The 121,896-nt window shown below is 35.9% G+C and overlaps 1 protein-coding gene across 1 annotated transcript; it reads left to right on the top strand.

Annotated features, from left to right (window-relative positions):
* Window positions 1–2,268: 2,268 nt before the first annotated feature.
* LOC148954706 (uncharacterized) lies at window positions 2,269–118,999 on the top strand. Its single transcript, XM_089087210.1, has 17 exons — window positions 2,269–2,595; window positions 19,259–19,377; window positions 25,211–25,368; window positions 27,819–28,045; window positions 31,848–31,993; window positions 36,154–36,347; window positions 47,727–47,846; window positions 55,640–55,782; window positions 84,544–84,741; window positions 88,895–89,085; window positions 91,758–91,951; window positions 95,060–95,194; window positions 99,144–99,442; window positions 101,604–101,785; window positions 104,758–104,924; window positions 113,404–113,543; window positions 118,828–118,999. The coding sequence occupies exons 1-17, from the start codon at window positions 2,419–2,421 to the stop codon at window positions 118,906–118,908; spliced, it is 2,871 nt and encodes a 956-aa protein (XP_088943336.1). The 5' UTR covers window positions 2,269–2,418; the 3' UTR covers window positions 118,909–118,999.
* The last annotated feature ends 2,897 nt before the right edge of the window (window positions 119,000–121,896 follow it).

Below are 121,896 nucleotides of genomic sequence, written 5' to 3'. Positions count from 1 at the left end.
CCCCAAAAAGAAAAATGACCTTAATGAAAACCTCAAAATCAATTCAGCATATGAGTGAAACATATTGCATACGTTTCAAACCCCTAACTAAAAATTCATTTTTTTTTTAAGAGGATGGTGACGAAGGCACGTTTAAATGACTACTGTAGCAAATTCTTATTATACCTTAACTTGGTTAGAAAATATTTAATAAAACAAGCATCGTTAGCAATATTCCTTAGTCAGGACCGGATAAAGGACGATTGGAACGACTGTTTAAAATCGGGCCCCGCATTTGAAAGGGCCCCGCGTTGCCATCAAAAGGAACAATTGATTCTCGAACTTTTGAAATGTTCTTAACAATTCCAGTAAGCGTTTCTTCTGGAGAGATTATTTTGTAGCCTAAAACCAATAAGAAAATTATCTGATATCAGCAATAAAACAAAATAGACTAAATAGCTTAGCAATTATGTTGTTTAAAAAAGAAGACGCTTGGAAAATAGATTTTAAAACCGTTTTAGAAGAATTTGTAGAACAAAAATTTAGAACTATGTAAATTCATGTGTCCATAATCAGTGATGTAAATTTCAAAAGGCATTTTCCGCAGTTTCATAATATCTAGGGGACACAAGCGTAAAGTAACGTAAGCACGAAATGAGTGCAAAAAAGACAAAAGCATAAGCTCAAAATGAACAAAATGGACCATCAAATGAGGCAAGATCAAGAGAACGACGTGATAAATGTAAATGTACAGGTAATAATGAAAAACCTAGACCATCAAAAGTGGCAAGACCAACCCAAGCAGCTGAGGGAAAAGGCACTGAAAATACGTCTGAAGCAATGATAACGAAATCAAAGATCAAAGAAATAAGCAGTTATAATATTAGCAAAACCAACTATTAGAACAAGTCAAAAACGAAATTGGAGAGCATGATTTACTTAGGGGCTGGAACTAGTATCAAACTGGAACTAGTGTTTCGCTTGAGCTTCATTCAACGTAAGTGAAGTTCAAACAACAAAGAGTTGTAATATTTTCAGCTTCAAAATAGCCGAACAAATTTATCAAAAAATCAATATAGCAGCACGCTCATCACAGACCGCTGAAAGTGATTTTGAACCATATTGATATAGCCAAATGCAGGCTACTTTCGAGGCTCTCATGGAAATGTTAAAGAACTTCCTTTCACATCTTTTAAATTATTAGATTAGTCGTAATCCAACAGATTTCTTGGAAAAAATATCGCGAGAGATAAACAGCTATGCTAAAGGTTAAATGAAAATGTGGTATATATATGCTGTATTTGAATTTACTTAAACATTTAATATGTAGAGAGGCCCTACAAAAAATTCCGATTGGGCCCCGCATCCAGTCGATCCGGCCTTGTCCTTAGTGACAAATACAAAGTGAGAAATTAGCGACAAATACAAAGTGCTGAAGTGATTTTTTTTAAATATTACAGACCATGAGTTCTAATGCCGCTTTTAAATTTCATTTCTTTTTCGTCTTTTAAAATAGGGGGTTTCAGGTATTTACAAATTCTGGCTTATTTATTTTTCCATATCCAGTCGATGCTAGCAGTAGTAACAACAAATAGTGACTTCATAGAGGCTCAAGCAATGACAGCGGCTACAAAATGTCTAGCAGTCTGTAAGATCGTAGAAGCTCAAAGAGACCCAGATAGACCCACCTCTGGGATTTGCCGGTCCATCTCTAGTTGCACAAGGGAATGTGCTGCTGGTATTGTACCCTGACTCTGGAATGGTCAAGGCAGCCGCAGTTGGCATATGTTTTTAGATTTATCTCTGGAGCTCTAAATTTGTCAGTAAATGGGCCTGAGTCTCGTCTTTTTTTTGGCAAAATTCTGTATGGCAGACTTTTCTGCATGGCAGGCTTTTGGAACGCTTTTGAGTCTGAGTCAAAGATTTTCCTTGAAAGAAGTTGGTCTGTGACTTATGTGCAGAAGGCAGAATGTGTTTTTATATAACTCAGCAACTGTGGTGTTTCCTTTGATTCCAAGACGACTGGGAATGAATTAAAATTTTACAGTTGAGCCAATTAGCTTGAGTTTTTTAAGAAGATTGATCATGCCACAGATATATCATAATCTTCTATTTCAGTTTTAAGGCACTTTAATAGCTGCACCTCAGAAAGGGAGCGCGAGTATATCATAACCTTATTGTAACTAACTTGCAAAAGCTTATTCTTTTTTAGTTAATTTGCTCAGAGTTTTAGTTTTTTGCATTATGAAATATTGGCAGTGGTGTAATAAAAGTCAGTGATTTAAAGTCAAAATTAACGTGCAAAAAGTTTATGCTTTCATACCTAGCATTTATCCATAGCCTGATATTAGTTCTTGTCATGAGTTTATAGAGTGTGAGAGGAGCCCTTCAATCAAATCAGTAAAATTAATGACTTAAAATAATAAAGTTTCAACCAAAATGACCCAAAATAACAAAGAACTGTATGTTGGTCTGCCCCTTATGAAGTCTTATGATGTCAGAGAAGTTTTAAGTGACGAGTCTGCTAAATCTTCCAGAAACAGGCTTTTAGAGCATCTGAAAAGCTCTAAGTATGGGAAACTTAAATATGGTCAGCAGGCCAAATTCCATTTTGAGGTAACATTTTCAAATAACCTAGTCTACCCTATTTTCATCTATAAAATACAGAATAATCTGCAGAACAGGACTAACCATGGGGTCAAGTTAAGGTTTATTATAGGGTAGAAATTAGATAGAAAAAAAAGAAATATAACTTATCCCAGGCTGCTAGGCCTAGCTGATAAAATTCTAGATTTGGGGCTTCTGTTGATCTTGGAAAGTAGCCTAGGCCTAGTTGAGTTATTTGATTGAAAGTTTCATAAATAGATTCAGAGCCTCAATGAATGCCTGGAAAGGTATATTGAAGTACCTACTTTCACTCCTTCCTCATCTAAAGGGTGCTGACCTTTGATGACATTTTACACCAGGCCTCTTTGTTTTACAGAATTGAAAGGTTAAGAAATATATCTAGGCTAGGTACATACTACTCAAATTAGGCCCAAAAAAGTTGGGTAAATTTTTTGTTATATTCATAGGCTATTATATTGACTTACAAATAAAGTAAACATAGGCTACCACTCAATGCCTTTTTTATGCTCTTTCCAAATACAATAATCATTTTTGTTAGAAATAAATTCCACCCCCCACACCTATATATACCAATTCAGGTTATATATTTGAACATTAGGGGGTAGGGGTAGGTTGAAACTTACCTTTCATTTATATCAGAAATAAAATTTATCCCCACCCCCTAATGTGTAAATATATACCCTGAATTGGTATATATAGGGGTGGGGGTAGAATTCATCTCTGACAAAAAAGATTATTATATTTAGAAAGAGCATAAAAAAAGGCATTGAGTGGTATGTTTACTTTATTTGTTAGTCAATAATATGAATAACAAAAAAATTACCAAAAGGTGATCTGAGCCTTGCTATTTTCATCAATTCTGATTTAGGCTAGGCTATAAAGTTTCTGAAGCTTGTAGCCTTTTTTGTTTAATTTAGGGTAATTACACAGTTTATAAAATTCCATTACTGACACAAAGACAAATTGAACACATTACCCAATGCATTTTTTGTGCTTTTTTTCAAATATATAAATAATTTCACTTGCAAATTCACCCCACTTCCTCCTAATAGTACAATGTACATCTCTTATTGATGTATTTTTGTCTGTTTTTTATTTGTTCCTACTTTGTGACTAGGTTCCTTGACCCATCAAAACCATTAGAACTACTCTATATTTGATCATGAAATAATTTTTTTTTTTTAGTTATTGTAGTTATTTTAATTAGTTATTGTAGCATTTCTGGTCTCCTAAAGGAAACACTACAAAGCTCTGATACCTGCTTAGAACATTTCATAAAGACTTACTTATATTATTCCTTCAAAATATCAGTAAACTTTACCCCTTCCTCCCCTAATGCTCAAGTATATATCCCTAATTGCATATGTGCTATGAATTTGATATACACTAGGCTTTTCTCAACAATTTTGGCAAATACTTCCTCTAAAAAACTAGTCTTTTGAAGTAGCTTGTCCTAAAGGATTATATTAACTGAAGAAAAACAAAATCCAACTGAAGGACCATTAAAAAATTGGATTGGGCTTGAACTCTTTACTTGGAAATTAATGCAGCCTGTCTACTAGCCTGATTTGTTTTAAGGTGACTAAATTATTTTTTTATGAGAAGGGTGAAGCAATATGATCTTTTGCTTGTACCTGTGCTTGTGTTGATGCTTGCTTATCTTGCTTGTGTTTGCTGCCCTTGTTTGTGTTTGATTATTTTGTAGGTGCCTGGGTCTAAATAAATCTTGAATCAAGAAACACTACATGGTGTCAGGTGTGGGGTAGAATGGGTGCTTGATGGATTTTTTCAGGTCCACTGGATCAGCACAGATTCTTAATCTCCCATCCTTTTTTTCAACAACTACCATGGCATTTACCCATTCCATGGGTGTGATTACCTTTTCTATTATACCTTGTTCCTCCATTCTGTCTATCTCTTGTTTCAGCTTATCTTTGAGAGATACAGGCACTTTTCTTGGTGGATGCACCTTTGGCATGCTGTTCTCCTTCAAATAAAAATGGCATTTTCCTTCTAATCTTCCAATACCTTTGAATAGGTCCTTGTATTTTTCAACAGTGTTGCTGACATTATCCATGGATGGTTCATTTTCTATGTTCATCACCAATTTCACTAGGCTGATATCAATGCTGGATCTGAAGGATTGGTAATGAGTTGGCTTTGACTACATAGAAAGGCAATTTTTTGGTGCTGATGAAAGGTAAGTACATTTGACTTGGCAAGTTCCTCTCACTGGAATTTTGAAACTGCATTAGCTGGTTGGTTTCTGAGTTGATGGCATGATGTCTGGTTTGGGTTCAAGTAAGTCAAAGTACTTAGCAGAGAGAATGTTAGCTTGTGCCCCAGTATCTAGTTTAAAATGAACTGGAATCTGATTGTTGATACTAAGCATGACAAAAGCTTCATCCCTACTATCAATTGTCTCAATCGCATACAGGAAGATTTCATCTTCTGTCTCCTCACATCCTGAATTACTGATGTTATCCTCTGCAACAGCATCAACAGCTCTCAAGCTTTTGCAAACATGTGCAAAATGGTTAGGCTTTTTGCACTTGGCACAAGTCTTCCCTTTGGCTGGGCACAAATGGTTTGGAATGACCTCCCCACCACAGAAATAGCAGGCTTGGGATCTCCAAGGGCCTGAATATCTATGGTCCTGTTTGTTTCTTTCCATAGAATGGCATGTACTCCTGTGCAGTAGGTCTATTTCCTTCTTTATGGTAGGTTCTTTTCCTTCAAATGTTTTCAATTGCGCCTGGGTTGTTTTGTACAGTCTGCATTTCTGTTCTGCTGTTTGCAATGTAAGAGAGTCTCCCTTTATCAGTAGCCATTCTCTTATTCAGATATCTTGTATTCCACAAACTATATGGTCTCATACCATTTCATCAGGTTTATCATACCCACATGGTCTAACTAGCTTTTTCAGTTCTGTAATGAAGTTTTCAACAGTCTCTAGATTCATTTGATCTCTCTTGTAGACTTGGTCAGATAGACCTCAATCTTGTCAGAGTCATCACTGCATACTGTGAATGTGTCAAAGATTTCTTGTCCCTTGACTCCTGTCCATATCAAGAGGTAGGTGCACATGACGTTCTCCGACTTCCCCTGACAGTGGGCTGCTGAACATGAGCTTGGCATTCTTTTCAAACCTTTTCCATTCATCACTAAGACATGCGGCATCCCAGTTTATTGTTGGCTGCTCTACATCCATGGCTGCTTTTGAGGAGTGCTTCTGTGTGGTTGGTCTGACCCCACTTCTGACACCGTGATACTGCTTCAAACACATCCATTTTGGGATAATTTCAGCACAAGACGAGTTCCAAAGGAAAATTGAAGAAGCATTTGAAGGGTTAGATGGGTTTGCAGGTCGAATACTTTGGAAATCGAATACTTTTCGTTTTGAGTTCAGTTGAGTTTGAGTTCAAATATACTGAAGCAAAAGATTTTCAGCAACCGTACAAGAAAATCGAAATATATTTTCTTGATTATTATCGCTTCTAACCAGTAGTTGTACCAAACCTATCCTGCTCAAGTCATCCTCAGGGCTATACTGTGGTGTTTATCCTTCCCATAGTATAGTGCAGACGGTTTGATATCATCTATTTTCCCTTCTTATTTTAGTTTTATATTTGTGTTTAAAGCTTTTTCCAATAGGCAATGTTCAGAAGTCCTCCAAAAAAAACGTCCCCCCAGATCCCAAATCAAATTCCATAGTGAAAGATACCCATCCTGGCTGGTCAAGCACATTATCTGAAAGTTCTAATGATGGCTCCGATTCGGAGAATAGGACAATGATAACTGTAGGTCCTAATGCAACCATAAATGATGATAATGGGTTTCAAGAAGTCCTCTCTAGAAGCTCTAAAAAAAGGAAAAAAATCTCCCCAATTAAAAGCATTTCCCCTCTCCCTGCCCAAGATCATCCCTCCAAAAACTTACGAATTTACCTTAAAATTACTCCCACTACCCCCTTTGAAATAAAAATGATCACTGCAATAAGAGTTGCAATTTTTAAATTGCTAAAATCAATGTTCTCTCTTAACATTAACCGTGATGGATCTCTGCTAATAGCTGTAGAAGATCAGAAATCAGCAGATACAATAATTAACCTTAAATCCCTTCTGAATATCCCAATTATTGCATCTAATTGGAACCCAAAACAATCACCAACAAAAATTGTAGTTTATAATGTTCCCCCAGAGATATCTACTCAGGAGTTAAAAGAAGGCCTCTCAGATAGGGCTGGAAACACAATCCCAGTTGAGGATGTTACCCAACTTGGAAAACCTAATTCTACTGGTCTAAAAACTAGTAGATCCTTCTTATTCACACTAAAGGATAAAATTGATATCCCAGAAAAATTATTCCTATTTGGGCAAATCAAACCACACAAGGAATACAAACCTAAGCCTATTCAGTGTCAGAAGTGTTTCAAACTGGGACACACGACAAACAAATGCAATGAAATTCTCCAAGAGTGTAGTAATTGTAAATCTTTCCATCCTAAAGAGCTGACAACTTGCAAATACACCCAGCCTACATGCATCAATTGCAAAGGTCCACATGAATCTACAAATAAATCATTATGCCCTGCATACAAGAAAAGAGCTCTAACACTCCAAATATCAACAGAGAAGGCCATCCCATACCCCTTTGCAGCAATGGAAGCAAATGCTGCCCAACAATACCAAATAAAGCCTGTAATGAAACCAACCAAAACCCCCAAGACAACTGCCCCAAATGCATCAAGCACCCCATATAAAACAATATCTTCTAAGCCCCCTAGCTCAAATCCCTATCAGAAGGAATCACCAAGCCAGCAAGCCTTGTTTTCCAGTGAGATGAGGCCAGCCTGGCCCTCCCTCCCAAGAAGAAACAAACCAGAAACACTACCTGGAATCAATCCCTTAACCAACAAACAGGATGCACTACCAAAAATGCAATCCCCAAATATATGCTTATTCATTCTAAACTATAATGCAGTTCAGGCCATGAACATGCATCAACTACAGAAAACAAAAAGTATTGCAGAATTGGCAAAAATCTACATCCCAGATGACATGCTCATTCAAGCAAAAAATATCTCGCTTTACTTTTAACAAAGCTGAACATTGATACACAGTCATATGAAGAATAAATCAACAACACAACATTTATCAATACTCCAATGGAATGTAAGATCACTCACAGAAAAGAAGCTAAATGAACTAATATCATTTATGAATAATAATTCCATTAATATTGCTTGCCTCCAGGAAACTCATTTAACCCAAAATCAACAAATTAAGTCTCTGGGATACACTATCCTGAGAAAGGATAGATCTTCAGAGAGAAAAGGAGGTGGTGTAGCTTTATTAGTTAATAATAATATAAAATTTTGTGGCATCAATTTTCCAGATTTTGAAAATGATGTTGATGTAATTGGTATAAGTGTTTGGCTGAATAATTTAAAAACCTACATAATAAGCTTTTATAACCCTAATGGCCAAACTTCAGATGCCAAGGATTTCTTTAATTATATAAATAATTCTAATATGATAAAAAACATCATTATTTGTGGTGATTTCAATGCCCACAGCCTTTTGTGGGGGAATAAACCAGCAAATAAAGCTGGTAAATTTATTGAGCATATGATTTCAAATAATAATGAATTAGCTGTTGCTACCCCTCCAAACCTAAATACATATTTTAACCCCAAAAGTGCCAAATTCTCCACAATTGACCTACAAATTGTGTCTTTGAATTTTTTGAACAAAATTTACATAAATAAAATTGATAGTCTGTGTACAGACCACTTTGCTATAGTTTGCTCCCTAAATGAACCTGCTGAAACTTCTTCTCATACTTCCAAATATATCAACACTAAAGCAAATTGGTCTATTTTCCAAAATAAGCTAAATGATGAAATTACAAGTTTCACCCAAAGTTCATGCATTTCTAACACAACAGTTGACACACATGCTGAAGCCTTGACATCTTTACTAATAAATACAGCTAATCATGCTATCCCCAGGACAACACCTAAGAAAACATTCCCTAAACAAATTCCTAAAGCATGGTGGACAAATGAGTGCCTAAATAAATGGAAGATAAAAAAGGCAGCTAGGACAGAATTCATAAAAAAACCAACACCTACTACATATTTAAAAAAATTACAAGCAGAATCTAATCTAAAAAGGACTATAATAGATGCTAAATATAAATACTGGAATAATTTTGCAAATAATCTCTCCAGAGAAACGCATGAGCCAAATTATACATAAAGTCATAAGCCACATATGTGGGAAAAAGACTTCTCCCAACCCACTCCTGTATGAGCTTATACATAATAATACACATTATGACAATGATATTGAAAAGGATAACCTATTTGCAAATCTTTTTGTTAATAAGATAACATTAAATAATCAAAGAAATCTGTCAACAATTCATATTAACCCTAGTTACCAACCACTCCCAGTATCCGAGTAAACAACTAATCCATTTTCAATCCAGGAATTGAATAATGCAATACATCATATTAGGTCCAAAACTAGCAGCAGCTATGACAATATACACCCTACATGGATAAAGAATCTCACACCTTCATACAAACAAGAACTGCTAAATTGTTATAATCACGCTTGGGCATCCTCTAGGTTCCCCAATATATGGAAATGTTCGTCCCTCCTACCAATCCTAAAGAAAAATAAACCAAAAGATAACCCTGAGTCTTATAGGCCCATAATGATTACACCTGTGATGGGGAAAATAATGGAGAAAATGATTTATCACAGACTCCTCTGGTTTGTTGAGAAAAATAATATGATTCCACACACTCAAACTGGATTCCGGAAATACCACTTGTCAACAGATGCTTTCATTTTGCTAACAAATGCAATAAATGAATCTTTCTCAAAAAATAATATCCTAGTGGCAGCTTTCCTTGATTTTGAAGGAGCATATGACAATGTGAACCACCAAATCCTTTTAAATAAACTTGCAAACCTTGGAGTACCTCCCAAGCTAGTATCCTTTATTAAATCCTTCATAGAAGTGCGAAGTTTCATTGTTTGTGTTGGTTCAGCCTCTTCACCCCAAAAGACAATATCCAAAGGCCTACCTCAGGGAGCAGTCCTCAGTTGCCTCCTATTTGCCCTATATCTCTGGGACATGAACCTACCCCACACGAATCTACAATATGCTGATGATCTGGAGCTATGGTCATCTGGCAACACCTTTCAGATAGCACAGTCAAATCTGCAAAAGTCACTTTTCCAGTTTGAAAAATTCTCTCAACATTCAGATTTACCCATTGCACCCACCAAGTCAAAAATAATCCAATTTCACAGGAAGCGAAACCATGTTAATGCAAAACTAACTCTAAATAAAAAAACTATTCCAGAAGATAATAATATTAATTACCTAGGTCTCATGCTTGACCAAAAACTTAATTTCCACCTCCACATTTCAAACACAATAAAAAAATGTTATAGAAAAGCAAATATACTAAAAAGACTTCTTTCCACACCCTGGGGTTGTAAGGAGAAAACCTTACTCCAGTTTTACAAATCACATATAAGACCCCATATAGACTATGGACTCATTGTCTATGGTGCTTGTGCAAAGACACAGATGCAAAAATCGAAACAATACAAAATGATATAATACGTCTCATACTTGGTCTTAGGAAACCCACAAGCACCAAGTTTCTGCTTATGGAGAGTGGATTAACAACAATAAGAGAGAGACGTAGCTTTCTCTTGATAAAACATCTTACAAAAATTGAATCATATAGATCACACACATTACATAATTGGTTAAGAAATCCAGCAATGTATAGAGGTATTGCAGATGAGTATGCCAATATTCAAAAGAAGTTCCCTGTACCAGCAAAGTCTATTGCACCTACTTTCCCCCAATCCCCTCCATGGAATTGGTCATTTCCCATAATAAATACTGAATTTTCAAAATGGAATAAAGATTTAACCCCCATTGCTTTTGTTCAGAAAAAATTTGCAGAACTTAATACAATTACCTATAAAAATCACTTCCAAATATTTGTTGATGGGTCAAAAATGAATGAGAAGGTTGCAAGTGGTGTTTTCCTTCCTCACCTGAAAATTGAAATGGGCGAGAGATTATTTAATAATTTATCTATAATGTCTGCTGAGTTAAATGCCATAATCATGGCATTAGAACACCTTAAGCAAAACCAATCTTTGATTGAAAATTCGAATAATATTATCATTTATTCCGACTCTTTATCAAGCCTTGAGTTGCTGGCCTCAGCTCCTCAATATAAGTTGGACATTGACACTTATCATTGTCTCAGTATTATTGATAATCTTGCTTCAAGTGGCATAAAAACTTACTTTCAGTACATTCCTAGCCACTCTGGCATAAGTGGTAATCATCAGGTTGATGAAATAGCAAAAAATGCTATAAATATTGACCAGCCAAGTGGGAGACCAATCCCAATTAGAGATATTTACCGATGGAGGCTATCAGATATTAATTTTAATAAGATTAATCCTATCCTTTCCCCCTTTCCCAATAAGTATCTTTCTAAAATTTATCATAGAATTCGTTCTGGAACAAATGGACTAAATTTCCTTGCATTCTCATATAAGCTTTCTAATTCAAGTGGTTCAATTCCCCTGTCCCCTCTTTGCAGGCATTGTAATATGAATAATGAAACAATTGACCATTGCCTATTTGAATGTAATATGCTGACGTCTGCACAACATACCTTGCTTTCTAAACTGTTAAAATACTTCAAACACCACAAAATCCCACTATCAGCCAAGAGCCTAGCCAACTATACCTGCACACAGAGTATAGAAATCGACATCTATCATCTTATATTTGAACTCCTAGAGTCGAAAGATCTGCTGAAAGATATCTGAATATATCTATTAAATATGAGGCAATCAAGCCAGTAGCTCTGTAGCCCACAGAGTGAAGCAAAAGGAAAAGGGCTAAATAGTTATACTGAAAAGCCCGCCTGCTGTTAAATAGAAGAAGAAGAAGAAGGTCATTGTTGATGACCTACTGGTTTACAGCTCAACTATAGAAAAGCATGATAGGCGACTCTCTGCTGTACTGGAAGGAGCAAGAGCCAAAGGGATAAAATTCAATTGAGAGAAGTGCACCTTCAGTGTACAAAGTGTGTCCTACTTTGGACATATTGTGAGCTCAAGCAGAATGCAACCCGATCCACAAAAACTGCATGCAATCAATGACATGCTAAGACCAAACAACAAGGAGGAATTGGCCACTTTGCTAGGAATGTTGAACTTCTTGGCTAAATACATCCCTAATCTTCCTTCGCAAAACAAGGACTTGCGAGACCTTCTAAAGCAGAAGGAAATTATATGGGAAGAGAATCATAACGAAGCCTTAAATTCAGTTAAGAAGTCAATGGTATCACACCTGAGTTTCTTCAACCCAACTTGTAAATTGCTAGATCTAACCATTGACGCTACTTCACATGGCCTTGGAGCAAACATGTCATTGGAAGAAAATGTCATCACTTATGCATCCAGGTCATTGAACACAACTGAACAGAAGTACTCACAACTCGAGAAGGAGTTGTATGCTATTGTTTTTGGTTGCAGATACTTTCACCATTATCTATATGGTAGGAAAATAAGCATCACTATGGATCCCCATCTGCTGGAGGCTATACTGTCAAAGCCTCTTCAGAAAGCACCACCAAGAATTCAGAGAATGATGCTACAAATTCAACCATATGATCTGACCTTTTCTTACCTACCTGGAAAAGAGATACCCATAGCAGATGCGTTATCAAGATTACATCTTGCTGACACTGATGAGAGCCTGCATAGGGAGCTGGAAATCTATGTTCATCAAGTTGTTAGATTTCTACCTGTCAGCAACACAAAACTCACGGGAAACGCAGGAAGACCCTCTGCTGGCTAAACTGTCCTACATTGTAAGCAAAGGATGGCCAAGCAGCCACAAGCTCTGCAGTATGGATCTTTTACCATATTAAATAAAAAAAACAAGTTTTTTTAACTGAAAGTAAGGAACGACGTTAAAACTTAAAACTAACAGAAATTATTCCGTATATGATGGGGGCTGTCCCCCTCCTCAACGCCTTGCTCTTTACGCTAAAGTTTTTTTATTGTTTAAAAAAATAGAGTTGTGAGAAAGTCAAACTTTAGCGTAAAGAGCGAGGCGTTGAGGAGGGGGACAGCCCCTTCATATACGGAATAATTTCTGTTCGTTTTAAGTTTTAACGTCGTTCCTTACTTTCAGTTAAAAAAACTTGTTTTTTTTATTTAATTTTTGAACGTTTTTGAATTAATGCAGGTTTTGATTTTGGCTCACCGTACATGAATAATTAAAACAAAATTTGCATATTATATTTGGTTAAATGGCTTTTTCGAAACTTGTTTAATTTTATTTACGAACGTTTTTATTAGTAATAAATATACGTAACTTAGAATTAACTTACGTAACGAACTTCTATATTCATAAATTTTTAACACGTATATTAGGGGGTTCGCCCCCTAGTCAATACCCTGCTCTTTAAACTATAGTTCGAATTTTTTTTCCAGTTCTTTAAAAATGACCTCTTAATCACAATCAGTTGATCAGTTGAAAAACTTGTTCTTTTTTATTTAATTCCTGATCTTTTTCTTTAATAATGCTGGGAAATCCGGCGCCCCCTTCATAGCAATGTCCCTTCCCCCATGAAAACTTCCTTCATGGAAAGATCCTTCCATATAGCCCCCGACCCTCTCCTTCCCCCACCTACCAGAAAAAATCTCCTCTGAAAAAGTCTGTATACTTCCCAATAACCAATACTATGCTATATGTTAACATTGAGTAAAGTTCATAACTTTCAGCCCTCCCCCTGGGGACTTTGGGGGATCAAGTCATCCTAAAAGACATTTTTATCATATTTTCGACCATGCTGAACAAAATGGCTATCTCAAAATTTTGATCGGGTGACTTTGGGAAAAAAATGAGCGTGGGAGGGGGCCTAGTTGCCCTCCATTTTTTTTGGTCACTTAAAAAGGGCACTAGAAATTTTAATTTTCTTTCGAATGAGCCCTCCCACGATATTCTAGGACCACTGGGTCGATACTAACACCCCGGGGTTAAAAAAAAAAAAAAAAAAAAAACAAACACAAAAAAAAAAAAAAACCCATCCGTGTTCTTTATTCTGGCAAAAAATGGAAAATTCCACATTTTTGTAGATAGGAGCTTGAAACCGCTACAGAAGTGTTCTCTAATACGCTTAATATGATGGTGTGATTTTTATTAGGGTTCTCTAATTTTTAGTGGGTCTTTCCCCCTTTTTTCGAAAATCAGCCAAATTTTCTCAGGCACGTAACGTTTGATTGGTAAGATTAAACTTAATGAAACTTATATATTTGAAATCAGAATTAAAATCTGATTCTTTTGATGTATCTATTGGTATCAAAATCCCGTTTTTTAGAGTTTCGGTTACCATTGAGCCGGGTCGCTCCTTACTTACAGTTCGTTACCACGAACTGTTTGACTGGACAGTCCAGAAGGAGCTTACCCTTCAAAATGGCATTATATTCAAGGGCGGGAGAATAGTAATCCCTGAGAAACTTTGGTCCAATGCACTGAAACAACTGCATGCGTCTCACCTAGGTATTGAAAAAACCAAGCAACAAGCAAGAATGCTTGTCTATTGGCCAGGTCTGAATGCAGACATCAAAAGAATGATCCAAACATGTTCTGCATGTCAGAAGTTCAGTCAGAACAATCAGAAAGAAACCCTTATCCCAACTAAGATACCGCAATTGCCATGGCAGTATGTCGCATCAGATCTATTCAGCTAGAAGGGCACAACTTACCTGGTTTTGGTTGATTATCATAGTAGGGTTTTTGAGGTGGACAGACTCAAAGATATGACCTCGGGTGAAGTCATCACAAAGCCCAAATCACACTTTGCAAGGCATGGTATCCCCTATTCGTTGATGACAGACAATGCAAGCCAGTACACCTTGTCTGACTTTCAAAAATTCACATCTGACTGGGATGTCAAACATGTCACATCCAGCCCAAACTTTCCACAATCCAATGGACTTGCCAGAAAAAACCGCCCAGACATGTAAACAGATTCTCGCAAAGTCTGCTGAAAAAAACGATGACCCTTACCTTGCTCTGCTTGAACATAGGAATACTCCAGTAGATGGGTTCGCCTCACCATCTCAGCTGTTAATGAGCCGCCAGTTGCGGTCCATTGTCCCATGTGCTCCAGATCACCTGCAAAAGAAGGTAGTTCCAACTGAAGAATTCAGACAATACCGCACAGAAGCAAAGACATGTCAAAAAATGAGCTATGATCAACATGCCAAAACCTTGAAGTCAGTAAAACCTGGCGACACCATCCTGTATCAAAAGCAACCCAACAGGGTCTGGGACACTGCCCGTGTGATAGTGATGGCTGATAGCCCAAGATCCTACTGCCTTTTGCAAAGAGAAGACAAAGAATTGAGAAGAAACAGAAAACATATATGTGAGTCTTCTCTCCTGGATCAGCCTCCCCAGAGTAGCGATGATACGCCGGAGACAATGTGGGACACCAGCATGTGGAATGCCACTGGGACCAGCATTGATTCTGAACCTCGCGCCGGACCAGATAACATAACTGATCACCACTGCAAAGAAAATGCTGATGCTGATAGTGCGGGGCAGGTAACACCACTACAAGGTCTGGCCGGATTGTAAGACCCTATACTCGATTGAACTTGTAACCCTCAGCAGTATCTACAGCGTGTATATAGTGTATATAGTTGAAGTGCATCAAAGAACCAAGGACAGAATAGCCACAACAGTTTATTATGTCGTCTGATCAGTTAGTGAAATAATACAAAGAAGACGCGGGCCTAGCGCCGTCTGCAATGAGTGATTTATAATTTGGAGAAATAGATTGTAAGACCCCCTACTCGATTGAACTTGTAACCCTCAGCAGTATCCACTGCATATATATTGTGTATATAGTTGAAGTGCACCAAAGAACCAAGGACGGAATAGCCACAACAGTTTATTATGTCGTCTGATCAGTTAGTGAAATAATACAAAGAAGACGCAATCCTCTTGTGCTTGTGTTGATGCTTGCTTACCTTGCTTTTGTTTGCTGCCCTTGCTTGTGCCTATGCTTGATTATTTTGTAGGTGCCTGGGTCTAAATAAATCTTGAATTGAGAAACTCTTCAAAGGGAATGTAGGTAGAATTGCTCAATCTTTTGTTGCATGTCATGCAAAGCCAATGTGGTTGCAGAGCATATTTATATGACTATCAGTTTTAATTTCTGTTTGTTTTTGGTTTTATTCATAGTAACTTTTGTTTGTTATAAGTTAGTGGGTTTAGTTAAGTGTTTAGCAGTCTGGTAACATTAAAATATTGACAAGAATTTTTTCTATTTTTTTTTCTCCCTTTTTCACAATTCTTTTTTTTTTATTATCAAATATTGATAGTTACTTCTTAATATTATTGCTTTGAAATTTCTAATACCCAAATATTTTTTGAAGTGATTTTAAATTTGGATAGCCATGAGGTGAACATGATAATGTGATTAATAGAAACATGTTATATGCAAGTTTTATAAAATAAAGTTTTATCTCTATGTTCAATGCATTAAGCTAACACATTGAGCTCTATTCTCTGTTAGCTAAAGTAAAATTTTGTTATAACTATTGTATTAATAAAGATTTACCTTACCTTAAATTTGTTTTTTTAAACATTATTTTCATTTTGTTCAAGCCAACATCCTATGACTGTCTGTATATAGAACCATCAAGGGGGAAGGGGGTTACATTTGCAAGTGAAATGATTATGATATTTAAAAAGAGATTAGAAAAAGTATTGAGTAGTGTGTTTATCTTGTCTCTATTTCAGTAATGGAATATATATAGTTGCCAAATTTAGGAAAAAAATGCTATATATTGCATAAAATTGTATTAGAATAATAGGAATTGTTTTTTCAAAAACTAGAACCAATGAATTTCTAGGAATTTTCTGCAAAGGGGGGATTTTTCACAGGGAGAATTTTCTGTGGAGAGGAAAGTTTCTAGAGCATATTTCACATAGGGGTGCGGGATATCCTGGCATGATTTGAAAAATGGTCAGAAATTAAATAAACAAACACAAGTTTTTCAACTGAAACTAAGGAGCAACATTAAACTTGAAACAAACAGAAGTATTCTGTATATGAGTAGCACTACCCCTTCCTCAACTCTCCCTCTTTTATGCTAAAGCTTGACTTTTTACCACAATTCTTTAAGAAAGACTGCTCAAACACAAGAGTGATTGAATTTGTATGAGAGGTATTTTTAAAAATTGTGACAAAAAGTCAAGCTTTAGTATAAAGAGCAAGGACTGATGAAGGGGCAGCCCTCCTCATATATGGAAGAATTTCCATTTGTTTTAAGCTTTATTGTTGCTCCTTACTTTCAATTGAAAAATATTTGGTTAATGCAGGCTAGGGCCTACTCCTACTTTGACTAATGTTGAAATTCAATAGTTCTTCTTAATATCTGTAACAATTCATGAAATTAAGAATAGAATTTAAAAGAGGTAAAGTGTATTGAAAAAAGTGTATATAATTTTCATTCATAGTATCATAATTATTTAGCACTTGCTCGATTTTTTAATGCAAAAGCAACAGGAATCATTGCTGTATGAATGGAAACTTGGAAAATTTTGTACTAAAGAACGTAATTTTTTTTATGAGATATCTTTATTAAAAAACATTGAACTAATCTTATCATGCATGTTTTTACATGTGTTAGTCAGATTAAACCACAGCTGTATTAAGGCCCAACCATAAGGGAGAAGGATCAGAAGCTTTTTTTTTTGGGGGGGGGGGGTTAGAATGACTAATAAAAGGAAGTGGATATTTCAGCTGCACATTTTCTAATGGAATCTTCTTACTGTACATATATATGAATAACAATCACAAGTCTCTTTAGAAAGATATCTCATATTTAGATTGCATTAAGTTGAAAATCAATTTAATTTACTTCTCTTTTGATTAATGTGGAAAACGTGAATAATAATTTGTAACATTTGTGAAAGTATGAATGAAAATTAAAACAAACGTAGTTCAATTTAAAAGGAAAAATATGTTTATGATTTGTATTCCTAGAGTTTACAATGATTGACCTGTTGGTCAATTTTGCAATATAAAAAGAAATTTGAAACATCCCTCTGGGTGGGGAAATTTGGGAGATTTATTCTAAAAATGAATATTTTTGTTTGTATAACATACCTCTGTGAACAATGTCTGATTCATTCTCAGGGGGTGCCAGTTCACCAAAATGTCAGGGGGAGGAGGATTTTACGTTAATATTTTCTTATGAAGATATCTAGGGGGAGGGGTATAAAATTAGAATACCAACCCCTCCTCCTCAATTGGTGCCTCTGTTCATTGGCCATCCCCTAAATTTTAGCTGTGTTTTATGTGAATTATTGGCATTCCCAAAATTTGTGTTTGTATTTTAAGATAGCCTAGTACCTATTCTAGGTTGGTTTATCTTTAAATACTACTTAAGAACAGACCCCTTTCTTCAAATGCTTCAATTAGTCAAGATAGTCAATTAGAACCTATTGGTTGTTGATTTCTTTATTTTTATGTACTTGTTATTTCAGTTGTGGTTTTCCATAGGGACTCGAGAAATAAGTTCTACTTGTTACTTCACTCATGCCTTTGCATAAGGGGAGGGGCACCCACAAGGCTGGTTAAAAAGAATTGTCTCTGTGGAAAATCATGGCCCAAAGATACTCTCTTTTCTTGTTTATATCCCTTTGTCTTTAACAAAAATCTTCTGCTAGTCTCTCCCTCAGGGGCATAATTTGCTATAGGGCTGGGGGGTAACTTCCCCCTCCAGACCCCAGTTTGCCTCCCCCCAAGCTGAAATTTCGTTTTTGCAAAAAATCTTGTCAAGACTAAGATAAGCCTGCATAATTCAAGCATCCAGAGAAACAGATCAGTTTTCTTTAATGTATCTTTGGCTTTATGGTACCATATGGCTTATTTTTCATTTTTCACTTTCATTTTCACTTGATTTGGGAAGATTGGGTGCAACTTTGCCCCCCCCCCCCGGCCCCAGGATTTTGACGGAAATACATCACTGCCCTCCCTCTCTCCGTCTGAAGGAACATATTTTTACCCTTAGTACAGGGCCTACTCCCAGTAAGGATAGGACGTGTATGCATCTGGAAAATTGGTTCCAACTTTGTTTGCCCTCCCCCCATGATTTTGACGAATTTATGCCACTGCCCTCGCTCTTTCCATCCAAAGGAACATATTTTTACCCTTAGTACAGGGCCTACTCTTAGTAAGGGTAGGACGTGTATGCATCTGGAAAATTGGTTCCATCTTTGCCCTACCCCCATGATTTTGACGAATTTATGCCACTACCCTCGCTCTCTCCATCCAAAGGAACATATTTTTACCCTTAGTACAGGGCGTACTCTTAGTAAGGGTAGGACATGTCTGCATCTGGAATTGATGCTCTCATGCAAATCCAAAGGCATATCAGAATGTTTATTTTCCAGTCTATTCTCCAGTACTATTATCCAGTTCTCCAGTACTATCTCCAGTACTATTCCAGTCTATTCCAGTACTATTCTCCAGTCATTATTTTTCTTTCTTTTTTAGTATCAACCTGGACATAAAAGCTATGCAGCATTGGAGAAAAGTAATCAACTTAAAAAGGTGCTTTTGGAAATTGAAGAAGTATTTAATGAATTTATGAGCAAGATTGTTCAAGTTTTTTTGTAAGTTTTTATGTAGATTATCAAAATTTTATCTAGGAAGCAAGCAGCTCCCCAAATTCTATACATTTTGGCCTCTGTTGCACTGTCATCTATTTATTTTTTGCCATTTGCAAACTATGCTATTGGAACATTATTGCTGGTGTTGTCAAAAAAACTTTTCTTTTTAATAATTTGTTTCAAACTGTTCCAAAACCTTCTTTTTCGGATTTAAATAGACATATTTGATGAATATGGGCATAGCCATGAACAGCAGCAATATGTTTTAAATAGAACTCTCAATTAAAAGCAGATCCAGCTTAAACAATTCGCACTTTTAAAATGTTTATATCTCAGCGATTGAAACTACAAACATATGCTATTGAAAGGAGTCCATAGAAGATATTACAATAGTTTTGTTTGGGGTAGGAATCTAATTAAAATTATGACACATCCCATTGCGTGAAATACCATATATTTGGCATGTTTATTGTCAATCTGAGTTTTCGCCATTGGAACTGATCTGTTTGAAGCTTTAAACCTTTGAAATTTTAATTAAATGAAAGACGTTTTTTGAAGAAAAGCAAAGGCCCAAATCAAAACCTAAGACGATCAGGAATAGTCTTCTATTAATTCAGTCTTAAACAAACATGAATTACTATTAATGAATGAATGAAACTCAAAACAAATAGAAATTAAGATAAATAATCACATCACACATAAAGATAAAAGATATTGATATAGATGAATAAGTGGACTCTAGAGCAAACAGAAATTAAAATGACTTACCCAGTCAAACCTAAAACAAACAGAAATCACCAAAAACAAAGTAGGGCTACCATCCCCTAAACTGTCCCTATTATAACAATTAACTCTTTAAAACAGCCATCTCTCAGCAATTGGAACTGCAAACAGGGAAGATATGCTGTTGCAATAGTCTTTAGAAGATGTTACAATGATTTTTTTGGGGTGGGGGGGGGGGGGTAATAAAAGAGATGACACGTCCTTATTGATAAATGAGTCAAATCAGCACGTAGGCTAGTTTTGTGATTTATCAGCATACAGCCTTGCATCATCTAGTGTTACACCTTAGTTCTCTTTTATCTAACCTTTTGAATCTATAAAGTCACCTTTTTATAGATGACTGGGACATATTATGTGCTGGTGGAAATATTATTTATTTTTTTTTTTTTTTTTTTTTTTTACCAAGTAATTACCTGTAATACACTATATGTTGTAAACATATAATAGATATTTTTGCATGTTATGCATTATATATAATTATAAATTTGTATATAAACCGGGATAGTATATAAAATCATTATGATTATTTACAGATAATTAAATTGTAAAAATATAATTAAAGTTATAATTTAATGTATTGGAGTAAAATATGTTTGATATGATTAAGGTTATAAAAATTAAATAATTATAAATACAAAATTATATACAAACTGGGATATATGAGTATTAGCCTATATGGTGCAAAAAGGTTATCCTGGTAGACACCTATTCTGCAGTAGACCATTCTGTTAGTAGACCGTCTGTATCAAATTCAGGATTTAGTTTTCTTGTGTCCTCTCTAAGGATGTCCTCTTTTTGTAGTATACCCTTGATTTCATCTCTGCCAAAGCATCTGAATAAATATGAGGTAGGCTACCAGTCTCCAATAACAATCTGGCAGGATCTCTGATTAGTTCAGAAGATTTTTTGAAATGGAATCTATATCAGTATTCAAAAACACATGCTTTTGAGGGAATTATCTGCCAGAAAGTCCTCTAGTAATTTGTGTTGCTGTGCAACTCTCAAGAAGTTACCTATGGAAGTCATTCAGCATAGATTTGTATGTGCTTTATTTAGTCAATATTATTTCAATATAATTAAAACTATGAAAGTAAAGTAATTAGAGAACTATAACAATAGAATAATATATAGACGGTGTATTTTATTTGTTGCAAAAAGTTTCTCCTGGTTATCTATTCTGCAGTACCCATCTTCTGCATTAAAATCAGGATTTTGTTTTTATGTCCTGTTCTTGTGGTGTACCAACAATTTTATATCTACCCAGGCATCTAATTAATACAGGGTAGGCTACCAGTATCCAGTAACAATCTTACAGGATCTCTGATTACTTCAGAAGATTTTATGAAATGAAAGCGTTGCTTATATGCTTTTCAGGGAATTCCCTGCCAGAAAATCCTCTAGTAATTTGTGTTGCCATGCGATTTTCAAGAAGTTACCTATGGAATTCATTCAAAATAAGTCTCTATGTGCTTTATTTATTCAGTATAATTTTGATGTAATTAAAATTATGAAAGTAAAGTAATTATATAATTATGACAACATAATAACATATAAACTGGTATATTTTATTTTGTTGCAAAAAGCTTCTCCTGGTGATCTATTCTGTAGGACACATCTTCTGCATTAAATTCAGGATTAGTTTTTATGTCCTGTTCTTGTGATGTAACAAAGATTGTTATGTCTACCCAAGCATCTGAATAAGTATGAGGTAGGGCATCAATCTCCTGCAATAGTCCTGCAGGATCTCTGGCTACCTCCAAAGACTTTTTGGAATTGAAGCTGCGTTAATTGTCAAAACACATTGCTTACATGCTTGTGAGGTAACTTCCTGCCAGAAAATCCTCTAATAATTTAAGTTGCTGTGAGATTCCCAAGAAGTTACCCCTGGGGTCCCCTTTTTTGGCAGGATCTCTTCTAGACTAACCAGAGTAAATTTCCAATCTGTTGTATTTTTAAAACTTGTCAAGAAAATCATACCAATATATTTACCATTCTTTATATTAAATAAATAATTCTTTACCTGGACCTGGTACCTGGAGAAATCCGGGGAGGTAAACAAGAAGGGTATGCAAACCACAGAATGGCTGGCCCTTTCGGCCAGGATGGATGGCTGAAGGGCCTTGAAACGGAGATCAACACTGCGGGTTTGGACTAGTCTGGTGTTGCGTTTTTGTTGCCTTTTGCCATCTTCTTATACAAATTCTTTGCTACTTATAGCGGTTATTAAATAAGTTTTGCCATTTGCTGTGTTATTATGAGAAGATGGCAATGTTTAAGTAAGCCAATTCTAGGATTATAATTAAAGAAATGCTAAGTTAATCATGTAAATGAAAAGCAGGACATCAGGGACAGGACTTTTTGTTCAGTGTATTTATGTACAGCTCCAGTTTAAGTAGTATTTCCTTTAGACCAGGACTTAAATTAATTATCCAATTGCTTTTAAATCACTGAAAGTTTAGAAGAAAGAAAGAGAACAAAAATTCTGGTAAAATTACCAGGTACAAATCACCCACCTTACAAATCAGGCAGAAACAAATCAGTTAATCCCCACGAAATCAGCAGTTTTTGTTTATAGCTAAGGGCTATATGCCCATTAGAAAGGGCTAGGACAGAATTGCAGCGACAATGATTATTATATTTGGAAAGAGCTTTAAATAGAGATTATGATTTCTTCTAAATTTGCACGAGGTCTTGGAGTGATGCGGCGTTTGAAACACGTGTTACCTTTAACTGTTTTAAGAAATATATATCATACTGTTTTTCACTCTTTTATTGTTTATGGTTGCTGTATTTATGCATCTAATTTTTCTTCAAATATTAAGAGACTGCAGATTCTTTAAATTAAGGCGCTTTGAGTACTGGGTGAGTTTATGCAGTAAGACCACACGCGTGACTGTTTTATTAATTTTAGAATTTTAAATATTTGTCAGATCAGGGACCATCAGGAGGGAGTGTTTACTTACCACGTGCTTAATAGATTATCTCCTGAATATTTTGGAGATTTTTTTGTTTAATTCAGATTATCATCATCATAGGACTAGAGGTCGTGGAAGCTTAGTCTCAGAAGTAAGGAGTACGAGTCGATCTAATTTTTTAATTGGAAATTATGCAGTTAATTTGTGGAACGGTTTCCCGGAGAGAATTAGGGAGTCAGAAAACCAGTTTCAGTTTATAATTAGATTAGAAAAGTTTTTGTTGGGCGGGAATTAAACATTTTTGATTGTTGTTTGTTATATATATATATTTTTTTATTAGTATTTATTTTATTTTTTTTAATCGGGAGAATTAAATAGTATTGAATGGTAAGAAAAGAGTAAGAAGAGTGAATGAGTTTGCTTTATGATGAAAGATTGTGTGACGGTGATCAAGCCACAATAGTGGCTGAATAAAACGTCATCATACGTTCTTACCATTTCTACGTTTGTTGATAATGTTATTTAAAAAATGGAGCAAGTGCCAGTTAAGTATGATATAATTATTGGTTGAAAATAAAAATCATCTCATCTCGTCTCAAAGAAAAGGTAAATAAATAGCATATTTTCTTTCCCTTCTGATTTACGTCCTATAAGTAAGCTTAATTGGAGGGTGCAGAATCTGGGATGCAATTAAGAAAGCAGTGAGTGTTATACTTGGAAAGAGCTTTGAATTGGAAATTAATTAGTATTTATTTGTTCCTCTCTGATTTTTGCCCTATGCGTAATCTTAACTGGAGAAGGAAGTACCTGGGATGTAATTACGAAAGCAGCGATTATTATATTTGGAAAGATCTAGGATTGAGAACCATATCGTATTTTTTTCTATCTGATTTCATGATTGCAATGTAATTTAGCTGATAATCACAGCCCAGTTATGTAATCTATTTTTTTTTTAGCCTTAGGAATTTAGGCAGGGTTCAAATGAATAGCAGGGCATCCTGAAATGGGGCTGGACAAGATCACAAGAAAAGATTTTAAGGAATCGGGAGTAGTTGCTAATATCTTGATTGATGCCGAATCTTTTGGGGAGATCCTTGCCTTGGCCGGAATTGATATTGGCCGCGCATTCGAACCTCTAATCCATGCAGTGATGCTTCTGAAGGCTGGGATGAATCTAGCTGTCATTCCCTCTCTCCAGAATCTGTATTCCAGATCGCGGATCCAACTGAAGCTACCTCCTGACAAAAAGTTTGTTCCCCATTCTGTGCACTCGACTTATTTCAGCCCGTCAAGGAGGAGTCTCTCCCCCGTCTATTTAAATAATTGTGTACTTGATGCTCAAGATCTGTATCCATCTTTGCTAATTTTGTCTTCTGTCTTTGGTATGTTATGCGGATTGTATCTTGAACCTTAGCCCAACTCTTCAGCGGAAACCGAAATTTTTGAAATCCTAGAAGCTGAATAGAAGATGGACTTCAATTCAATTCCTGGAGAATTGACTACTGTATTCCTACCATAACCCTCGTTTCCATCCTGTCCATCCTGTTCCATCCTGTTGATTATTATCTCATTTATTTAGGTTATAACCATAGGCTCATCAATTCACCAAACTCGAAAACCTCATTGATCAACTCCTCATCTTCCATTCCAAGTCTAAGCGACTCAGTCTTCTTAACATTAATTTTCAACCTATTCTTGCACACTGAACTCTCAAAACCTCCAAAAACTGTTCATTTTGCTAATATTTTTACTTGGACACTTCAGAACAATAATTCAGAACACTTCAACGGGAAGGAGAATTCTCCTTCCCATTTATTCAATGCTCTCCATGGCCTTTGCCGTGTTCTTTTGGACCAAGTCCATCTAAATTATCCTTATAAATGGGAATAGAACGCAACCCTGCGTAATTATTTGGTATGCCAGACAAGAATAAAACCTTCACTAAAGCTGTTCTATCGACTGGAATCAAATGCTTGTTCATAATCTATAAAACTGAGGACTAAAGGGGTTTTATTATTAAGGCACGTCTTAAATGTTAATCTAAGAATGAAAATTTGGTCCGCATATCCTTTCCCCTTCCTAAAACTAAACTAGTCCGTGCGGTTTTTACTCTTTTTTATATTATTATGTTTTTTTAGGCAACATCAAAGAAGAAAAAGTCTGCATTTGGCAAGTATCACTCATATTAAGAAGCTCGGTGAAATTCAGGAAACAATAATTACTTGTTTACAAAGGCTCCCAGAAAACATCTTTAAAGATCTGGATGTGCTTATAGGAAATTTGAAAGGTGCAAGGGGTAAGTTTTTTAAAATTCTCTAGTTTTGACATTGGTCAATAAACAGAAACCCATTACTGCACAGACAGTTGTCGAAATAGTCTTAGGGGATGTCTCTTCACTAAAAACCCTGTAATTCATTAAATTTAGCAATAATTCTATTGATGCTGTTTTTGCTCCTATTCTATTATTGCTCCAGTTCAACTGGCTTTTATAAGTAAGGCAGTATCCAGGGGACGGGGTAGGGTTTAACCCCCCCCCCCACCCCCAAATTTTTTTTTCCCGACTCGTAAAACGTAGCAAAATCTATATAAACAAATTTTTGATATGTTTTTAAAACTAAATTTTGTAGCCCCCCCTGAAAAAAAAAATCCTGGATATTCTCTTGCTTATAAGTGAACAGTTATGAGTGGACGTAGGCTCCTGCATAGGCTACTATAAGCGAAAATTTATAGGCTCCACAGATCAAATGACAAATACTTCTAGAGAACATTAAAAGATTTGGATACGGTTGTTGCAAATTTAAGTAGTACAATGGTTAAGTGTTTTGAATTGTCAGGGCTCGACAACAAACATACTTGTATAGCCAGCTGTCGAAAAGACCTGTTTTTTTAGGGTCTCATATTTTTAAACAGTAAACAATTTTTAAAGAAAATCTTCTCTAATGAGAGGTTCGAAGAATTCAACGATTTTATTATCAAATTCCTGTGCTCAATGTCTAATTGGGCAGAAGTGACGGAGGCATCAAAATTAAAATATGTTTTCCCCCTGGACTCATATTGCTACTACTACTACTAACAACTCACCGCAGCACCACCTCTATCACGGCACGCTCCTCCTCCATCCTAATCTATTCAAAGCCTCCCTCTTTACACCCTTCCAGGAAGTTCCCATTTCGTTTAAATCTGTCTTTACGACATTCTCCAGCCCCAACGTCGGATGACCTGCTTTTCGTTAAGCCCTAGACGGTTGACCGAAAAGGACAATCATTGGCAATCTGTCATTCTTCACCCGCAGAACTTGTCCTAACCATCTCAACCTTTCTCTTTCTCTTATATACGGTCAGTCAGCCAGGTACCAATAACAATCTGTAGGCAATTTCTCTGGAAAACATCTAGCGTGAGTCCTAATCTTGGACTTGTCTTAGGTCTATTCATAACTGACAACCGTGTTATTCTAGTATTTTGGCTGTTTCAAAATAATGAAGCTATTAGGGCAGTAGGCTACCACATTTTAGTCAGTGTTGCCACGCTGAAAGGCGAAGATAAATACGTAAAACTAAATAGCCAAATTTAACAACACCTTTCGTCCATAAAATTCAGATGTTAACAGTTTGACAATTCCTAAAGACGATTGCACCTTTAATGGAAAGTTTCAAATTTTTAAGCTGCTTGGTACCAATAATTTTTAGATAATTTTATGCTGATCTTTACACTAAGTTTCTTTCTTTCAAATTTAGTGCCTCATAGCTGTATAACTGCGTTTAGAGGTCATTTCTTTAAAAATTGCATTTCTTTTTTACTAATATTATAATAAGATATATATAATGCTGTCTAAGCTTCAGATATGCTAATTTAAGTAAGTTTTAAAACTTCTGATTAAGATTAGTTTTAAATCTTAATTAATTAATATTAATTAGTTAAATCTTAATTGAGTTCTAAAATCTTAAGACTTTGATTAAATAAAGAACAAAAGTCATAGCAGAATGCCAAAAGATCAGAGAAACAACATCTTACTAGCAAAAGCAGGGCCTAAAGTTATAGATGGTGTCTCTTGACCAACGATACTGTAATCGTTGGTGAATTTCTGTTGTCCTCGCAAATTTCAGAACAGCTAAAGACTCCTCAAATTAGTGGGAATTTGAGACGTGAGCAAATGTGGAGGATAACAGTAAAGAAACAGTCAAATGTTCAATTTTTCAACAGTTGAATTTTCACATTTTTAATTTTTGACTAGTTTGCTTATGCTGATTGGGATGAACTGCCCTCTCCAGACCCTAGGTTGGCCCTCCCAGACCGCAGTGTACCCCCACCCCGCTCCTCCCACCAGCTAAAATTTTGTTTCTTCAAAAATTTTGTCAAAGCTAAGATAAGCCTGCATAATTCAAACATCCAGAGAACGTGTCAGTTTTCTTTACCATATCTTGGCCTTTAGGGTGAAAAGAGATTGAATAGTACCATTCCACTTTTTTATTTTTGATTAGTTTGCTTATTATGATTGGGATGACCTCAGACGGTCATTATAATGATTTTACGTTAGTTTATTTAGGAAGGACTTGTTTAAGGGGGAAATTTTGTATCTTAACGTAAAGTATCTTGATCACTTAGCTTAGAGGATTGCGTGGTTAGTGGGAAAGCCGCTTCTTACCCACTTCTACATCATGCTTTTGTTTCTTGTTTCTTTGCTTTTTCTCTTATTTCTTTGCTTTTTCTCTTATTTCTTAACTATTTTTATATGTTTTATCCTTCTAGAAGCGTGGTGTTTAGAAATGAGTTCAGTTGAGAGGGAAGATGCCAGCCAGAAACGTTCCACCAACCCTCAGACGTTATACCCTCTTGCTGACCTTGCTTCAATGCAAAACTCCTTAGATAGTTCGCCTAATACACCCGTATCCGGAAGTAACAGAATTACCTACATGCTCTATTTTATATTGAATATACTCATGTCTCTTCTTGGCTGGGACACAATCCGTACTGAAGTAAGTGGAATTCCTGTGTTGTTTTAAAGTCACTTTTCTGTGAATAGGCAGCGTGGCGGCAGAGTGCACCTGGCGATGATAAATCACGTCAGTCCAGTTTTGGTCAGGAAAAAATTACTCAGTGATAATTTATTTCTCCCCCTGGCATTATGCGCCCCTAGGTCCGGGCCTAGGGACCTAGTGGTAAATCCAGGCCTGAGCCTGGATTTACCATCAGGAGATGTTGCTTGAGCTTCGAAAGGGGTTCTAACAGTTTTAAGGGTGAGGAGGTGGAGGCAAAGAAAGAAGAGAGGAGGTGAGAAATGAGGAGGTGGAGGCAAAGAATTTCGTAAATTTTACTATATATAATGTTTTGTCAGTAAGAGACCTTTATTCACAAAAAATAGTTACAAACTTACTTCTAAACACTTAAAGTCCATGTTTAACTTAAAATGCGCTTCTAAAAGAACACATCTATTATTTTTTCTTTTCTTTTTTTTTGGTATGAAAGGTGTTTATTTATAGACAATAAATATAAAAGAACATGAAGCAAAGCTTGATAAGGTAAATAATGACCACACTATGCAAAGTCTATATTAACTTATGTAAGGTGACGACAATCAACCACCAAAAAAGCAATCTATATTTTAAGGCTCTTATAATGATGATGGGCTGTCATTAATAATTAAAAAAAGAAAGAAAAATATAGTCTATGATTAAATTGTGAAAAAGGCGTATATTCGTGATTTATGGCCTTTGGAACACAACATATCATTAATTAAAAGAAAAAATCTAACAGTTACCAGTCTTAGAAGTGAAATTTGGATGATGAAAATAGCCTTGAAAGAGAAAAATGAGATAAATAAGAGGTGATTAAATTGTAGCAGAGGTATGCACGGATCTGTCGCACTTGTTGGTAGTTTTCGGTTTCATTAGTATTGAAATAAAATTGGACTTGAAAGAAAAAAGAAAGGGGACTGGAAAAAAAAGATATACGTAAAAGAAAATATAAATATAGAATATCAGGTGCTTGTATGATATACGCCCTAACAAACATTCTTCTAAAATGTTTTTCAGATATTCAATCCTAATGAAATATACCAAAGTAAGATAAAAATATAATACTTGAGAAAATTTTTTTTGGCTATATATTTGCGCATTAAGGGGGAGGGGGTAAAGTATAGTGGATTTGCATGTCTAATGTGTTTCTGCTATTATTAGCATGTATTGCATGTGTATATTGCATTTGTTTCTGCAATTATTCTGCATATTATATAGTAAGAATTATTTTCTGACTTCACACTCTCCAAATACTTTACCCCACCCCCCTAATGTGCAAATATGTAGCCCAAATTATATATTTTCCATATATTCGGTCACTTCTTTTTGTCTTGTTTCACGCTAAGCTGAAAGGAACTAACGAAAGAAAAGGGGTTTATAGTGCGTCAATGAATGAACAACTTGAGTGGTAGGGCATTTATCATACAAGTACCGAATATCATTTTAACTGAATAAAAAGTTGTGGAGGAGCATGGGGGCCAGTTTTGAGAGGAAACTACTACTACAAACAACTCACCGCGGCACCAAGCCGCCTGAGGCCAACACAGCTACGCACGCTCCTCCTCCATCCCAATCTGTTCAAAGCCTCCCTTTTTAAACCCTCCCAGGAAGTTCCCGTTTCCTTTCAATCTTTCTTTATGACATTCTCCCACCCCGGACGAGGACGACCTGCTTTTTTGTACAGCTTACTGTACAAATTATGTTCTTGCTAACACTATGAAAATGAGATGATTTAAAATTAAAAGAGAGAGATTTTTTAAAAAGTAGCTCCCAGTCGCAAAAGTAGCCCTCCAAGCTCGAAATAGCAAGAACTGTAAGTTTTATGTAAATTTTTCCAAGATTTTTATACGCTCCTTTATAAGTTTCTTGGTTCTCTCTGACTTCATTTTTCTCGATTTTGACTTCCTTTAGTCCTTTCTGTCCCTCCCAACCTTTTTAAATCCCTTTGATCTCCCTTTAGCTCCTTCCGGCTGTCTTACTCACTTTTGACTTTCTTTGCTCTATTCGGACTTCCTTTAGTCTCTTTTGACTTTTTTACTTCAGTTGGACTTCCTCTAGCTGTCTTTGATCCCTTTGATCTTCCTTTTCTTTCTTCCGACTATCTTGTCCTTTCCAACTTCCTTTAGCCCCTTCCAACGTCCTTAGTCTTTTCTGCCTTTATTCACTCCGTTTGGACCTCCTTATGTTCTTTTTCACCCTCTTAACTTTGTTTGGTCCCAATGAGCTTCCTGTTTTGTTCCTTCCAACTTCATTGTCCTTTCCGATTTCCTTCATTCCCTTCCAACTTCATTTAGCTGTTTCGAACTTGTTTTAGAACCATCCAGTTTTCTTAATCTCTTTTGACTGTATTTACTTTATTTGAACTTCCTCTATATGGGTTTGATCCATTTGACCTTCCTTTTGTTTCTTCCGACTATCTTATTCCCTTCCAACTTCCTTTAGCCCCTTCCGACTTCCTTAGAGTCTTTTCTGACTTCATTCACTCCGTTTGGACTTCCTTATGTCCTTTTTCACCCTCTCAACTTTGTTTGGTCCCTATGAGCTTCAAACATTTTGTTGCTTCTAACTTTATTGTCCCTTCCGACTTCCTTTAGCCTCTTCCAACTTCTTTAGTCTTTTCTGCCTTTATTCACTCCATTTGGACTTCCCTATGTCCTTTTTCACCCTGTTTTGTTCCTTCTAACTTCATTGTCCCTTCCGCCTTCCTTTAGCCCTTTCCAACTTCCTTAGTCTTTTCTGCCTTTATTCACTCGTTTTGGACTTCCTTATGTCCTTTTTCACCCTTTCAACGTTGTTTGGTCCCTATGAGCTTCCTGTTTTGTTCCTTCTAACTGCATTGTCCCTTCCGACTTCCTGTATTCCCTTCCAACTTCAATTAACTGGTTTGAACTTGTTTTAGAAACCATCCAGTTTTCTTAATCCCTTTTGACTTTATTTACTTTATTTGGACTTCCTCTAGATGTGTTTGATCCCTTTGACCTTCCTTTTGTTTCTTCCGACTATCTTAGTCCATTCCAACTTCCTTTATCCCCTTCGGACTTCCTTGGTCTTTTCTGAATTTATTTATTCACTCCGTTTGGACCTCCTTATGTCCTTTTTCATCCTCTCAACTTTGTTTGGTCTCTATGAGCTTCCCGTTTTGCTACTTCTAACTTCTTTGTCCCTTCCGACTTCCTTTATTCCCTTCCAACTTTATTTAACTGGTTTGAACTTGTTTTAGAACCATCCAGTTTTCTCAATCCCTTTTGGCTTTATATACTTTATTTGGACTTCCTTTAGATGTGTTTGATCCCTTTGACCTTCCTTTTGTTTCTTCCGACTATCTTAGTCCCTTTCAACTTCCTTTAGCCCCTTCCAACTTCTTTAGTCTTTTCTGCCTTTATTCACTCCATTGGGCTTCCCTATGTCCTTTTTCACCCTGTTTTGTTCCTTCTAACTTCGTTGTCCCTTCCGACTTCTTTTAGCCCCTTCCAATGTTATATTTTACAGTGTAAACAGTGGCGCAGCTTGGGTGGGGGTGGGGCAAGAGGGGGGCGGCTGTCCCTGGGCGCAGCCACTATGAGGGGTGCCAAACTCAGCTTTTTTGTCTACTTATAGTGTGGTAATGATGGTAGGGAAGGTGGCAAAAAAACTGACATTGTCCGCGGGTGCTGAAAACCCTAGCTACGCCTCTGAATGCAAATATGTTTAAATAAAGTGAACAGAGCTCTTTGTCGTTGTTGTGGTTTTAATATTCTTCTTTCCTTATTTGTTTTCACCCCAGGGACAAAAAGAACAAATGAACTTGGAGGTCAAGGAAGTTGCAGAACACCGAGAAGAAGAGAGAAAATCTGAGCTCTTTATTGAACAGATGTTGGAAAATTTAAAGGATTTCATTGATTTGTCAGCCAAGATTGTAAAGGAATTGCGGTAAAGTTGAATAATTCTAATATCTGTACTAGCTTGTTGATGGCTATTATTTGGCTTACTATTTTAGAACAAGTGTTTTCATTCAGTGTTGAGAAGTCTAATTATGAAAAAGAATTAAACGAAGGAGGTTTTAAGGTGTAGAAAAAAAAGACTGTTTTGAGGGCTGTGGGCTGTTTAAGGTTTCTGGATATGAAGAAAGGGCGTTTTCAGTGTAGAAATATAGGACTTTTTGTGAGAGGGTGAAGGGAGGGGGGTGGGGGGGGAGTGGATGAGAATTTTTGGTGTTGAAAAACAGGACTTTTGATGGTTTGGAATATAAGAGTGTGTTCTTGACATAAGAAGGTGCAACGCTTCTTTGGACCTTGGAATATTTTGGGGGACTAAACAGGAAGAAAAGTCTCTTTTCGTCGTAGAGAAGTAGGTTCTTTGTTGGGTTTTTGGAAACACTTTAATATTTTACATACAATAGAGATGAGCATCAACCGTAGATACCTATGACCTGAATTTTAGGGAGAAATATCCGGGCGAAATATGTTTTAGGTAGAAATATCCATATATATATATATATATATATATATATATATATATATATATATATATATATATATATATATATATATTATATATATATATATATATATATATATATATATATATTTTACATACAGTAGAGATGAGCATCAATCGTAGATACCTATGACCTGAATTTTAGATATATATATATATATATATATTTACATACAATAGAGATGAGCATCAACCGTAGATACCTATGACCTGAATTTTAGGGAGAAATATCCGGGCAGCTGAAATTCAGAAGTTACATTATGGAATATAATTTTACGTATTTGCAAATAAAGCTACATTTCAGAAACAGGAAGCTGCCGCGTACGACTGAGATTAAGGATGTCATCCGCGTAAAAACACTAACGAAAGATTGATAGATTTCAATATTCAGTATCTCATAACAGTGGTTATGAGATTCCAGGACATAGTTGCGAGAGAAACACAATTTGATATAATTGCGAGAATTTTCATTAAATTCTTAGTTTATCAACCTTCAACAACAGTAAACGTACCGCTAACTTCTTTACCTACAATTGGTCGTTAGTTTCCTGTTGCCAAAAGTTTTGTATTGGCAACCACCAGGAAGCCATGGCCAGGGAAGCCTGAAAAATACACTGCGTCAGACTTATCCGTGCAATCTATGCAACCTGCACAACTCTGTTCAATCAGAGTGGGAGGGTGTCACTGTAGCAGAAAACCTGAGAGAGGATAGGGGGTTCCTCTTTGATGTTCTAGCTACCTCTAGGCAAAGGCAGTTATAAGGGTAAAGTTTAATTCCTGATCACCATGTGCATCAAATAAAGAAATGGAAGACCAATATATATATATATATATATATATATATATATATATATATATATATATATATATACGTCTTACCTTCTAAGGGTAATTTTAGATTCCTAGTCACTCTGTGCATCATATAAACAAACACAAGACCTTATATATAAAGACGGTATATTTCCACTGGATTTCCTCTAGCATCTAATAGTGTCTCAATTGAATGATTTTTCACTGATTATTCTCAATTATGTTCTTAATAATTTTTGCTGTTATAAATACTGAAAGTTATAAATATTATAGAAATAATATTTATAAAAAGGTCTAGATATTTGTTGGAATCAATACCGAATAGGCTTCATAATATTTGAAGCCTATCGAAATTTTTATTTATTTTTTTTTTCACTGAGATATTTCTTTGTTTTTTTTTTAATAGGCTAGAGGTAAGAAGTGAAAACTTTCGCGGATTCTAAGGGAAAAATCTCTTCAGACTAGGACTAGTGCACTATCTATCCGTTGAAGAACAAGAGAACATAATTCAGGAAAAGACAACATACGTATCAACAACGTGCCGTATTTTAATTGAATGGTGCCCTGATTTATTCTCGGAATCTGAAAACCATTTCTATTTGCAGCTTTTGCAAATTAATTATCTTCTTAAAAAGACAATTACGATAAAAAAATAAGAAGTGATATTAAAAGAAAAAAAGGTTAAGTATTTATTTGAATCAGCACGAAATGGGCTAGAGGTAAGAATTGAAAAGTTTTGCCAATCCTGTGTAAAAAATATATTATTGAATGAATAATTGTGAATGAATAAGGGATTTGCGTTAAAATTAAGATGCATAATTTGTGTGTAATATAATTTGTATTAAGATACTAAAGCCCAAACTTTGTTTACAACTATATAAAGTATTTTCGAATTTCAAATGTACGGTGCTGCATTTTATGGTGTTGTAATTTACATGAATCAGATTGAATTTTCTGCACCTTAAACCCTCTTTTTTATTTTTGAATAAATCCTCTTTTTTTGAAGATTTTTCGTATGATTTTTTGCAATTTTCTGAAAGAAATGGAATTAATATTCTTCTCAATGGCTCTTTATTTCATTCAACAAGGTCCATTTTTTTTTCTTTTTTTTAAATATTGTCTTTAGATATGAATTAATTTTTAATGCACAAAACATTACATGCACAAAACAATAATACCTTGGGAAAATGTTTATGTATTTACCTTCGCATATTCCACAATCGAAAAATTATTTCCTCATTTATAATCAAATTATTTTGGAACATAACTTGTTATAAGAATCTCTAAGCAATGAACTGAAATTCATGTGTTTCCATAACCAGTACATAAGTTTCAATATAAAACTGGTCAGGAGAGAAATTTGACGAATTTCTCCAGGATAAGTTCAAACCCTCGTAAGGTGCACTTTAGGGGCTAGTGCTTTCAATAAACTCATGAATGAACCCATTTTATTTGAAGGCTATGGCCCGAGAGCTTGTTCTTTGGGCCACAATTTAGCGTTTATTGACCAAGTATCATCAAATAAAATTTGAAATTATGTAGCTTATTATAACGGCTGTGATAATTAAAAGTGAGACATATGCCATTTTGTAACTTTTCAGGAGAACCAAGAAACGGAAAAAAGTGTGTCGGCTGTGTCGCTCTGAAGGATGAGGCTAATGGTGATAATGAAAGAACATATTTTGAACAACTTTTTGTGCTATTTTCAGTGATATAAATTAAATTCAAGTACTCCGAGAGAATTCAAAATTGTTCTATTTTATGGCGTATGTCTCCTTTTCTCTTAACAAAAAAGGAAACAAATGCCAAGTGCCCATGTTTTAGCCACATAATATAATCCTCTTCTGTCACTCTGAATTGCAACAATACCTGATAGGCATACGCCGCTTAGAGGCTTATGTTTATTTTTATCTTCGTAACGGTACAAGATAGGATAGTTTTGACTTCACCATTCGATTTCTTATGCTTAGTTTACTTATGACACATACATAATTCATTTTCAACCAAAATGGCATATGTCGCAAAAAAAAAAAAAAAAAAAAAAAAAAAAAAAAAAAAAAACCGTCAAGAGGGGAATTTGATGAATTTTCTCACAATAGGTCGAAATCCTCACAAGGTCTATTCTAGGGGCTGCAATTTACAACAAATTCGTAAATAAACCCAATTTATTTGCAGATTATGTCCCGATGGTGGTTTCCTAGCAGCTGAACCAATTTAACTGAGCCATCGTTCAGCTCAGCCCAAGTCTAACTGAACCCCTGATTAACTCAATCCTCTGGCTGCTCGACCCACGTTTAACTTAACCCCTATTGAACTCAACCCCCTCCATTCAACTCAATCCTCATTCAACTTAACTTCGGACAATTCAACCCGATTCAAGTAAACCCCCATCCAACCCAACCCTCGTTCAACTCAACTGCCGATTAATTCAGCCCTCATTTAACTCAACTCTTGTGTAACTCAATCATTGTTTAACTCAACCCCCATGCATTGACTCAAATCTCATGCAACCCAATCCTTGTTTAACTCGACCCTATTTTACTCATCCCCCATTCAGCTTAACCGACCTCAAATCAGCAATATATCTACAAGCTTAATTCAGCCCATTTTGCTGAAAGTAATAAAAGTTGATTTGAATGAAACGGTTTTTATTCATTGGTCAATTCGTATGTAAGCGTTTTATATGCTACTTCAGTGCAAAACTATTCTCCCCCCTCTGGATTGTCCCCTGAGGGGGGGAGGGCTATAATGTTTAGTAACTAAAACAAATCCATTTTTTGCAGGTTATGTCCCTGGGGCATGTTCTTTGGGCCAGAACTGAGCCACTTTTTAATCAAGTATAATGAAATGAGATATGAAATGGTGCAGCTTATTATAAGAGTCTCCAAGTCTGATTTTGAAGAGGATGAAATGAACAAAGCAGTTTGTATTGTAGATAGCTTGGAAAATCTTGTTCCAGAGCTAGCTCAAGCTATTGGTAATATATTCTATTTGTAATTAAATGTGGATACAAAGCTTAAGTCCAAACTAAATTAAGAAAAAAAAATATCATTGCAATTTCAAGTCGCCCCATCAATTTCCAAAATGCTGCTGAAAACCACTCCTTTCCATTTATTCAAAGCTTCTCTTTTTGCTAACTCCAAAGAGATTTTTAGAATCTATAGGTTGTTCTAATAGACTCATGCTGCCATAATCTGAAATGAGGAGCGGTTTACGCGCATAATGAGCAATTGTCTTGGCCAAATAAGATATTTTAAGAAATATTAGTTCCTCTTTCATCATGTATACAATGGGGTTGAACCACTTCGTTTATGAAAAGTAGCATATCCTACTTAATCACCCTTCCAAGACCACCTAAACGCTCAAAAATATTGAACCGTTTATACAGTCTCATCTGCGACTAGATCTAAGTTGGGGTGTGACTTCCCTATGTCTCGAGAAGCCATCTTACCCAACTAACATGGTCCAAACCATTCTAGCTACTCTACATCATAACACAGGTAATGCGTGGGATTGAACCACTTCGATAGTACGGGATGGTTTTTCCTATCTACTCAACCAGAAACCCAGAAGCCACTTATCATTTTATGTAATCACATCTGAGACAAAAGACCCGTTTTCAGGGACCAAGTTTGAAGCGTGCTTTATGCAAATTGGACAAAAATCGTGTTCAGGTTCTCTGTGCTCAATCCAGCTATACTTCAAAGCGTTTTCATCTAAAGGTTCTGCATCTACATCTAAACAAATTGTTTTCAGGTTCTCCTTGCTCAATCCAGCGATACATTAAAGTATTTTCGTCGACAGGCTCTACATCTAAATTTCATTTGAATCTACAAAAATTATTTTCAAGTTCTCTGTGCTCAATCCAGCGATTCAAAAAAGCGTTTTGTCTAAAGGCTCTGCATCTTCACCTGAAGAACTGGTTTTCAGATTCAGGGCTCTCAGGGCTCTACATCTATATCAAGGAGGCACACTTGTGCCTCTATAAAGAGGCGACCCACCACAATGTTAAGCGATTTCCGGTCCTAGCGGTCGCAGAGAGACAGCGGTAATTGCATTTTGTAGCCCAAGCTCAAACTAAGAAACGTGCAAAATTTCACCCCCTCCGACTTTATCTTCATGGGTAAAAGTGGGCCGGTAGTTTCGACCCTCCGACCACAGCTCCCCTTTAACGTTGTCCGATTGGGTTGAAATTTACAGGTTAAGCTTTCCTAGGGCCCGGGAGCTTATCCTCGAAATTTCAGCTCAATCCGATCACTTCTTCCCTGTTTTCCAAAAACCAAATATAGGCACTTAAAGTTCATTTCTCTTTTTTTTCTTATCCACGCCTACAGGCCACAGTTGGCAACTGATCCGGGTGAATGAGGACTCATTCGAAGAAGAATTCAACCTGTTAGGGCCTTTTGATATTTTCAGACCGAAAAAATTATCCCTCGAATTTACATTTACGAAAAACCTCGTTTTCCTATAATAGCCCATGTTAATTTTTCCCACCTCAACCCCCATTTAACGATGTCTGATCGGGCTGAAATTTAGAGGATAAGCTTTCCTGGGGCCTGGGAGCTTATCCTCGAAATTTCAGCTCAATCTGATCACTCCTTCCCTGTTTTCCAAAAACCAAATATCAAGTTTTGCTTGCGTCAAAAAAAGATTCCCCTTACTAAAAAACAATTATAATTGTGTCTCTTTAGTGTAGCGGTCGAGACTCCTGACTGTCAGGCGGAAAACTCGGGTTTGATTCACCGTTAGAGAAAATTTTTTATATGCTGAATTTAAATTTTAAAAAAGAAACTCAGTTTCTTTTTTATATTATTTGAAAAAAATTACGTTTTCTAAAGAGTTAAAGAGGCTGAGTTACAAGGTCGACCCTTAAAACGTACAGGGATTAGGAGGCACAGTTGGGGGGCTGTTAAAGAGACTGAGTCACAAGTTCGAACCTTAAAACGTACAGGGATTAGGAGGCACCCTGTACGACGTGATTTGAGTATTCAGGATTAAAAGCCTTAACACAAGAATGTTCAAGAGCGGGGGGTTTGGGGGGCGGCAGCCCCCAACTTTAACTCCTGACACGATCAGCTAACAGTTAGTTAAGCAATAATAAGTAATAAACTGTACAACAACGTGCAGAAATTATTTGAAAAAAACTACGTTTTCTAAAGAGTTAAAGAGGCTGAGTTACAAGGTCGAACCTTAAAACGTACAGGGATTAGGAGGCACAGTTGGGGGCTGCCGCCCCCAAACCCCCGCTTTCGCAGCCTTTAAATAAAAAAAAGTTCTTTAAACTGAAAGTAAGGAGCGACATTAAATCTTAAAACGAACAGAAATTATTCCGTATATGAAAGGGGCTGTGCCCTCCTCAACGCCTCGCTCTGTACGCTAAAGTTTGACTTTCTCACAACTCTTTTTTTAAACAATAAAAACTTTAGCGTAAAGAGCGAGGCGTTGAGGAGGGCACAGCCCCTTTCATATACGGAATAATTTCTGTTCGTTTTAAGATTTAATGTCGCTCCTTACTTTCAGTTTAAAGAACTTTTTTTTATTTAAAGGCTGCGAAAGCGGGGGTTTGGGGGCAGCAGCCCCCCAACTGTGCCTCCTAATCCCTGTACGTTTTAAGGTTCGACCTTGTAACTCAGCCTCTTTAACTCTTTAGAAAACGTAGTTTTTTTCAAATAATCTTCTCATCTACATCTACAGAAATAGTCTTCAGGTTCTCCGTGCTCAATTCAGCGATACTTCAAAGCGTTTTCATATAAAGGCTCTACATCTAAATTTCAAGTACATCTACAAAAATCGTTTTCAAGTTCTTCGTGTTTAATCCAGCGATACTTCAAAGGGGTTTTATCCACAGGTTCTTCAAAATTAGAACACACAATCACAACACGGGATCTGAAAGACCTGAACACGGGTATTCGAAACGGTAATCTGTACAACCCGTGTCCTACTCCGTCTTTGATACAGGGTGACATGAAAACGGAGCTCAAACTTTCTTGTATTGTTGAAAGATCTCCTTCAACAGGGACCTGTCCGGACTGACTACTTCCACTTCCACATCCTCAGCGGTTTTTTACTTTCCAATATCCTTAATTCCTGCTTTAATGCCTTCTCTATTCCCCTCAATTTCTTCTTATTTTTGTAAGATCTATCATTCCAAAGCTTCTAGCACACGACCCTTCTCTTGTCCACTAAGACTAGAGCTTTTTGGCTAAAATTCTTCGCTTATGTTCTAATAACCCTCTCTAAAACATCCTCTGCTACTTTGCAAACTATTTCCTGAAATCATTTCTTCTATCACTCATATGTCTCCTGAGTCGATTTCGCCCATCTTTTATTTACAACATGGTTAGCCATCTTACCCTCGTCTGAGTACCCTGTTAGCTTTGATTCATTTTGTGACCAAATACCCTTTTGCTTATAATTAAATTTTGTACCTACGATATTGTTGCTGTCTACCATCGTTGCTGTTTTTCCCTTTACCTTGAAGTGCAGAATATTTTCACTATTCGTATACCTTTTCTTTATACATTCCCTATGTTTTTCCCTGCACTTTCCCCCTATATTGTTGCTATTCCTTCCCTATACCAAATCGGTGTAAAGTAGGATGTCACTTATCCCTATTTTTGTCAGCTTGGATATTTAAGTACTGTTATAAAATACTTTGCTATTCGATCCTGCAGCAATAGATGAAATTCACCAGAGGCATTAGTGTCTCCGTCAGTCGGCTTTTTACGGATTTATGGAAATTATATAGGGATAATACCTTGTACTTTTTAGTTGTAAATGGTGCAACTAGACCTGTTATTCTATTATGGTTGTTAAATTTTTATTCTATTTTTTATTATTTTATTGTTTTATTATTATTCTATTGTTATTATCTTATTATCGTTATTGCTGTTGTTATTCTATCGTTATTGGTTATTGTTATTTTATTATTCGTTTATTCTTATTATTATTCTATTATGGTTATTCTATTTTTATTAGTTATTGTAGTTAAATTATTATTATATTCTATTATTATTATTATTATTATTCTGTTACTATTATTCTATTGTTTTTAGTTATTGTTATTCTATTATTATTCTATTGTTTCTATTATTATTCTATTGTTTTTAGTTATTGTTATTCTATTATTATTCTATTGATTATTCTGTACAAATATTATTCTGTTGTTGGTCTAATTTGGATTCTAGATTTCTATTATTAACCCAGTCTAACCAAAATTTTGAAGCTCTCTTATTCTTCATGAGTACTTCTCTTTGTTAATATCCTTTCTGCCTGAATAATTTATTTCCACACCACTTATTTTTATGTTTTCCAGCCTTTGAAGATGGTTTTCTATTTTCCTAGCCCTGGAGATTCCGGAACTCGCAATTAGCCTAATTCAAAATGCCAAAATTCATCAGTCAAAACGTCAATAGGGTTGTTTTATTTTAGTACCATAGTGTTTCATGTCAGAATTTGGTATTATTTGAATCAATGAGCGTGTTAGGGCCTCAAGAAAAGTAGATGGTCTGACCAATTGAGGTTAGAAACAAAAAATCCGTTTCGAGTCTACACAAAAGTCTACATGAGTCTAGGTGAATGTACGAAGGTAAACATACCAGGACAGGACCAAACAAAGTCTACAAAAAGTGAAAAGTATTGAGAGTGCCAGAGCCTTAAAAAATGCCATTGTTCCAAATAGACCAGAACAAACAAACGTCTCAGCTCTACTCAACGTGCTAGGGCCTCACGTAATGATTAAAAGCGTCGGTGTCTCATATAAAGCAAACTGTCCAACCACAGCAGGACAGGTATAGAAACTCTCAAGTCCATGGAAAGTGCTAGGGCCTCATGAAGCGCGAACTATCTGGAGTATTACTACCTCAGGAAATGCAAACCGTCCTCGTTTTACGAATCATATTGAAATTATTTTTACTCCTTCCGTAAGGTCAGACTTCAATCCTGAAATATTTAGTCGTATTGTCTGGAACGAGATACCTGAATAAGCTCGAACGCCCTTTAGTTTATTCAAAGAATTGCAAAATTTCTTTTGTTTTGTTTTTGTTATATATGATGGGATGTGAGTCTATTTTATTTAATTTATTTAATGTACTTAATATTTTTCCTCTATTCATGTTTTTCCTCTTAATAATCTCCTAGTTTCTATAATCCTCCTTTTCCTCTATTATTTAGTGCTTAAATGATTCATGTGTCTTCCACATCACTTACAGGGCCAGAAGCTTATATGGGCTACTATTTATTCGGCGTATGTTTAAATAATTGTGAATTATGAAAGCAATCAGAGCAGGAAATGGTAAAAATGCTTTTCAAGTCTATACACCACGCAAGAGTCCCAGAAAGTGCAGATGATTTAAAGTACCAGGCATCAAGAAAACCAAAGGGTCCAACCAGAGCAGGACTGGGACCCTTCTCTAGTCTACACAAAGCGCCAGTTATTGAAAGTTCCTGGACTTCAAGAGATGAAAACGATCCAACCAGAGCAGGAAAAAAACAAAAAAACACTAGTCTACGCAACATGTTTGGGCCACGCAAAGTGCGAATTATTGGACATTTTAGGGTCTCAAGAAAGGTAAACGGCCCAACCGGATCAGGACAGGAACAAAAACTCTTCTCAAGCCTATTGAAAGCGCTAGGGTTCCTTAATTTTTTTTTATTACTTTTTTTTTATTACAGGCTTCACGGCTCCATCATAAATGATGATTTGCCGCTACTCCTGGTAGTTACCTCATTTTATAACACTGAGGTACTTGTTAAAACTTCTCTTGAACGCGTCAAGGGAAGGATTTTGCGGGATTACCTCTACCGGCAAACTATTCCATTTGATGACCGATCGCCAGGCGAGACTCGTTTTTAGATATTCTTGGCGGGGAGTACCCTGCTCAAGGTAGTCGTGACAAGTTGTGCTTCGGCGAGTTGATCACAAGGGCTTTGCTTTATCAGGAACAAGCTTCGATAGTTCCTCTGGTGAAGGGTTATACAAGTACTTCTAGAAAACCGACATGGACGCCACATCGAAACGTTCCTGGATCAGCTGTGGGGTCTTAGCTTTCGTGTTACCAGAGGTTGCTGCAGGCACTGCTCTATTTTGATTATGTTGGAGTGGAGCGATGTGGTTTTTTTGGTGCAGCAGCGAAGAGAGGACATGCATATTCCATGACAGGTCTGATGCACGAATTGAAAAGTGGCAGAATAGAATCATCAGAGAGCATGCTTTTGCATCTTGGGATAGCTCCTAACTCCTTGTAGCAAAAGAATCTAATTTTGCCACGATGCTCAGTCCATGAGAGATCCAAAGAGAAATTAACTTCAAGTAGGCGCAGTGTATAAACTCGCGTTATTACCTCTCCTTTGAAGACGAAATCAGGATGAGCCCTCATATTACGCGCCTTAGAAATGAGGAGCTCTTTCGTTTTCGATTTGTTAAAACTTACAGGCCATGCATCTGCCCACGCCTCAATTTTCACAAGGTCAGCCTGAAGCTCCTTGTGGGGTTCACTGGGATCTTCGTCTTTTGCGATTAATGTTTTTGTTGTTGTGTCATCTACAAAGTGGTGAGGTTTTTTCACAAGGTTGACCCAAGGATACTTTCTTGTGGTAAACCTGATAAAACTGGGCGTTCTGTTGATATGAAGCCATCGAGGACAACTTGCAACAATCGTTGACGAAGAAAGTCAGCAAGCACGTCAAATAGTCGCCCATGAATTCCATAGGCTTTCAGTTTACAAAGAAGTCCCGTGTGTCATAAACGATCAAAGGCTTTTGCAATGTCAAAGGAGAGAAGGCGAAAATCGTGTCCCTGAGAAAGGAGCTCTACCCACTCTTGATACTGTGCAATCAGACAGTCTAACGTAGACCGTTTTCTGCTCAAAGTATCGGTTAAATACTTTTTAAATACGTTTTCTACTCAAAGTATTGGTAAAGGGTCTTATTAATGACGCCTTCATAAACTTTACCTACGCAGGACAGCAGACTTATTGGACGATATGATCCTACATTACTAAGGTCACCCTCTGCCTTTGGAACAGGTACGACATGAGCAGTTTTTCAGTCTTTCGGGAATAATCCCGCTGCAAAGCATTTTTTATAGAGAGAGAAGAGAGGACCAGCAAGTTCAGGGGCACATCTTTTGAGGATGTGATTTGGAAGCTGATCTTGAAGCTTTGGTGACATCCAGCTGGCTTAGCGTTCTGAGCACCTTCCTAGTAGTTATGTTAACTGGTGATTTTTGCATCTGTTCGTGGTGGAAAGGGGGGAGGGGAGAATCCATCCTCATCAAGTTGGGAGACCTATGAAGAGGCTTGTGCAAGAACATCTGCCTTTTCCTGGCCTTATTGGATCATCGTCCCTTCAACATGAAGCGAGGGAATTGATGTTGATTTAGATGACGGTAGGGCTTCTTTGACGACCCTCCGCCACTGCTTTGTGGAGACTTGTTGAGACTTTTACTGTTTTTGATGGGACGAATTGCTCAGTAGCCTCTGTAATCGCTTTTACGTTTAGTACCGCTGCTTTATGTGAGGCTTCTTTTAAAAATGTACTCCACGGCTTTGCCGATAAGAAGTTTCGCAGACCATCCCAGTCTGTGCGGTGTTACTGCCTGATGATCCGCTCGTGCTTTACAGGTGGAGGTATTTTGAGATTTTCACAAGCTATAACTGCCACATGGTTGCTGGCAAAGGGATAGCTTTCAACAGTAAAGGATTTCAAATGATCAGTTAAAAAGAGATCAAGCCTGGATGATCCATGAGGGCCGATGTAAGTGTCGAATTCAACAAGTTGTTCTAGGCCGTGAGTGAGACTCAGGTCTAGAAGAGCTAAGCCCTCCACATCAGGCTTCCGACTTTTCAGCCAGGGGCCATGAGGAATGTTAAAGTCTCCTTGGATTATTACACCTGATTTAGGGAACCTTTGCTTCACAAATTCCAAGCAATCTTCCAGATGTTCGGTGATTTTCATCTTTGAAGGTTTATAGGCTGTATCAATAACAAACGATTTTTTTATTGGTTAACTTTAACCCAAAGGACCTCCTTATCGCTAGGAATCGAAAGCGCCAAAAAAGGGATGTTATTTTTAAGGTACATAGCAACACAACCTCCACCAAAAGTCGAGCTTCTCGGATTTTTGCGATCCAGCCTGAGCAGAGTGTAACCAGGAATACTAACCTCACTATCAATGACGCTAGAATTCAGGTTGGTCTCAGAAACACACATGACAGAAGGGTAGACCTCATTCATCATATGTTGTAGGTGACCCAACTTGGATAGGAGACCACGTACATTGCAGTGGGTAACAGTAAACGTATCCGTAAGAATTTATCTTGGGGCGTGCATTTGATCGTCAACTGGAAGGAAGTCCGATCCAACGCTGTTTTTTCCGTTTGAAAACTTTGTAAATACCGGCTGGATGGGTAGTTGGCCGAAACAGCGGACTAAAGAACTCCTAAGACAGACTTTGCCTCATCAGATAAGGAGCGGTCACAAGACCTCATATTTAAGCTCAGAAAGGATGGTGGTGACCCCAATAGGGGCAGGATTCGGCACCTTGTAGTACCTACCACTCTCAAGCTCTGCGGGCAGGGACGCCAACCCCTGAGTGGTTTGCTGGAGCATACCACCGCATACCCAACATGCAGAGGCTTTTATCCGAATCTGAATCTTCCGTCCATATTTCGCAGTTGTCCTCCTGAAGAGGATCCTCCCACTATGGTATCCTACAGTACCACACAATTTAACCCGTTGCTGGAAGAAGGTTTGCAACTAACGGGGCATGTTCACACGCCGGCGGATCCTGCTCAGTGTGCATCAGAGGGGCCTTCTTCCTCCTCCACCTGTATTTATGGCCCCCGGGCGAGGTACCCCAGTTTCAGTTTATGGACCCCTAGGGGCTAGGTCCCCCTTTGGTCCGCCCCTCCCTTTATGGGATGTACCCTAGATATCTGCCCCTATCCACCACCTGGGGACGCGCTTGAGTGGCCTGGAGAGGGCTCCAGGTCATTAAGAAAAGCAAACAGTCTAACCAGAGCAAAACACGGACAAAAAACCTGTGCCAAGTCGACGCAAAATGATAGAGCCTGATAAACCGTCAATTATTGAAAGCGTTAAGGTCTCAAGTAGAACAAGCGATCCTACCAAAGCAGGACAGGGATAGAAACTTCTCAGGTTCTTTTTAAGTCCTTTAGCTGGCTTATAACCGGATAGCAAGGGCTCTTCAAGGCGTCCACTTGAATGGAGGTTTTGTTTTACAAGCCTGGGCCCATCTTAGTTTCAGCACTTGGCAATGCACTTCAATGTGAGCAAGGGTGTCGTTGGCTTGTGGGGGGGGCAATGGGGGTTTAGTTGCCCCCCTCAATAATGTGGTGAAAAAATAATTATATATCCCATGTCCCTTGACTATCCGGTATCTTACTCTCCCCCTCCCAAATTAAAAATGATGGAGATTCGCCCCCTGAACATGAGTTTACGTCTTTCGCGAACAGTCCAAGTCCTATTACCTCTGACTTATTGTATACATATGGCTGTAAATGTTATAAAGGATATGCAACCTATAATGTAATAAGATGGAAAAAAAGATGTTAAACAGCTCATCGGGTATGTTACACTTCGCTGAATATATCGCAATTTTGTGCGGGTAGATATGTTACTCTTCTTTCAGATCATAAGCATTTAGGGAATGGATCTAAACGGTAAAATATTAATCATTGAAGCTTAATTGCCCGACTATATCTAATCACTGTTTATTATAGTGTAGACACCAGTGTAGATGTAAGTACCTTTGACTGAACAGCTTTTCTGCCTCCCTTCCGATTTGCAGCTTCTCTCTTTGGTAGTGGAGCTATATCTTCTGGTTGAACAAGCAAGGACCTGGATAAATTTTGAAATTGGCACGGCAAGTCACTCAGGACTTTATCAGTCTCTGGCAAATCATCTTCACATGCAATCGACTGTTCCTATGGTGTAGGAGGAGGTGCTCTACTTGTAGTCTGCAGAACTAGGAGAAAATCACTCTCTTGCCAGACATCAGTGTTGAAAGGGAAGATACCAGCCTTTGAAATCCCATTGACAATGTTTGCCGGAGTGAAGGCTTTTGGAAAGGATTCTCCAAGCAACTGACTTCTTCCGTACTCAGTCACTTCTCTGCTAGTGTGAGATCTGGGTGAAACCTGGTGATTTCGTTTTGGTGGAGTACAAACGCAAGAAGGGTTCAACATTTTATACTGTTGAGGTCCTAGAAGAACAAGGTGATGGTTAATTTTTCAACTTCCTGAAAAAACAAGTCCCATCTTGGATGTTAGTGTTCCCCAGTGAAAGAGAAGAGGCCTTGATAATGTTGAGTTGTTTCCTCAAATATTCACCCTGTTTTCTTAATCCTATCCCTCCTGAAATTTCTGTGTCCTCATTTAAACTACTTGGCGTTACAATTTCTTCAAATTTAAGGTGGGATATCCAGGTTAAAGACATCATCCATATAGCTAATGTGTCTATCGCCCTCCTTAAGCTCCTAAATACAGTTAGCGTCCCCCCTTCCCACTCCTTAAAGATTACTAGCAGCTTGTAAGCATTTAGGTACCCTGGGACACAGTGTACTCGACGTGTCCTAAGGTTCCCTGAACCGAATGCCCCAGAGTACCCTATAGGCATATTTCTGGAAAAAACTTGCTTCTCTACCTGTAGATGGCAAGCGGCCAAATTGAAGAATATACCAACAGAAAGCCAAGAAATTGGTCAATTCCAACCGAACTAATGCTTTTCCCCAACTGAGGTTATCTTAAATTACTTCAAAATCTCGCACACTGAATTTTTTATTCAAGATACACAGAAAAACTTCTCACCTCAATACTTCGAAAAAAAATTCATCTAAGAAGCACTATTTTTAGTCCACGGTTTTAGCGATAGATGGCAAACGCAATGCGCCTGGACAACTTTTTTTAATCCCATATTTTATTTCGGAAGTACACATGTCTCAACGTACCCTTATCCCAACGTACCCACATCTCCTCTATTTTATGTTCTTGTTTATTATTGTTATTACTTGTATTATTAATTGTTTTTATTATTATTAATTTGTACCTCTGTCATTATAAGGGCCCATTCATCTAACCTTTTGTTTTCATCCTTCTTTTGGTGCTAATTTTTATTGTTATTAATTAGTGTTTCTCTCATTATTAGTGCTCACTCGCTCTGAAAAAAAAAATTAAGAAAAAATTGATGTTTTGAAACAAGTTAGATTCAGGTCAGAGAAAGATTCCTTTTTTCATACCCCGTAAAAGAAAATGCACTACAAAGAAAGAAAAAAGAAAGAAAGAGCAAACGTAAAAAAATTAAATTTTTTGTAGTTTCAGTGTTTACTGTTCTTACAGAGACCTTTACTTACAAAAATGAGGAATATGAAGAAAGAAATGAAAATAGAGAGGTCAAATTGTTAAGTTGGACAGATCCAGTAGAAGTTCAAGAAACTGTTGATGAATCTTTGATAGCAAGTAAGATTATATTTGATCAGCAATTTCTCTTTCTCTCTCTTAATCTATATCTTTTTTCTGTCTCTTTATTCATCTCTCTTTCTGTATGTCTCTTTTTTTGTTTATTTAACTGTATTTTTTTTTTGCTATCTACGAGTTAAAAAGAAACATATAACATATTAAAGCCTTGCAACATCACTAGCTCCTTTAAAAATTTTGTTCAGATTATTAATCGGATTAACTTTGTCCTTTATTAACACCAAGAAATGAACCATCTCCTAGAAAAAAACATTTTTTGAGGTCTATAATTTGTAATCCGATGGGATTTTTTTCCGCGGTTGGTGTGGGAGGATGTTGTAAAGAAAGATTTAAGGGAGATGGGAACTTTCTGGAAGGGTGTAGAGAGGGAGCCTTTGAATAGATTAAGATGGAGGAGCGTGCGTAGCTGTGTTAGCCTCAGGCGGATTGGTGCTGCGGTGAGTTGTTAGTTGTAGTAGTAGTAGTAGTAATAGGTGTTTTCGGCATTTCATTGAAAAATATTGCCCCCCCCCCCTCCAATGATTTGTTGGTAGTAGGTAGGTAGTTTTTTTTCGTGCAAAACTCTTGCGTTAAGAATTCTTATTTATATTACTCTTTTGGCTCCTCCCCAGCCTGTCTGCTATCAGAAGCTTCCTTTTACTTTCATTCCAATTATTCTTTTTCTTCTCTCTTCTCCTCGTATTTTCTTTTTTCTTGATTTTTCTTCTTTCTCATTATCTTTATTTATTGCGGCATTTGGTCGCCAAGAGTGATTTTATTTGTGCTCAGTCGTGTTTTCTTCGGAGGCTCTCGAGCTCAGCTGAGAAAATATTTATTTTTCTGTTTATAGTAATTACATTTGATTTTTTTGCAGATTTCTTTAATTGTATTTGGTGTATTATTTTCTAAGAAAAGTTATAATGGCCATTATATTAGTAGTTCTAAGAGATTTGCTAGAGGATGGCTTGATACGAAAGTTTTGTTTTTTCCCAAAGTCTTGAAAATTCGTGTAACATTCCTTATTACCAAATTTCGGTTAAAATATGTCGACATATATGTCGTATTTTAAGAAATGGAGAAATGCGCTGTTTTTTGTGCTATTTGTTAATAATTTTTGTACCATAACATCAAAACTTCAAACTGCCATTGCTTGGCTGTACAAGGCTTTTAATGCTTGCTTTTAGGACGTTGCTTCTGTATGCTTAGACTTTTAAAATCTGTACAAAAAACCATTAGAAAAACTGAATAAACTGAACAAATGAATTAAAAAAAAAGAAGAAATTGAATGGCTATTCAAATATGAAAAATCATTTTATGTAAAGCGTTTTTGGAAACGTCTTCACTGGCTGGAATTATTATTGTTTTATTCGTCATTACAAAATTGTTTTATTTCGTAGCACTAACTCAAGCATAAAGTTAATTAAGTTATAAAAGATTTATAATTTTAATTTAACCAACAAAGAACTTTTACAAAAGGCTTAAAAAAGGAGTATAAGACATAAAATGAAAGAAAACGATTTACGATTAGCTTACTAGGTTGCTGCTACCGCAGCAACCCTGATAGAATCGCTGGTTATTTTTTCATGGAAAGTTTAGAACAGGAGAGAAGTAAACTATATTCAATATATCATAGGCAGAGCAATAGTACTGCCTAAGTAAAGAGTGATGTTCGCACAATGTATTATTTATTTATTATTATTTTTTTTGGTTTTAGACCAGGGCACTTCGTATCGAAGGAATTGTCGTAGAAACTTCAAAAAGGGCTCATTCGATTGGAAACTGGAAGGGCATTTGCCCTCTTAAATAGCCGAAAGTAATTGCAAGGCAACTAACACCCCTTCCACGCCCACCATTTCCTCAAACACATCCAATAAAAATTTTAATATAGCCATTTTGTTCAACGTAGTTAAAAGATCTGGAAATTATGTCTTTGAGGAGGATACTCCCCCCACAGCCCTCAGGACAAGGGTTGTAAGTTATGCCCTGGAATCATATTAGGTTTTTATAGAAAGTATTGTCTTAGAAACTTCAGAAGGGGCTTGTTCAATTGGAAGTTCAAAGGGCTAGTACCCTTTTTAATTGGCGAAAGTGATTGGGGGGTAACTAACCCCCCTCTTACGCCCACCAATTCCCCTAAACATATCCAATCAAAATTTTGAGATATCCATTTTGTTCAACGTAGTTGAGAGTACTGGAAATTAGGCCCTTTAGGATGATAACCCCCTCAGAGCAAGGGTTGTAAGTTTTGTCCTGGGGGCATATAAGGTTTTTATAGAAAGTACTGTCAAAGAAAACTTCAAAAAGGGCTCATTTGAAGGGCTAATGCCCTTTTTAATTGTCGAAAGTGATTGGAGAGCAACTAACCCCCTTCCCAAGCCGACTATTTCACCAAATACATCGAATCAAAATTTCTGATATAGTAATTTTTTGAACTTCGCTGAAAGTTCTGGAAATTATGTCTTTGAGGATGACAACTCCCCACAGCCCTCAGGGCAAGGGTTGTAAGTTGTGCCCTTGGGGCATATAATGTTTTTTATAGAAATGGTTGTTGTGGAAACTTCAAAAATTTAAAGTTGTGGAAATTATGCTTTTGAGGATGACAACCCCCCCTCCCCACAGCCCCCAGGGCAAGGATTGTAAGTTTTACCCTGGGGGCATATAAGGTTTTTTATAGAACACCTTGTCGTAAAAACTTCAAAAAGAGCTTATTCAATTGGGAATTGAGAGAACTAGTGCCCTTACCAATAGTCAAAAGCGATTGGAGGGTGAAACCCCCCCCCCCCCCCACACGCCCAAAATTTCCCCAAACACTTCCAATCATCATTTTTATATAGCCATTTTTTTGAACGTAGTTGAAGGGTCTGGAAATTATGTCTTTGAGTATGACAACCCCCCCCCCCACAGCCCTCAGGGCTAAGATTGTAAGTTATGCCCTGGGGGCACACCCAATCCAAATTTTGAGATGGCCATTTTGTTTGAAGTAGTTGAAAGTTTTCGAAATTAGGTCTTTGGGGATGACACCCCCCCCCCACAGCCCCAGGGTAAGGGTTGTAAGTTATGCCCTAGGGGCATAAAATGTTTCTATTGAAAGGGTTGTCGTAGAAACTTCAGAAGGGGCTCATTCGATTAGATATTGAAAAGGCTAGGGTTGAGGATGACAACCCCCCCCACAGCCCCCAGGGCAAGGGTTGTAAGTTATGCCCTGGGGGTATATAAGGTTTTTATAAAAACCGTTGTCGTAGAAACTTCAAAAAGGGCTTATTCAATTGGGAATTGAGAGAACTATTGCCCTCATTAATATTCAAAAGTGATCGGAGGGTGAATACCCCCCCCCTACGCCCATCATTTCCCCAAACACTTCCGATCAACATTTTGATATAGCCATTTTGTTGAACATAGTTGAAGCGTCTGGAAATTATATCTTTGAGTATGACACCCCCTCCCCCACAGCCCCCAGGGCTATGGTTTTAAGTTATGCCCTGGGGGCATATAAGGTTTTTATAGAAAGCGTTGTCGTAAAAATTTCATAAAGGATTCATTCCATTGGAAATCGAGAGGGCTATTGCACTTTTTAATACTCGAAAGTAATTGGAGGGTGAATCCCCCCTCCCCCCCCCGCCCACGCCCATCATTCCCCCAAACATTTCAAATCAACATTTTGATATGAAAAATTTGTTCAACGTAGTTGCTAGGTCTGGAAATTGTGTCTTTGAGGATGACATCCCCCCCATAGCCCTCAGGACAAGAGTCGTAGGTTATGCCCTTGGGGAACATTAGGTTTTTATATAAACTATTGTCGTAGAAGCTTCAAAAAGAGCTCATTTGATTGGAAATTGAGAGGACTAGTGCCTTTCCTATTAGTCGAAAGTGATCAGAGGGCAAATGGCCCCCCATCATTCCAAATACTTCCAATTAAAATTTTGAGATAGCCATTTTGTTCAACGTATTTGAAAGGTCTTGAAGTTATGTTTTTGAGTATAACAAATCCCCCCAGCCCTCAGGGCAAGGATTATAAGTTATGCCCTGGGGGCATATAAGGTTTTATAGAAAGCGTGGTCATATAAACTTCGGATGGGGCTCATTGGATTGGTAATCAGACGCTCTAGTGCTCTTTTTAAGAGAAAAAGTCATCGGAGGACAGTTACCCCCCCCCCCATCAGACACACACACACGCGTCGTATTGTCTCGGAATACATCTAATATAAATTTTGAGATAGCCATTTTATTCAAAGTAGTCTAAATATCATATAACAAAGCTTTTGGGGTTGAAACAAACCCCAGAGATTAGGGGCAAGGGTTGTAAGTTACGCCCAAGGGGTATTTAAAGTTTTTATGGAAGCGATGGTTGTTTAACTTTAGAAGAGGTTTGTCTTTTTCCCTGAAAAACATTATGTCAGTATAAAAGGAACATAAATTAATTTAAAAAACTGTTTCCACAAAATAAGTTTTTCAAAAAAAAGTAAAGAACTCTATTAAACTAAAAATGAACCAAAAAGGAATCAAATATTATACCAAGCATACAACCATCACAAATCAGTATAAATAAATAAATGAAACCCCAAACGAACAGAAATTAAAATAAATAACAGAGTCAAACTCAAAACGAGCAGAAATTAATATGAGCAGGCAGGGGTGAATCTCCAGCATTTTTATTGGGGGGGGGGAAGAGGAGTCCATATCTGGATAGTCAAAGGGCATGGGATGTATAATATTTTTTTTCTCCAGATTATTCGGGGGAGTGCCCCCCCTTGCCACCCCCAAATGACGCCCATGTGATTAGGGTTCTAATACCCTATGCTTTCTAAAAGCCAGATTATAATTTGTACTTTAATGAAAAAATTCCTTTTAAATGTTTTCACTTTTATAACTTTAAGAAATCAAAAATTAATTAACATTTTAAGGAATAAATATCCGCATATGTATATTAAACTGACAATGCACTTTTTTTTTCAGTAAAATTATTTGAATTTTTTCAAATAGCCTGATAAAGTTTGCCTGATTTTCAAAAAAGGGGTGAATCATCCCCAAAAAGTCGAGTAAACTTAATGAAAATCACACCATCGGGTTCAGCATATCACAAAACCTTACTGTAGAGGTGTTAAGCTCCTATCTACAAAAATGTGGGATTTCGTATTCTTTTCTCTTTTGCCTGAAGAAAGATCAAGGATGCGTGTTTATTTACTTTTTTTTCAAGGATGATCGTATCGAACTAATGGTCTTGGAAGATCGGAAGAGGGCTCATTCAAACAGTAATTAAAGCTTTAGTGTCCTTTTTAAGTAATCAAAAAGATTGGAGGGCAGATACCCCCCCCACGCTCCTTTTTCTCCCAAAGACATCCAATCAAAATATTGAAATAACCATTTGGTTCAGCATAGTTGAATGGTCCAATAACTATGTCTATGGCGATGATATAGCCCCCATAGCCCATGAGGAAAGGTTAAAGGTGCATTGCAAATAGTGCTAGGCCTAAACTATCAGGCTATTTGTTGCATATAGACATGGGTTAAAATGGCATAGTAATTTTTCTCTTCGGAAGTAAGAAATCGTGTAATGAGCTTTCAAAAAGACTGAGCCATCTATATAATGAACCATGATTCATAGTAATAGAAAATTCAAAAGCTCGTTAAAAAAGACTGTCTAGTGAGAAAAAATTGCCATTGTAACTGATTCAGGAATAGTAACTATTATTTCGATTAGTCTTAATAGTAAAATGTTATTTTGAAAAAATGGAAAATTAAAAGAATAGCCTGAAACTTCTCAAAAATGCTGTCGGATAGAAATAAAAACTGCACCATTAGAATCGCCATTGTGGAAAATTCCATTACAAATTTCCATTCAATTCCATTTTTATAACAATTGAAAGTTTCACAATAAACATTGCACAAGGAGTGTTAAAAACGAGGGGGAGGGATTCACTTATTTAACATATCAGCTAGGAATTGGGAAAAAGTTATTCTATATCTTTCTGTGAAACATTTATTTTAAAGGACACCCTAGACGGTCAATCATTTTGATCAAAAGCTTCCGTCAATCGATTGATTCAAGCATGATTGACCGTCTAGGAACCTGTTTGATGCTTGAGTCAAGCGTTGACGGTGATTGATAGAAACTTTGAATTGAATCAATCGGTTGACGAGGGTGATTGACAGTCTAGATTAGTTTTGTTCAAATATTACGTCAGTCACGTGCCAAAAAAAATGGAAGATTTCAAGATATACCGGAAAAAATCAAAAATGTGGAGCACGAGTTTATTTGTTTATTAATAGAGTTATACCAGGATCACCCTGAGTTATGGGAAGTTAAAAGTAAAGACTAGTTTAACCGAAATAAGAAAAGTGCAGCATTTACCAGGATATTGCAGGCGGTAAAGACATTGAAACCAGATTATACAGTTCCCGAACTAAAAAAGAAAATTATTGTTTGAAGACCATATTTCAACCGCGAGTACAAGGTGATCGAGCAAAAAAAAAAGTCTGGAGCGTCACCAGAGGACATCCCACATCCTTCCCTGTGGTACTACAATGACCTTGACCCAGATTGAAATTGCTGAAGCAGAAACAATAGGGGAAAGAATTTTACTTTATTGCACTAGCAGTAGAAACTCGATGATTTGGTGGGTGGCGTTTACCCCACCCCCTCCGGAAAATACCCCTTCCTCTGCGGAAAATCTCCCCTCGGAAAATAACAACCCCATGCGACTGGTTGGTCTCTAATCCCTCTGCACTTTAAAAAAAAGGACTAGAAGTCTTAATTTCTGGTCTAATGAGCACACTTCGAAGTTTCTGTGATCATGAGGCATGTATGTATGGAGGAAGGGGTAGTCTCCCTCCTATACAGAATATATTTTGCTTATTTTGGGGTTTAAAATTTCTCTTTGCTTTCATAATAACAGCGTAGACCAGATTATTCCCAGAAATCATAAGGGAGTAGATATCGATTTCACAGCTTTAGTTGATCTGTTCTCGGTCTGATCTGATATGTTCTCGGTCTGATCTGATCTGTTCTCCGTCTGATCTGTTCTTGGTCTGCTGTAATCTGTCATCTGTCTGATCTGATCTGTTCTTTGTCTGATCTAATCTGTTCTCGGTCTGATCTGGTCTGCTTTCGGTCTGATCTGGTCTGTTCTCGGTCTGATCTGAAATTTGAGGATGGCCGGGTAAACAAGAACTGATCACTGTGGATAAGTGCGTGACACAGCAAGGATGGGCGGGTTAAATTAGGTGTTTTCGTTCTCCCCTTAATTGACACATTTCTAATATGTTCTCCTCAACCACAACACCAGTTTTTTTATGCTGCGGGTGAACCTCTTAGTTGTCTGTTGTTTAACTCGATTTCCTTTGTCCATAACACACTAGTCACACAGGAAATAACTATGAAAGATGGTCGAGTAATCGAGTTACTATTGCATTTATGTATGGAGAGGCATAAAATAGGATCAAATAACACATTTCACACACGATAGACATTTCACTACCCGACTCTGAACTGAAACTAAAAATCTGGAAGTGAGTTAAAACTAAACTTGAAATTAGCTTTGGTCAAGATTGAAGGGTTGATTGAAGAGCCGAGTATATTTTGTTTTAAGCACACCTTAATCGATTGACGGAAGCTTTTGATCAAAATGATTTACCGTCTAGGGTGTCCTTAACGAAAATGGGGATTTGTATTGAAGCAGAGCGAGGGAGGCAGGGTTGATAAATCCAATCAACTCGCTCCTTTAAATTGACTCTAAATCTGAGTGAAAATACTAACTGTTTTCAGGAGAAGTGCAATATTATTTAAGATTATATTTCAGGAAAGCCAACTTTAGAAGTTAAACAAAATAAAGAAGTAGAAGAAAAGTATCGTGATTTATTGGTTGACTTATCACTTTGGCAAAGTTTTTATGCTCAGAAGGCTCTTGAAAAGGAAGATGAACAGTCAAGAATATTTGCTGAGGTAATTTGATGTTATCTTGCCATATACATGACTGAGAAAAAAAAGGGGAGGGGACATAAAATCAATCATTTGAATTTTTTACGCCTTGAATAACCGTTACATACCATTACTACTATTAAAACTCATTGCAGCGTCAAGCCGCCCGAGGCCAACACAGGTACGCACGCTTTTCCTCCATCCCAATGTATTCGAAGCCTCCCTCTTTGCAGAGGGAGGCTTTTTCCAATTTTGCTTAAATATTTCCTTATTACCTTCTCCGATCCCATTCGTGTACGACCTGCTTTTCATTTGGCCCTGGATGGTTGACTGACAAGGTCAGTCTTTGTCAATATGTCATCCTTCATCCACAGAACATGATGAGAGACCTCACAAAATTTTCCATAAAAAGAAAGATATTAAAAAAAGTTTGAAGAATTTTCCCGCGTGTCAGTTTGGTTGATAGCAAATAAAAATGAGGGGAATGGAGTTAAACCCAAATACTTGGATTACTGCATATTATACTCGTTCTTTGTATATTTTCCATGAAAAGGAGTAGATCACCCGAGTAATATTTTGTAGGATTCCACCTGTGTACTTCCCCCTTCCCATTTTTTTTTTTACCGTTACGAAATGAGCGAGACTTTAGTGATTTTTAAGGATTTTTTTTGCCAGATTGAGCGTTGACTCAGTGACTTTTCTACAAACAAATTGCCTAGGGAGGAACGGGTACCACCAGCTGAAATTTTAAAGAAAGGTCAGGTTTTTTTTTGAAAAAGTGATAAACGTTTCCACTCATAATGATAGTGGGAATGGGGAATAACCAGGCTCTATAATGGGGTAAGGGTGGTAAATCAGTATTTACTTTCCCTGGTTAGGGTCAAGGGTGTAGGGTCCAATTATTTGGTATATAGGTACTTTTAGGTTTAAGCCTAGATATTTGGATTTCTGTGCCCCTCACTTGTTCTTTATACAGTCTTCCTGAAAAGAAGTAGATGCCCCGTGTAATATTTGGTAGGATTCCACCTGTTTATCCCCTCTTCTCCTCAGTCCCATCATGTGTTCTAAATATTTACGAAATGATAGCCAAATTGAACGTTGAATCGATGATTTTTTTACTGACAAATTGCCAAGGGAGGAATGGGTTCAATGAGCTGAAATTTTGAAGAAAGGCCAGGGAATAATTTTTTTTTTGTGAAATAGTGATAACTATTCTCACTCACAATGCTACTGGGAATTGCGGATAATGTAGCCTAATGAGACTCTATAGCTTTCGAGGATGGTTAGTCACTATTTAATTCCTATGGTTAGAGTTTAGGTTCCAACCATTTTGTATGTGGCTTACCTTTCAAAGAATTTCTTACCTTTCAATCACAATCCACATTTTTTTTTTCTGCGTATCCAGTTACTGCAGATTATTACGCGACAAGTGTCAGTCATTCGTTTTTATACAATTTAGTAGATGTATAGAATACTTCCCATAAAAAGTGACTGTTAATTTTACAAGACTTCGATCTTGAATAATAGTATGGGAAAATAGATCGGATGCAATGGCAAAATTTGAAATATTTTTGTTTTTGAGGCCCAGTTTTAACTAAAATTTTACTATTTTAAATTAGTCTTCTATGACAAATATTTTACAATATTTCAGTTTGACTATTTAGTTTCCTCAAAAGCCAATTTATTGATCTACAAAACTACATTGGTTTGAAGAATGCCGGGATGTTGTGTTTTCTCCTTTAAGATAGGATAGGATACGGCGCTAGAACCTTAAAGTCCAAACCGGTGGTGCTGATATCTGTCTCAAAGCCCTTCAGCCAGGAAGCGCAATTAGGGGATTTTCTCTAAGACTAGTTAACTCTTCCGAAAGCCCTAACCCTATAGAAAAATAAAGTGGAAGAGCTTGAATTGGAAAGGGTCAGCTTTCTTTGAATATCGAGATGGTAATAAAAATGATTGAATTCAAATTTAATGAATGTTGCGTATTTTCAAAATGAAAAAGGCTTTCAATAATTTTAAAAACTAAATTAAAAAGTACCTTTTGCTCTGACGTCTTTTTAGCTTGTTGCAGTGATCATTGAATGGAGTGAGTCAATAATGTTATAAGCTCCTCTGTCTCTTAGTTCCTCATGCCACAGCATACAGAACGAGTTTTCTGACCCAACAGATCCTGGATATTTCGCATGTACCTTTAAAAATGTCTCATTGGAAACTATCAAACTACTTAAGAAAATGGAGAGTTTATTTCCGGGCAACTCTGGAAGCCAGATCACGTTCTGGAGGTCCACTGTGTATACTCTTTTATCGATACTTTCGTTTTCGCTTGCATCTTCCCGATACTTGTGAGTAGCTTCATTAGCCATATCTATGTGCAGCAACCATTCGTTTTTCCAAGAACTGTCGAGTTTCTGATCAGGGAGCTCTTCATCATCTACCTCATTATTATTGCCTTTCTCTTAATATCACTCACATGTCGGGCAAGCATCAGACACAGACATTTTCAAAGAGATATTCATGGGTTTCAGAGTCTCCTGTATGTTTCAACTGACATATGAATGTCAGGGGGCTTTTGTAAGAATTCATCTACCATAAGCTGGATAGTCAACGAAGAAGTTAAGTACTTTAGATTTGGTGCATTTTTCCTTCAGTAGTGGGAGGTACATAGCTTGAAGCTGTTGGTATGCGAAGTAATGTTTTTCTTCCATTGAGATGTTGTGTTGAGGTGCTTTATTTCCACGGTTCTCATGGACATTCTGACCAATAATGTAACTTTTAATTTTTTATACAATTCAATAAGTGCACCAGTTCGTAAGCCAAGGGTGTTTTGAAATGTTCTATTGCGTGCTGGGATTTTTGCTTTGAGCTGTCCCACGATTTTTAGAAGAAAATAAAGCCTCGATTAGTTTTTTTCTGAATTGTTTCTCTGGAGTTTCATAGGAGTCAGTCTTACAAACCCTGCAAGCCATTTGACCCTCAAATTCGTAAGGTTATTCCCAATAGCTCTAACCAGATTGCAAATTGATTTTCTTTTTTAAGTTCTTCGCACTGTTTCTTACATAATGGTTCACAAGGAGTTGATTCATTTAACGGGTGATGATGTCAACTTGTATCACGTTATGTTTTCTTTTCCACTTTTGGCGTTTTTTTGTCAAGGATGGGCCGTTATACTAAGACCTAATAGCGTACCAGAAACACTCCCAGTTTGTCCAAACGCGAGAAGGTTTCCTGGCCTTTCGTCTTCTGAACACTTGGTCAAGGGCAGATCAGGAAGTTCGGGTGGTAAGTCAGGAGCAGCTGGTCCTATCACTTGCTCAGTACTTAGCAGAGAAGCAATTTCATTAAATGTCTCCGAATCTTCCTCATCCAAAAACAATGGGTTGCATCAAATGTGAACTTTGTGTATGGTCGCCATCAACACCAGTGCCCGGTTTCGCTGGAACATACTTTTCATTATCGTCTAAGGTGGAATGCACAGCAGGTGATAACATACAGAAAGCTTGGGCTTAATCATAGGGAAATAGTCTGCAATAGATAATGAAAGTGTGATTTGCTTTTATTAACCTAGTAATTAGCGAACCTTGGCCCAAAGTAACCGAAAGTTTAAAAATGTGTTTAAAAAAATACTAATTAGTGTAATAAATCCTATTTTTAAAATACTAATTCAGGAATGGCAACTGTTACTCTGGTCAAGCTTCAGTAACAATTTTTGTCGTGAAAACAAATTCAACGGATTTTAAAAAAATGACCCTGTAACCCCTTGAAGATAGTGTCTGATCGAAATAAAACGTATACCACTGAAATTGATATTGCTGAAAACCCTTAACCAGGGGTTTTTACCCCCCCAACAAACACATTGTTTTTCAATTAGATTATCCTGTGCATACAGTAAACCTAGTTTCTAATGCAGAATTCGCCTTTTCATTGTCCTGTATTATGCTTTCAGTATAGCAGTAGTCAACTTTACATGTAAGTATATGGCATGGCTTGAGGGGTGATAATTTTGTTTTGTTTTAAGTTTCAACTTCGCTATTGACTTTTATTACAATTAGGGGAGGGGAAAAGGGACAGCAGCCAAACTCCTGTTTGTTTTACTTTTTACCTTAACACCCTTTTTACCTAATACCCTAAACAAGTTTTACCTTAATACCCTTAGGCTTTTTGGAGATTCGGGATTAAACATGCCACCTTTTCTCAATAAGGAACCTTGTATATAAAAAATGGCTCACTTATAGCCTACTCCTTAAAACACCTGGCCCAGGGGCTGTGGTAGCTATAACATCCCCTGAGGTAGCATTATTTGATTTTTCGACTATTTTGGACAAGATAGCTATTTCAAAATTTCGATCTAATATCTGTGGATGGATACCAGATAAAAAGGGAATAAGATTGGGATTGGTTATCCTTTCACTACTTTTAACATCATTTTCAGCATGTCCTAAAAATTTGAACTTAATACGCACAGTCATTCTTGAGATATTGCAAATACGCTTTTTTGATAAACTGGATGCGAATAGTTTATCTTGATTTAGTTTAACTTCCCCCTCAACATTCCCAAAAGTTTCACTTCAACACCCTTAGCCTTTCCGAACACACCAAGAAACATCCCCCGTATTCCTAATAATAAATCCTGTTTGTAAAAACGGTAAACTGCATAGTTCGCAATCCTTGCCCTGGGAGCTGTGGAAGGTATTGAATCCATGGAGGTATAGCTACTAGACTTTTGACAAATTGGGTTTTTCCAAATTTTGATAAATGACGAGGGAAATATTGCCGATAAGTCCTTCTGACATCCACCACATATACAATGTGTTTTATTGTGTTCTGCATCCCTCTCAGAAGTTGTGGGGGTTGTATCATCTTCTGAAGCATAGTCATTTTATGTTTAAATTATTTTGAAGAAGATGGCTATCTCAAAATTTTGATTTAACGTTTTTGGAGCGAGGGCAGCTAAAAAGGGTATGGAAGGAGGTCGCCAGCCCCCCAGCCACTTTTCAACATATCCCCCCCCCATAATGTCCTTAAAATTTCAACTTAATACCTTCAGCTGTTCTGAAAATATTGCAACTCGACCTTAGAAAACTTATGGTTGTGTTAGAAAACCGTCGGGGCACATATTCTTAAAAATCTCGATCCCTGTCAAATGACAGTAATGGGACTAGAAGGGTATACCAGCAAGACAACTTCGTTTATACGAAAAATATAAAAAGGCACAAAACATATGCACAAAGTCAAGAAACATGGTATAGTACATCTTGAAGCAATTCCTGTCTTTGTTCAGACACAACACAACCTCACATTTCTCATGACGAATCCGTGAAAACCCTTTTTTTCCTTTTGGGCACTTTTCACAGCGGCACTGGGCTTCCCGACCTTCTAAATGCACAGGGAAGTGATATAATTTGTCATATCGGACGCTTTCGATCGTGGAAATTGATCGCGCAGCAGGTGGGGACGGCGAAGGAGCCGGAGAATTCTCGGCATTGTGTTGCTGGGGAGGACGACCAGCTCTTCATTTACAAATCTGCTCCTCATATTCACACTTCAGCAGTGCTTCTGCAATTTTGTTCTGGAACTCGAAAAGTGACACTGGCTTATATGTGGGATCATGTTGCTCAAAGCGACGGTACTCAAGCCAGCTGTTGGAGATGATCACATCAATAAAGTAAAAACGGTCTTGAGGGTCCATTTTTTTGTTTTTGTTTAAATTTAATAAAGGTGACGAGTTGATCCAGCTTGTCCACTTCTATCATCTTGCGGTTGTAGTGACCAATAACTCCAAGTCTTTTCACATCAACCTTCTCCTTCTTCTCGTTACTCCATCTTTTCACTGCTCCACCTGCACCGCAATAATTCGACGCCATGTTTACTCCGCTGTTGTCGAACCAACGCACAAGGACAAGTCCCTTTTCAATGTCGCTAATTTTGTCCCACGACCATCGTCCTTTCTTCCAAGCTTTGCTTTGGCTATCCTGTCCTTTGTGATAGTTCCAGCTACGAAGAAACGACCTACTGTAGACTTTTCAAGCAATGGTAATATCGTAAAGCAGTTGTAAAACTATACTTTGTGATATACATGATAGTAAATTTTCTTCCACAGACGAAGAAGGGTTACTCCTTCTAAGTCTCCCGCTGTTTGTCTCTACTCCTTCCCAATTGGGGTACTCTTTCCCTGATAAATTTCAAAGACAGACATGTTACCGGAAGAATCCCAGACAACTACGTTTTTCAGTCCCCATAGTCTTAGCTTTGTCTTTATGCATTGCTTCATCCTCGTCTGGCCTTTGACGGGGGTCATCTGCTCGTCCGCACATAGGTTTTCCTCTCTTTCAAGATTGAAACACCACGCTCTAACAAGGGATAAAACAGGCCTGACTTCCCATAACACATCATTGTCGTTCCTGTCCTCTTCGGACGCAAAGTGGAGATGATTACTTAATTTATGGTATCGATCTGTTGCAAGTTGTATCTGCGAAAGATTCAGGGATCCTATAAGGATTGAGATACCATCCATTTGGCGTATCTCTTGGGCAGACTTTTGCCTCTTACTGCGATAGTTTTACCATGTTCCTTCATGTGGTACAAGTCTGTCTTTTCAGCCATAGTCTCAAAAAACTTAAGCGGAATATACTTGTAGAAGTACTCAACAGGAGTAAGCCCCTCAGTCTGAGAGTCCCAGTCTTGTCATTTGACGTACACTGACTTGTGAAAATTCTGACAACCCACTTGATGGCGCTAGTCACTAAATTGAACTTTCATTGATTAGTTTCGACTATCTAGTTTTAAATGATATTACAAAAGTAGACAAATAAATGATATGCCTACTTGAATTTCTAACTAGAAATTATCCACCTCTAAAAGACTTTTCCCACTGGTTTTCTAATTAAATTTTCGTCCACTGCAATGTTCCGAACAACACGTGTGTGATACATCAATAGATTGGTAGATGTCTCAAGAATATAAAGAGCATGGTTTTACTTACTACTTTTCACACCAGAAAGCATCTGATGGGAAAAATTAGCCACCCGTTTTTTGACGGGCTCCGGGGCGAAAGGGTTAGATCTTTTGACGTGCAAATTATGTTCTGGCCTAGGGAAGGCATAGTGGTTTTGAGCCCAACTTATGTTAATTTCTCATCATTTGGGGCTTCACTCTGTGATTTATTGTAATTTCTGGTCCTTTTGGGTTTCATCTTTTTTTTTATCAATGCTGATTTGTTTTACTTTCGCGCTTGGTACACTATTTGGTTTTATTGTTGCTAAGTTTTGGCTTAAGAGAATCCTCTATCTATCTTTGAAAAACTTATTTTGTGGAAAAAGTTTTTTTAATTAATTTCTGTTCGTTTTATATTTACATAGTGTTTTCAGAGCAAAAGAAAGTAATACTTTAAATCTTTTCGTTTTTTTAAGAATTTATAGTTTGGCCTGCTATTTGTATGCTTGAGAAAAATTTTCAGCAATTTTTAAAAACATACACCCTTTTAAAAATCTGGACACAAATAGTAGTGTTTAATTTAGTTTCATACCTTCTCTAGTGGACCTGAAATGGAAAACTTGATACCATTCGAAAAAAAATCTGTTAACTTTCTTTGATAGCTTTGACACACTTACGCTATTTTGATTTGGTTAAATTTTAAAGCCAGAAGCAGCCCCGAAAGTTTGAACATAATACCCTCAGTCGTTCTTGGGATACTGCTGAGATGCCTTATTGGGAATTAGCATTAACACAGTGCATTTTGGTTTAACGTTATGGCAACATTTAGTTTTTAAACGTAAAGTCAAATGGGAGGGTGGGCTTGGGAGGGGGATTAGTTGCCCTCCAATCACTTTCGACTATTAAAAAGGGCATCAGCCCTTTCTATTTTCAATTCAATGAGCCCTTTTCGAAGTTCCTACGACAACTCCTTCGATACAAAGTGCCCTGGTCTAAACAACGAAAAAAATCATACATTATACCCACATCGATCTCTATTCTAAAAATGTCAGGCCTTCCGATCACTTTCGACTATTAAAAAGGGCACTAGGCCTTTCGATTTCGAATCGAATGAGCCCTTTTTGAGTTTCTACGACAACACCTTCTATAAACACCTGATATGCCCCCAGGGTATAAATTACAACACTCACCCTAAGGGCTCAGAGGGTGGATGTCATACTCTAAGACCCACTTTCTAGAACTTTCAACTGCGTTAAACAAAATGGCTATCTCAAAATTTTGATTGGATGTGTCTGGGCAAATGGTGGGCGTAAGAGGGGCTTTAGGCTTTCTTCAATCATTTTAAACTGTTCAAAAAGGCACTAGCCCATTTCCAATCAAATGAGCCCTTTTGAAGTTTCTACGACAACGCTTTCAATAAAAACTTTATGTGCCCCCTGAGCATGACTTACAACCATTGCCCTTAGGACTGGGAGGGGGGGGTTGTCATCCACAAAGACATAATTTCCAGAACCTTATACTACACTAAAAAAAATGGCTATCTGAAAATTTTGATTGGATAGGTTCGGTGGAATAGTGTGCGTGAGAGGGACGTTAGTTACCATCCAATCACTTTCAACTATTGAAAAGGGCACTAGCCCTCTCAATTTCCAATTGAATAAGCCCCTTTTGAATTTTGTACGACAACTCTATCATTAAAGACCTTATATGCCCCCAGGGCATAACTTACAACATTTGCCCTGGGAACTCTGGGGGGTGGGGTTTGTCATCCTAAAATACATAATTTCCATAACTTTCTACTACGTTGAAAAAAATGGCTATCTCTAAACTGTGATTGAATGTGTTTGGGGAAATGGTGGGCGTGAGAGGGGGGTTAATTACTCTCCACTCACTTTCGACTATTAAAAAGGGTAGTTTTAATTTCCAATCAAATGAGCCCCTTTTGAAATTTCTACAACAACTTTCTATATAAACCTTATATGCCTCAGGGCATAACTTATAACCCTTGCCCTGAGGACTGTGGGGGGAGTGTCCTGCTCAAAGGTATAATTTCCTGAACTGTAAACTTCTTTGAACAAAATGGCTATCTCCAAAATATTATTGGATCGGTTTTGCAACACGGTCGGTGTTGAAGGGGTGTTAGTTGCCTTCCAATCACTTTCGACTATTAAGAAGGGCACTAGCCATTTCAATTTCCAATTGAATGATCCCTTTTTGAAGTTTCTACGCCGACGCGTTCTATAAAAGTCTTATATGCCCCCAGGGCATAACTTACAAACCTTGCCCTGAGGGTTGTGGGGGAGTGTCCTCCTCAAAAACATAGTTTTTATCTGGAAATCCACAACACTGAACAAAATGGCTATCAAAAATTTTGATTGGATGTGTTTGGGGAAAAGGTGGGCGAGAGAGGGGGGCTAGTTGCCCTCAAATCACTTTCGACTATTAAAAAGGGCACTAGACCTTTGAGTTTCCAATCGAATGAGCCCTTTTTCAAGTTTCTACGACAAAGATTTCAATAAAAACTTATATGCCCTCAGGGCATAACTTAAAACCCTTGCTTTGAAGACTGTGGGGGGAGTGTCCTGCTCAAAGGTATAATTTCCTGAACTTTAAACTGCGTGGAACAAAATGGCTATCTCAAAAGTTTGATTGGGTGTGTTTGGGGAAATGGTTGACGTGGAAGGGGTGTTAGTTGCCTTCCAATCACTTTCGACTATTAAAAAAGGCACAAGCTACTCCAATTTCCAATCGAATGAGCCCTTCCTGAAGTTTCTACGACGCGTTCTATAAAAACTTTATATTACTCCAGGATATAAGTTACAGCCTAGGCCCAGAAGGCTATGAGGGGGTTGTCATCCACAAAGGACTAATTTACAGAGACTAAAAATATGTTGAACAAAACAACTATATCTAAATTTTGACCGAATTTGTTTGGTGAAAACGTGGGCGTCAGATGGGAGCTAGCTGCGCCCCAATTACTTTCTACTATTAAAAAGGGCACTAGCCTCTTGAATTTCCAATCGAATGAGCCTTTTTTGAAGTTTCTACGACAAAGCCTTCTATAAAACCGTTATATGCCCCCAGGGCATAACTTACAACCCTTGCCCTGAAGGCTGTGTTGGAGTGTCCTCCTCAAAAAATAATTTCTCTGTGGAAATCAATTACGCTGAACAAAATGGCTATCTCAAAATTTTGATTGGATGTATTTCGTGAAATGTTGGGCCTGGAAGGGGTGTTACTTGCCTTCCAATCACTTTCGACTATGAAAAAGGGCACAAGCCACTCCAATTTTCAATTGAATGAGCCGTTTTCGAAGTTTCTATGACAACTTCTTCGATACGAAGTGCCCTGCTCTAAAGGAAAAAATAATAATAAATGATACATTGTGCCACCATCGTTCTTACATGCCCTCAGGGCATAACTTAAAACCATTGCCCCGAGGATTGTGGGGCAGTGTCCTCCTTAAAAACATATTTTCTATCTGGAAATCAACTACGCAGAACAAAATGGCTATCTCAAAATTTTGATTGAATGCATTCAGTTACCTGAATGCATTCAACGGAGTAAGAGCTCTTCGCGCCAGGACCTATTACAAGTGAATGAATTGGTCTAGTTGAACAGTTAATATTAACCGTGATAAATTAGTCTGCTCTGAGCTGAACTTATGAACTTTGATATTTGAATTTGGATAAGTTTCTATAGGATGGGGAAGAGAAAGAAGAAAATGGAAGAATCTTTGAACTTGTCTGCGTCTACGGCAACGAGCCAAGATGATAAAGTTTCTATAAAGGCTTTAGCAGGAACTATCAGTTTGATTTTAGAAACAGTTAAAGGAAATACTGCCACCTTAGAATCATTAAAATCTAACATCAAAGCAATTGAAGATAATGTAAAAAAATTCGAAGAAATTGTTTCTGAATCGAGTAAAGAAGTGGCGCAGCTGATACCGTGTGTTCAGAATGTTGAATTAGAGACGGCAAGCTTTAAAAATCAAATATCTGTGTTGACGGAGGAAAATATAGCGCTTAAATATCGCTCACATATCGACAATATGTCCCTTACTCTGATGAAATTGGAAAGTAATGAAAATGATAAACATTTAGTGATGTGGAATGTGAAAGTTCAAGATGAAATAAGAGCACAGGAATTACTGTCTAAAGTTGTTATTGAAGGCCTTGATCTCCCAGCCCCAAACCCAGTTAAGCTGGTGAATTTCAGGGAAAATGCCAAATTCTTGAAATTTGAATTGCAATCGATGTTAATCAGGAATGATATTTTGAAGAACGCCAAGAAAAGCATAAACAAAAAAATTGGAAGATTCGAGAAAATATACCTGACGGATGATACGCCGAAGTCTGTTTGTGGAGTTCGAAAGAGGTTGCTTCATGTTAAACTAAATTGCACGATTTTGGAATTGACTCTTGGTTGTTGAAAGGTGTACCCCCCTGCCTAGTTATCAAGCGGCGAGATGGAACGAATGAACGACTAACAGTTAGTGAAGGTTTCGCTCTAATTACTGACCTTGAAAGGAAACATGGTGGTCGAATCGCAAATATGAATACATGATTTTTTTTTAAGACTGATTGTGTTGATATGATAGTGGATTAGTTTTGTTAAATAATGTGAGTATAAGTGTTCGATATTTATTTGGGTTGGAATAAAAAATGTGGTGGGTTCTGTGCGGTTTGATGTATTTGGGTGATATTATTATGATGAAGAATTTATTTAGTGCGAGTTTTAGTGTTTGTAATTTTTTGTGGGAGAGGTATGGGGGGGGGGGTACTCTTTGGCGTGAGATCAGTACATGATAATGGTTAGTCAAGTTCACGACATCCCTACATCTAGGCTGGAGGAATTGGAAAGAAATTCAGCTCTTTTTAGTAATGTATTCCAAACGCCCCTAGCCCATGATAATATTGAAATTTTAAACTCGTTTTTAGTCCCCCCAAATAAATATTTATTTTCTCGTGAAATAGTTCATAAGAACCCAAATATGAGGAGAATATCTCTTTAGAACTGTCGTGGATGGAGGAGTGGGCATGCTACAATTTAAACAATTTTATTTGAATCTGGTACGGATATTTTTGGAGTTTGTGAAACATTTTTAGATGAAATTTCGGCAAAAAAAATTAAAATTAGTGATTTCCAATTTTTTTCACGTAAGTAGAACTCAACAAAAGCAAGGTGGTTTAGCATTACTGGTTAAAAATTATATTCCGGCACGACTGAAAGATGAATTTGTATATTTGAATATAGAGATGATTTTCGAAAGCTGTATTGTTGAATGTTTTCTACCAAAAAATGATGAACATTTAATTGCTGTAATCTATCGTCCTCCCTCATCCAATAAGGCAGATTTTATTGATAAATTTGAAAATATGTTAAGTGTGATATCAAATCTTCGAATGCCATTTTTAATCCTTGGGGACTTCAATATTGATTTAATGGGATGTCTCCTTTCTAGACAGCATGGAATCGACCACATGTCCTTCAGTTTTTAGAATGTAACCTTTCTCATGGTATGAACTCAGTATGTTTTATTCCGACACGCATAACAAATTCTTCTTTTTCTCTGATTGATAATATTTTTGCACCTTATCCATGTGAGGCTACATTCGTGGTTATGGAGGATACATCTGATCATTGTATTTTAATGTCTGACTTCAAAGCGCAAAAGATAGTCAATAAAGAAAATCATATGAAGAGGAGAAATTTTTTACAAGTAAATATGAATGAATTGAAATCTACTCTTAGCGATGTAGGATGGAGTGAATCTATTAATGAGAATGACCCCAACATATCTTTAGATATATTTTATAAAATTTTGAATGAAAAACTGGACCTACATTGTCCATTTAAAACTACACGCCGGAAAAGAACCTCACCCAAACAACCTTGGATAAGTCCATCACTTCTAAAATCTATCAAGGAGAAAAATAGACTCTATAAGATAAAAATGAAATACCCCTCAGCTCATAATGTACAGCGATTCAAAAATTATAAAAATTTGCTAGTTAAAACTCTCAGAACAAGTGAAAAAATGTATTATGAAAATGCATTTAAAAAATCTGATTCACCTCGGACTACATGGAAAGTAGTTAGGAAAAAAATTGGAAACAATATTAAAAATTCACACCCTGAAGTGATCATAAATTAAAATGGTGTTGAGTTGAAGGAGAAGGATGTTGTTGCAGAATATTTTAGTCATTATTTTTCTCATATTAGTTCTACCGTTGAACTGGAATCCCCTGAATCTCCATCTAATTCATATAAAGAATATCTCCCGCCATCCGAAAATTCCAGTATGTTCCTGGCCCCTGTCACTCTCGGTGAGTTCCAGAAAGTAATTATGAATCTAAAGAGTGGTAATTCTCTAGGTCTAGGTGGGCTCTCCACAAATATTCTGAAAGAACTTGTATGTGTAATTCACGTCCCGTTGCTTCATATTTTAAATGCATCTATGTCATCAGGGATCTTTCCGGAAGTATGGAAATCTGCACGAGTTATTCCAATTCATAAGAAAGGTGATAAGACAAATATAGGTAACTATCGCCCAATAACTATTCTTTCCCCCATATCTAAGGTTATTGAAAATATTATTCAAAAAAGAATTGTCTCGTATCTTGATAAAAAGAATTTATCTACTAAAAATCAGTTTGGATTCAGGGCGGGTCATTCTACTGAACAAGCTATTGCAGCGTTATTTTTAGAGATTAATGATTCATTAAATTATGAAAATCATGTATCTACTCTTTTCTATGATATAAAAAAGGCATTTGATAGGCTAAACCATGAAATTTTATTGGAGAAAATTAATAATGCAGGTATTAGAGATAAAGGCCTTGAGCTAATAAAATCTTACTTGCATAGTCGAAAAATTTAGGTAGAAGTAACTGGGAACCTGTCAAGCCATATTGTTATTGATGATGTTCGAGTCCCCCAGGGATCAGTATTAGGGTCATTACTATTTTTGATTTATATAAATGGCCTTTCGAGGCGTTTACCCCAAGATAGTAGTTTAGCAGTAATTTTTGCAGATGATACGGTGTTGACAGTAAAAGCTAAAACCCCATCTTTGTTGGCTGAGAAAATGGTGACGGCAATGAATTCTTTGAATAAATGGTTTGCATGTAACTACCAGACTCAAAATTTTACTAACATTGAATTCATGATTTTTCGGTGGTCACAGTGGACAGTAGATAAAATTATCATAGAAGTGTTAATAGTAAATGAAAGTAGGATAAAAAGAGTAAATTCATTTCGTTACATTGGGATTATTCTTGATGAGCTTTTATCTTTCCGTAAGCATTCTGATTATTTGAGATTGAAACTTGTCCATAACTTAGGTTGTCCTCATAGAATGAAACATGTATTTCCTTTTTCCATCCTTAAAATTTTATATCATTCTCTAATTGAATCATATTTTAAATATTGCCCTGTAATATACCTCAACACATTTATGGTCCATCTCCAACCTCTTCATATAATCCAAAATAAGGCGGTTAGAATCCTGGGTACTTTTGTTCATCGCCCAGTGAGGCTTCAAAATCTTTCAGAAACCCAAACTTTATATCGTTTTCTCAATATACTTTATCTCAAACAACTGAAAGACCTGCATACAGCAATGTGGTATTATGATATCCAATCTTCGGCAAATTATTTCCATGATCTGGGTATAATTGAGACTCCCATTTCTCCTGCCCACCACGTCCGCTCCAAGAAGTATCGCCTTCTCCCAATTTAATCTGAAAGAGCTAGATTCTCAATCAGATACCAGATCCCTCATATTGCAAATAAATTTTATTTAATAGATGCGTTCCCAAGATTCAAGAGCCGATTTTCTTTGAAAAAACATATTTCAAAAATTGTTCTTTGCCTGGATGTTGGGATTGGTGAATTTGGATTTTAGTATGAAATTTGTTGTGGTGTTCTCACGCTGGGGTGGCCTCCTCTGTTATCTCCTACCATGTGTGTCTTCTTTTTTTTCATTATTGATATGCTTTATTTGTTAATTCGGCAGTTTTTTTTTACGTTTTTGGCCGACACATCGAGCCCTGCTCCCCGTCGGCCAGTTTAGAAAATTATCTATTCATACAATTTGTTTGTTAAATAAACTTATTCTATTCTATTCTATGTGTTTGGGGGAATGATGGGCGTGGGGGGGGGCTAGTTGCCCTCCAAAAACTTTCGACTATTGAAAAGGGCACTAGCCCTTTGAATTTCCAATCGAATGAGCCTTTTTTGAAGTTTCTACGACAACGCTTTCTATAAAAAACCTTATATGCCCCAGGGCATAACTCACAACCCTTGCCCCGAGGGTTGTGGGGGAGTGTCCTCCTTAAAAACATATTTTCTATCTGGAAATCAACTACGCTGAACAAAATGGCCATCTCAAAATTTTATTGGAATGTGTTTAGGGGAATGATGGGCGTGGAGGAGGGGGCTAGTTGCCCTCCAATCACCTTCGACTATTAAAAAAGGGACTAGCCACTGCAATTGCCAATCGAATGTGCCCTTTTCGAAGTTTCTACGACAACTCCGTCGATACGAAGAACCCGGGTATGGAGAAAGAAGAAGAAGAAAAAAAATAATACATTGTGCCCACATCGTGTTTACTTAGGCAGCGCTATCGCGCTGCCTATGATATAGGTACAGCAATGAGTGAATATTTACAGAAAAAAAGTCAAATACTTAAAAACGTTACCACCGAGAATTGATGTTTTCTTGTTTGGATTAACAAGCTCCTTTTTAAACCAAGGGCAAAAAAAAAATCACCATTTGTGCTGTTAATTACAATTTTGCTATGCTTAAAAAAAAATATGCTCAGTTCTTAACAGGAGAATTCCTTGCGGCACACGGAATTGAACTGGGAAACTTCCGATTGAGAAGCTCGGTTCCTTCCCCTTTGCTGCCGCAAGGTGATCATTAATTTTATTTTTAATATAGAATATAAATTTTAGAACCTATTGAATGATTTCATATTGTCTAGTTGGTTCGAAGCTTCACTTTCGTGCATTTATTGTAAACGGAATGAAAACGTGGTTTTTATTTAGTGTTTGGCCTCTACAGAAGGAAACTATAAAATTCTGAAAAATACTTTAAACTATTCTAGTTGCTATATGATGATATTAATTGGTGAAAGCTCAGCAATTCGAGTTATTATTTCAATGTAAATTATTATTTTTTATTTTTCAATACTACACTATTATAATTTGTGTGGAGGGCAACCAGAGCCAGTTCCTCCCCCTTCTTCTTGCCCTTTGTAGGTGTCCCGCTGCTCAACAGTGATTGCAATTTTGTAGTTGTTATTTTAGTCAAACTAGTCGAAAGGTCTAATAGCTATATTTCCAGGCATATCATGACCCCATAGACCCGGGATAATAATTGTAAATTATGCAATTTGGTCATTGCTTATATGCAGAATTCGTCATTAGGAAAAGGGGAAATGTTTGATTCTAGGTATATCCGAAATGAGAAAGCATATTAAAGTGAAACTTTGGAGAATGTTGAGGGACATTTTAAAATAAATCAAAATACACAAGGGGGGGGGGTGTTCGGAAAGGCTAAGAGTATTAAGGTGAAACTTTCGGGAAGGTTGAGGGACCTGTTAAAATAAATCAAAATATATAATTTGTATCCAGTTTATCAAAAAGGTGTATTTGTAATATCTCAAGAATGGGTGAGGGTATAAAGTTCAAAACTTTCAGAACATGTTAAAAAGGATGTTAAAAGTGACTGGAAGGCAACCATTCCCAATATTATTTCCTTTTTATCTGCTCTCCGTCCAAGGATATTAGATCAAAATTTTGGAATAGCCATCTTGTTCAAAATAGTAAAAAAAATCAAATAACTAGGGATGTCATAAACCCCAGAGCCCCTGAGAGCAAGTGTAATAAGTTATTAAGTTAACATTGTTCATATACAAGGTTTTGAGTCTCTGAAAACTGTAAGGGTATTAAGGTAAAACTTTTTAGAAAACGTCGAGGGGAATGTCTAACAAAATCAAAACACTATATACACAAAGTTTGTCAAAAGACACAACAGCCATATCTAAGGAACGACTAAGGGTAGAAATCTTAAAATGAATAAAATCAAATTGATTATTCAAGTCAAGGTTAAAACGAACAAAAATCGCAGTAAACAGAAGTTTGGCAACTGCATCCTTCCCCCTCCCCTAATTGTAAAACTATAAAGCCTATTGCGTCATTTGTCCTTTGCTGAAAACAAATTATATTTCAAATGTGTTCTATTATATTTATAATATAAAAAATTAATATGTATATTGAAATAAAATCTCGATTTGCTGGATTTTCAGCACTTAATATCAATAGATATCAAATACTCAATTTATTTATATTTGTTCTTCCTAAGAAATGTTCAAGATACATATAATTAAAAAAACAACACAAATGACGCAATAGGCTGTATACTTTTACAATTAGGGGAGGGGGGCAGTAGCCATACTCTTGTTTGTTGTGATTTTTGTTCGTGTATAATCTGAGATGAATATTCAATTTGGGTTTTCTTCGTTTTAAGATTTATTTATTCATTTGCATTGGTAGCTGCTATCTGCATGTTTACTATGGTTGTTTATTTGGGTTTTTGAAATTGCGCTGTCTTTAAAAAACCGAAAAGATTTAAAATCAAACAGTTTGTAGTAACAAACTGTAAGTAGGGAGCAACCCGGCTCAATAGTAACCGAAACTAAAAAAAATGGAATTTTTATACCAATAGATGTATCAAAAGAATGGACATTTTATGCTAATTTCAAATATATAAGTTTAATCAAGTTTAGTCTTACCCATAAAAAGTTATGAGCCTGAGAAAATTTTCTTGGTTAAATAAACAATCAATGCAAACAAACATATAATAGATATTAATATAAATTAATAAATAAATCTTTAAACGAGTGTAACTTAAATTGAATATACAACTCAAGCTTGAAACGAACAAATATCACCCCAAGCAAGAGTTTGGGCTTGACTTCCTTCTCTCACTGTAAAAGTCTAAAACCTACTGCGTCATTGGCACTTTACTGGAAACCAACTTTATGACAAATATTTTCTTTTGTACTTAATATTGAAAATAAACATTAAATTATAGAAAAATTTTGAACTGATGAGCTTTCAGCAATTAATATCATTATACAGAAAATATTCAGTTTAATTTATTAGCTCTTTTTAAAGTTGTTAAAGACGAATATAGTTTCCCTACACACAAGTGTTTGGATTCTGCATCCTTTCCAAACTTTAAATAGAAAACACAAGCCAATTCCGTCATTGGCACCCTACCGAAAACGCATTATACTATAAATATTTTCTTTTCCAGTTATTATAGTAGTGAAAATAAAAGTACAATTACAGTCAAAAAAATCCTGGAACTGATGGATCTTATAACAATTAATATCATTATGCATCAAATATTCAATTTTATGGTTTTTTACTTTCCAAGACTGTTCAAGACGCATATAGTTTTCAGTAAAGCGCCAATGACGCAGTAGGTTTTAGACTTTTACAGGGAGAGAAGGAGGTCATACTCAAACTCTTGTTTGTGGTGATTTTGTTCTTTTCAAGCTTAATTTGCATATTCAATTTAAGTTTCACTCGTTTTAAGATTTATTTATTAATTTACTTTAATATCTATTGTATGTTTGTTTTCATTGATTGTTTATTTAATTTCTGTTCGTCTTAAGTTTCATTTATACTTCAATAGGAAAATATTTTTTGTCGTTCTAAGCTTGATTTTCATATTCAGTCTAAGCATTACTCGCTTTAAGATCATTTTATTCATTTATATTATTACTTGTTGTATGTTTTTGCTATGTTGGTTTATTTAATTTTTAATTATTTATTATCTTTAATTATATAATTTAATATATAATTTTAAGTTTGTTTATTTAATTTCTGTTCGTTTTTAATTAATCAATTTTTAATAATTTTTAATAACTTTTAATTAATTTTAATTATTTTTAATTAATTTTTAATTATTTAAAATTTGTAATTATATGCTTTAATATATGATTTAAGATTGTTTATTTAATTTCTGTTCCTTTTAAGTTTCATTTATACTTCAATAGGAAAATATCTTTTTTCGTTTTAAACTTGATTTTCATGTTCAATCTAAGCATTACTCGCTTTAAGATTTATTTATTCATTTATATTATTACTTGTTGTATGTTTTTACTATGGTTGTTTATTTAATTTCTGTTCGTTTTGGGTTTAATTTATTCTTTAATAGTAATATCTGGTCGTTTTGAGTTTGAATTTTAAAAGGTATTTGTATCTGCTGACCTTAAGTTTAAAACGGCCTTTACTTTTCTTTGAAAAACTTATTTTTCGGAAAGTTTTTTTTTAATTAATTTGCCAGAAGAATCTGTCTTTTTTCTACAATTAGCCATGTCTTGATGCCTACTCAAAAATACAAGATTTTCAACTCAATACGTAATATATTATATATATACGTAATAATTTCTGTTTGTTATAACTTTTAATGTTGCTCCTTACTTTCAGTTGAAAAAACTTGTTTTTTTTTTACTTCATATTCTTTTAAGCCTATGTTAACAAAAATGAACAGAAATTAGTTTTTGTTCAAAATATGCCCAATTTTGTTCAGAATAGCCAAAGGCAAAATAGCTATGCCTCCAGATTTGGAAAAAAACAGCCCCCATGGCTAGTGCTGTAGTTTATGCAAGATTCCCATCGTCAACATATAATTTTTTTATGGTCATATAAACTTTGGGGAAGGAGGTTCTTGCGATTGGAAATAAAAAAAATTCTAGTTCTCTCTTTTAGAGTCAAGAGTGATTGGAAGACAATCCCTCCCCCTTCCAAACCCTATTTTCCCCTAAATTTATCCGATCAAAATTCTGAAATTTGTTCATCCATTTTGTTCAAAATAGTCCAAAAGTCAAATAGCTATGTGTCAGGGTGCACACCCCCTCAGCTCCCTGGGAAAGGGCTGTGAACAATGCAAGTTGCCCATTGTTAACATATGAGGCTCTCATGGAAAGGGGGTCGTATAAACTTTGGAGGGGCTCTTTCGATTGGAAATCGAAAGTTTTAGCCGATCAAAATTTTGCGATAGCCATTTTATTTAAGATAGTCCAAAGGTAAAAAAACGATCCCTCTAGGGTTGACCACCCGTCTTCCTTCTAGCTTCCAGGGCAAGGGTTGTAATTTATTCAAGTTGCCCATTGCAAATATGTAAGGTTTTCATGGAAGGGTTGATTGTGTAAACTCTGGAGGGCTTCATTTGAGTTTATGAGGACATCTCTTAAACTTTGGATCGTATAAACTCTGGAGGGCCTCATTTTACTGGAAACCAGAAATTCCGGTTACCTTTTTAAGAATCACAAGTAATCGGAGGGCAGCGAGGCTCTCGCCCTCCACACCTTTCTTTTTTAAATGTATCTGATGAAAATTCTGAGATAATCATTTTGTTCAAAATAGTCCAATGGTCAAATAACTATGCATCAAGTTTATCAAAAGGAGGATCTACAACATTTTCAGAACAGTTGAAGGTATTAAGTTGAAATCGTCAGGACACGTTGAGGGGGATGTTTAAAATTGGGTAGAGGGCTGACATCCCCGTTTTAGCCCTTTTAGTTGCCTTCCCTCCAAAAACATTCCATCAAAAGTGAAATAGCCATCTTGTTCAAAATAATCTAAAGGTCAAAGATCAAGTACGTGACAAGGTTTAAGTACTGAAATTAGTAACAGAATATAAAGAGGAAATACACAGAATAACATTTTCTCTCAAAAATTTCTCATCTTAAATTTTACTTTCAGTAAAGTTGTTATCTCTGCTTTCTACTGAAACAACATAATATACCCAAAAGTATATCCAAGTTATATCTGTTTCTCTCCAGTTTCTTTGCCCGCTGTCTAGCCCATTGATGGCTGGTGGCTCTTATAAGGCACACCAAGATTTTGCCTATAGCTCCTTTCTGATTGGTTGAAACGAGAAATCATCTGCATAACCAGAAACAAGAGACCGAGAGCTATCGAATGGTTTATTACTTTGCCCCTTTATAAGTCATCTAATAACGTTCGCACAGTACGCAATTTGACATAGTGAAATTTTTTGGATTTTGTGAAATGAAATAAATCTGACTCGGGTAGTATTGAAGTTTATGTTGCTTGGTGAAGGAAAAAAATCTTGTGGTGTTCGTTAGTGTCTGACGGTTCCATCTGTATTATTTTTATTCATCCACAAGCAAGGACGGTTTTTAAGTATGTATCTTATAAGGCCCATCTACCCTAGAGGAGGGAGTACAATACGGTGGGACAAAAAGGGGTAGGCTCTAATCGATGTAGCCAGATCTCATCTCGTCAAATAGTATAACAATTTCATGGGTGGGGTGGACTTGAGCGACATGTTGATCGAGTTATATCGTACTGACATCAAGAGGAAGAAGTGGTACATGCGTCTAATCTATTACTTCCTTGACGTCAGCGTAGCCAACGTTTGGTTACTGTACAGGCGTAATCATCACTCTAACGCTGAGAAGCCCCTATCCCTTGTTCACTTTCGTGCGGATATTGCTGACTGGCTGCTCAGAGGTGCAGTCATCCCTGTAACATGGAAAGGTAGACCATCAAGCGAGTCTCCTGTTACTAACAGACCGCAAAAGAAAACTAGGAGTGACAGCATCCCCAGTTCCAGCATTCGCTTTGACAACACGGCCCGCTGGCCTGAAATTGTGGACGAAAGACAAAGAGTAAGTCCTGTGCAAAACACGCCCACACGTTGGTCAAGTGCCTGAAGTGTAATGTGCACCTTTGTTTAACCAAAGACAAGAATTGTTTCAAAGCATACCACTAAAGTGTTTTTTGATAGATAGATAGATAGATAGATTTATTTTCCATATACCAGTAAAATAATTACATAACAATCTACAAATCCCCACAAAGGCTCCATGGCCTGTAGGAGGTGGATTATGAAAAGATCAAATAAACATTAAACATTTAAACGCTTAAGATTTAAACAATATAAACATAAAATTAATATTTAAACATATAAACATAAGCATTTTAACTTTTAACATGTAAAGCATTTGCTTGATAAAAAAAAAAAAGAAAAAAAAAGAAAAAGAAAAAGAAAAAAGGAGAGCTCACTAAATAAGCTTTATCAAACTACAGTGAATCACAACATCTATAAAAAAAAAGGAGAGTTCACTAAATAAGCTTTATCAAACTATAGTGAATCACAACATATATATATATATATATATATATATATATATATATATATATATATATATATATATATATATATATATATATATATATATAAATTAAATGTAAAAAATTATATGAAAAAAACTATTGGCAGCAGGCAAAAATGAAGAAAATTAATCACATGAAAATAACTATTTTTTTTACTAATCTTTTGAAGGTGCCAAACGAGTGGCATTCTCGAGCCGATTCGGGAAGGGTGTTCCATGTCAAATGACACGCAACAACAGGATTAAAATCGGATCTTATTGTTGGTGTATGGTAAATTTGGATATTTAGAGAGCTACAGAGTTAATATTTTCACTTATCAGATACAAAAGAAGACGTAAATCTAAGAGACCGAGGAATATCACCATGGAGTTGACGAAAATTAAAAGACGCGAATGAAAGAACATACAGTTTTTTAACATGTAGTAATGGGTTAGTTGCCGAATAATTTTCATCTTGGATAAGATTTATAGTTTTATCGTAAGTATTCAAAACCAGTTTGAGAAAAAAAGGGAAAGTAGACATCGATATGACTGGACAATAGGAAACAAAAGAATGAATTAAGCTATGAAATAGGCTTCTTAGAATTGGTCCTGGAAAGATATGTTTTAGTTTTATTAGAATACCGAGTTTTCTTCATACCTTAATTTTAATGAATTCAATATGTTATTTAAAAGATAAATTTTCATATAGCAGGATACCTAGGAAACTGACATGGCCATCTTTTGGTCTACTAATAAAGCCTTTTGATATGTGAATTTAAGATAATTGAGGACAAGCCTGAGATATACGAGAAAAAAATAAAAACTAGTTTTAGAAACATTCAAGGCAAGAGAGTTAGCATCAAACCAAATTGAAACTCTCTCAAAGAGGTCCACTAACTTTGTACGAACCTCATCCTCTGTTCTCCCAGAAGTAATAAGGGTGGTATCATCGGCAAAAGTAACAAGAGAATCCGAGGTATCCAAACTATAGTTGTGGGTAAGGGAGACTGTTGGATGACATAGACGACAGCAATAAAGAGGATTTTTATTTCTAACTGCAAAAATTAGGTCATTTATATAAATTAAAAACAGTGCCGGCCCTAAAACTGATCCTTGAGGGACCCCCTGGTCAACACTTGCTGGTGAGCGAAAAAGTGTATCAACAGAAATTATTCTACCAGACAAGAAAGACTTGAACCAATCAATCGCACTACCTCTTACGCCAAAATGAGAAAGTTTAAATAGAAGAATACTGTGGGTTAAAGAATCAAAGGCTTTACGAACATCCAGAAACAAAGCAGCAGGAATCAAATGGGAATCTATGGCAGAATGAAGATAATTCAGTAAAACTGCACAAGCGTGCTCAGTCGAATGATTTGCTCGAAAACCAAATTGAAAATTGTTAAAAAAATATTTAGAAGTAAGAAAATTATTAAGACGAAAAAGCATCGCCTTTTCAAATATTTTGCTAAACACAGACAACAAAGAAATTGGCCGATAGTTGGCTGGATCATTTCGTGTCCCCCCCCCTTATATAATATGATGACTCGAGCACGCTAGGTTAATAAGTTTTGTTAAGGGATAAATAATGGAAGGAAGTATGAACTTAATTACTTTAGTAGGAATATTATCAGGGCCAGAAGACGAACAATTTTTCAATCCCATAACAATTTTAGCTATTTCATTCTCCGTCGCTGGTTCCAAAAACATTGACTTCATACAAGGTGGCCCAAGATAAGACCTGAAATTGGATCCTGAAGGAGAAGAACCAACAGCCGAAGCGGTCGTTTTACCAATATTCGCAAAATATGAAGTAAATGCATCTTGAACATTCAGTTCACCTTCGATGATTTTCGCCATCGAGATCCAAAAGAAGGGGTTGATGGAGACTGAAAAGAGGGCCTAAGCACAGAATTTATAACCTGCCAAGTTCTTCAAATATCTTTACCACAATCTGAAAAACAATTAAAATAATACTGGGACTTGACCTTTTTACACAAAGAATTATACATATTTCTATAAATTTTAAATTGCTGAAAGCAAATAGCTTTCAATGAAGGGCGAGCAGACTTAAAGGCCCTCCAGAGATTATTTTTTCTCCTACAACTCCTAAGGAGACTAGGGGTCATCCAAGGATTTAGAGGAAAAGCATTCTTAGACTTATGATTAGAAGGTGAAACAGAACAAATATCAAGAACAGCGTCTTTAAAAGACTCTTAAAAATTATCAAATAAATTACCAAAATCAGAATCAATCTCAAAATCACCCCAAGAAATTTCGGCCACTCTTGACCAAAAAAGTATCAACTCCACTTCACCAAACCTAAAAGGTCTCTTACCAGACTCACAAGTCCTTTCAATAGCCTTTTTATCAAAACAGTATCTAGAGTAAACAGGGAAATGATCGGAAATGTCGCTCAATAAAACATAATTTCTAATCAAGGTGGCCGTACAGAAAATATTGTCAATCAGAAATGAGGTACTCTCTGTTATGTGAGATGGGATACATACAGGAGGTAAAGTACCTGCGGCAAGCATGGACGACAGAAAATCCAAAGATACAGAAGACTTTATATTCATCAAATTTATATTAAAATCTCCCATAATAATTAATTCAGTCGACAGTTTGAGGATGGTATCCAGTAGATCATTAAGGGTGTGTACAAACAGTGGAATAGAGCCACTAGGAGATTGATAAATAATACCAACAATTAAATCCTTACCTCTACATTTAATATCTACGAACAATGACTCAAAGACACCTTCGTTATATCTGGATAAATCCATTCTAAGAGAATGTGGGAGATTATTAGAAAAGTTCAAAGCAAGACCACCTTTCGCCATCTTTGGTCTATTCAGATGCTCGATTTTATAGCCTGTCAAATCCAAAAGCATATCATTTTTAGAATCTAAAAAAAGTCTCGCATAAACCAACAACGTCAGGTAGCCCATCAGAAACAATCTGTTTTAGATGGTCAATTGAAGAACAAAGACCCTGGATATTCAACTAGAGCACTGAAAAATATCCATCCCGCTTGACAGCCTCCCTCAGACTAGAAACATATTTACTTATTACTGTGTGGTTCACTGTGATCAAATCACTGTTGACATGTCCGATGGAATTATTGATAATGCTTAAAACATCTAACGGGTTATTTTCAAGCTCAAAAAGTCGTCCTACAACTGGGGGCGTTTCTAATTTGCCATTAAAAAAAAGACAATCGATTTTATATATGGAATTAAATCAAAAAATATAAATGCACAAAAAAAAAAAAAAAAAAAAATCTAAGCACAATCCGCGAATGATCGAACCTTTCGTATCATTGATTGACCAGGGGGTTTGGCCAAAATTTGCCCGCGGTCAGTCCATACATTAAATTTACCGAAGCAATCTCTTGCCGCATTTAAAATTTCACGATGCTGTTTTGTTAGAGTTTTTGATAAAAATTGTCAATTCTTTGGTTATCTAGTCTTTTCTTTGAAAACAACTCGAGCTGAGTCCACATTTCCGAAGTGTATTAGCACTGGAAACACTTTAGATTGATCATTAAAGTCATTCAAACTAAATCGATAAATATTTACAATATTATTAACTTCAAAACCAGGGACCAGCATCTTGTCTTTAATGATAACTGATACTTCTTTCTTTAGGTCATTTCCAGGCCTCTGCCTTACTCCATTCATCACTAAGCAATCCAACATCTTTTCTTGTTCAAAATCATCCACTTTCGATTCCAATGACAAAATCCTACTTTCCTAGCTTTTAACCATTGCAAATAGTCCTTTGAGTGATTTTTCTATTTCTTGGAATTTTGGGTTGTGATCAATGGAAATAGCATCATGAATTTTTTTTACTATAATATCAATTGCTTGATTTGCTGTATCAGGGTCTGTTAGTTTAGCCTTAACTTGACGGGAAATCTCAGCTGTAAGATTCACTTGTGTCCGATTTAATTCATCCTGGGTAAAAGCTATTTTTTGCAGGATTAGGCTAGGTGCCAGTGAGTCTTCTGCAATAACGCTCGCTGGGTTTAATGCTAGAAAAGTAGGTGATGACGATTTATAAATGTCTGGAAACGAATCTAATTCGGTATATGCTTTACCAACATCTTTTTCCGTTCTTTTGCGAGCACTAGGGTTATCCGAAAGTAATTTCAAATTAGACTCTGAAACTTGGTTCTCAGAATGATCGCCGTAGCAAAAAATTGTATATCTCCATAATCCTTTAGCACCACTTTTTGACTGCAAAACAATTGCTGTCCAAGGGGGGTAACTTTTGAAACTAGCGAGAACAATGTCAAAAGGCTTGAATTTTGACATGAGCGTAGCACTGAAAATAAATAATTACTTATCTTTGAGTGGGCCAATTAATCAAGTAATTTGCAAATAATTTCCAGTAATTGCAAGTAGTCCAAGTATTTCAATGCACGATTCAGATGATAATAGTGCTGAATACTAATCCAAAACTACAATCCATAAATAATCCTTAAGCCGTAATCACATGCAAGTCACTTGTGTAATCAGATTTTAGCTTAATAATTTCTTACGCAAAATCAATTGGCTCCGTGCCTAGGTTTATCCACAAGTAAAAAATTAATCCATGAAATGTACTTTTTATTTTAGGATGTGAACTGGTCAGAGACTGAATGAGGACTGTGAAATGAATATTTGAAATAAATGATTTTCCTCAGTTTAAGTAGACTATTTCTGTATCCAGCTGATGTGCCTTATAAGATCCATATTCCATGTGAAATGAATATTTGAAATAAATGATTTTCCTCAGTTGCCCCAATGTCATCGACACCTAGGAAACTAGTAAAAAGAATCACCCGAATTCTTCTTATCACAGTTTTATAATTCGGCGATCAAAGGGCTAGAGAAATAACCCAATATAGGCCTACCCAGCCTTCACTATACTTATTATTACACCTGGTAATAAAAATGATAAAATAGACCCACCTTTTTTCTTCCAACTCTTGCTGTTCTTTGGCTTTCCTTTTAGCAAGAGCTGCCATCAATTTTGCTCTCTACATTTTTGAAGTCTTAATTTAAACAATGAAGGGATGATGCTAATGGTGGTTTGTCGTTGGTTAAGCCTAATTTGTCAGATACTAAGTTTTGCGAAAATGTCGATTTCTAGATAATTACTAGGTATGACACGAAAACAAAGTTGAGGTCCTGTCTAGATACTAGGTAAGATCAGTGAAGCCAAGCATCGGAGAATTATTTTGTTTGTACTATTGGACTCCTCGTGGTCTAATTAGTTGGGACTAATTACAATTTACTTACAATGGACTAATTACTAACTCCTAACTAAAATTTGATCTTTCTTTGGTGGATGCTAAGTTTTGTTGAAGGACAGCCGGGTTGCCTTCCAATATTTTTAGTCACTTAAAAAGGGCACTAGAACTTTTAATTTTCGTTCGAATGAGCCCTCTGCCGTTTTTCTAGCACCCTTGGTTCGATACAATAACCCATGAAAAAACAACAACATGCAAACACGTTTCAATGATCTTTCTTCTGGCAAAAAACACAAAATTCCACATTTTTGCAGATAGGAGCTTGAAATTATCTTTATTTTCATTAAGATTCTTTGACTTTTAAGGGGTGTCTAAAGCCGATTTTTATAATATATCTATTGATATTAAAATTCTGTTTTTTAGAGTTTCGGTTACTATTGAGCCGCGTCGCTCCCTTCTTATAGTTCGTTACCATGAACTGTTTGATAACGCAATTATTTTACTGTATTTATTTTAGTATAGTAAAGATGTGTATTTGAAGTTCAAAAAGAGAGTTAGGGTACGGGTGGTGTCGATTAAGGTCAGACTCGAGTTTAGGGAGGCTTAAGGTATGAGTTATGGTATTGGTAATTACGATTAAGGTATGCCTCAAGTTTAGGGTGAACGAATACATCTACTTAGCTTTATTTGTTTTTGATCCGTAAAAATGTGTATTTTGAAGTTCAAAAAAGAGTTGGCGAATGCGTGATGTCGATTAAGGTCGATCAAGGCGTAATTGTGTAGGTACTGTCTTCTGTTGTTTTATGCTTTTTCTTCATAAATTTCTGCTTTTTCTTCTTCTGTTTTGCCTAAAAACATTCTTGAAAGTTTTTGTTTAACGGTCAACATTGTTTTCTGTTGTTTCAGGCCAGAATTGACGTCAAAAAAAAAAAAAAATACAAATTTTCTTTTTTGTCTGTCGATTGGCGAAATCCTTTTATTTCTATAAATTAAAACTTTTTTTCTTCTCTTTTGCCAATAAGAATGGCTTCAAAGGTTTTTGTTTAATGATTGGCATTATTTATTGTTGTCTCAGGCCAGAATTGACGTCAAAAAAAAATAATACAAATTTTCTTTTTTGTCTGTCGATTGGCGAAATCCTTTTATTTCTATAAATTAAAACTTTTTTTCTTCTCTTTTGCCAATAAGAATGGCTTCAAAGGTTTTTGTTTAATGATTGGCATTATTTATTGTTGTCTCAGGCCAGAAGTGACGGAAAAAAAATTTATCAGAATATTTTAAATCTTTTTATCGATTGTCAAAATTCTTCTGTTTTCATAAATTCCTTCTTCTTCTTCTTCTGTTTTGAAAATAAGAATGACTTCAAAGGTTTTTGTGTAACGGTGGGCAATGTTTTCCGGTGTTTTAGGCCAGAATTGACGATAAAATCCTTGCATTTAAAACCAAAATAGAAGAAGACGAAAAACGATTTGCAGTAGAGTGCAAGTCTAGAGAGGATGAGGCAAAATTTAGACGAGAAACTCTAGATAGACAAATGCAATCGGCCCAGCTTGAGGCAGAAAGAAGAGCTTTCGAATTTAAGGAGCGCTGTGATAAAAAATGGGAGGTAGGTTTTTTTTTTTTTTTTTTTTTTTTTTTTTTTTTTTTTTTTTTTTTTTTTATAGTATTTCCTTTGATTTAAGAACAGCCATGGAACCATAAGGCGATTTTTCATGGGACCTTAAGGCTTAACTTGGGCATAAAAGGAATGGGAATTGAAATATCAAATTATTTTTGTTAACCAATGTCTTTCAAATAAAATTGCAAATGTCTCCAAAAAATTACATCTGGTTCTGACTGTCTGTTAATCAAGGCCGTTTTCCTGGTGGGGGGGGGAGAGGTCTGAAAGAAATTTCACGAAGGGGGAGGGGGTCTAAAAGTTTCAATTTTGGATACAGTCTTAATGACGGAGGGATTCTTCAAACAAATCATAGGGCATTAATTATAGTGTCAGAAAAAAGCAATTTGTGTCAAACGGTTTATCCTTCCAAAATAATTATTACGAGCAGAAAAGTAGAAATAAATACATTCTGAAAAAACTAAATGTCTCGAGAAATAAATAAGAGACTGAAAAATGGCTTGAACCGATCAAACCATTGGTTTCGATTTGATCGATGTTTCTTAAAAATATGAATAACAGTTAAGTGGGTGAACTTGGATACGCTAAAGGAATAAAGGGAGCCTCTTCTTTCCCCTCGAAGTACTATTGTGTTTTAAATTTCGGGGCATTTCTTATTCAAATTATCAAATTGTTTTATTATTGTCCGTCCCTCGACAAATTTCCTGCTTTCTTGCCTGGGCATGGAAGTAACAGATCAAAGAAAACAGGGCATAGGAATAAGGATAAAGGGTAAATAAAAGTTCAAATAGGGATAAAATCCTTTTAATAGACAGTGATGTAATAGAAATTCACAAAAATACCAGATATTTCGGTCACATATACAGTGACCGTCATCAGTAGTAAAAAGTTTTACTACTGATGACGGTCACTGTATATGTGACCGAAATATCTGGTATTTTTGTGAATTTCTATTACATCACTGTCTATTAAAAGGATTTTATCCCTATTTGAACTTTTATTTATCGTCATGGAAAGGCAGTGTGGTCTCCGAAATTATCTAAAGGATAAAGGGAATAGGTGGTAAAAAGGAATTAAATTTTAGGCGCTTAAAAGGAGTGCAATATAATTTAAAAAGCATAGTAAATAAATTAAAAGCATATATATATATATATATAATTTTTATTTTAGAAATATATATTTAAAGTATATGTGTAAAAAAAGTAATTAAAAGTATATATATAAATAAATTGAATAGTATAAAAAGAATATTAATTAAAAAGTGCTAGCGTTCCTAGGAGTCTAGCCTTGCTCATTTGAACTGAAAAAATGTTGAATATGCTGAAATTAAGTTGGATTCCAGTTGTTAAAATTTAGAGTAAATTGATTTTTGCGGTTTTTATTTATGTTTTTTTCTGTTGAAAACACTGTGCTTCCGCTATCCCTGCGCTGTGCTCCCGACACCAGACAATCAGAGCCTTTACCCTATCGTAATTCTTTGCCGGTCTTTGGCTATTTCACTTAAAAAACGTTGATGTACAAAAACACTTTGATATTTCAATTTCTATTATGACCATTTTAAACCATAAAGATGGATTACTGTTAGAAATCGTAATTAGAAACATCAAAAATACCAATCGTTCGAACAACTGGCAACTATCAACAGACAATCAGAGCCGTCATCCGATCGTAGTTTTTTAAGGTCTTTGCTCTATCACTTGAAAAACGTTGATATACAAAAACGCTTTGATATTTCAGTTTCCATTCCTATCATGCCCCTTTTAAACCTTACAAATAGGTCTAGAGTAGAAATCGTAATTAGAAACCTCAAAAATACCCATCGTTCTAACAACTGGCAATTTTTAATAGTCAACAAGAACCTTCACCCAATCGTAGAAAAATGTCGTTATAGTATGTTGAAAGCTTAGCCTTCTGAAGCTATTTGAAATAACTAATGGGTATTATGTTGATCACAAAATCAACACTTTTGGCATTAAACAAAATTTCTAAAACAAAACGTTACGGCAAAAATTTTATTTCAAAAGAAACTAGTTTCAGTTTTAAAATGGACTAGTTACGCCAAGTTTTGTTTGAAAATTAATTTTTAAACTTTAAAATCTGGAAATCCCAAATGGAATTCAATACTTAGTAATGTAGTACGTAATAAGTTCTAAAGGAATTCGGAAATTCAGTATTTAGTAACCAGAAGCACTATTTAAGGTAAAAATAATTAATATAAGGTAAATAAAATTAATGTAAGGTAAAATTAAATAGAGGTAAAAGCTATTTAAGGTAAAATTTAAGGTAAGCACTAATAAGTTCTAAAGGAATTCGGAAATTCAGTATTTATTAATCAGAAGCACTATTTAAGGTAAAAGTAATTAATATAAGGTAAATAAAATTAATATAAGGTAAAATTAAATAAGGTAAAAACTATTTAAGGTAAAATTTAAGGTAAGCACTCAGAAGCACTATTTAAGATAACTTTAAAGTAACATCATAAAATAAAACGTTATAAAATAAAACGTTAGAGAGGTTCCCTAAATAGCGTTTAGACGAAAACAAATTTAATTATACCGCTTGGATATTATAATTGTTAATATGTTATAATTGTTTGTCATATGTTATAGTTTCTGTTTTTTTAATTCAATCTTTCCAAATAAAGTTAAACTTGAAAAAGCTTCAGAAACCTCATTTTTATCATGCCAATTTAAGGTCACGGTGAAAAAAACTTGTTTAAATTATATGCTATTTCGGAAACGTTTATCAATTTGGAAAACTTTACTCATTCATTTAAGTAGTATTACTATTGCAGTATTTGCTCCTATGTGTTGTTATGTGTATAATACAAAATATCGAAATTTTAATTTCCGTTCCTATTATGCCCGATTTAAAATCAACGCAGATTCTCTTAAATCAAGTTTCTGATTTTTATTGATTGAAGACAGAAAGACAGTACCGTGGGGAGCACGAGTACTCTGTGCTCCTGAAAATTGGGTACTCAAAATCTCCCCGACAAATAAAATTAACAAACACTATGGGCTTATATTTTGCGTTTACTTTAGTGTTCTTCCGAACGTTAATTTTAAGGGATGTTTGGAAGAAATCAATTTTTGTTCGGGGAAATTCGGAAAAAGCCCAAAAAATTATAGAAGCAGTATGATGGTGGCTATTAACTATGTAGCCAGAATACTGTTAAATAAACATTCTTATTATATTTTATTTCATAATTTGAATAAGGGGTGCTCAGAAATTCAAGAAAATTGGGGTAGCCTCCTGCATATGTCCCTCTACACACTTATCATTCCAATATCTATCAATTTCTAAATAAACAATATTGAAATTAAATTTTATAGTTGCCTCAAAGTAGATATCCTCAATAAGCCACCTATTGGCAGCCCCCCCCCCCGCGTAAAAACACAAAACAAAACAAAAGCTGATATGGACGGGAATTTGGTGATAACTGATGGTAGAAAATGCCAGTAAAATAGTGCCGGTGAGTGCGGTGATCCGAGTAACAAATCTCGACTAAGAAATTTCTTTTTCTGCCTTGCAATATTTTAGCGATTTGCTTTAACAGCCAAAGGTCTATTCATACGCATAATGTCGAGGATAAATAGATGTATATATAGATTGATTTTCCATATAACAATACAATAATTACATAACAATCTACAAACCCAAGGCTCCATGGCCTGTAGGAGGGGTACTATGCAACAGATTTCCTTACATTAAACATTTGAAGCATTTGCATCAAATGGATAGTACTATATAAGTCAAGGAAAAACTAATCATATGATCATATGATTATCATATGATATTCCATATATAAAAATTAATCATATGATATTTCATATTAATCATGTAAAAAAAAATTCTTTTGATGGTGCCAAACGAGTGGCACTCTATCTTCTCTCTCAAGGGCTCAATGCTTCTACTCCGTCGAATTCTCACTATATTCTTGAACTAAATCCTCATTTCTTGGAATTATTTTGTGGAGATTTTGAATTTGCATGGATAGTGAATATGTTTAAGCTGGTATTTGGAATCGACTTGTTATAAAATCAAATGTGTTAAAGCTAATATGTATAATTTAAAAATTATTTGAAATTAATATTACTACATTTCAGGCATAAAATTAAGTTCAATTTAAACATTTCAGACACTGGTGGTCAATGTTCAGGCTGAATTGAGGGCTAAAGAAGCAGAAATATTGAGAAAAGAGGACTTGCGGAAGAAAGAAGAGGAGGACGGGAGGAGAAAGGACGAAGAATATATTTTGCATAAGAAACATATTTTGGAACAGCAAACAGCATTTGGGTCTTACTTTAAACAGATATCAGAAATTATTAAGTAATTATTTTTACTTTTTAATATGAGAGTTTCTTTTTTTCCCGCCAACATGTTCAGATGTAGTTAACCCGGGGGATTTAGCTGAGGAACCACAGGAGGTGAGACTAGTATAAGTGAAGACTATAGGCATAAGTGACGCATAAATGAGATATTATTTATGCTCTAAAATATTGGTATACTCAGTATCATTGACTTAGTAAGGAGGGACTTGTCTCTCATGTTTTGTTTTTCTTAGGCTTCGTCGCAAGAAAAAACTATCATAGAAATCTTGGGGAGGGTTCATCTGGTTTCAAATTGTAAGATTTAGTCCTATTTAAGCGGCAATGTCGAACGGAGGGTATCCCATTCCACTTTGTTCCTCCGGACTTCCGTATATCTCAATATGGCAATGATGAACATTTTGAGATAGTAACTATAGTCTGATCAAAAAGACAGAAAGTTTTTAAGTTTTTTTCTATCTCATCGCGTAGAATAGATGATCATAGACCGAGGGGGGGGGGTCATCTAGTCTCGAACTCCACGATCTAGTGGCCAATTCAAGCTGAAAAGTCGATCAGTTAGCATCCACTCACACTTCGTTCCTCTAGACTTACACACCCTGATATGCCATCAGATGAACATTTCAAGATAGTAACTTTAATTTAACCAAAACAAAGCTATAAAATAACCATTTGAAGCAATGTGATACGAGGAGCCCCCTGGGCAAGGGCCAAATTATCCAGTTGATCCATATTAAAACCAAAATATTTTTTTCCAAGTTTGAACATGATATAGCCTATGGAAATGATGGTCGGCCAAATATTTCAGTCTGTATAATTTTAGCAGTTGGAAACCCTGACCCAAGTCTCATCCCCGCTCCCCGCAATTCGTAACCGAAGACATATTGGGCCTTCCGCAATCCACAACCGAACAGGGGCGGATCCAGTATTTTTTTAGGGGGGGGAGGAGCAATATAGGTTGATCAGAAAAAAAAATTAAGGGGGGGGGGTGCAAAATAGGTTGATCCGATAAATTTGCGTTAGGAGCAAGTTTAATAACGCAAACTTGAGTTAATTAAGTAAATTACACTACTTTAGACTACGCTAGGGGGACGCGCGCCCTCCTCGCCCTCCTCTGGATCCGCCACTGTAACCGAATACATGTTGAACCTCTTTTGGCTCATGATTCTTCTGGGATCATTCTGGTAATAGTCTTAAATGAGCAAACTGATTGTATTTTACAAATATTTCTTGATCGTGCATCCGAATCAAAGAAGCTCCTTGAGTCTGTGTGATTCCTGGTGTATATAATTCGAGTGCCCAAAGTAGAGCTCTGCCCCTCAGCCTCTCTTGCCCCAAGTATAAAGAAGCTTTACCTCTTTTGACTCGTTATCGTTCAGGGATTATTTAAGGGTTGTTCATAAAAAATCAAATGACTGTCGTAAGACAAAACACAGTAGGTTCATATTTTTCTAATGGTGTTCGATTCCAATCACGGTTGACATGTACGTATTGAGTCTGATCAAAACGCTGGACCATTTTCCTCTTGAATATATAGTTTCTCAGAATATAAGATAACTTTAATCCGTAAATGGATCATGTATACATGTTTTAAATGTAAAGATCTGCACTAGCTCTTAGGCGTGGTCATTCAAAATAAACTATGTGGTATTAGTGCCATGTTACGTATTTATACTACTACTACTAGTACAACCCCCAGGGAGTTCCCATTTCTTTTAAATCTTTCTTTAAGACATCCTTCCACCCCAACCGCGGACGAAATGCTTTCCATTTAGTCCTAGACGGTTGGCCGGAAAGGACAATCTTTGGCGATTTAGCATCCTTTATCTGCAGAACATGCTCTAGCCATCTCAACCATTCTCTCATTATAGCCCTAATAAGTGGGATTAAACCACAATTTTCGTACCGCCTTCTGTTTGGAATACGGTCAGTCATCTTTGGTATCTCAACCATTCTCTCATTATAGCCCTAATAAGTGGGATTAAACCACAATTTTCGTACCGCCTTCTGTTTGGAATACGGTCAGTCATCTTTGGTACCCAAAACAATCCGTATTCAATTTCTCTGGAAAACGTGTAGATAGCAAATCTTATTTATAAATTTATGGCGTTTATACCGGTATTTATAGCAGCTCTAACGTAACAGTTCTGGATTATTGAGCTCCCATTTTTGATGTATGATGGTCCTGGAAAGGGGTTACTCTTTAAAACTTACTCTGGGTTTGTTTACAAGCTAGTTTAGCTGTTCCGATGCTTTTTGATTCTTAAGATTAAAGTCAATTCGTAGATTTTTTAATTAGAGCATATTAGAACCAATAATCTTCATGCCATCTTTTTTTTATTCGGCCTTTTTTGCCTCGCAAGACTTTTGTCCTCCCCCTCCCCTAAATTCTAACAAATACCTTATTATTTTTTTTTTTTTTTTTGAGGGGGGGGGGTATTGAAAATGTCGTTTTTGATATTCTCATTTGTAAATTGAAAAGGATAAATTTGCCCCCCCCCCTTTAGATATTGATAAAATGCATGCCCCCCCCCCACCTAAATTGTCGTGAAATTAACGCTGCTGTAAGTGTGCTTGGATAGAAACAAGTCTATTTGAATACAGTGGTGCCAATTGATGGGGGTGGGAATAATCTACTTTTTTTATTGACCTTTTTAATTTACTTTCTTTTAGGTCTTGTCCGAATAAGAGATTACTTGAAGCATCAGTAGTACCCTTACTTGCGAAATTTGATGATTTGAAAAAGCAAATGGTTCAAGAGACAGCAAAGGCTAGAGACCAAAATTTGGCAAAGCAGGCGGCAGAAAAATCCTCTTTAATCACAAAGATGGCAAATGAAACACTAGAAGAAATACGAAAAGCTGTTGGTAAGTTCTGCCCTCCTATGCGCAATTACTTATCTATAAAAAAAGTCTAGTTTTTAGGAACGAGCCTTTAATGAAGCGGATTATTTTGTCATTTATATTTTAGTCAATATATATTATTGTATTATTATATATTTATTATTATTATTATGCATTATTATCATATTATATTATCACGTATATTAATATTATATTATTATACATTCAATAATACGTTATTATGTATATATTATAGATTATCAATATATATTGTTGAGTCAATTCCCTTGAATTCTTAGAAAACAGTAAAAAACACTCTGGAATGCTGTAGATTCCCATAGGATATTTGAAATCATTTAGTACTATTGAATAGCGAAAATAAACCAACTGTTTAAAACTGTTAAATTTTTTTAATACCCTCGCATACCTCAAAAAAACATTAGTATAACTTTTAGTTAGTTTTCCTCCCTTAAACCTCACCTCACCTCCCTCGTTTTGCTTCAACAAAAATCTTCATTTGCACCCGAGTAAATTTTCCTCGGAAAGATATAGAAAAACTTCGTTAAATAAATGAGTCACCCCACCATCCCTATCCCCTTTCTACCACCCATTGCGTAAAGCTTGTTTTACTAATTTTTACTTTTACTTTTTACTTTTTAATTTTACTTTTCTCTTTTTACTTTTTTTACTTTTATTCACAAAGACTAATTTGTCTGTTCTTTTCTTAATTTTTTAATTCCTTAATAAGTTCTGCTTTGTTTTTCTTTTTTTCACAAGCTCCTTTTTGACTAATCTCATCTTTTTTGTCTCGGTTTAGAAGTGCGAATTTGGCCGTGTGAGTTTGTGATGGCCATTTTGGACATAACCCTATCTTATATTATTGTAGGACGTCTACGGAAATTGCACACATTTGCCGATTTTTCAAGAATTCGGGCAAATTATTCGAAATATTTGGCCCAATATGACGTATTGAAAATAAATATTTAGTTCTAACGATTTCATGTGTGCTCACCAGAAGTAAATAAATTTAGCTAACACTTAGGAACTAATCTGGAATAATATTTATATATGGATAATTCATGATAAATTTTCCTAGACCTGACAGAGCGATATGATTTAACGGTAGCCTACATATTGAGATCTAACTGATGTTTCTTTGCTATCTCCGGTCAACACTCGGAGTGCCATGTTCTGCATCACGCGTAGTTGCTTCAAGGGAACTGAAAACGTACTAGACCATAGACTCAAACTGAATATACAGACTTATAAGCTATAAACTACAAGGTAGTACACAAGAATTTTTTTTAGGAAAGGGTTTTATACAAAAAAAACCTCAAAAACCGCAAACAAAATTTTTTTATGTCCATTTTTTTACGTTTTGCCGAGTCAGAAAACATTTCGGGGGGGGGGGGTCAAACCTCTAACTCCCTCCTTCCTGGATACGGCCTTGATAAACTATTCTTAATCTTATAAACTGAATATACTGTTATATGCTGTATAAGCTGATGTAATTCTGGAAATAAATGACTACTCTACATTTTTGTATAAAACACAGTTTAAAAAAAAGTTCCTTAGCATATAGTTAAATGCTTGTCATTAAGAGGCATATATAGTGTGTTTTATATACACTGGAAACCAAACGGAAAATAAGAATTAACAGATTCTTTTTTTTCAGGTCGTTACAAATTTGATAGTCTCCCGGTTAATTACCCTCCCCCAAGAAAATAGTAGTTCCATTAATTTTCATAAATATAAGTAAATAAGTGTTTACAGACACAAAGAAATTCATCAATCGCCAGGAGGGAACTTGTATATTCTAAACATCCTTTCAAAAAAACGTAATAATTACGTTACTATCAGCCAGTAAAAGAAAGAAGGAGGATAAAAAGTCGAAGAAGGAAATAGAAAAGGAAAAGGAAGAAGAAAAAGGAAAAGGAAAAAGGACTAACCTCACTGAACTCTGTATGACCCAAAAAAACTAAACAGTATCAAATAGTAATTTTTCCTTTTATTTTTTTTTTTTTTTTATGAAGCGAAATAATACGGAAAACTGATAAAAAAAAATTTATAATACGGAAAACTGAGAATTTTTTTTTCTGAAAAAAAAAAACAAAACAAAAAAAAAAAAAAAAAAAAAGCCCCATTGCCTGACAAAATATAATATTTATTGTTAAAGCCTAAGTAAAAATATTAGTTGTGGTTTTTCTATATATTGTATGAAGATAAAAGAACAACTTTTTCCAAGAAAAGCTCGTATTTGTTATTTTCAAACTTCTGCAATAATTACCAAAACCATTTGCTGAGTAGCAATTCAAGGTAGAATCAGCAGAGCCGTGCATATTCTTTCGTGGTTGAATCCTACTGATCTACATTATCATGCTGACAAGGTCTTATCCAGGGGGTTGGGGTATCAGGCATTGATTTGACCCGAAGTCTTCATGTATTCAAGACTTTTTATATAATTTCTAATTTACCAAAAGCTATAACTTACCCAAACTTACCAAATTGCTAACCTACAAAAGTTATACCTACAGGAAGTCATAAGTAACCAAAACTGACATAGTTACTAATTTACCAGAAGTTATATATAACTTACAAAAAAGAAATGAATGAAACAAAAGGTATTTCTTCATTTTTTCGTATGTGATGTATAAGCGGTGTTTTCTGTGAACCTATTGACTTTCATGACTGCCCTTCCGGGGAAAACCTAGTAAAGAATGATATTTTAGCTCATAGTAACCGAATTATGTGTAAACTCAAGACCCATATATAAACTAGAAGTGGCGAATGGCTTTGCAAATGATTTTAAATTGTTGGTCTGTACCCATCCGATGGAAAATTTGCCACCATCATTCAGGTGCCGCTCGAGTAACTACCCTGCAGAGTTTCGCTCAAAAATTAGCAACATTGAACCATCTGGGTAGCAAAAAGTGTTCGGTAAATGTTCAAATAAATTAAGTATATTTATATCTTAAGAGGTCATTTTAATATTCAGGGGCTACAAGATTACCATTAATGAAGGTGACGACTCTGCAGAACATGTGTTGTGTACCGTTAGACGTACTATCTAAAGGATTTACAGCGTTGTGTTTCAAAAATAATGTTTGCTATGTATATGTTGTTTTTTTACAGAGAAGGCAAATATTGAGGTGAAAAGAACTGCCGAAGAAGAAATGGCGGCAAGGGTACAAGCGCAGAGAATTCAAGAATCAAGACAGAAGGAAGGAGTACTCCCATCTCCTTCTAAAAAAGAAACTGTTATTTTGCGTAAGAACATACTTGTTTGTTTACCCAATATTTACGTTATGAAATGATCTATATCTTTAAAAAAAACGAAACTTATAAAGCTCTGAAGGTAAGGAAAAGTCTAGAATAGAATAAAGAAATAATCGTCAAGTGAAAACAACCAATTGGTGCTATATTGTGATTCCAGCTGATATATAGGCCTGAAAACAAGATTATTATAAGTGTTCTTAGAAAGCTTTTGACGAAATAAGTATTTAAAGATCTTCCTAGAAAGACCAATAATGGTGCAGCCTCACCAGTTCACACCACGGATGTTTTCATTTATTTTTTACGAGAGTTTGACAACAAAAAAAAGTTTTTAATTCAATATTGACAAGCCTGACTATATTTGACTCTCCGCGTTTGTTTTTGTTTTGTCTGCCCTTTTTTGGCATTGTCCTCAAATATTTTTTGTTTTTCACGTTGAAGAGTTGGTTGTCCTTTCGAAATATTCGTTTTTTTTTCAGTATTATCGTTTGGCCTTTGAAACTCTACAGGTATCTGAAAAGTTACAAAATACTGCCTAAATTTATAAAAGAACTATTTATTATTTTGAATATTATTTTAAACACAATTTATTATAAAAGAACAATATTAATATTTTACGTTAGGTTTTTGCTCAGTTGCTTTGGTGTTCTCATCCAAGTAACTCTATTAGCTTTTGTGACCTTTGTGGATCAGTTGGGACGATTGTATTTTATTAATATTTGTGGTGCTTTTATTTGTTTTTAGTTTATTTTAGTTTTTATCTTTATTTCTTCTACGTTGAAGACGCCTCGTTTTCATAAGGTAAATATCCGCGTCGTTTTAGTTATTTGTATTTTCTCTGTACTGGCCGCAGTCTTGTTTGTTTGTTCTTCATTGAGTTGTTTTCTCTCTTTGTTGTTCTAAGATTTTCAATTGATAATTTTCACCGACTTGAGCTAGCCACACTAGACTTGAGCTAGCCACAAGTCTGGTTAGCTCTCCAGACTTGAAATCCTGAGGTCAGGGGTTCGAGTCCTGGCGTCGCTGATTATTTGGTTTGGAACGGGGGTCAATGGTGTCACTCTGTAAGCTCAACCAGAGTCGGCTCAGCTCTAAATGAGTACCTGGAGAAATCTGGGGGAAAAACACGAGAAGCTTCGGATGATTTGCCCCCAACCACGCATTTCACTCCCGGCCGGAGACAGTGAATCAGAAGATCTGTACCTGCACAACGCAGACCAATGGTCAGCATGCGAAACAGTTTTTTTTACGTTTTCTTTTACCACTTCATCTTCTACATTGTTACATTTGAAGTACCAGGGAAATCGAACTTGGCTCAGTGGGAAGACATACGATTTTTTTTTTAATCTCTTGCAAAACGTTTAGATGTGGACTTAAGTCACTTATCTGCACATAACAATCATGGTTGCCCCAGTAAGGCAACCTAGTAAAAAACAAATCACAGGTCATAGTAACCGACAACTTAAAAACGAGTTTTCCAAAAATTGCCAATTGAGGAAGAATTGCCATTTGAAGCTGATTCGGGAATGGTAAATAATATTTCGATTAATCTTACGGTAAAAGTTTTCTTTTGCGAAAACAAGTTTGTGGGAATTTCGAAAAGTAGCACGAAAATTCTCGAAAATTGTGTTTGATTGAATAGGAAACTGCATCCTTGGAATCACCACTGTCAAAAACCCCAGAGAGGAAATTTACAGCCCCCCGACTTGAACAACAAGGGGGTCACTCTTTGCGTGGGTAGCGCTTGTGTGTCTTCTTTTTTTTTCTTGGTTTTGTTATTTGTGTTTGTTGTACTCTTCCCCTCTAGCTGAGCACTAGAATGATATAGATAGCTGTTTAAAGGTTCATTAGAAATGAAATTGCAATATCTAGTGCCTTGTAATAATAATATCAAAAAGAAACCACTTCCCTCTTTTTGTCATGGCATCTGAATATAATAATCATTTTTTCCAAAGTCCAGGTAACTGAATTACTTCTGGTAGAATTTCCGTTACATCACCTCATTGCCATATATTCCAAGTATCTGTGTTCAGGGATTTCTAATTTCAGTCAGCAGACAACGTTTCAAAATATTAAAGGGGCTGGGAGAGTGAAACCAAATTACCAAAGTCATGACCCATATAGATCGTTTTTCAGACGAGAGAATTGTAGTATGCCAATTCTTGGAGAGAATTAGCGCACCTTTTTCTTAAAAAAATTACCTATATATATATTTTATATATATATATATATATATATATATATATATATATATATATATATATATATATATATATATATATATATATATATATATATATATATATATATATATATATATATATATATATATATATATATATATATATATATATATATATATATATATATATATATATCTTTATATATACGTGCCCAATTATTGCTCATTTATTAGATGTTTGTGCCAACAAGGTTGAAAAAATTAAATCAAATGAAATCACTAATAAAATAAAACTAGAAGCACTAAGTATCTTGCGTCAATTTAAGTTATATAAATTTCAAAAATTGAATTTTATATTAATTCATCAACTATTTTTATCACTTATTATTTTATTTTATCGTTCAATACTAATTTATTTTGTCTATATCTTAGTAATTCCAAATGGCCTCCTGATATTTTTTTCTTTGCAGCATATTCAACAGAACTTTTCCATAGAGATTCAAGAGAAAACGTAAGAAACTACGAAGGGATAAAATACTAATGAAATAATAAATACAAAGAAAAATTACTAATTGAATAAAGCTAAAAATACTAAGAAGGCTGTAATATGTATAAATTTTAGAAGTTGTATTTTTTTTTATCAATTCATCAATTATTTTAACCCTTCCTATTTTGTTTATTTTGCCTCTAGCTTAGTAATTCAAAATTACCAAATTTTCTAACAATTTGGGAAACTTCCAGCATTTTCTGGCGATATACCCCAGGTAGATCAGAAGAAAAAAGCAGCTAGCTCCTACGACCTCCCCTCTTTTCTCCTTGTTAGTGCCCAGTCTCTAAGCAATAAAGTGACCGAACTTTTGACAAGACTAAATTACACTAGAATTGATATTTGCTGCATAACAGAGACGTGGTCTGCCAATAAATGTAACGCCCAGATAAGTAACTATAATTTTCTCGTGAAGAGTTGGAGAAACAAGGAAGGTGCTGTCGTCACACATGGAGGAGGAGTAGGTCTACAAGGCGGAAGAGTACATTCGAAACGATATACCGCACCAGATATACGAAGGCTCTCAGACTACCGACTACGAGCTGTTGTGGGTAATACTGAGACTAAAAGTTCTTCCCGGTAAGATTTCCTCGATTGTAGTTGGAGTACTCTATTAGGACTTGATGCCAGGCGACACCAGCTTGACCTTTGGACAGAAGCTTTTGGAGTCGAGCAAGCATCGAGGCTTGCTCCCCGAACCGGCACGAACAGGGTATAATACAAGGCACCAGAACAAACTGGAGCCTTGTAAGCCCGCGGCTACCGACCGATACGGATTGTCTTTTTGACAATATTTTGTGTCTCATTTTAAGAAGCGACAAGGAAGTGTGAATAATTAAATTATATTTTGTGTCTCATTTAACTCGTGTTATTTGACATAATAAATTTGTATCGTAAATGGTTTTCTTATATTTCTTTCCTTTTGCAGCACCATCACAGAGCTTGTCCATAGAAATCCACACAAATACGTAAGAAAGTACGAAGAAATAAAATACTAATGAAATAAAAATTGCGACGAAAAATTACTAATGGAATACAGCTAAAAACATTAAGAAGCTGGCATCAATTTAGCATGTTTAAATTTTGGAACTTAATTACTTATCAATTTTTCAATTATTTTTATCTTCTTTTTATTTTATTTTATCGTTTATTACCAGTTTATTTTGTCTATAGCTTAGAAATTCAAAATGATCTTCTGACTATTTTTTTTGCAGCACAATCAACGGAACTTATCTATAAAAATTCACAAGAGTTCTTAAGAAAGCACGAAGAAGCAGTATCAAAACTGTGTGAAGATGATACAACCAAAAATATTCGAGACAATACCAAGACGTTTATACAAACAATATTGAATACAATCACGCCATCTGACTTACGAGGATTTGGCGAGAAGCTTGAAAAGCTCAAACGACTCCTGTCAGGAAGATCTGTGGTAGCCCAAATGGACAAAATATTCTCTGTTCCTAATTTTCTTGCTCCGCATACTATTCTGACCTTAGCAGAAAAACTTGTGGTAAGTAATTAAGATGAAACGGAATCTTGGCTGGCTAAATCCTTTTTTTATGTTTGTTTTTGTACCATATTCTATTCTGACATCGGTAGAAATGCTATGGTAAGTTATTGAGATTCTTCTGAATTCTGACTGGCTAAAATTTTGATTCTTTTTCTATGGTTGTTCTTGTACCATATTTTATTCTGACATTGGTAAAAATGCTTAGCAGTGAAAGGCTAAGATTATACTGAATCTCGGCTGCCTAAAATTTTATAGTTATTTTGTTTTGTTTGTTGTTATTTTTCTTTTTGTTTATTCTTACACCATATTCTTTTCTGACATTGCAGAAAAGCTCGTTGTAAGTAATTAAGATTAAAATTAATTTTGGCTGGCTAAAATTTAATTTTTTAAAAGTTTATTCTTGCACCATGTTCTATTCTGACTTTGGTAGAAAAGCTTTTGGTAAGTAATTAAGATTAAACTGGCTTTCATTTTTTTACTTTTAGGCTATTCTTGTACCATCGTTTACTCTGACATTGGTAGAAATGCTGTGGTAAGCAACTAAGATTATTCTGAATTTTGGCTGCCTAAAATTTTATCGTTCTTTTTGTTTTGCTTCTTGTTAATTTTTTATTTATTCTTGCATTATATTCTTTTCTGACGTTGCAGAAAAGCTCGTGGAAAGTAATTAAGATTTAAATGAATTTTTGCTGGATGAAATTTTTATTATTATTATTATTATTTATTCTTGGACCATATTCTATCTTGACATTGGTAGAAACGCTTTTGGTAAGCAATCAACATTAAACTGAATTTCGGTTGCCTAAAATTTTATCGTTCTTTTTGTTTTGTTTTTGTTATTATTGTGTTTATTCTTGCACCATATTGTTTTCTGACATTGCAGAAAAGCTTGTGGTAAGTAATTAAGATTAAAATGAGTTTTGGCTGGATGAAATTTTTATTATTAATTTTTCATTTTATTTTATTATTATTATTTATTATTGGACTATATTCTGTCTTGACATTGGTAAGAAAGCATAGGGCGACTATGGCGTATCTCATGAAAAATTAAAGCATCCTCTCCGTATTTTTTTTTTTTTTTTATTTTTTTTTTTTTTTTTATATATAGACAAAGCGACTACCTTTTTTGGTAAGTGGAACAGGTCCAGCTATTCCCTCTCGATTTATTAAGATTGTCTACTCCCTCTCAATTTCTAACATCTCAGTACAATATTTCACTATTATTCCCTCTTGCTGCATCTTCTAGATCTTAGACAATTTATCATTGGCCTCCACTTCACACCCTCTTGATTCATGTTGTAGTGCTTTCTTTACTTTCCTGACATTCTTCTTATTTTCATTTGATCTATCATTTAAATATTTTTCTTTTTTAAACTCATTCTCTGATCTTCTGAACTTAAAGCATTTTACCAATATTTCTATCCTTTTCATCCTTTTCTACATAGTCCAATTTTAGACTCTCCAGTTTAATATTCAACTGCTTCTGGAAATTCTCTTACAAATTAACATTCTGGAGTCAATCAACGTCACAACATCCCGAAGTTACCATAATTTAACCGCAGACACTACTAGATGGTGATCGTTACTTTTAACGACACTCCTACATACCCTAGTATCTTGAGTTGATCCTGCCAGTTTTCGGTTTCCTCCCCTTCCTTCCATGCTCCTCCTAAGGTTATTGCACCTTGTCTGTAATAGTATACCTATCAAATACTTAGGATTACTGATAGTTAGGAATGTCATAAGGGAAAAAAAGAGGGTAGAGGTAGCGGCAGGCCTTGCACCTTCAGTGGGAAGTCTTACATATTTCAATGATTTTTCATATGCTTTCACATACTAATCAATAAGTTCACTCACCTATATTTGCATCTTTTCAAGTGCCTATCCTTGCGTCCCTACTGGTTGCCAAAAGAAAAAAGGCACTAAATATTCCTTCCTTAAAAAATCGATATATCTTGACGTTTCTCTAGTACTAAAAACCCTGGTTAGGGTGCCCTCCCCAAGAATTTTTTCAGTAATTTCTTCTATTTTTCATATAAATGACGTATTTTTTGTTGTTTTTCGGATTTTTTTTCTGCAGTAAAAATTTTGATGAGCTACCATCAAATTTCTTATACGAACCCCCAGTCAATAACGAACTTATAGTTGTTCGAATTTCCAGGAGCGAGGTAAAGTGAACGAGCCTGAATCTGCCATAATGTATGCCAAGCTCATTACGTCCCTGATGTCAGACTACCCAGAATTCAAGGAGGTCATGGTTGCCAGCTTTTACCGAACTTGTCCATTTCTAGTGCCCTTTTGTCCGTCTCAATTTGAAGGCCAATCTGATAAGGACTATTATCGGTATCTTTTTTTCATTTTCTTTTTTAATATAATCCTACCTGTACATAGAAAGGGGCAATAGAGAATTGGCCCGAAATTGACTCAATTGATACCTATAAAATTGAGAAGTTGTTTCATAAAAATGTGTTTTTCAAGAGAAGGCTTCTCTGCGAAACGTATTTTGTCGAGATTCGGCGATTCGCTTCTCCGTTGAATTTGATTTTCGTCTTGTTCATCTTTCGAACAAGATTTTGACGCCTATAAAATTAATAAGTTGTTACATAAAAATATGTCAAACTATTGTGCATTTTCAACGAATATGACCTTTCTCGGTTTTCTAAATTTACATTTTTGTGGAAGTTGGGTGAATCGTTTCTCTATTGAATTCAGATTTCAGCTTGTTCATCGTTTGATCATTACCATTTGTATTTACGCATCGTTATTTTTTCAGTTGTTTTCTTTTTTTCTAGTATGTAAAATGTAGTTCAAGTATGTCCTTCATATACTTTACTTGCAACAATATTTGTGTGTTAATTTAGAATTTTTTCCTAAAAGTTTTTCTTTTTAAATTCAGAAGTGAGTTCAGATTAGAGTAAATAAAAGCCACAGAGAAAACTTCATTTTAAAAGGTAAGTTTCGAAGATAAAAATGAAATAAATAAAGATAAATTAAATAAAAGCAAGTTTTCATTAATAAAGGTAAGTTTTCTTTATAATCCCAATGGCTCAGAAGGGGATTGTGAAGAATTCTATTCATCAAGAAGTGGATTTTATGCATGTGTGCAGTATGTATGTGCAGTATGTATGTGTGCAGTTATTTTATTAATTAATTTTATTACTTATCTTAACGCACAAAATCACACAACTGTCACTACTATTACTAACAACTCACCGCAGCACCAAGCCGCCTGAGGCAAACACAGCTACGCACGTTCATTCTCCCATTGCGATGACGGTGTGGATAAAGCTGTGCATCCTGATCGAGGGGTGGCAGGTTCAGTCCCACGTGTCACAAGGAAATGTTGTTTCGTTTCTTTCACGTATTATTAATTTTTTGTTTGTTCCATGTCCTGACAATATTATATTATTAATTAAATAATATTTGTAATTATAAATAAATACTACTACTACTACTAACAACTCACCTCAGCACCAAACCACCTGAGGCAAACACAGCTATGCGCGCTCCTCCTCCTGCCCAATCTATTCAAAGCCTGCCTCTTTACCACCCTCCCAGAAAGTTCTTATTTCCTATAAATCTTTATGACATTCTCCCACTCCAACCGCGGAGGGGCGGCTTTGCGTTAAACTCTAGAGGGTTGTCTGACAAGGACAATTCTTTGAAACACACTATTCTCCATACGCCAACCAGACCCCAGCCGATTTAAACATTTCCTCATTACTAAAGAAGGCGGGATGGAACCACACATTTTTTACAGCCTACCGTTTGAAATACGGTCATTCAGTCGAGTACCCAGAACAATCCGCAGGCAATTTCTCTGGAAAACGTTTAACAAATATTCATCCGCTTTTCGGAGGACCCATGCTTCAGAGCCACATTTGACCACTCTCATCGCTGTAGCTTCCAGTACTCTAATCTTGGTTGACAGACTTATCTTCTTATTCTTCCGAACTTTTTTTTAACTGTAAAAAATACCCTGAGCCTTGGCTATTCTACTTTTGAAATTTTCACTGCTCCCACTTCTTAACGTTTATTTTCAAGCCTATTCTAGCACCTTGAACTCCCAAAACATAACTATTTGAGTGGAAAAAAAAGAGGAAAGAGATTAAAACAATAAACACAAATCAACACTTAAACAACACGACTAGCCTACCAAAGGACATTTAAAAAAGTGCTTCCAGATTTTAGCCGCTTTTGATATGTTTAATTTTTTCTGTGGATAGCATCAAGGGGGCTAGTAACTCCATATCTGGTTGATACGGTGAGGTCACTTGTCCAAAGAGGCACCCGAAGTAGGTACTTTGCATATTTATAAAAACACGTCCTAATAACTGCTACATCATCCTCCGTGGAAAACGGCCAAAATTGTGAAAAAACTAGGAAATGCAGGGCTACACAAGTAGTGTCCACGAAAGCCAATATACAGTGACTAAATTTAGATTTCACAGAAAATAGCAGACCATAAGCTTTTGTAGTCTTAGTCACAAAAACATCTGTCAATACAATTTGGGTTATGCGCAAGTATTCTCAATATGTACTTTAAGGTAAGTTCATCCTGCTCAAGAGTGACATGGTCATCTAGAAATAGCCAGACTGACTCTTTACTATGTTGATTAAAAACAAGGAATTCAGTTTTACTTTGGTTAAAGATTAGCTTGATGTGCTCATAGTATACGAAAATTCTCTTCTAAACTGGTCCACGTTCGTCTAATGCTCAAAATGTGAATCGTTTATGCCAAAAATCATTTGGATTTAAAGTAATTTGTTTATAGTAAATAGTTCACTTTTAAATGCCCACTGAAACAGAATCAAATTTTATGGCTATTCAAAGTGGTAATTTTTATGAAGATTTAATTTTGTATGATTTTAGTAAGGAAATTCGCACTTAAAAAATTCAGCATGTCTGAGAACCCCGTGTTTGATGCAAAACCTTAACGAATGATGCGTTATATGTTTTCTAAGCTAATTTTGTACCTGTTTTCCATATGCCGTTTTTCATGTTTGCCTTTTTTATTTTTTTATTGTTTAAGCCGTCCTTGCCGAGTGGTTAGTGCTCCGGACTTGAAATCTTGAGGTCATGGATTTGAGTTTTGGCGTGACTCTGTAATCTCTGCCGGGGTCGACCCAGCTCTAAATGGGTACCTGGAAAATAGGGGGGACGCGGGAAGCGTTGAATGTTTTGCCCCTAACCACGCATTGCACTCCCGGCCGAAGGCATCGAATCAGGAGATCGCTGCAACGATCGGTGCAACTGTGCAACGCAGACCATTGGTCAGCATGCGGAAAAGTTTTTAATTATTTTTTTTTTTCAGGTGTCTGGGATATCGCTCTAAAGATGGGAAAATTGAGGAGCAAAATAAATTTTTGGAGCGGATGGGAGGAGCTTCTCGTTTGTATTTTTCCCTTTTCATCTGCCCCAATCAGAATGTGATGCCCTTAGTTATGGCCCTCAAATGGATTGCCTTGACAATCGAAAGAGGTAAGGTTCTAGAAAAATATCAAGGCAATGGATTTTCCTTGTTATTTAAGCCAAGGGACTGTAAGCTTCCTGTATAGGGGTTTCGGACAAGGTAGTTCTAATAGTACACTTCTTGTTTCATCTGACATTATTTTTTAGAGTCATAGGCTATGGTATTTCTTTGCATGGCAGGGCTCCTACGTGGTCACTATTTCAACTAAAAGTCACTATTCTTAAAGCTGGTCACTATTTGTCACTATTTTCGAGAAATAGTCACTAAGGTCACTTTTTTGTGAATTGGCTAAGTTTTTTCCCAAGAATTTATGTTCCAGGCCAATGCAAGCCCCATTTAGGGTGGAATGATTTGAGAAAAAAAAGGCATTTTTCTTTGCGCTGCTCGGCTTTCAAACATTTCGCGGTAACGAACTGTATGTAAGGAGCGACCCAGCTCAATAGTAACGGGAACTCTAAAACGGAATTTTGATACCAACAGATATATCAAAAGAATCGCCTTTTATGCTGATTTCAAATATATAAATTTCATTAAGTTTAGTCTTACCCATCAAAGGTTCCAAGCCTGAGAAAATTTTCCCGATTTTCGAAAAAAAAGGTTTTCGAAATTATTATTAATATTTTTTTCTGGGGTGATCGTATCGACCCAGTAGTCCTGGAATATCGGGAGATGGCTCATTTGAACGGAAATTGAAAGATCTAGTGCCCTTTTTAAGTGACCATCAAATTGGTGGGTAACTAGACCCCCGCCCCTTCCCCTTTTTCCCAAACTCGTCCGATTCAAATTTGTGATAGCTATTTTGTTCATCATAGTTGAAAGGCCCAATAACTATGGATTTGGGTATAACATGACCCCCCCCCCTCCCACAGCCCCAGGGGAAAGGTCTTTAAATTACAAAATTTGCCCAATACTTGTGCATAGTATTTATTATTCGGATGTATGCATACATTTTTGGGTGGACGGAGGGGGGAAAAATTTTCTGCTGCGAGTTTTCCACGGGGGAATTTTCTATGGGTAGGAAAGTTTCCAGGGAGTGAACTTGTCAGGGAAAATTATACACTGGGGAAATTTGCCAGAAATCTTGTACAAAATTCTTTTTATGTGTCTTGCTTTCTCTTTTCCGTCTCAGTTTTACGCGCAGAGTGATTAAGAGTAATTGTCCGGGGAAAAATTTCACCGGGATTGAATTGTTTAGAGGATATTTCCGTGAGGAGGGGGTTTCTCCGTCGAGGGGGGGGCAGATTTCCTGGCTTTTTTTTTTAAAACGATAAGAAGTTAAATAAAAAAATAAGTTTTTTCAACTGAAAGAAAGGAGCAACATTAAAGCTTAAAACGAAGAGAAAATATTACGTATATAAAGGGGTTTCCCCTTCCTCAACGCCTTACTCTTTACGCTGAAGTTAGAATTTTGTCCCAATTCTGTAAAAATGACGCCTGGAATACAAGGGCCGTTTAATTAGAACAATAAGACGCTTTTTTAAAATACTAAAAACTTTAGCGTAAAGAGCTAGGTGTTAAGGAGGGGGAAATCCCCTCTATACGTAATAATTTCTGTTCGTTTTTAGTTTTAATGTTGCTCTTACTTTCAGTTGAAAAAACGTCTTTTTTTTATTTAATCACTTTTAGAGGCTGTCTCCAAGTATATAGCCTGTCTTAACTCAGGATTTTTTTTTGTGCAGACATAACATCCGTAGCTAACAAGGTAAGTCCCAATATTTGATTTTCAACCAAAATGAGAAGACTACAGTACTACTCATTGTCTCTACTTGGTACAAATTCAACAACAGAAGACTTTGTTGTCACCACAGCATAAATGGCTGAGGGCTGTCTTCTTGGATCCCTTAGAAGTGTTATTCTGGTTTTAATTTTATATAAAGCTGTTGTATGTAAGTGAGAGCAGCGAAAGGGATTAACGTTTCTTGCTGCTGGAGTCCGAGATTAGGCTATTAGATGATGTCCTTTCAGAAGGAGGTAGATAGAGATGAGTTTGCGCAGTATCTTTGAAGTAATTCTATAATTGACACTATTTGCCTTCCCCTTAGTAGTTCTTCATGCACAACCTGCCCTGTTCCTTATTCGCGAGTTTCGATGTGGTGGCACATCTGATCCCGCATCAAGTATAAAACTTTCTAATGGATATGTATATCTGTAATTTTGACGCATGTAAAGATTGTAATTTTCATGGAAATTAGTTTTTCTGGATCAAATATGTGATAAAATAAAGATAGTTTTTATTTTCAAATGAAATTGAGCTTATATTTTATTTTCTTTTTCTTTTTTTCAGTAACGTCGTATTGAAGTGAGACCTGCACAATGGGGAAGTGCATATTTTTGAAGTAATGGCTGTCAAAAGATAATCGCTCTGGTTGACCCTGTAAAGATTGGCGTACCGAAGTGATCAGTGATGCTGCTGCATTTTCCTGCAGCTTGTGTATCTGTACATTAAGCTGCTCAAAAGGCATACAAGCTCTGGAGCAGCACGCTAGAACAGAGGGTCATCAGCAAAAATGTGCAATAAGTTAAATCCTTTGCAGCTACAGATGGCAGTAGCTTCTCACGCTAACGCTATTGGAAACTCTTTGCCTTCTAACTCTCACTTACCCTTCATTTGCTTGAAGGACAACACTTTGCAAGCTGAACTTTTCTAGGCACTAAAAACGGTCTCGGCGAATCTTCTTGCTATGTCTTGTGGCAGTATTGCAACTACCTTCAAAGCAATGTTTGGTTATGGGATGCTCAAGGACTTTGCTCTTGGAACAGATAACCTTGCATACATCATAACCGACAATCTGTCGCATCACTTTAGGAGGATGATATTTAATGATCTAAATGGTGCCTACTACTTTATTGAGTTTTATGAGACGACAAATAAAGCTAGTAAAAAAGAGTTTCAGGTTCGATTCAATTCTGGTCTGAGAAAGCGAACACGGTTGTCTGTTGTTCACGCAAAAGCAGAAGATTTAAAATGTGAGCTTATATAGGTAATTGATGAAACCAATTTAAGTCTCAAAAACCTCCTTATGATAAAGAGTGACGGATATTTTCTTAATAAGAAAGTTTGGCGCTTGATGAACAGTTAAAACGTTCAATATAGTGGAGATCAATGCAAAGGATTGTTAGATATCGGTACATTCAGGATCCATGTTGTACTTTCCGAAAGAGACTAGAAGCTGTTGCAGACGATATTTCATAGTTGGTGATAGCAGTATGCTATTTCTCTTAAGGCTGGCTAGCTAAATTAGAGGACTTTCGGAAGATACAGCAAGAAATGAATGTAACAACAGTAGGGATTATACAGCACATTTCTACCTGATGGCTTACACTTGGCCCAGCTTCGCGAAGGTTTCTCTTGGAATGGGAACCATTGATTGAGTACTTTCCGAAGTTTATCTCTAAGAAAACCAAAAGACTTATGAATTCGAACTCGTATCTGTTGGTTGCAAATCTTCTGAAGAGTCCAACCATGAAGGCAGAATGTCAATTTATTGCAAACAGTGTTGACTACTTTGCAGAGTTCACTGAAAAGCTTCATCATGATGGACCACTGATCCATCTCTTGTTTGCAGAGCTAAGGGAGCTCATACTAGTGCTGTCTAGACGTATCTTGAAGGAAAAGAATGCTGAAACAATGGCTAAGAGGCTAGATGCTAAACTTTTTGACGATTTGTCAAATATGAAGAGCCTAGCGAACATCGTGTTGTCTTATGTCTACCTGAAAAATGTTGAAGAAGGTAATAAGAATTTTTTCTTGATGAAGGTATGTTAACACTTCAGAGCTTCAGCTTCCTACTTACTAACATACATCACCTTAAACAGCGTCTCTGCCAGACTTCTGAAGAGCTGCAGATGCTTTCATCCCACAGAGAGAGAAATAGCAAGAAGTTCGAAAGATATTGGTTTCATAGCTACGAAACTACAAGTTGGTATCTCAAGATCAGATGTTTCGGATGACGAGTGTAAGTTTAAGTAGCTTGATAAGGATCCAGACTTGGCAGCTACGACGAGAGTTGAAGAATATTGGGTAAATTTCCTGTGTCGTGAAGGTTCATTTGGGAAGCGTAATTACCCAAACCTTGCAGGCGTTGTCAAAGCAGCATTCTGTTTCCTGAGAGCACTCTATCAGGAAAGATTATGTCCAAACAGAGAGCAGCAATGGGAGAAAGAACGTTGATTGTGAAGCTGACAATTTCTGACCAGTTGAAAATGTTTGGAGCCAAGCCCAAGAAAGCTCCTATTGCACGTGACCTGATGAAGCTTGCAAGGGGAGCTCGAGCCAGTTACTTGAACCATCTTGAAGCTCAGCGTGAAAATGTTCCAAACCAGTTGAAAATGTTTGGAGCCAAGCCCAAGAAAGCTCCTATTGCACGTGACCTGATGAAGCTTGCAAGGGGAGCTCGAGCCAGTTACTTGAACCATCTTGAAGCTCAGCGTGAACGCAAAAAACGATCAAGAGGAGGCTATGAGAAAGAAGCGTGAAGCTGATCAAGAAGAAGCTAAACTGCTAGAAGAGCTAAAATAAGAAAAAAAAAGTTGAATTTGCAGGTAAACCTACAAATACAACGAGAAAAATATGCGTCGAAAACAATAGGTTACTGACAGTGTTAAAAGAGGGGGTTGATTGACTGAAAAACGGGATTGACTGCAATATCTGGAAGAATGTCGCCCCGGCTATCCTGGAAAGTTCTTGGGCAGTAAGAGATGAACTGAAGTCATACCAAAGATGTTGCAGCTACAGAAAAAAAAGATTGATAACATTTACAAATGAATGGAAACTCATTGCTGCTGAAAAAGAATTCTAAGGAGAACTGATCTCATGCTCGATGACGCCGTTTAGTTTGATACATATATCTCAATGTTTTTTTTTATATATCGTTCCTATCAAAGTTTCCTTTCCCCGTGATTCATTGTACCTTTATATGTAACGCTAACATAAATAAACGATAAAGAGAAGCACAATGAAAAATAAATAATTCAGAATGATGCATAAAGTCTTTGAGAATTCGAAAATTTGTACTTCTGACCTTGTAAACTGATATTATTTTGGTCACTATTTGGGCACTTTTTTCGTGCCATAAGTCACTTTTTCAACTATTTTGGAGGTAATAAGTGCGTGGAAGACCTGGTATGGGACGTGATCGTCTCTTACCTAGTTGCTAGCTACCGCTGTAAACCTGATAGCTGTATTATGGGTTTTTTCTTTACTATATTCTGGGTTTGTTTTATACTATATTCTTTTTATGTTCTTTAATATGTACTATTTTGCCGCTACAGCTCCAACAATGATTTAATAGGCTGCATCAGCTGCTGCAACCATTTTTTTTTACACATCCTCGACTTTTAGCGTAGTAATTTGTTGTATAATACATTTATTCTTTACTATAACTTTAATATAAAACTTCTGCTTCAATCATATTCCATTTTTGATGTTCAGACGTCCAGCATGCAGTGAAGACGTCCAGCCATGTCAGTAATACACATTGAAACTACTGACTACTATTCAAATAATACTACTATTTACTAATCAAAACATCTTAAGTAAAAACATCAATATTTTAAATGGTGTCTATGTTATATTATCTTGTCAAAAGATGAGTTTGTTGAATCATCTTACATTTTAGGATTTATTTTAATATTTCAATTACTTTGGGCCAGAGTCCGTTCTTTACTACTTAATATTTCAATCATTATAGGCTAGAGTTCGTCCTTTACTATTACCAAGGCTCATTATCTACTATAAGGTTTCGGGACAAGCCGGTTTAATACTGTATTTCATGTTTTGATCTGACCCTATTCTTGGGTGTTATGGGCTAATATATTTTTTAGTAGGATGGGACGGGATCGTATCTTACTAAGGGGCTAGCTACCGCCTGATGTTCTGCTAGCTGCGGAGAAAAAGACGGAAAAAGATGCTTTTGATGCGGAAAATCGTGGTTCCAGCCACTTTTTTTTGTCTTTCATGCCAATGGATTTTTCTTGTTGTTCAAGCCAAGGGATTGTAAGTTTCCTAGATAGGGTTCTCGGACAGGGCGGTTCTAACGATTTACTATGTGGTTAGATCTGAAACCATTTTAAAGAAGTTTTGGGCTATTCTTTTTGTTACTATCGGACGTGTTCACCTTTTACTAGGCTGTAGATACCGCAGCAACCACAGTTTAGATATTCTCTGCTATATAATTAGAGTTCGTTCTCTACTATGATTTATAATTAACTGTACCGATTGGTTATATAAAAATTTCTGCTAACTCTACAACTATTATACAGATGAAACTTACATAATCCACTTTTATAATATATTATATCGATCCTTTATGTAATTTCAATGATTTCTACATTTTCAAACTTTAATATATATTCAAATGAATAATCCGAGGAAACTTTCGGGGAATGTTTTTTTAGGAATATAAAGCTAAATTTGTTCCTCATACCTCTACAATTTAAACTCTTTACTTCATTTCGATATAGATCTTACTAAAATGTAGAGGTATTGAACAGCTCTCTATGATGTTCCAATGCTCCTCTAGCTGCGGAGAATAAAAAAAAGGAAAGAAAAAAAAGATGTTATTGATGCAGATTATTGTGACTACAGCCACTTTTGTAGTTTTTCAAGCTAATGGATTTTCCTTGTTGTTAAAGCAAAGGGACTGTAAGTTTCCTTAATAGGGGTTTCAGACAAGTAGATTTTAATAATATGCTTTTTTTTTATCTGACACTTATTTTTTAAAAGTTATTGGCTGTTTTATTTCTTGGTATGGGACGCGATCGTCCTTTGATAGGTTGCTAGCTACCGCTGCAACCCGGATCAAATATTCATTGCAGTAAATAGTAAGTGAAGATTAGACCTCATCCTTGGTTCATATCCTAGAAACAGGCCAAAGTGTGATCTTTTTTTTTGGTAAGAGTATGGTGTGGTAATTATTAAATTATTATTAATTTTTAGATTATAGATAAATCTGAAAATTATAGATAATAATAGCATTAATAGTAATAACTAGAATATTATTAATGATATATTATTAGAAACAATAATAATAGGGTATAATAATTGGTAATAGGTTAAGATAATAATTGGTAATAATAGTAGAGTATAGGTAAGAGTATATTAGTAAGTATTGGCCAAAGGAGGGTAAAACTGGAGACTAGAAAAGGTTTTTTTCTAGGAAAGGATCTAGAAAACTATCAAATCTTCATTGCAGTAAGCAGTAAGTGAAAAGTCAACTTCATCTTGGTCCATTTCCTGAAAATAGGTCAAAATGTGATTTTTTTTTTTCTGGGGTAAGAGTATTGGCATATGTAAATTTTTTCAAATGAACAACAGGTATAGAGTGATCTTCATTTATGGCGACCACTAAAGTGCCACCACAAGTTTGGTGGCGCTTTAGTAAAGAATACTGTAACCTCTATATATTTGTTTTTCTTCTGACCATGTTGTATAGAAGGGATGGTCTTAGAAACTCAGGAGAGCTCTCATTCAAATGTAAAATGAAAGCTCAAGTGCCCTGATTAAGAGTCAAAAGTAATTTGCTTACAGCATGACTCATAAAATTAGGGGTTATTTTATTAGTGCGTATAGATACAACGAGGATGTAATAAAAATGAGTTAATAACACTCATTTTTATAAATTCCTCTGTACAAGGTACCTTTTTCCGTAAGCTTGTTCTAATCCAGTTTTTCAATTCGCAATCTGCTCAATGCAACATATTCTCAACCTTTTGCAAAAATGTTCCTTACTCAGATAGATAATCGCTTGCATCGTATTTGTCCTGCAGTAGTGTAGTGGGATTGATCTCAGCTTGTTGATACGAGATTCTTGATGAAATTGGCGGCAGCAACACACTGCAGGGTTCGGAATTTGATTCGAGTGAAGAGATTATGTGAAAGCGTCTCCATGAAATTCCAAACAAGAAGAAGAATACATCCTTGAATTTTGTGCACTTAACATGCCTAATAGAGAGCCGAAGGAAGTTGTCTTCTCTCAACAGCTATGTAGTTTAATTAGCTCGTTAATGAGTCACACATAGTAATCGGCTCGTTGAATCGTGAACTTAACTGTGTTTTTAATTGGTTTTAGATTTTACAGTAACAATGGTTTGTTTAGGTTAGTGTTGAAGTAATGTAATGAATTTTACAGTTAAAATCAGGTTTATGGTGGAATCAGAAATTTTGTGGTTCCATAAATTCCTGCTTGATTATAGAAAAAATATGTTTTCTATGTTCTAAAATTATTCTATAAAAATAATAAAATAAAGGAAATTCTTAAAGAACCAATTAATAGAAAAGTGAAGGGATTTTAAAATATTTCAGGTGACATTTTCCGGGGCGGTTGGGGTCAATTTGGTAAGAAAGGATAGTTTACGGACATGGATTTTTTTGTACATTCATTTGCTGGCCCTCCCCTTCCCCTCGCAATTGAGCGTCATACTCACGAAGATCTTTTCATAAATTTCTATAATAAATACTGTTTTGACATTCAACTTTTTTTTTTTTAGAACCAGAATTAGATATTACTGCGACACTGCTGAATGTTAATCTTGAAGTATGCTGTCCAAAACTGTTACAAGTGCAGTCTAAAACGACGATTGATTTGCTAACTTACCTGGCTGAAAGATACTTACCACGGATTAAAGCAGTAAGTATTTTACGACTAGATTTTCTTACTATCTTCATGTTGAAGCTAGGACCAGAAACAGGTATATACTTTTTCAGTTCGAAACCCTAGAGTTACTGGGGATCTCGTAGACGACTTTAAAGGACGATCATTTAGGTTTGTAAATACATTTATAAACTGATAAAGACAGGAGATTATTTCGATTGTTTTTCATAATTAGCTTTTCTTGCTATCCTTACATGGAAGTTGGCACCAGAAACAGCTTTATATTGTGTCAGTTTGGAACCATGGAAAGGACTGTGAAAGGAACGTAATTTGCTATGGGACACGGGGCAACTGCCCCCTCCAGACCCAAGTTTGCCCCCAGACCTCAGTTTGCCCCCCCCCCAGCTGAAATGTTGTTTCTGCAAAAAATCTTGTCAGAATTAAGACAAGCCTGCATAATTCAAATATCCAGAGAAACACGTTAGTTTTTCTTTAGTATATCTTTGCCTTTATGGTCATATATTACTCATTTTTCAGTTTTCACTGTCATTTTCACTTGATTTGGGAAAATTGGCGCCAACTTTGTCCCCCCCCCCCGCCCCCAGGATTTTGACAAAATTACGCCACTGACTGTAGACGACTTCAATAAGGACAATCTTTTAGGTTTGCAATTATATTAGAGAAGTGATAAAGAAAGGATAGTTATTCAAGTTTTTTTTTTTTTTTTTTAAACAGTTTATTAATTCCTATAGTAAGGTATGGATGCTAAACCTGGGCACTGAAAACCGAAGACGAAAGATAAATTTTTGCTCTCGAGATGAGATGCCTCTGTTGCGTTGCTAGAATCAAGTATACTGACCGTTGCACAAATGTGGAAGCGTACCCATTCTACTAAACCCATTCTCAGTGACATCAAGGAGCTACAACTGTGCTGTTTCGGCCACGCCAAGTAAATTAAGCCGAGCCGCCTCCCGGAAATCGCCCTCTAAGGATCTCTTCGTGACCCTCGTCCACAAGGCAGACCACGAAAGCGATGGACGGAGAACTTCGACTTTGATAACGTCGATATGGCACAGTTATTACGTACCGTGTCAGACAAAACAATGTGCCCTTACGCAAGAGCTAGCAGGAGGAATAACCCAAAAAGGTCCAAAATCAAATTCTTGTTTTTTGAGAAGTGGAAAGATGATTATTTTTATAAGTTTTGATCTTACAAATTGATGTGTGCTTAAAGCTCTGTTTTGTATTCGTTTTTTGTTTACTATTTTGCATTTATAAGTACTGTTTTGTATTTGGCTTATAATAAAAGTTCTTGTTATTGATGGATTCTTTTAGGAGGCAAAAGTCTCCCTTCTAAAAAAATATACTGGTTCTAATTTTTTTTTTTTTTTAAATTCTGAATGGTCCTCCCGCTAAATCTATTGGTTCTATCAGCTGTCACTTTATAAGGTCTTTCCGGTTTGATTATCATTGTGATACTCAACATTAAGAATGTTCCAATGCCTCCGTTTCTCCTCTAAAAACAAGTTTACAGCCAAAAAAAATCAATGAAAATTCTCGAGATATTCCTGGGTGGTCCCGGAGTAGAATACTTAATATGCCAAAGATCATGAAAATCCTACTATTAGATTTGATTTAGCAGAAACTTGCACAATTAAACATATATTTTCAAGACAGAAAAAAACAGAAATTCAAATTAAAAAATAAACTCCCGATGTAGTTACGTAGTTTTAGTCGGTAGCAGGTGAAAAAGAAACGAGGTTGAAATTCAGCCAAAAAGCTAAAAACATATGGCACCGAACAGGTTAATAAAGAGTATGTTTTCTTATAAGATGTAGTTGTCTTAGAGAATAGACACATTTTTATGTTTGAGTTTTCACTGACAAAGAGTGTTGTCACGTGGGCGCTTTGAAATACATAGAAAGATTTGTTAGATTTTTCCGGAGGAATTGATTACGGAATCGTTTGTGTTTCCGTCTGACTGACAGTATTTCAAACAGTAAGCCTTACGAAAAATGTCACTGTATCCCCCTTCTTAGGACGAGTTTCAGTGACGTGACTTTAAGCTCAGCCAGAGTCAACCCAGCTCTAGATGAGTACCTGGATAAATCCGGGGAAGGTAAACAGGAAGGATGTGTGAAAGCACAGGATGACTGGCCCCATCTTTCTGGCTGAAGGACCTTGAGATGGAGATCAGCACTGCCGTTTCGGACTTTAAGAAGTCTAGTGCCGTATATTTTACCTTTTTTTTTTTTAGGGCTGTAATGAGAGAAAGGTTGTGACGGGTAGGACACATTCTGTGGATGAAGGATGACAGATTGGCATTAATTCATCCTTTGAAGGATTGGATGACAGAGCATCCTTTTCGAACAACCATGTAAGCGCAAAGCGAAAAAGAGGTCGTCCCCGAATGGGATAGGAAGGGGTTGTAAGGGAGGATTTAAAGGAAATTGATACTTTTTGAGAGGATTTAAAGAGGGAATTTTTAAATAGATTGGGATGGAGGAGATCTGTGCACAGCTGTGTTGGTCTCAGATGGCTTGGTCCTGAAGTTTATATGTGAGTAGTTGTAGCAGTAGTAAATTAACTAATTTTTTTGCTTATTTATTTACACTGTTCAGCGTGACAACACTAGCAAATAAAAATGTTCATAATTGTGACATATACAAAAGAAAAACCTTAGGAAATATTGGCTTTCAGGCATGAATATACCCAAAATTTGTCAAGGGGGAACGGGTGAAAATGTGTTTTATTGTGAACTTTTCGTTAATTAATGACCACTGTCACTACCGTGTTCTCCGATATTGTAATCTTATTTGAAAGCTTATCTTCCTGCTTTTCCAAATTTTTTCAATTGTTAAGAAGCACCCTGTTTCTATCAAATTTTCACATCTTTGGTGCATCTAACATATTTACTAATGTTGTATTAAGGTTTTAACTTAGTTTTCTTAACACCAGCTTCTACACCTTTGTTTCACCTGAACTTTCAAAAACTCCAAAAGTTCACTATTTTTTTTAAATGGATAAGAATGAAGATACAACATTCTTCTGTAGTTTTTGCAGGGAAAAGTCATTCCCTGCTCCTTAGGGAAAAAATCAACAAAGAAATCCGTATAAACTGGAGTAGGACATAACCCTTAAATCCTGATTCCATACGACTGACTGCTAAACTCACTCTTTTCCTTAACCGTAGCAATATTATTGTGGTTGCAGCGGCAGCTGTAACCTAGTAAAGGAGGACCGCTATCGCGGTCCTCCTTTTTTTCACCTCCTTTTTTTCTCCTTTTTTTCACCTCCTTTTTTTCTCCTTTTTTTCACCTCCTTTTTTTCTCCTTTTTTTCACCTCCTTTTTTTCTCCTTTTTTTCACCTCCTTTTTTTCTACTTTTTTTCACCTCCTTTTTTTCTCCTTTTTTTCACCTCCTTTTTTTCTCCTTTTTTTCACCGCTATCGAGGCATCGGAACATCACAGGGAACTGTTTAAGGGTTGATTTTAAAGGAAATGTAATTTAAAAAATACAGTATCTAAAATAAAGTCATTTTTTGGCAAAAAAAACTGTATCTTCATATACCGCATACTTCATGTATATTTCATAACCGTAGTTTACAGACATAAATGATGTTACAGTAATTCTATACTATTCTCTTTAATATGCTTATTCTGTGTATCACACAAAGATAGTATCCTTACTAAAGCTTTCTATGAGCTATATCAAATGCGTGTTCATAAAACTGAAAACTAAAACGTTTGGTAATTCAGGGACTTCTCAGTTATTAATCTAAGTTTAAACATATGGTCAATGAACAAAACCGCCAGAATAAAAACAAATATCTATTATTGTTTTTACAAAGTACAAAACTGTCGCAAATAAATACACACACATATACAATAAAACACTTGGAGTAACTAATATCACTAAATATTAATTTTAAAATATCAACACTAATGGTCTATTTCTGCGTGATACTTTTTCAAAATCATTTTGAAGCCATGTTTAAATTTCTCAAAATCATGCAGGCTTAGTATATTCCTTGATCTTCATCTAATTTTTCTGTATTCTTGGATCCTCTTTTAACTTTTTTTTTTATTCCTGAATCCTCATCAACTTTCATTTTGACGTTTTTTTTATTTTCTTTTCCCTTCCCCTTTTTCTCTCAGACTTCCATGTAGTGCACCTTTAATCAGTTGTCTTGATGAATACTCACACTTGAGCCATTTTGATCAGAAAACAACGCACCCAAGTGAATCCAGGGTTCAGTTCTTTATCAGTTATCATATTATCACTCATAGTTTATATATAGGCTACGTTTGATTATATAGGTCATATTAATTAATTTAATAGATCATATTAATAGATGAGTAGTTAGCACACTAAACTCGAAATCCTTTGTCCGTAAAGACAGGGGTTCGAGTCCTAGTGTTCCAGGTCATTTGGTTTGAAATGGGGTTCACTGCCGTGACTCTGTAAGCTTAGCCAGATTCGACCCAGATCTGAATGGGTATCTGGAGACAACTGAGGAAGGTAAGCAGGAGAGGCGTGCGAAAGCACAGTAAGGCTGGCCCCCAACTTTCCATTGCACTTCCTGGTTGAGGTGCCATTAAAATGAGATCAGTACTGCCGGTAGGGACTTCAAAATGCAGTGCTATATTCTGCTTTTTACATTAATTTAGACAGTTAATTTATTCTATAGATCGGTGTAATTTGTATTAATTTAACAAATTAATTAATTTGTAATAGACCACAGATAATCTATGACTTTACAAGCTCTGATGACTTTTCCTTCAATGCCGCCGGCATGTTTAACCAGGTTTCATAAAACTATTTTTCTTGATAAGAGTACCATATCATACAACAAATGTTGTCAAATATTCAATGATCCGGCACAATTTCTTAACGTAAATTGAACGTCCTGAATAGGTTACTACGTTGATAAAGCAGGCGTTGAAGCAGAATTAGTTTTGGCCCTTAGATTTTTCGCCACCCCTTCTGGATTTTGAAGTGCCTTTTTTGGTCATTTCTGTTTCAAAAAATACTTTTTTAGGGTATTTTCATTGAAAAAATTATAATTTTGGCCCCTCAACTAAATCCCCCGCAAGTTTGAAAAATGCCCTTTTTATGGGGGGTTGGGTGTATAAAACTGGGTTTAGGTCTGCTTCTGTATTAATTTTGTCTGGTGGCATGGTTTGCAATGACCTGCTTGTGTATTACAACATTTATTATGTGAACATAATACGTTTATTACAATGCAGTACATTTATCTCGTATCTATTCAAGAATAAATCTGTGGCATATGCATTTGCTTCATAGATTTTCTTTTTAGGTGACGCCTAAAGATCAAGGTGGTCCCATCCAGAGGCTGGAATTGCTTCTAGAGAAGTATTTGAAAGGTCAAAGAAGGTGAACTATAAATTTATTTGAAGTGGCAAAATTTGAGCATCCCCCTAGATCTTTTTTATCAATAAATACTTTTCACATTATATTCTTATCAATAAATTTAATAAATAACGTATTTGTTTTATTATATTTTTTCTTAAATTTGCTATACCTGATAACACCGATTCTAAGTTCCATGTTAGTAAACAAGACATGTATGCAATCTCAATTTATAATTTTCCCATTGCTCCAACATATTTCTTATAAATTGCCTCTGTTGCTGTGTTTTTTAATTTAGAAAGATATGCAACTTTTCACCCCAACCGTCCTACCTACCAGAATCGAGATTAACATAGTATTTTATTAAGAAATGTGACATGTTCGACTCAAGACAGTCAAGAAAGCATTTTTTTTCTTTTCTTTTTGGGGGGGGGGTATTAAATTCGAAAAAACAAAAAACAAGTTAACTGTATGAAAAATACGAGCCATTGCTGAGAAAATAAAAAAAAAATATAATTTAGGGACCTGCCACACACCAATCCCGTCCCTTGTGCTGCCCAATGGCAGCACATTGGATACAATTGCCCAATGGCAGCAATTGCCCAATTGGCAGCACAATGGCCTTAGATTAAAAACCAAGTAGGGAGTTTAGATCCAAAATCGCTAATGACAGCGATTTTGGATTCCTTGTATTAATATGAATGTCAAAATTTTGATTACTGCTGCTCCTGAGTCCAAAAACTATACTGGATAAAGACCCAAATATCTGCTCCAAATTAGAGCTTTATCTAGCCGGTGTGGTAGATAGCCTAATCAATACAAGCAGCCTAAGTTAATTCTAGTAAGATTTTTATGCTTAGGAAGGGTCAAGATGTAAACTAACGAGTAGGTAGTTTAATTAAGATGTTGATTGTTTTTCCAAAAATCAGAGTTATTTACATACGTTTTTTCTGCAGAAAATGACAACATCGAAAAAAGTAGAACTTTCTCCTTGTCCTGATCCTTAAAAGTCAACTAATGCCATCTATATAGTGTCTCTCGGCTCAGTTTTAATCAAGAGCTCAGGCTGGGAAAGGTTGAGAATTGGTGAAATTATTAAACAAATTGAATATCTTATTGAATTATTAAACATATAATCGTACTTAAAATATAAAAAAAAAATATGCCTAAAAATAAGACTAGTTTTTAGTTAATATTCGGTTTGAGGTATAGGGTTTCATGGACGATCAGCTCAGAAAGATCTTGATGATCATGATACTTTTTTCTTGATGATATCGAATCATCTCAGAAACATCTACCGTTTTTACTCTTTTTCCATATTTTTACATCAAAATACTTGGTTGCCTCTTTATCTATGTCTTCATTTTGGGATTTAGGGACGAAACGTCAAATGAATCAGCCAATTGGAAGCCCTTTTCCTGTGTTTTATTGATATAAGTTTCTTGCATTGATAATCTATTTGGAGGGTTTGGCTTTCTTACTTTATTGAAAAAATTTTTCCTCGCATTTTCAATGCTTGATACCCGTATATTGATTAATTTCATTGGTTGTACTCAGGTTTGTCTGTATAATGTCAAATGAAAACGAGGCTTAAATTTTGTTTATAAACAAAAATACCCTCAAACATCTTTCTTTTAAATATAAACAACAGTATTTCTTAAAATGTAATTGCTCTTAAAACTCTTGTTATCCTGATATACGGATATCCTGACTTGTTACCCTAAAAACTCTGATATACGAGAATTCAGGAGAGATTTTTAGAAATCCAACAAAGTTACTTTACCATCACCGACCTACCGATCCTGGATCTAATCACACCTTAAAACTGCGATTTTTTTGATTTTTTCTTTTGGCTATTTCAAAACTGTAGATTTTACAAGAGAAAGTTTCACATTTTTGTCAGTGTTACCAAATTGAACCTTGAAAATAAAAATCAACCATTTTGTTAAATTTGGCATCGCTTTTCATAAAAAAAAAAATATCAGAGCTTAACGATATGTTGATTCTCCAAGACAACTTCAAAGGAAAGCTACACCTGCTTAAGCTGTTTGATACCATATTGACTTTTAAAGGAAAGTTAATAACTTCAAAGGAAAGCTACCAAACAACTTCAAATTAGATTTACACTTTTTTAAGCTGATAAGAGGGTCTCTTGGTATTTAAGAAAAGTTAACAACTTCAAAAGAAAGCTACAACTTCAAAGGAAAGCTACTAAACAACTTCAAAGGAAAGTTAAACCTGCTTAAGCTGTTTGCTACCATATTGACCTTTGAACTATTTGGGTGGTATTTTGGTTTATTGATAAGAGGGTCTCTTGGCAAAAATTTGGCCTGCAGCAAAAAGAACTTCAGCAAAATGTAGGGTCTCCTGGCAAAAATTTGGTCTGCAGCATAAAGAACTTCAGCGAAACATAGAGTCTCTTTGCAAAAATTTGGCCTGAAGCAAAAAGAACTTCAGCGAAGCGAGGGTCTCCTGGCAAAAATTTGGTCTGCAGCATAAAGAATTTCAGCGAAACATAGGATCTCTTGGCAAAATCTGGTCTGCAGCAAAACTAACTCAGCAAAACATATGGTCTTTTGGCAAAAATTTAGTCTGCATCAAAAAGAACTTCAGTGAAACATAGGGCTTCTAGGCGAAAATTTGTTCTGCAGCAAAACGAACTTAAGCGAAACATAGGATCTCTTGGCAAAACTTTTTTTGCAGCAAAAAGAAACTCAGCAAATCATAGGGTCTCTTGGCAAAAATTTGGTCTGCAGTAAAAAGAACTCAAGCGAAACACGGGGTCTCTTGGCTAAAACTTTATCTGCAGCAAAAAGAAAGTCGGCGAAACATAGGGTCTCTTGGTCTGCAGTAAAAAGAACCAGCGAAACATAAAGCTTCTTGGCAAAAACGGTATATGCAGCAAAAAGAACTTCAGCGATACATAGGGTCTCTTAACATAAATTTGGTCTGCAGTTAAAAGAAACTCAAATAAACATAGGGTCTCTTGGCAAAAATTTGATCTGCAGCAAACAGA

The sequence above is a fragment of the Artemia sp. Qi Xiang Cuo genome, chromosome 3 (assembly GCF_049724085.1).
Source record: "Artemia sp. Qi Xiang Cuo chromosome 3, ASM4972408v1, whole genome shotgun sequence".
In the NCBI taxonomy this organism is placed as follows: Eukaryota; Metazoa; Arthropoda; class Branchiopoda; order Anostraca; family Artemiidae; genus Artemia; species Artemia sp. Qi Xiang Cuo.
Note: the sequence above shows the minus strand (reverse complement) of the source record. Positions and strands in the feature narration are given on the sequence as shown.

Bases quoted from the DNA above. Each gene is read 5' to 3' on its own strand.
- LOC148954706 (XM_089087210.1), top strand. From the start codon at position 2,419: ATGACCCAAAATAACAAAGAACTGTATGTTGGTCTGCCCCTTATGAAG. The intron at 99,443-101,603 runs GTAAGTAATTAA...TCGAATTTCCAG, and splicing joins CCTTAGCAGAAAAACTTGTG to GAGCGAGGTAAAGTGAACGA. The intron at 101,786-104,757 runs GTATCTTTTTTT...TTTTTTTTTCAG, and splicing joins TCTGATAAGGACTATTATCG to GTGTCTGGGATATCGCTCTA.